This window comes from Tamandua tetradactyla, chromosome 1, assembly GCF_023851605.1.
Source record: "Tamandua tetradactyla isolate mTamTet1 chromosome 1, mTamTet1.pri, whole genome shotgun sequence".
Lineage (NCBI taxonomy): Eukaryota > Metazoa > Chordata > Mammalia > Pilosa > Myrmecophagidae > Tamandua > Tamandua tetradactyla.
The window spans coordinates 27,671,937-27,815,455 of record NC_135327.1 but is presented as its reverse complement, the minus strand read 5'-3'; the positions used below and the strand labels follow the sequence as shown (position 1 = coordinate 27,815,455).

General features: G+C 49.9%; 1 protein-coding gene across 3 annotated transcripts; it reads right to left on the bottom strand.

The window, feature by feature from the left end:
* Positions 1 to 30,615: 30,615 nt before the first annotated feature.
* Positions 30,616 to 87,564, bottom strand: PMEPA1 (prostate transmembrane protein, androgen induced 1). 3 transcript variants are annotated; one of them, XM_077113202.1, is made up of 4 exons: positions 87,411 to 87,564; positions 39,719 to 39,873; positions 32,935 to 32,988; positions 30,616 to 32,551 (listed from the first exon to the last, which is right to left on the bottom strand). In XM_077113202.1, exons 2-4 carry the CDS (start codon positions 39,830 to 39,832, stop codon positions 32,003 to 32,005), a joined length of 717 nt encoding a protein of 238 aa, XP_076969317.1. In that variant the 5' UTR covers positions 39,833 to 39,873; positions 87,411 to 87,564; the 3' UTR covers positions 30,616 to 32,002. The 3 variants fall into 3 exon arrangements, with proteins under 3 accessions (XP_076969317.1, XP_076969309.1, XP_076969323.1); XM_077113194.1 differs by lacking the exon at positions 87,411 to 87,564 and adding an exon at positions 86,450 to 86,558; XM_077113208.1 differs by lacking the exon at positions 87,411 to 87,564 and adding an exon at positions 67,157 to 84,045.
* Between the last annotated feature and the right edge of the window lie 55,955 nt (positions 87,565 to 143,519).

Sequence of the window (143,519 nt, the reverse complement as noted above, 5' to 3'; positions counted from 1 at the left end):
ATTGTTTCACTTTTCATCTCCTTTCTTCCTTCTTCCTGTCCTTGTATTTATTTATCCATCACGTCTTCCTTGCTTTCTCAGATCAAGTCGGAATCGTGTTCTTTGGCTAAGTCAGTCCTCATCTGACCAGGCCTCCGGGTGGGCTTTGGTGCAGCTGCTGTCTGCCCCCACAGGCAACCCGCCCTCCAGCCGGCCTCCGTGCCCGCTTCCAGGTGTCCTTCCTCCCCTGCCTCTCCTGCTCAGGCTCCTTGGCTGGGTCCTTTGGAAGCTGCTGTGAGGGGTGCCCAGTCTTTGGGGCTCCAGGGCCCCGAAACACTTGCAGGTCAGGTTGAAAGATATAAGTGATCCTGCGAGCAGGGAGGTCCACTCGGCCTTGCTTCTAGGAAGGCCGCTTGTCCTGCAGTGGTGGAGGCTGGCACCCCTCAGGGCTGCGCCCATCTGGGCAGTGTTTAGACGGCCCCGTCCTGGCCCCCGCACCCCTCGTCCTGAAGCACGGCTCCCAGGAGCCCTCAGCAGAAAAAACTTCCCAGGCAGGCGCTGCACCACTGGGAGAGGCTGGACGAGGACTTCTCTTTGGCTTCTTCTCCAGGGCAGGGCTCGAGCTGTGGCTCTGCTCCCCACAGGGCCATGTAGCAACCCTTAATAGATAAGGAAAATTATTTCTATCTGGAACATGGTACATGTTCACAAACTTTGTATAAATTAGAAAATGTGATATGCCATATCTCCACAATGTAAGTTCAGTCACTGTACCAAAGAGAGAGAGAGAATGGTTTAATGTGGGTATGTTCCAACTTTCATTGCATTCCATGGCACTTCTGCACAAAAAGCTATAACTCTGCTATGAGCATCTCACAGTAATGAGTGTGGGTCTCACTTTCAAGCGTTTAGATTATCTTGTATCTCTCCTCTCTATTAAAGAGATTTTCAGGATAGTTTTTACTATAAATAAATATTTGTCTTGAAGTCCAAATATCAGTGTCTTAAATAATACAGACACATCTTTCTTTCTCTCTTAAGAGTCTGGTAATAGTCCAGGTTTGGTGTGGCACATCTTGGTGTCAGGACCCAGGCTCTGTGGTTTATAGCCTCCACTGCCAGGTTTGCCTTATGTTCTAAAGTGGCTGCTCAAGCTCCAGCCACCACATCTGCATTCCCCATCAGTGGGAAGAAGGAAAGAGAAGAAAGATAGGGATCCTTTCTTTAAGAGCACTTCTTGGAAGTTGCACGCATAGCTTCACTGACATCTTACCTAGAGCTTAGTCTTGTGGCCCCACCTATCTGCAAGGAAGTTTCGGAAACATGGTCTTTGTTTTGGCCCACTAGCAGCCAGGTAAATTTAGGGGTTCCATTACTCTAAATTAGAGGAGAACAGTTGTTCCTGCCATTGCAAAGGACTGGTGTCCCTCCCAGGAAGGAATAAAGAGGCCTCCTCTGTGCTATTGACATATGTCCACTAATGGGAAACTACTTCTTGAGCGGCCCTTGTTGTGTCTCACTGAGGCTGCTCAAAGGCAGTTCCTAGACTGTTGGAGCCGCCAGTCCAGTCTAGAAGGCAATGGGGGAGAGGAGGGAAGCAGAGATGCTGGAATTGCTGCCTCTGCTCAGGAAAGACCTTCAAAGGCCATGGGAGTTCCAAGACAGCAGGGCTGCTTGCTGGAGCCAGGCTCTCTTTTTGCCTTGGAAAGCATGTTCCTTTTTCATGGCTTGTGTTTTTCTGGAAACTGCTAGAACTCTCTGCCCAAACCAGATGATAATTACATGTTACTGATCTTGAGCCTTTGCATTTCTCTTTCTCTCTCTTTTAAAAGAGAGATATTTTTACTGCACATTGTGTTGGCAAAACCCAAGTCTCCTTTCTACCAGGCAGCCAGAATTTTATTTTCAGATTCTCTGTGAATTCACCTCAGGGGGAGAGGGTGGAAAGGTCTGGAGGCACCGGATGTGGATAATAATGCATCTTGGGTCAGGGGCGGAGGTCAGGGAACCAGAGGTGGCCAGAAAGGGAGGGGCTGCCTGAGTTCCACGGGCCAGCCGAGGTACCTAGTCCAGGCACAGCTGGGGTGTTCGAGGCAGCCGGCTCTCTGATGTAGCTTCCAGAAGAGTCTGTCCCTGATGCCGTCACTGTCCTTCCAGCGCTGCTGCTGTTGATGCCTCTATTGGCCATCTGGGTCCCCTGGGGTTGGACGATCTGGGGTTCAAATCCCGGCACCCCTACTTTTTAGCTCTGGGCCTTGAGCACATCAGTCATCTTTTTGAGCCTCAGTTTCCTTCTCTGCAAAAGGGGATCAGAATAGCACCTACAGAACAGGGTCTTTGCAAAGTGTTTAGTGGAACACGTAGTATGTGCTCAATAAACAGAAGTCCTACCTTTTGTCATGTCCTTCTGGCATGATTCGGTCTCCAGCTGTCCCTCCCTGGTACCAAAGCAGTCCTGCTTGTTTGTCCTGTCACTCCCCAAATCAGTCCTCAGGCCTTCTTCCTGCACTCTGTGTAGCAGCTTCCCACTCAGGCCATGGAGGAGGTCACACTGCCCGGCTCAGGGATGGGTCAACGGTCTCAAGCAGAGTCCCTGGCCCCCTGTCACTCCCAGCAGCTCTGGCAAGTAAAGGACAGCTGGGTGGATGCCAACAGCACCTGCTCACAGGTGCCACATGCGGTCAGATCATGCAGACCTTGAAGGTGGTGGGAGAGGGTATGCCTGGTGGACAAAGAGAGGGTTTCTGGAAGATTCCATCCTGGGTGCGTGAAGATCTGGAAAGGTGGCCCTGGCTGCTGGAGGAGGGCAGCTGGCAGGAGGTGGGCAAGGGAGAGCAAAGGCGTATTCCAGTGGAGGCGTAAACTGCTAAACACTTTGCAAAGACCCTGTTCTGTAGGTGCTATTCTGATCCCCTTTTGCAGAGAGGAAAACTGAGGCTCAAAAAGATGACTGATGTGCTTAAGGTAGGCCCAGAGCTAAAAAGTAGGGGTGCCAGGATGTGAATCCCAGATCGTCCAGCCCCAGGGGACCCAGATGTGCCCTGCACTGGGCTGTTTTGGGACCCTTTCAGGCCCCCCAACTTTTTTAGGAACACTCTCCTCTCGTCCCCATAAATATATAGAAATTAATTCGTATCTAACTTCTATTTTTAAAACAGATTTTTTTAAAAATGACTTTGCCTCAAAAATTATTTGCCTGCAAGAAATTAATTTAATTACAACTGGCCACAATTTCTCCACCGAGAGTCTAGGATTCTTGGGAATTCTTACAAAATGAGAAGATTTCACGTATAAATTCTTTTCAGATATAATGAAGAGTAATGAAATTTTTACGACGACTAAATGGGACAATTAGTGAACGTGACATAATGTTACATTTTCCAGACATTTAATTAAACATTTATTGATCTTGGTTTTTGAAGTAATTTTTTTTTTTCTTCATATTTTGGAGCTCAAACATTTTCAAAGGCTCTGAGCCCGAGGTTTGGAGACGTCCATGCCTAGAGGAAATGGAGAGAAACAGCTCAAAGAGAGAGGATCCCTGCTCTTGCTGGGACTGTAATTTCTAAGCTCCTTTCATTCACTGGGAGTACCCCGCTTTGCAGGTGGACCCCCAGATCTTCGTGACAGTGTACGCCTGAGCACACATACACCTAGAGCCGCTCTTGGGGCTCTCTGTGCCTTCTGCTCCAGACGCGCTGCCCTTCTCACTTTGCTGACCACCACTTTACAGTTAGTGGTGATCAGAGGCCGGGTGTCCTCCGAGGCAAGGATTGGAGTGCAAGGAGTTTATTGGGGGAGGTGATGCCTACGAACCCCGTAGCAGAGCAGGGAGGTGACACAGGGGCAGGACGGAGACCTGCCGTCCAAGGCTCTCTCTGATCAAGCAAGTTACTCTGAGGGCAGCAGGAGCTCAAGTCCTGCCAGGAAATGCCGGGGCGAGGCTGGAACCGTGACTCAGTTACTCACCCCGGGGGGGGCGAGGAAGCCAGGGGGATTATCCACTCAGGGGCATCTACCAGGGGCTGAGGCTGCACCCCGGGGGTAGGGAGGGGGCGCGGAGATAATTCCCCTGGAATTCTGGCCTGCCGCATGCGTGGGCAGAGAAGGTTCCAGAGGCCAGCACAGGCCTCAGGCGGCAGGACACAGCTGGATGCTGGGTACAGTGTGGCCAGAAATGGAAAGAGTGAGGGGCACGCGAGTGAGGTGTTGGGGCATCTGCTGTAGTTCTCCATGGAGTCAGGCCTCTCGGGAACTGAGGCCTGGAGGGGTAACCAACACATGAAGGGTGGTGCAACTGAGTGGGGAGGATTCGAATCCAGACCAAATGACCGCAGAGTCAGAGCCCCTGACCCCCAGGCTTTGTGGCTTTCACTGAGTAAACAGCCAGCCAGCTTTGAACTCCACGAATTTTAAAAATCTATTTTTATACTTGTTCACTCAATCACATTAGATGTTTCAAAGACAAACTTAATTATTTTGAACTGAATAAAAGCCTTTTAATAAGCTGAACATCACGATTTCAGCTCTCCGCTTCAGGGTTATCAGTCATGGGGAGAGGGGACGTGAAAGGAAGGGGTGCAGGGGAGGGGGAGGGGCAAAGTGGGAGAGCTCACACCCTGTCTGTTTAGTTTTCAATGTATTTGCACCTCTAAATTGATCGTTTGCTACAAATCGTTTGATCGTGAAGCTTTTACAATGTTTTGTTTTATTTTTAGAAACAGTTCTTTTACTTCAGAACAACTGTACAAAGTGTTAAAGCAAATGCAATGCTAATTTGGCACAGATTTCCTGCGTGTTCCCTCTCACTGTTGGCTCACACTGAGCGTTCCGTCTATGCCCGCGGCCGAGACAGGAAGCCAGACACACATGCTGAAATAATTTCAGAATACACCAACTGAAACCAACTTGAAGCCTGCAGAAGCTGAAAGACTCGTTTAGCCACCGTGGCCTCCCTCAGTTCAGTGCAAAGAAAACCACACCGTCTACACCCTGAAGCAGTGTTGGCCTTATTTCTTAAAAAAAAAAAAAAAAAAAAAGCAAAACAAAACTGCCTTTTGCTGTGATTAATGAGTTTTCTTGTCCACTGTGGCGGAATCTGCTGTTTTTAATGACCCAACACTCAACCCCTATTGTTAGAATCACCCCAATTTTTCTTTAGAGGGTCGGTGTCTCCATGGTAGCCGATGGGATGGAGCTGACCCCACTTCCCAGCTGCAGGCAGGTCCCCGGTCCAAGCCTGGCCAATCGGAACACGCCATTCCTATGGCTGCAGTGATTGGTTCAGGATTGGGCACAAGACCTGAGCCAGGCCAATGAGATTCAATTCTGGGACTTTGGCAGGAAATATTGCGAACTGATTTCTTCTTAGTGTATTTGGAGCTGTAAGGAAATGAACTTGGGGAGATAATGGTCAGAAGTATTTGCCTGAGAGAGAAATTGATAGAGAGGCAATCTAGCCCAGCCCCAAGCTGCTGGTTTTCAGTGTCAGGAGCCAGTGTGAATTGGGTTTGGGCCACTTGTATGAAGTAATGCAAAATGAATGAATGAAGTAATGCAAAAATCTTAATTTTTATTTTATCCCACAAAACTAAAACATTGGGTTATCTAGTTCAAGTCACTGGCTGACATTTGGAGATGGAAATCATATTTGAGAGACTGCAGTTAGTCCAGGCACTGTTTCAGCCATATCCTTGACCAGTAGCTTCCTGCTCGCTCACCTCCAGTGGTAAGTCAAACAGCACAAATATCAGGAGTCTCTTCCTTTTATCCTGAAGAGATAATGTTACATGTGTCCTGAGATGTCTGCACAAGAGGTTCCTCACAGGATTGTTTATAAAAGGTAGGAAAGAACAAACAACCTTGATATCCAACCAAATGGAATTAAACAAATGAGAAAAATGACACAATGGAATGTTCTGAAACTATGAAAAACAAATAGGATCTAAAGCTCTATTAATTGGTATGGAAAGATGGGCCCCGTGTATTGAGGAAATGTGTTCATCAGACTGTAGTGTGCCTAAGACTCAGAGTTGGAATTCTGCAGCTGTGAAAGTCAGCATGGCTACAGAGAGTAACTGTTAAATACGCTTAAAAAAAAAAAGAGACCAGGCTTCAATTAGAGGTAAGAACAGAGCTGATCTGGTCAGACTAAGGTAAATCAGAATACAGGGTAAACGATATTGTCTGTATTTTAGAACTTCACCTACTATATGAGACCAAAGGAAAAGAGGTTTTTTTATCCAAAACCTAAATTTTCTGTAGCATCCAATCTAACTTAACCTGTCTGGCCAGTTAAGTTAAACAATCTAAACACATAGAGCCTAGATTTGGGAATGAAGTTTTGCAGTTCTGTATAGCTTAATATAACATCCAGATATATCCCAGAGTATGTTGGGCAGATAATTAAAAAGTATTGGCAAAGTCCCTCAAGGGACTAGAAAAAAAATATGGCACTATTAAATTTTCCCACCTGAGAAATCTCTGATACTCTCTCAAACATTAGGGACCTCCAAGTTAAAAGGCCAAATCTGTGATCCTGAAGCTTGCTTTTATAAAATTTATTTCTGTCATGGAGCAGCTAAATCTACCTATAATTATGCCTAAGAGTTACTTCCAGAGAACCTCCTTTGTTGCTCAGATGTGGCGTCTCTCTCTTTAAGCCCAACTCTGGAAGTAAAATCATTGCTTTCCCCCTATATGGGATATGACATCCAATGTTGTAAGTCTCTCTGGCAACGTGGGACAAGACACCCAGGGATTAGCCTGACCCTGGCACCATGGGATCAGCAATGCCTTCCCCCAAAGGGTGAAAAGTAATGTAACAAAATAAGATATCAGTGGCTGAGAGAGTTCAAATAGAGTCAAGAACACCCAGGGCTATCTGAGATTCTATAAAAGTTTTACTCACTAAGTTTATTTTTCAGAAACTTACAACCTCCAGATGATTCCTAGGCCAGATAAGCCTTGGAACCCAGAGGTACACGTCTCCTCTAGAGCATCAACCAGTTGCATCCCCCTAGCCCATAATGTTGACACCCCTTTTCAACATGAAAAAGTTAGAATAGCCATTGCCCAAATATCCCTAAAGATTGGGAGAAGAATTGAGGGAGAAGGAGTTATAACAGAGAACATAGGATTTAACAAATGAGTATGACTGCTGAATCATTATGTTGATATTTCTTCTTAGTCTCTAGTGTCTTGGCACAGCTAGAAGGAAACACCCGAAATGGTGGAACTGTAACCCATATGATACATTGAAATTTGTGTATAACTACTTGTTAAAATGTACTTTAATAAATAATAGGGGGAACAAATGTTAAAATAAATTTAGATTGAAATGAAAGAGAGGGGTAAGGGGTATGGTATGTATGAATTTTTTTCTGTTGTCTTTTTATTTCTTTTTCTGAATTGATGCAAACATTCTAAGAAATGATCATGATGATGAATATACAACTATGTGATGATATTGTGAATTACTGAATATATAAGTAGAACAGAATGATCATAACTTAAGAATGAGTTTGTTGTTAAATTTTTTAAAAATTTAAAAATTAATAAAAAATAAATAAAAATAAATTAAAAATAAAGTATACTATCAAAAAATGTACTTTGAAATTTACCATTGTTTGTATTAGGTTATATTTCACAATAAAAATGTTAAAATATATATATAGTATTTCATTAAAATATATATGTGATTATGTTTTATGCAGAAAAATGCCTAGAGAGACAGCATGGATTATCTTTCACCTTACCAGGATAGGTGATTTGTGTTGGTCTATAGTTACAAAGTTTTGCTACAATAAATGTGGATTTCCTGTGCAATAAAAATAAGGAAAATCAATTAAATAGGATTTGGCCATGCAAACGGACAGTACATCACGTGCGCAGTCACAGCAATGCAGAAACCATTTCCTGTTTGCAGTTTTGGAACCAGCTTGCAGATAAAGCCCAGAGAGTCTAATAGAGCTCCAGGGCAGAACATGAAACTTAGAGACCTGGATGAGTTGGAAGTAAAAACCCAGAGGACTTAGGTGGAAAGGAAGCAAAGCAGGGAGAAGGGGAGCTGAAGACAAGGCCTGGGGCACGCTACCCTCAATTTACAAGGTGGGGAAGTCCAGAGATACTGCTCCCTTCCCCCCTCCCCATCTAGGGAACAAGGCATAGCGCTATAAATCACAGCATTAGAAAAAAAATTATAAGAGGATATTTCTTTATAGGAAAGAAGGAAGGAGGAGTATGGAGGTAGTGCTAGAACCTGAAGGCAGGATGTCAGTAGTTAATGTCTAAAGTGTGATAAACCACAAAAATAGAGGTAATTCTTAGAAGGGGCAAAGTGACAGTCGGTGCGTTGAGAAGTGGACTGGGGGCTTGGAAAGGGTGGGTCATTGCCTCTGACCTGCTGTTATAATTTTATAAGACCTGAAAATATACTAGATTGAATAAAAGCCCACTGTCATTGTCCCCACCCATTCCAAATGATGAGAGATTATGTGCAGCTCTCAGCAACCACCGAGGGGCAGCTCTCAACAGCCCTCCTGCTCCTGAGGGAGGAAGCTGGCTCAGGGGGCCGTCCTGGGCACCCGTGGGGCATGGGAAGAGCCCAGGTAGGACCTGCCTGTGTGCCTCGGGCATGGGCTGTCGGGGGAGAGCCCAGACTGCAGGGTCAGGCGGCCCCGGGATTCCCTCCCGCCTCGGCCCCCTCCCCTGCCCCGTGGAGATGCTGGCCAGCCCTGCCGCAAGGGGGTTGAGAATGAACATTGCATGGAGTGCCGAGCAAGCACCCCACCAGACGGGCAGGAGTGGGGCCAGCCATGGGTGCTTAAGAACACAGAGCCTGGAGCCTGCCAGCCTGGTCCCCAGCACAGCTCTGCTTTTTACTGCCTCTGTGGAATGAGAGAACAGTAGGACCCGTCTCAGCATCACTGAGGGGCTTAAATGAGTGCGTTGGTGCGTCTCAAGTGCTAGGACAGCATCTGCTGTGCAGAAAGCATTAGCTATTGTGCTAGATGGATGCAAAACTGGCTCCTTGAATTTCAGCTAAGAACAGAGACCATCAGGAGATAGAAATAGGGTAGATATTGGGTAATTGGAGCTGAACAGATACAGATTGTGCAACAGGACTGATTGTAAAAATTCAGAAGTGGATAGAACAATACTACCTAACTGCAATACAATAACATTAGTACACTGAATGAAACTGAACGTCAGAATGATAGAGGGAAGATGACTGGGGGCACAAATGAAATCAGAAGGAAAGATAGATGATGAAGACTGGGATGGTATAATCTAGGAATGCCTAGAGTGTATAATGATAGTGACTAAATGTACAAATTAAAAAATGTTTTTGCATGAGAAAAAAAAAAAACTGGCTCTTATTCTCCACCCTTCCCTGCCTCCTTGCCCCAAGCGTTATAGCTTTGCAGCTCCTCCCATCAGGAGATGGAGTCTTCTTCCCTTCCCCTTGAATCTGGGCCAGCCTGGGGCTTGCTTTGGCCAATAGAAGGTTCCAGGTCTGAGCTCAGGCTTAGAGAGACCTCACACACTTCTGCTTCTTCTCAGAACCTTGTCCAGGTTGGGCATCTGAACAAGCCCAGGCCAACCTGCCAGTCCACGTGGAAAGAGGTCATCTGTTCCAGCAGAGGCCATCCTTCACCCACCAGTGACCCCTCACCCCTACCCCAACCCCAGCAGCAGATCCCAGATGCCTGGGTGAGCCCAGCTGAGATCATTGAACCTGGCTCAGATCAGCAGAATTGATCCCTAAGCTTGTGAGATTTGCTCTTTGAAACCACGAGTTTAGAGATTATTTGTTACACAGCGATGCTTACTGCTGCAGCTATTCTTGTTATTTTTTACTATTATTATTGATATTTTCACTCTGTTTTGTAGTTTGGTTTTCCTAATCCTTTGTCCTAAGGCCCAGAGCCACCAAACTAACAGCTGTACCAATCAGGCTGTCTTAGGCCCCATCCCCCCAAGGCAGCTCTGGGCAGCTGACCATCATTTCCACACATTGGAACATCTTATCAGGCTGACCTCATTCTCCAACAGTAAGACAGCAGGCAATTTGTGTTCTCCTGGTTCTTTGGACCATGACAAGGCGATTTGCCTTCCTATGTGCCGACTCACCCATGGCCCCCTCCGTTCAAAGCTTGCTGATACCAGTGTCTGGCAGAAACTCTCCTTGCAGCTGTCTCCTCTGTGGAAGACTTGGGGAGCCAGGCAAGGGGCCAGGAGACAGCACCATTGCCACCTGTCATGGGGTAAGATCCAGGCTGCTCAGTCACCATCACATCTATCCCAGAGACGGGAGGAGAAACCGTCTGTACCCACATCCCATCCAATGCTTATTTGGCCAGTTTGCCCAAATTCCTCCGTTCTTTTCTTTGTTTTATAAGCATGAATGGGTCCAGAGCCTGTGCCAGGCTCTGGGGGTACAGCAGTGAGCAGAACAGACATGATCTTGGTGCCCATGGGAGAGATGATAGACTAGGGTATAAACAGATTTGCATTAGGTGAGGTTAAGAGAGAAAATACAAAACAGCCTTAGGGAACAGAAGGTAGCTGGGCTGGTTCCTTGACTTGGAGATTCCAGGGGCCCAAGGACGTGACCTTTGAGAAGGAGCTGAGAAAGTGTAGGAGCAAGTGATGTGGTGAGCAGATTCTGGAAGAAGGAATAGCAGGACTAGGACTCAGGCAGACACATTCGGAGGTTTTACCGAGATGCCTTGCTACGCTCCCTTCCTCTGAGCCCTTATTAGAGCTATTTGATCCCTCTTGTTGAATGGCCTGTGGAAGCCAAGGGGACAAAAGGCACACCAGGGCATCAGAGCTAGGGCCTTGCCCATCCATGAAGGACTCGTTGCTGCCTTGGATGGAAGGGGAGGCTCTGCAGGGACTGCGCGCTCGCAGCCTTGTCACCACTCATTCAAGGTCTGCGCTGTCTGCCTCTCTGAATTCCTCCCCTGATCTGGAAACTTCCCCACCAGGTCGTTGATATCCAGGCCCTTAGAAGGAGATGGGAGAGGGACCATCTTCTGTACTGCCCACCTCCTATCCAATTTGGCAATTTCTATCAAATGTGTTAAAATGAATCCCCTGTGGCCCAGCAATTCCACTTCTAGGAGTTTACTATAAAGAAATACTTGCAAAAGGATTATATATAAAGCTATTCACTTCAATGTTATTTGCAATGGTGGAAAAAAAAGGAAATACTGTAAATGTCCATTAGGGAGAATTTGTTACATAAATTTTAATTGATTGAAATACTATGCTATGCAACTGGAATAGAGTGAAGTAGATGTATTATGTACTGACATGGAGCTATGTCTAAGGTGAAATGTTGAATGACAAAAGCAGATCCCAAAATATTTATAACATGACCCCAGTTTTGTAAACAAGTAAGTGTTTGTATGTGCAGTGGTGGACTGGTAAATATTTAGCAACTGGCTCTCTTGGAAAGAAAACGTCCTAATCTGTGTGTACCATTAGCCAACTCCCATGGTGTAAATACTCCCAAAGTGGCCAATTTCAAGCCTCCAGTGTGGTGTCACTGAATGCAGAGTTGGGAGGAGATGTGTGCAATTGGCTTTCAGGAGACTGTAAAAGCTGGCTCCGGCCACCATTGTTTGTTATTGTTATTTTTTTGGTAGCCACAGGAAAGGTCTGCATGGATGTATTTGGTTGTCAGTGGTTATGCCTGGAATATAGAGTTGAGATTTTATAATCTTCAAACTTCACTGTCAAGCAGCCACTCTTTGTGGCTTATTCAACTGTCCCCTCTCCCTCCCCCAACTTCTCTAAGTTAGCAGAGGTCAAGTTTTCTCCAGGAATCCATTCCTCCGGGAAAGAGACTTTCCCTCAGCTCTTGGTTAGTCTAGCTGAGGGTTTTCAAACTTTCAGTTCTCAGGACTCTTTGAAACTATTAAGGGCCCCAATGAGTTTTTGTTGTAAAGGTCTAGATATCTACTGACTTTTATCATATTAAAAATTAAGACTGAAAAATTAAAAAAATATTTATTAACTCACAAAAATAATAAATCCATTATATCTTAGCATAAATATCACATTTTTAATGCAAATAAATATATTTTTAAATAATTTAGTGAGAATAGTGGCATTATTGTACATTTTTGCAAATCTCCTTACTCTCTGGCTTAATAGAAGACAGTTACCTACTTATACCTGCTTCTGCATTTGGTCTGCTATGTTATCACACACCATTTGCCTTTGAAAACTCACCATGGAATGAGAGTGAAAATGGCAAATGGCTTCTTAGTATAATTATGAAGAGTTTTGAGCTTGTGGGCCCACAGGTAGGGTGTTGGGGACTCCCAGATCCCTTTTAGTTACTGCTGGTCTAAACCAATGCAGAAAATCTCAGTTCTCCAGAAGTTACGTGTTGAGCGATGAGCATTTAGCTAAGTTCTAGCCTGTGAGATGTGAGGGGAATTTGCCTAGAGCTTCCAGGAGAGGCTTTCCTTGGTAGCGATATAGTAGAAAAGGACCTCCCCAAATCCTCTCCTCTGTAAGAGTAATTAAGACACTGGCAAAAAAAATAGAATTTTTTCAGATCTCTGGAAATTAAGTAAAGGCTGGCATCAAGCCAAGGAATATTTATTTAAGAAGAATGGCTAAGTATTGGTAGGAAGAGAGAGCTTTGTAGTGTTTTAACCTGCCCTTTTCCCGTGAGCCCTCCAGCTCTGCAGTAGCCTTGAAACCCTGTAGCCTCGCAGCAGCCACAGGAGAGGCAAGGCCAGGGCTGGAGCGCCTTCAAGGCCCCATCCCAGAAGGCTGTCATCTGACCTGTCTTGTGGTTCCCTGTGCAACCAGCTTGCAAGGCTATCTTTATTTGACCTGACTGGAATTCACCCAGTGCAAAAAGCCTTTTCCCTGGAGCTTTTGTCAAAAACCATCAGCAGCAGTAGTTGAACATCACGGATGCCTGAGGCAGTGAACAGCAGTTGGCTAACAAAAACAATAGACTGGCCAAAAAGTTTAAAAGGGAAAGCTTAGGAAAGGAGATATCCATAAGGGTCTGTGAAAAGGCCCAACATATTCTTGGAAATCTTTCTAGATTTCCATTCGCATGTGTAGGGCTGTGCATATGTTTAGAAAAGACCTTTTCCAAACTCTCATGAGACCCCAAACTCTCATCCCTGGTTGACCTTGATACTTTGTAGGCTGTGCTGGAGCTGTCTCCTGCCTCAGTGTTGAAGGTATGACCCAACACACACACACAGACCCTTAGTGAAGACTGGGAGACTTACTGGTTTCAGGTATTTAAGGAAATCTCTGTCCACTCATTGGCTGACCACTAAGTTAGCGAAGGAGAGACTTCAGTGGCTACATACAACACAAGATACAAAATTTTACAATTAGTTCAGAAAAGTCACTGAAACAAACAACTACAACAGCAGCTCTAACAACAAACACTGCAGAGGGGAAGAATCTGGTTCCCAGAGTTAACATATGACATCATTAAGAATGCCCACTTTTCAAAAAACATCATTAAGATATGCAAAAGAAGCAAGAAAGTACGATCCATGTGCAGGGGCAAAGAAAAAACAGCAACAATGATCAATAGACAGTATCCCTGAGAAAATTCAGACACTGGACTTACTAGACAAAAACTTTAAATCAGCTATTTTAAATATGTCTAATAACATAAAGGAAACTATATCTAAATAGTTAAAGGAAATGATGTCTCCCAAGTAGAGACTATCAATAGAAATAAATGATAAGAAGGGACTGAAGAGAAATTCTGGAGATGAAAAGTTTAATAGCTTAAATGAAAAATTCATCACAGAGGCAAAACAGCCATATTTAGCAAAAACAAAAATGAATTTGCAAACAAAGATAGGTCAACTGAGAGTTCACAGTCTGAGGAAAGGATGGAAGGAAGGACCAGCAGAAGGAAGGAAGGAATGAAGGAAGATTAAACCGAATGAAAAAAATATAAACAGAGCCTTAGAGACTTTTGGAACACCATTGAGCATATCAACATATGCATAATGGAAGTCCAAGAAGGAGAGGAGAAAGAGAAAGGGGCAGAAAGAATATTTGAAGAAATAATAGCAGAAACATTTCCAAATTTGGTGAAAAATATTGATGTACACATCCAAGACCCTCAACAAATCCAAGTAGGATAAACACATATCCACATGTAGAAACACCATAATCAAAGTAACAAAAGACAAACACAAAGAGAGCATCTCAAAAATAGAAAGAGGGAAGGACTCGTGACGTAAAAGAGAGCCTCAATAAGATTAATGGCTTGATTCCTCATCACTAACCATGGGGTCCAGAAAACAGTGGGATGACATACTCAAAGCATGGAAAGGAAAAACTGTCAACCCAAGAATTCTATATCCAGCAAAACCTACTTTCAACAATGAAGGAGAGGGCCATGGTGGCTCAGCAGGCAGAGTTCTCACCTGCCATGTCAGAGACCCAGGTTCGATTCCCGGTGCCTGCCCATGCTTAAAAAAAAAAAGAAGAAGGAGAAAGTGAACTACAGGACAGGAAAACTGATTATGGAACACAAAAGAGTAAATGACAAAAAAGATGGAAAAATTTGAAGTGGATCTCAGGGGAATGATGGACAAAGCAACATGCACGAATATAAGAATCATCAGTGTCCCAGAAGGAGAGAAGAGTAAAGGGCTAGGAAGATTAGTTGAGGGTATAATGGGGGAAACTTTCCAACCCTTATAAAGGACATAAACATGCATATCAAAGAAAGTTTAACAAACTCCAATTAGAATAAACCCAAATAGGACAACCACAAGACACATACTAATTAGTCTGTCAAATGTTGAAGAGAAGCAGAAAATCCTGAAAGTGAGCAATCTATTACATTCAAGGGAAACCACATAAGACTGAGTTCAGACTACTCAACTGGAACTATGGAGGTGAGAAAGCAATGGTATGATATATTTAAGATCCTGAAAGAGAAAGACTTCCAGCCAAGAATTCTGTACTCAGTTAAACTGTCCTTCAAATCTGAGGGAGAGATTAAAATTTCCACAGACAGACAAATGCTGAAAGTATTTGTCAACAAGAGACTGGCCCAATAAGAAATACTAAAAGGAGTTCTGCTTGCTGAAAAGAAAAAAAAAAAGACAGGAGAAGGAGGTCTGGAAGAAGACACAGAATTGAAGAGTACCAGTAAGGGATAAAAAGAGAAAGAGGGAAAAGAATATATAGATCTGATAAATAAAATCCAAAGATAAGATAGTCGATCAAGAAACACTTTTACAGTGATAACTTTGAATGTCAGTGGACTAAACTTACCAATTAAAAGGTACAGATTGGCAGGATGGACAAAGAAATATAACCCAGCTCTATGCTGCTTAGAAGAGACTCATCTTAGACACAAGGATACAAATAGATTGAAAGTGAAAGAATGGAAGAAGATGTTCCACACATGCCGTAACCAAAAGAAAAGTGAGAGTAGTATACTAATACCAGACAAAATAGATTTAAATGTAAAGATATCATAAGAGACAAAGAAGGATACTATATATTAATAAAAAGGACAACTCACCAAGAAGAAATAACAATCATAAATGTTTATGCTCCCAATTAAGGTGCTCCATAATACATGAGATAAATATTGTCAAAACTGAAGGGAGGTGGCCAAGATGGCAGCTTAGCAATGTGCGCGTTTTCGTTCATCCTCCAGAACAACTACTAAATAACCAGAAACAGTACAGAACAGCTCCCAGAGCCACGTCAGTGATCAGACACACAGCATATCCCAATCTGGACCAGCTGGACCACCTATGAGCCTCCCCAGAACCATGAGTTCCCCAAGCTGCAGTGGCCGGCGCCCCTCCCCCACAGGCTGCTTCCCAGAGGGGAAAGGAAAGAGACTCTAACAGCAGCAGGGGCTGAGTCCAACGAAACACCAATTGTGGCATTAATTAACAAATTCTGGCTACTAAAAATAGGCCCCCAGCTCAGGTGAACCTGGTCAAGGCAGAGGTTGCTCATTGAGCTAACAGAAAAAGAGGAAAGGGGAGGAAACGGAAGTTTTTGTGGCTGTGTTTCTACAGAGGCTCGGCTGCCTCTGGATTCAGCAGCAGGACTTGTCGGGCTGCAACTGCCCCAGGCATAGGCAGAAACAGACTGCTTTCAGGGCTGTCTCCCACCTGTGCCTTCCCCAGGGGAGGGGTGAAGCCCAACTCAGGTGGAATCCCTCCCTCAAGGAATTCAGACCCCAGGGCCTGGCAGTTTGAAGCCATTAAAACCAGCCTACAAACTCTCCTCTGTCTCCACCACACCCCCAGCAGGGAGAGTCTTCCAAAGTCAAAGGTGCTGCAACATCTTTTGCTGGTGGCAGACAAGTGCCACATACTGGGTAGGATAAGAAAAACAGAGCCCAGAGACTTCACTGGAAAGTCTTTTAACCTGCTGGGTCTCACCCTCAGGGAAAACTGATGCAGATGACTCCTTCCCCTTGATAGGAGGCCAGTTTAGTCCTGGAAAACCCGGCTGGAGTCTATAATACCCATGTAGACCCTCTTAAGGGTGGGGAGGGAAAAGGCACCATACAAGCAGGGCAAGAAACAAGAAAACAAGAACTGAAAAATTACCCTCTGTTAAACAAAACCTAAGCTAGAGGTCCAGAAAAAGCTGAACTGAAGGTCAAAGAACAGATAGACAACAAATTCATCTAGCAAGAAAACCCTAAGTAAGAGAAGTGAAAGCAATCTCCAGAATAAACGAATTAAGGTAATTAAATGTCTAGACATCAGCAAAAAATAACAAATCACACCAGGAAAATTGAAGATATGGCCCAGTCAAAGGAACAAACCAACAATTCAAATGAGATACAGGAGCTGAAACAATTAATTCAGAATATATGAACAGACATGGAAAACCTCATCAAAAACCAAATCAATGAATTGAGGGAGGATATGAAGAAGCCAAGGAATGAACAAAAAGAAGAAATGGAAAGTCTAAAAAAACAAATCACAGAACTTATGGGAATGAAAGGTACAGTAGAAGAGATGAAAAAAACAATGGAAACCTACAATGGTAGATTTCAAGAGACAGAGGTTAGGATTAGTGAATTGGAGGATGGAACATCTGAAATCTGATAAGAAACAGAAACTATGAGGAAAAAAATGGAAAAATATGAGCAGGTACTCAGGGAATTGAATGACAATATGAAGTGCACAAATATACATTTTGTGGGTGTCCCAGAAGGAGAAGAGGAGGGAAAAGGAGGAGAAAAACCAATGGAAGAAATTATCACTGAAAATTTCCCAAATCTTATGAAAGACCTAAAATTACAGATCCAAGAAGTGCAACATACCCCAAAGAGAATATATCCAAATAGATGTTCTCCAAGACACTTACTAGTCAGAATGTCAGAGGTCAAAGAGAAAGAGAGGATCTTGAAAGCAACAAGAGAAAAACAATCCATCACATACAAGGGAAACCCAATAAGACTATGTGTAGATTTCTCAGCAGAAACCATGGAGGCAAGAAGAGAGTGGGATGATATATTTAAATTACTAAAAGAGAAAAACTGCCAACCAAGAATTCTATACCCAGCAAAACTGTCCTTCAAAAATGAGGGAGAAATTAAAACATTTTCAGACAAAAAATCACTGAGAGAATTTGTGACCAAGAGACCAGCTCTGCAAGAAATACTAAAGGGAGCACTAGAGACAGATATGAAAACACAGAAGAGAGAGGTGTGGAGAAGAGTGTAGAAAGAAGGAAAATTAGATATGACATACAAAATACAAAAGGCAAAATGGTAGAGGAAAGTACTACCCAAACAGTAATAACACTAAATGTTAATTGATTGAACTCCCCAATCAAAAGACATAGACTGGCAGAATGGATTAAAAAACAGGATCCTTCTATATGCTGTCTACAGGAAACACATCTTAGACCCAAAGATAAACATAGGTTGAAAGTGAAAGGTTGGGGAAAGATATTTTATGCAAATAACAACCAGAAAAGAGCAGGAGTAGCTATACTAATATCCAACAAATTAGACTTCAAATGTAAAACAGTTAAAAGAGACAAAGAAGGATACTATGTACTAATAAAAGGAACAATTCAACATGAAGACATAACAATCATAAATATTTATGCACTGAATCAGAATGCCCCAAAAATACATGAGGCAAACACTGCAAACACTAAAAAGGGAAATAGACACATTTACCATAATAGTTGGAGACTTCAATTCCCCACTGTCATCAATGGACAGAACATCTAGACAGAGAATCAATAAAGAAACAGAGAATTTGAATATTACAATAAATGAGCTAGACTTAACAGACATTTATAGGACATTACCCCCCACAGCAGCAGGATACACCTTTTTCTCAAGTGCTCATGGATCATTCTCAAAGATAGACCATATGCTGGGTCACAAAGCAAGTCTCAACAAATTTTAAAAGATTAAAATCATACAAAACACTTTCTCAGATCATAAAGCAATGAAGTTGGAAATCAATAATAGGCAGAGCATCAGAAAATTCACAAATATGTGGAGGCTCAACAACACACTCTTAAACAACCAGTGGGTCAAGGAAGAAATTACAAGAGAAATCAGTAAATATCTCGAGGCAAATGAAAATGAAAACACAACATATCAGAACTTATGGGACACAGAAAAGGCAGTGCTAAGAGGGAAATTTATTGCCCTAAATGCCTATATCAAAAAAAGAAGAAAGGGCAAAAATTCAGGAATTAACTGTCCACTTGGAAGAACTGGAGAAAGAACAGCAAACTAACCCCAAAGCAAGCAAAAGGAAAGAAATAACAAAGATTAGAGCAGAAATAAATGAAATTGAGAACATGAAAACAATTGAGAAAATCAATAAAACCAGAAGTTGGTTCTATGAGAAAATCAATAAGATTGATGGACCCTTAGCAAGATTGACAAAAAGAAGAAGAGAGAGGATGCAAATAAATAAGATCAGAAATGGAAGAGGAGACATAACCACTGACCCCATAGAAATAAAGGAGGTAATAACAGGATACTATGAACAACTTTATGCTAATAAATACAACAATGTAGATGAAATGGACAACTTCCTAGAAAGGCATGAACAACCAACTTTGACTCAAGAAGAAGTAGATGACCTCAACAAACCAATCACAAGTAAAAGAAATTGAATCAGTCATTAAAAAGCTTCCCAAAAAGAAAAGTCCAGGACCAGACGGCTTCACATGTGAATTCTAACAAACATTCCAGAAAGAATTAGTACCAACCCTGCTCAAACTCTTCAAAAAAATTGAAGTGGAGGGAAAGCTACCTAATTCATTCTATGAAGCCAACATCACCCTCATACCAAAACCAGACAAAGATATTACAAAAAAAGAAAACTACAGACCAATCTCTCTAATGAATATAGATGCAAAAATCCTCAACAAAATTCTAGCAAATCGAATCCAGCAACACATTAAAAGAATTATACATCATGACCAAGTAGGATTCATCCCATGTATGCAAGGATGGTTCAACATAAGAAAATCAATTAATGTAATATACCTATATCAACAAATCAAAGGAGAAAAATCACATGATCATCTCAATTGATGCAGAGGAGGCATTTGACAAAATTCGACATCCTTTCCTGTTGAAAACACTTCAAAGGATAGGAATACAAGGGAACTTCCTTAAAATGATACAGGGAATATATGAACATTCCCTGTATCAACATGAATATATCAACATTCAAAAATCTGTAGTGTTTCTATACACTAGAAATGAACAATCTGAGGGGGAAATCAAGAAACGAATTCCATTTACAATTGCAACTAAAAGAATAAAATACTTAGGAATAAATTTAACTAAAGAGACAAAAGACCTACACAAAGAAAACTATAAGAAACTGTTAAAAGAAATCACAGAAGACCTAAATAGATGGAAGGGCATATCGTGTTCATGGATTGGAAGACTAAATATAGTTAAGATGTCAATTCTACCTAAATTGATTTGCAGATTCAACACAATACCAATCAAAATCCCAACAACTTATTTTTCAGAAATAGAAAAACCAATAAGCAAATTTATCTGGAAGGGCAGGGTGCCCCAAATTGCTAAAAGTATCTTGAGGAAAAAAAACAAAGCTGGAGGTCTCACGCTGCCTGACTTTAAGGCATATTATGAAGCCACAGTGGTCAAAACAGCATGGTACTGGCATAAAGATAGATATATTGACCAATGGAATTGAATAGAGTGTTCAGATATAGACCCTCTCATCTATGGACAACTGATCTTTGATAAGGCAGTCAAGCCAACTCACCTGGGACAGAACAGTCTCTTCAATAAATGGTGCCTAGAGAACTGGATATCCATATGCAAAAGAATGAAAGAGGACCCGTATCTCACACCCTATACAAAAGTTAACTCAAAGTGGATCAAAGATCTAAACATTAGGTCTAAGACCATAAAACAGTTAGAGGAAAATGTAGGGAAATATCTTATAAATCTTATAATTGGAGGCGGTTTTATAGACATTACACCCAAAGCAAGAGCACTGAAGAAAGAAATAAAGAAATGGGAACTCCTCAAAATTAAACACTTTTGTGCATCAAAGAACTTCATCAAGAAAGTAAAAAGACAGCCTACACAATGGGAGACAATATTTGGAATTGACATATCAGATAAAGGTCTAGTATCCAGAATTTATAGAGATTGTTCAACTCAACAACAAAAAGACATCCAATCCAATTGCAAAATGTGAAAAAGACTTGAACAGACACTTCTCAGAAAAGGAAATACAAATGGCCAAAGGCACATGAAGAGATGTCCAACGTCCCTGGCCATTAGAGAAATGCAAATCAAAACCACAATGAGATATCATCTCACACCCACCAGAATGGCCATTATCAACAAAACAGAAAATGACAAGTGCTGAAGAGGATGTGGAGAAAGAGGCACACTTATTCACTGTTGGTGGGAATGTCAAATGGTGCAACCGCTGTGGAAGGCAGTTTGGCGGTTCCTCAAAAAGCTGCATATAGAATTGCCATATGACCCAGCAATACCATTGCTAGGTATTTACTCAGAGGACATAAGAGCAAAGACACAAACGGACATTTGCACACTGATGTTTATAGCAGCGTTATTTAAAATTGCCAAGAGATGGAAACAGCCAAAATGTCCATCAACAGACGAGTGGCTAAACAAACTGTGGTATGTACATACAATGGAATATTATGCAGCTTTAAGACAGAATAAACTTATGAAGTATGTAACAACATGGATGGACCTTGAGAACATTATGCTGAGTAAGAGTAGCCAAAAACTAAAGGACAAATACTGTATGGTCTCACTGATATGAACTGACATTAGTGAATAAACATGGAATATTTTGATCTTGTAACAGAGACCATCAGGAGATAGAAAGAGGGTAAGATATTGGGTAATTGGAGCTGAAGGGATACAGACTGTGCAATAGAACTGGATACAAAAACTCAGAAATGGGCAGCACAATACTACCTAACTATAATACAATTATGTTAAAACACTGAATGAAGCTGCATGTGAGAATGATAGAGGGAGGAGGGCTGGTGACATAAATGAAATCGGAAAGAAAGATAGATGTTAAAGATTGAGATGGTATAATCTAGGAATGCCTAGAGTGTATAATAATAGTGACTAAATGTACAATGTACAAATTTTAAAAATGTTTTTGCATGAGGAAGAACAAAGGAATGTCATTATTGCAAGGTGCTGAAAATAGATGGTAATTAATATTTTATAATGTCACCTTATGTGTGAGACTAAAGCAAAAAATGTTTTTGTTACAAAATTTATATTTTGACTAGTGCATTTCCTAATATAACTTATGTAGATAGTTTGATTGAACACCATAAGTACTTGGAATCTCAGGTAGGACATGAGACTTTGTTGGTTTGTCCAGGATGATGCCCCGATGAATCCCAGAGTGATTCTATCAGTGAGTGGAAAAGTATTTGCAAAGCCCCCTTCGGGGAATGGTGAGAACGGGGAGAAATTCAACTTCCCTAAGTTGAATTCTTGATATTCTCACAAGCAATGTGGACAATCAAAGCTATAGGCTGAGTGCCCAATCTTGGGGTTTGTTCATATGAAACTTAACCCCACAAAGGATAGGTCAAGTCTACTTAAAATTAGCCTAAGAGTCACCCCCAGAGAACCTCTTTTGTTGCTCAGATGTGACCTCTCTCAGGCAACACGACATGTAAACTCACTGCCCTCCCACTCTCTATGTGGAACATGACTCCGAGGGGTGTGGACCTTTCTGGCAACATGGGACAGAAATTCCAGACTAAGCTGGGACTCAGCATCAAGGGATTGAGAAAACCTTCTTGACCAAAAGGGGGAAGAAGAAATGAGACAAAATAAAGGGTCAATGGCTGAGAGATTATAGAGTCGAGAGGTTATCCTGGAGGTTATTCTTATGCATTATAAAGATATCACCTTTTAGCAAAGGTGTAATGGAGAGGCTGGAGGGAACAGCCTGAAAATGTAGAGCCATGTTCCAGTAGCCATGTTTCTTGAAGATGGTTGTATAATGATATAGCTTTCACACAATGTGACTGTGTGATTGTGAAAACCTTGTGTCTGATGCTCCTTTTATTTACCCTATTGACAGTAAAACATAAGGATTAAAAATAAATAAATAATGGGGGAACAAATGTTAAAATAAATTTAGTACATTGAAATGCTAGTGATCAATGAAAGGAAGGGGTAGGGGTATGGTATGTATGAATTTTTTTCTGTTGTCTTTTTCCAAATTAATGCAAATGTTCTAAGAAATGAACATGATGATGAATATACAACTATGTGATGAAATTGTGAGTTACTGATTATGTAACAAGAATGGAATGATTATATTCTAAGAATGTTTGCATTTGTATGTTGAATAAAAAATAAATTAAAAATAAGCTACCCAGAAAATCAACAAAAATTTAGAAGATTTGAAAAGCACTATAAACCGACTAAACTTAACAGATATCTATAGAACATTCTATCCAACAAAAAGCAATATAAATATCCTTCTCAAGTACACTTGAACATCCTCCAAGACAGATCATGTTAAGCCATAAAACACATCTCAAAAAGTTTAAAAGCACTGAAACCATACAATGTCTGTTCCTCAACTACAACAGAATAAAATTAGAGAGCAATAACAGAAGGAAATTTGTAAAATTCAAAAATATGTTTGTGAAAATTTAAAAACGCAGTCCTAAATAATCAATGAGTCAAAGAAGAAATCACATGGGAAATTATAAAATACTTTGAGATGAATGAAAACCAAACAGAACACACCAAACTCTGTGATGCAGCTAAAGTCAATAACCTAAACTTTTACCTGTGAAACTACAAAAAGAAGAGCAAAGAACACCCAAAGCAAACAGAAGGAAATAATACAGATTAGGGTGAAAATAAGTGCAACAGAATTTACAAAAAAACCAATGAAACTAAAAGTTGCTTCTTTGAAGAAACCAATAAAATCAAGGAAAAAAGAGAGAAGACTTGAATAAGTAAAATCAGGAATGAAAGTGGGACATTACAACTGATATTACAAAAATAAAATGGAATATAAGGGAATAATTGTAGGTCAACAAAACCCATAAGACAACCTAGATGAAATGGACAAATTCCTAGAAAGAGACAGACTACAAAAACTGAGTAAAGAAGACATAGAAAATCTGAATACAACTATGACATTTAAAGAGATTGAATCACACACCAAAACAATTACCCGCTAAAAAAAAGAAAGCCCAGGGCTAGAAGGCTTCAACTGATGAATTCTACCAAGTATTTAAGGGTAAACACCAATCCTTCACAAACTCTTCTAAAAAAACAGAAGAGAAAGGAATACTTTCCAACCTATTCTATGAGGAGAGTATTACTGGATAGAAGTAAAGAATACATTTAATGGGCTCATCAGTAGACTGGATACAGCTGAGGAAAGAATCAGTGAGCTTGAAGATATGGCAGTAGAAACTTCACAACCAGAAAATCAAAGTGAAAAAAAGCGTGGGAAAAACAGAATTGAACATCCAAAATCTGCAATGAAATTTCAAAAGGTATAAGGTAGGTATAAGTGAAATACCAGAAAGAGAAAAAACAGCTGAAGATATATTTGAGATAATTAATGGCCAAGAATTTTTCAAATTTAATAACAGACATTGTGCTGGTTTGAAAGGATTACGTGCCCTAGAAAAACCTTATTTTAATCTTGATTTCATCTCATGGAGGGAGCTGTTTCTTTTAATTCCTGTTCCATACTGTAGGTTGGAAACTTGATTAAGCTATCTCCATGCAGATGTGACTCACCCAATTGTGGGTATTAACCTTTCATTAGAGGGAGACGTGACTCCACCCATTTCAGGTGCATCTTGATTAGTTTACTGGAATCCTTTAAAAGAGGAAGCATTTTGAAGAGAGAGACAGAGCCGTGAAAGAGCCATGAGAACCATGAGAGCCCACGCAGCCAGAACCCTTTGTAGATGAAGAAGGAAATTCTTCATGAAGCAAGAAGCCTGGAGAGAAAGCTAGCAGACGTCGCCATGTTTCCCATGTGCCTTTCCAGTTGAGAGAGAAACACTGAACGTCATCAGCCCTCATATCTTCCAAGGTATCTTTTCCTGGATGCCTTAGATTGGAAATTTCTTTATCCTTGCTTTAACTGGGACATGTTCATGGTCTTAGAACTGTAAACTTGCGACTTAATACATTCCCCCTTTTAAAGGCCATTCCACTTCTGGCATGTTGCATTCTGGCAGCTGGCAAACTAGAACAGACACCAAATCTCAGCTCCCAGAAGCTCAGAGAAAACGAAGCAGGATAAATATCGAAAAATCTGCAACTAGACATGTCATATTCAAATCACAGAAAACCAAAAACAAAGGGAAAATCTTGAAAGGAAGCAGAGGAGAAAAAGAAACCCCTTAGCTATAGAGGAACAAGGATAATTACAGTGGACTCATCATCAGAAACCATGCCAACAAGAAGAGTGGAGTGAAATATTTAGCGTTGAAAGAAAGACACTCACCAACCTAGAATTCTATTTGCAGTGAATTTATCCTTCAAAAGCACAGGAGAAATAGAGATTTTCTCAGACAAACAAAAACTGAAGGAATTCATTGTCAGCAGACCTGCCCTGCAATGGAAAAATGATAGAGATCAGAGGTTTAGATCTACGTTTAAAAAAGGAAGAACATTGGAAAAGATAAAAAGGACAATAAAATCTTTTCTTATTATTAATTCATCTAAAAGATAACAGTTTAAAATAATAATAGTAATAGTGCATGTCATTAAGTGAAATAAATGATGGGGATTGGAGTGGGGTTTGGGAATATCCTCTTATACGCTCTCTGCACTACACATGGAACCATACAAGTGTTATTTGAAGGTGGACTTGCTTAAAAATGTATGCTGCACAATGAGATAGCATTTCATACCCGCTAGAAGATGACTGTTTTTTAAAAATACAGAAAATTACCGGTGTTGGAGAGGATGTGGAGAAACAGAAACATTCATTGTTGGTGGGAATGTAAAATGTTGCAGCCGCTGTGCAAGACAGACTGATGGTTTCTCAGAAAGTTAAGTGTGGAGTCACCATGTGACCCTAGCAACCCCACTCCTAGGTATATAACCAAAAGAACTGAAGGCAGGGACTTGAACAGATATTTGCATATCAGTGGTCATAGCGGCATTAATCACAATTGCCAAAAGATGGAAGCAACCCAAGTGTCCCTTAACTGACAAATGGATGAACAAAATGTGTTTATACACACAAGGGAACATTATCCAGCCACAAAAAAGAAATGAGCGCGGATACATGCAACAACATGGGTGAATCTTGAAGACATCATGTTGAGTGAAATTATGTTGAGCCAAACACAAAAGGACACCTTTTGATCTGTGATAGGAAATAGAACAAAAAACTCACAGAATCATAATCTAGAATATAGTTTAAAGAGGACAGGGTGGGTCAGGGAATGGGGAGCTAGGCTTAAAATGTGCAGGGTTTCTATTTGGGGTGAAAGTTTTCACAATGGATGGCAATGATGGCGGCACAACATGGTGAGTCGTGCTCTACACTGCAATGAACTCTATATTTGACTGTGGTTAAAAGGGGAAATTTTAGGTTGTATACATGGTATTAGAATAAAAATTTAAAAAATAACCATGGAGGGGGATGTATGTTGCAAATTCTAGGGCAATGATTAAATTTTTTAGAAGTATAATCAATAGGTTAACGGAGGTGACAAAATAGAAGCATGTAAAACACTCCAATAAATCCAGAGAAGGCAGAAAAATGGGGAAAAAACAAAAACAAATGCAAAGAAAAGAGATTTAAACGTGGTAGGCAGGTGTTAATCCAACGACATAAAAAATCACTTTAAACAGGAGTGATCCAAATCAGTGAGAGTTGGAAAAGGTTTTCCCCCGTACCTGACCTGCTGGATCTTCATTACTGATGTGTGGTGAGTTTTGTCAAATGGGAAACGGACCTGCACTGTGATTGCAGGCGGGTGGAAAGGCTGGGGGAGATGGCTGTGCTTGTGGCCTATGAATACCCGAAACCGGGAGCAACCGGGGGAGGGGGGCAGTGTCCATTCTGTCACCTATGGCCCCAGCACCAGCTGCACAGAGGTGCATCATGCATGCTCACCAGGTCAGGTTGCTCCACCTTGTTTCATGTATGGGGCTTTCCCGAACCCAAGGAAGGCAACACTGCACATCACTCTGGAGCCTCTCCCTGGCACCACATCTGTCCAAGGCCATTGCCTTTAAGGGGGCATCCTCCCTTCCAGGGACCCCTTTCCATATCATCCCGCCTCCCAGCCTTGGCCCGCAGCTGCCGGCTCCTGTCCTCTCCCTTTCCCCCAACTCTGAGCTCAAGGTTCGGCCGGCTGTGAATCACCGCCCTGGCTCCCGGGAGCCCACGGTCCCTGTCCACAGAACCTCGGATTGTGATGTCGGTTTGCGAGCCTACCTCTGAGACCTGAACACGAGTCCTCAGCGCTCGGAAGCCGGGGCTGATCCGGCATCTTCCACCAGCCTCCATCCTGGTGCTGGGCACGCAGCTGAGCTCAGAAAACACTGGAAGGGGGAGACCTGCAGAAGGATCAGCGCCAGCTGCCGTAAAGAACTTAGCTCCCTGCTTGGCACCCTGTATCTGCTTGATAAACATGAGCTGCTCTGGCTTCAGTCGTTATTCAGGGGCTCGATCTGCTTGAGCCATTCTCAGCGGGGGTCTCCTCAGTGAGGACCCAAGGCTGCCCACTGTGTGGGTTAAGGGCCCTCTGTTCTGCCCCGACTCCCTGGGGAGACGGTGCTGTCTGTACTCAGCCCAGGAAACCCACAAAAAGGAGGGTACTGAGAAAAGCACCTCCTATGAGGATGGCTAAAAGGCTCCCACGGCTCTCCTGGGCTCCACTTTCTGAAGCCATCACACCAGGGTGCAGCTGAGGCCCTGATGTCTTTCTTGGTATTCTCTCGGACTCAGAGGGCATGAGTGCAGCTGGCCACTTGAAAGCTGATCTAGAATGTTCAAGGGACATTTGATAATAGAACACCCCCCCCCCCCCGGCTGGGAGCCCAGCTTGCAATATTGGGGGTGCCAGACCCTGCTGAGGACTTAGGGGCTCTGTGGTCCAGAAGCCCAGGAGACCTTGGGGCTGGGACTAAACAGGGGTCATCTCTAGATTGGCCAATTCTTTAACTCTGCTTGGGTACTGACGATAGTTCTAGTTGCAGATGGTTCTAGTTGCAGATGGTTTCTGCAGCAGACACTGCAGTGGCCTCAAGTCCCTTTTAGGGTCTCAGCAGCCTTCCTTCAGCCCCCATGTGCATTGCTGGTTGTCATCAAAGGGTCATCCTGAGGCTCCTGGTACTTCATAGCTTCCCTCTTTTGCATGGAGAACCAGGAGTACCCAGGACCTTTCTCAGCCCAGAGCTTCCCTGGGTCCACTTGGGATCAGACTGAGGCTGGGACGTCTAAAACCATCTCCTTGTTTGGCTCCCCTTCTCTGCCCTCTTGCCCAACTCCCTTACCTGTCTTACCTGGGAGCAAATCAATATAACCTTGCACACAAGTCCACGTCACAAGGTTCGCTTTTAGTAGGACTCAACCTAAGACCTTGCAGATCTTACCAGAGCTTTCATCACACCATGGTGAATAATGACTTTCCAAGAGTGAGGAAAAGTATGCCACGTTCTACGAACCCTCTTTTCCAAAAGAGCCACCCCTTTGATTAGAGTCACCTGTCCAGGCATGCGCCTTGAGTGCTGCCTGAGCCAAAGCTCAGAGAGGGTGAGTGAATTGCCTGGGGCTGCACAGCGGCTCCCAGGGACTGCATCCTCCCCATCAAAGGGACCCTGCATGGTTGTTGGGGCAGTGGTGGGGGTGGGGGAGCGGCAACACAGCCAAAGAGTGAAAAAGCCTTGTTCCAAAGAATTGTAAAATTTATTGTATAAGTATTGCAGCTTCTCAGAATGCCATCATTGCCACTAACGGTTACTGATACACAACAAGCGGTTTCGTCAGGTCTGTGGATGGGCATCCAAATACAGTCTTACGAAGCGGCAGTGTGGGTGCTGCACCCAAAGGCCGCGGACAGTTTACACAAGTTTAACTTGAACAGAACTTAGGAAACAGGGCTGCAAAGGAGCGCGCAGTTCCAACGCCAAGAAAGAACATAAACGGCATTGCAATCAGCACAACAAAACGTGGAATCAGGCAGGCAAAGAACGCAGTGTGGCCTTCTGAGCTCTATAGTACAGCAAAATTTGAAGCGCAGTTTCCGGAAAAAAATTTTTCTTTCTTTATCATTAGGATGTTTTATGGTTCTGGAAGCTTCGTGTTGCACGTAAGGGGAAAAAAAATTCTCTGACACATACAATTCACAGAGACAACAGACAAGACAGGGAATGGGTTCGGTTCAGGACCTGCCCTGGTTTTTGCTACTAGTGGGGAGAAAAGTCACTTTCAACTCTTTGCAAAAACACAGGGCATTTTGGGAACATGAGTGCAATTGGTGAAGTCTGTGTAGACTTGGGCTTTGTGGGGGAAACTGAGGAAACACGATGATTGACAAGCGGGGAGATGATGGGAAAGCTAGAGAAAACCAAGCTGTGCCACTTCCTCTCAACCCAGGAAGGAACGGCAGCCTGCTCTGGCCTCTGAAACCAACCCGCTCCCCCGCCAACCAGCACACCTCTGAGGGTCCCACGGGCCAGGCTACTGGACAAAGAGAGGGGTGGGGGCCTCCTGAGGGGTGCGCTCACATGGTTTTCAAAAATGACACCACAGCCAGTATCTGGAGATCAGGACACAAGCCCAGAGCTTGGAGGTCGACCAGAGAAACCACGTGTTCAGCCCTAGCAGTGGTTTCTGGCTAAATTTCCCCTTGGTTTCCCGGGATGCGGCCTGCCTACCCCATGCCCCATCGTGTGTCATCCTACTGGGCACCAAACCCAGAGACCGCAGCCCTGAGCCCTGGATTCAGTGGGTTGCAATCACAGGTGCATGCTCTGCCCTCAAGCCAGGTGGGGAGCAGCCTGCCCCTGCCTTCCTTCCTTCTTGGAACTCACAGCAAACACAGCAAAAGGGAAATTGCACAACCAAGCAACAAGTCAAACAGTGTGGCTCAAGAGGACACTGGGTATGCCGCCGCCCAGCTCTCGGCTGATGCCACTCAAACAAGACCCACTTTCAAGTGTTTGCCCGGGATGGATGCGAGTTCTGCAGTGCATGACCCAAACCCTGAGCGGGGAGCAGAAGTGGGCCTGGGGATGCTTGGAAAGCAGCAGCAGCCCTTGGATCCTGGGGAAGGCCGGTCTGGGTGGGCGAGGGCCTGTCCAGGGACACCCCTGCCTGTGGCAGGAGAGTCACTGCTTCCCCAGTAAGGCACTAGAGAGACTGCACATAAAGGAAAGTTACGCTTTTAAAACCTTCATCTGTAACTAACTGTGTGCCTGCGCCTGGGAGGACAAACGCATACTGATTTCTCGCGGAAGAATCCTCTCGGAGAGAGGAGCAGTTTAGGTGAAAGACCCTCGGAGGGCAGATCTGGTGTTAAGGTGCCAGGCGGGCCAGTGGACCCCTCGGCCTGCAAGTTCGTCTCCCACCCACAATCTTAAGATATATTTTTGCCCACCTATCTCTATATGTATATGGAGTTCAAATGGTCAGAACTTCAAAACTGTTCTCAGGTTTTTGTTTTTCAAGTAATAAATATGTTGCTTAAAAACAAGAGTTATTTATTGCCTCATATCTTTCTTTTATGTCCGTCTACTACTTAGCATTCTGCTGAAAATGAAAAGAAACCTTTACCGAATGGGGAGGTGGGGACGGTGGCGGCGCAGGGGCTTCTCCTCCTGCTGGAGGGGGGAGGGGAGGTCACGCCAGCGCATATTGGTTTGTCCTCGCTGCAAGCGGGTGGGTCCCAGGAGGCCCCAGCGCCACTCTCCTCTCCTGTTCACCCACACCGGTGTGCACGCCCACTCATGCTTCCACACCCAGGGGTCCCGCCAACCCCAAGTCTGCTCCATCAAGACCTCGTAAACAAGAAACAAGCCTGACGAGGATGTTTAGGGAAACCCAGACAAACAAACACACCCAAAAGGATCATTTCCATGGGGGGGGGGGGGGGGGGGGGGGGGGGACGAAGACGCAGAAGAGAAGGGCAAGTTCTGCTTCTCAAGACATCGGTTGGTTGCTTGGACTCCCTTCCTCATTTTAATCCTTCTGCATGCCCTGGGAGAAGTGTGGGCGTGCCAATTTGGGTCTTATTGGCCTTTTAAGGAAGAAGAATCGAAAAGCAAAGGGACACAGACAGGGGCGAGGCCAAATTTCTAGAACTCTGGCCCTTTCCTATGTGCCAGTGGCCCGCCTTTGCGGATCAATTCTGGAGCGGGCAGAGGGGCCTCAGTCCCTGGCAGAGGCCGCAGCCTGCCGTGGCCCACCTTAGCCCCTTCCCCCGGGGATCTTCACATTTAAAACAAACAGGAGGAAAAACAAGACTCCTTCGGGAACAGTTTATTTTCATTTTGGAAAAGGTCTAACCAGCACCCGGAACTCGGTGTTTCTGGAGTAATGTTCCTATCTCGTTTGCGATCCAAAGGCTGTTTGGAGTTTTGTTCATTTGGATCTAAGCGGCCCAAAGGAAAACTAAAGTGTGTCCCCTTCGGTAGGGAATGTATAACGTGGTAATAATCTATCTCTAAGCTGAAGCATTCATTTGCAGGGAAGGCGGCCGCCTAGAGAGCTGTTCTCCGGCCACCGCGGCGGACTCACCCCTCTGCCTAATGTCTACTCTGAAATTCTGACATTTCTCCCTTAAAATCTCAACAGACATGATAGAAATTTCCATCAAACAAGCACTGACATATTTATATTAAAAAATAGTGCAAAATCTCAACATTTATATAAATAACTCTAAACCCCTGCTTTGTAATTTTTTTACAAGGTAATACACACTTTCTGAGTTGGCACTCAAAAATTGCCATTTTTTTTCTCTTCTAGTTCAGAAAACAACTTTTTTTTAATAGGCCTCTTCTAATACAAAAATACTCCTGCCCTCACACATACAGTTTCTCTTATTTTATATATATTTATATATATAATATTGCAGATCTTTAAACAAAGGTTTTGTGCAAATATGTCTTTAAAGTTAAGTGAAATAATCATAAACAAACAAACAAAATAAGCATTCACGCACGCAGCTCAACTAGAAACAAAAGAAGACTAGTCTAGAATTTTTTTTTTTTGCCTCTTCTGCCTTCAAGACACAGCTCAACAAAGAAACGTGGGTTTTTGCAAGCCTTCTTAGCTTGTGCATTCAGACCAGACATAACATGTAAATATTTATACACAGAGAGGTGGGAAAGGATGGTTACGTGCTGCATTTTGTGTGTCATTCCCGTCCTCCTCTCTCTTCTCTTTGAAGAAGTGCGGAGTGTTTTGCCTTTTTATCTGCTGCTGCCCCAGCCCGGGCCCCGGCCCCGGCCCCCCTCCCCGGGGGGGGCTTCCTAGAGAGGGTGTCCTTTCTGTTTTTCCTTCTCTTTGCTCCAGACAGCTGTGCTCTCCAGGTGGGAGATGTGCGCATGGTGGAGCCGTGTCCCCTCCAGCAAGGAGGGCGGCCCGTGGCTCTGCTGGTGCTGGAAGGTGGAAGAGCCTGGGTAGTGCCCGATGACCTCGCTGTAGGTGGGGGGCGGCCCCTCCATGCGCCCGCCGCTGCTGTAGCAGGTGGCGCTGATGCCCGAGTTACTGCTGGGGGGGCAGGGGCCTCCCAGCATGGCGCTGTCCATCAGGTCGCTGTCGAAGATGGTTCTGTTTGGGGGTGCCCGCACGGACTCCCGGTTCAGCTCCAGCTGCTGCTCAGGGTCCCGCAGCTGGAGCGTGCAGGGGCCCTGGTAGGGTGGGGGCTCTTCGCCGTCCGACAGCGAGATGGTGGGGGGCAAGTCGATCTCGTGCTGCAGATACGGGTACGTGGGCTGGAAGCGGTGGAAGCGGTCTCGCTGGGTGAAGGGGGGCACGGCCAGGCGGTCGGCAGGCCGCGGTGGGGCGTAGACCTGCGGCTGGAGGGGCAGACAGTGGGGAGTCAGCTCCCCTAGGGAGCCCTGGAATGGGGAGCGACACCACAGGGTCACCCCACCCTTCCCTGAAAGAGGGGAAGCCTCTTCCCTTGCATGTTGCATCTATACAATGTGGGGTGGGGTAAAGGGGAGGTGGAGACTATATTCTCCCTGCAAGGAGCCACCAGGCAGCCAAGGCTGGTACTAGAGGGAGGGGAGGAGGTGCGAGCCTTTAGCAGCCCACACTCCATTACAGAAGCAGCAGGACGGTGGAGGGGACCCACCAGGAGGGTGACTCTCCCGTCCACAACAGCAGCCTTGGGGGGCACGCTGGGAGGACGGATGGGGTGGGCAGGTGGCGGAGGGGAGGCAGGGCCGGGTCTCACCTCTGGGATCCCGCTGCCCGACACCGTGCTGTCTGAGGGCCAGAGGCATCCTTCCTGTGTGGGAAGGAGAAAACAAGAGCCAGGGTCAGTGGTGAGAGAACCAGACCAAACCTGGCCTCGACTTCACAGCTGCTTCTCCTTCTCCCGCCCCGGCTTCTTCAGGGGGCCTCCTAGGCATTTCTCACCTGAATGACCAAACTGCCCCCCTCTGCTAACCTCTGGAAAATCCCCCTTCCGGTTTCGAGCATCCCAAAACGTGAATCTGACTTGGGGATCACCCATGGTCCAAACCCTTCCAGTGACCTCAGAATGAATCCAGAAACTGAACCAGCTTCCGAGGCAGCCCAGTGTGACCTGCCCTCCTGGCCTCAGGCTCCCTTCCCTGACTCTTGCACCTGCCAGCTGTGCCACCTTGGGCATGTTCCTGAGCGTCTGAGCCCCAGTTTCCATACCTGAAGATAGGGATAATTATAGGACTTGCCTCGAGTGTTAACTACCTCCTATCTATGTGTCCACATGCTCAACCCGCACCTCAGGGCATTTGCACAGGCTGCCCCTCTGCCTGGCTCCTTCCTGTTTTCCATCCCCAGTGCCTCCTCCTCACACGTCTGCTGACACCAGTATCTAAAGGGCCCTCTCCCAATAGCTATCTTATCAGCCGTTTATTTCTTTCACAACGGTCATATCTGATCATCTCCCCTTCTGTATGGTGGGGCCCTAAGGTCTGGCCTCTCCGGGAGATTTAAGCAAAGTGCCCAAGGCAGCTGCTTTGGCACAATCAACGTGGAACGAGGCACCACCCCCTATGCCAAGCTCTCCATGCTGGGATCAGTTTGTCCCGGGCCGTGGTGGGTGGGGGGCAAACCCAGATGCCACAGCTGCTGCTACTTTCAATTCTACAGCTTTACTGAGACAGCTGATATACAATAAACTGCACATATTCCAAATAAACAATTTGATAAGTTTTGACAGATAAACATTACCACAAGCAATATCATACAGCTAGCCATCACCCCCAGAAGTTTCCCTGGGAAGTCTTCCTGAGGGGTCCCAGGTAAGAGCAGGGCTCCCAGGTAAGAGGTCTCTACCTTACGGTTCGCCACCTGCTGCAGCCTTAGTGAGAACTGCTTGGAAGACTGCAACTCCCTGTGCGGCCACTAGGGGTTGCTGTGGCCCTCAAGCCTGTCCACCAGGGAGGCGCTTGTGGCCTACCAGCTCATGGGGGATGAAGATGCAGCCAGCAGACGGGCACCGTAAAGATAAGTACGGGCATCAAAGGCCGTTTTGGTGCTGATGTTAGTTAACGCCGTACCAGCTGCAACCCCAGTGCCAGGCATGAGCTCAGTCTTCCCCAAGCCTGAGGCAGGCCCTCTGGGGCGGGTGATGAGATCAGGCACCCAGCACTGAGCTGGCCCTGCTGGAGAGAGGCCAGCTCCGAACCCTCGCCAGCTGCCTCCAGGTCCGCTCGGGGTCAGGCTGGTACTGGCCAGGCAGGGCTCCAGGTGAGTCAGATTTGGCCTTGCCCTCCAGGAGGCTGGCCCAGTTCCGGCAGGCCCTGCTGCTGCCAGCCAGCTCCCAAATACAGTCCACACCTGTACCCAGAGGAGAAGGGGAGCGAGGGAAGTCCACGGGCTCCCTAGGGCTGGGCATCCGGGGGAGAGTGCCCACATGGACTTCCTCAGGTCCCGCACGGTCCCTGTCCCAACACTGGATGGTCCCCCTGAGCCCTAATCCAAAGGTACCCACCACGGGCTGCACAGCGCTAGCCAGCAAGGAGTTTCAGAAAACACTGATGAATTGATTCCCCAGGCACCAAACCCTAAACCAGCAGCAGCAGAACCACCAAAGCAGCCTTCTTCTTCCTGGCTGCCTCCAACTTGTTCATAGGGAAACCACCTTCTCCAGGGAGCCTTCCAGCAACCACCCACCAAGCAGGTACCCCCCTCAGGGTCCTGCAGCATCTCAGCTCCCCCTACCGGCCTCACCGCACGGTACAATAAATGTGCATCCACCTGGCTGCCCAGCGCCAGCTTTGAAGCCTCCTGCTTTTCTTTCCTGATTCAGTGAATAGCTCAGACAGCCTTCCAGCTGCAAAAGCCAGATCCAGGAGGCTGTTCCCAACAGCTCCTCCCCTCATCACCTTTATCCCATCCCTCTCTGAGACTCCCCGATTTTCCCTCCAATGTAAACCCTGAATCCAACCTCTTCCCTCTGCCTCCTTAGCCCACCTACGCCAGACTGAACCAAAACCGCCAGGGTTTCTCAGCCTGAAACAGGCAAACAGACCAACTGTGGACCCTGAGAAATGCAGATCCTGATTCGGGCAGGCTGGGGCTGACCTGGAGACTCTGTACATCCAACAAGCCTGGGTGACACTGGTGCTGAGGGGCCGAGGTCCTGGAGGGTCTCCAGAGGCCTCCTACCCCCATGGAATTATCTCTTCCACCCAAACACTGACCACGGGCCCTGCTTAAACCCCCTGTGGCTTCAGGAGGAAATTCCAGACTCCTGGCACAGTTGTGCAGCCCTACTCCATCACGACTGTCTGTCGTCCTTCATGAGTGTTTTCTCACCTGCATGAAGGGCTCATGTCTGTACCTGTAGGTACCACACGGCTGTGGGGTTTCACGTGGTGATGGCCAGGGGCATAGGCGGCCCGGGACACTCAGCAGGGGTCCAGGAGACAAACTCACCTCTGGACCACACCCCCACCCTGAGCCTGCACCCCCAGGTTCCTGGTCTTCCTGCATCGTGCATCCCCCTTGCTAACCGCCTGTCTCCCCACTTGCCTGACTCCTGGTGGAGCAGGGTCCATGGTGCAGGCTGGCAGGCAGTGGGTGCTCAAAAGGTGCTGCATGAAGAGTGCTGTCCCACCCTCTTAAGAACCAGGTAAGCCAGGTCCACGTGGCACCTGAGGGCACTGCTTCGGAACCACCTGGAACCCTTCTAGACACGGGCTGCGGGCAGCCCTTCCCGTGGCCCATTGCTAAGCCCCCTGTGCCCAGAGGGAGGGCTGCATCTCCCCTCCCCCTAGAACTGCTCTCTTCTTTTTCCTCTTCTCTTCCTGCCCTTGCCTCCTCCTTTCCTGGACGCCAAAGGCAGGAGTCTCCAGGGCTCAGTTCTGGCTCCTACACTTTCCGAGCTCTTCAACAAGGTGAGCTCACTTAGTCTTTGTGTGGCTGTCCCCATCAGGACCAGGGACCCGCAAACAGTCACCCCAAAGGACGGGAGAGGAAATATTTTAGGCTCTGCAGCCCAGGAGATCTGTCACAACCAGTGGGCTCTGCGCTGTAGTGTGAATCAGCCAAAGAGGACACGAAAGGAACAGGCCTGGCTGTGTGCCAGTAAAACTTTATTTACTAACACGGGCAGAGACTCACAGGAAATAGTTTGCTGAACCCGACCGGGACCTCGCTGAGCCCAGGCCCGCCCTCCACTCTTGACAACAACTGCCTGCTCGACGTCACGCAGGGCTCGAGAGGTTTCTCAAATGCCATGTGGCCAGAAGAGAACTCCAATTTCTCCCCCAAACCCCCAACAGCAACCCTTCCCACATCAGAGACTGGGCCCCCATCCGCCAAACCACAGCAGGCCTGTGGCAGGGCCTTGACACAGGTGACGCAAAGGGGGACCAGGGCACATCTGGGTCCCTGTGGGCCATGGAGCTGCACATGCGGTCCCCGCTCCCCTCTCCTTGGCAGACCGGCCCCTGGCAGGACAAGATCTGGGGCAAAGAGGATGAATGGGTGCCTTCATCCAAGGCCCTGCCTGAGCTTCTGGTTTCCCACCGGGGATGGCAGAGGTGCCACTCGGGCCTCACCCCCCACCAGCATGTGTGCCAAGAGCCTGGTTTCCACCCCTGCCCACAGCGGGCAGGTCTCGGGCACACGCTGACGTCTTCCAGACGCGTAAACATCCATGTGCATGATTAAAGGCTGGCTAACAAGGGGAAATTAAAAGCAGGGATCGTTGGTCCAAACTGGTGCCTGGAAGCAAAGCTCAGGGAGGTCTTCCCCAGACATGCCACCAGGGGCTGGTTGCCTGGGCAAACCGTGTCCCTGCCCACCTCCTCACCTTCTGCCAAGGCACTGCCTCAGGGTGCCTCATCAGCCCTGCCACGCCTGAGAAAGCCGGACCTGCCGTGAGAGGTCCCTGTCCGGCCACTGGGACAGGACCTTCCACCTCCTGTCTGTGCCATCTCGGCGGCCACAGCTTTCTCCTCATGCTGGACCGTCATCACAGTCACTCGGGGGGCACAGCGTGGGGAAGAGACGGCCCTGGACCCATGGTCACTGTGCTCGGAAACTTCACCCACTGATCACACTTTTCTCTCCCTTTTGACAAATGTGGAAACTGAGGCTAGGAGTGGGGCCACATCACACGCCTGACTTGGGTCACCCTGGATGGGGGTCCTGCCTGAGCTGTCTGAGTGAGGGGCGCGGCGGGGGGCGGGGAGAGGGAGCGCTGGAGCAAACACAGCGTCCAAAGGGGCCAGCAGGGCAGAATGGGCAGAACGGGGCAGGCAGCCACCAGGACGGGGGTCCCCATGGGAGGTCACAGGGGCCCAGAGACTCCGCAGACACTGTCTGGCAGAGGTTCCCCACGGGACCCCACCTTCTACTTTAGGCCTAATGAGGCTCCGTGTTTACCCAGCCAGGTGTCCCCAGGGCTCCAGCAGGTGGCTGAGGAGACGAGGCCTCCCAGCTGCCAGAGGGAGAGAGCAACTCACCACCCCGCTTCCTTCCCTTTCTGCCGACCCTGTGTCTGGGGAGCCAGGTCCTGAATCCTGACCTCTGTCTCGGCCACAAAGTCCCAGGGGCCCCCATGATGCCATCTTCCCCTGGGTGATGGCAAGGACCCCTTCCCACGCAGACACGGCCACTTTCCCAGCGCTCTCATCCTAATGTCATGTCCCCACAACCCACGGGGTGGGCCGGGAGGGTCCAAAGGGCCCTGGGCTCCTGTGAGCTGTGTGGCCTCAGGCAGGCGTCCCCACCTCTCTGAGTTCAGCTTCTTTGGAAAATGGGGCGAGCCCTTTAAGTCCCAGGGTCACTGCAGGGCCACGGGAGAGAGGAAAGGAGCTCACCGCAGCCCGTTCAATGGAAGAACTGCCACAAATAAACATGCAGGTAAGCTCAGACTTTGGAAAGGTTTCCCTCCAGACACCGGCAGGGCCTTGGGTTTGGGACACGCGGTGTTCCTGTCAGAAGCCCAGGTGCTCCTTGTCCTCAGGTGGCCACCCTGGTGATGCACCCAACGACGGAAGGTGAAGCAAGAGCAGGGATGCCCACACCTGCCGGGGACAAGCCTGTGGGATTGGGCCATGGCCAGCGGGCTCCTCGGCTCGACTTGGCTCAGCCCATGGAGGGGCCACCCTGCCAGCCCTAGGTGTCCCAGAATGTGGGGGTGGCCCTGCCTGGCGCATCTCCCTTGCTCTGTCCCAGTCCTGGTGGCAGGTGCTGCAGCATGGAGAGGGTGCCATGGCCGGGGGGGAGTCCATGGGCTCTGTCTCAGGTTCTTAAATGACACAACTGGGGCAGAGAGAGAAACCATTTAGGGATGGACTCTGTACCTCCCTTACTATTTGCTGGCTGAAGAGGAATGGCCAAGGGCAGGGGTGGAGCTCAGGAAGAGAGAAGATGCCTGCCCCCCGCCCCTGAATTTGTGGAGCCTTGGGGATGTTTCTGGGTTCTCAGTATGCCCCCAGTGATGCACCCAATTCTGCTTCATGTTACAAAACCATTGTTAGCAGCGGGGAGCCCTCCAGTGTCTCCTTCTTCCTACCCTTCCCAGCACATTCCCCTCCACCCGCTGTCACAGCCAGCCTCTGTGCATCCTCCAGGGCCTGGCCTCAGCCACAGCCTCCGAACTGTCCCCGAGGGCTCTTGGTCTGTTCTGTATTAGGTGCCTCTGTCTGTTGATCCATCCACGCTACCAGGGCAGGGCCCCCCAGGACTGGCTCCCAGCTGTCTCCCCAATGCCTGGAGAAGGCCTAAGCACACAGAGGAGACTTGAAGGGCACGTGAATGAATGAATGAATGAATGGATGCAAGGGCTTCCTAAGCTACAGTCAGCAGTGGGGGGCCCTTGCTTAACCCTCGGGGTAGGGGTGGCGCCATCATTAGCTCCCATCTTCTGGCCAAGGGAAGAGAAGCCTCTTTGGTGGAACAGGGACTTTTGTGCCCTGTCCTGAGGTCATGCTGCCTTGTGACTCTGCAGCCAGACACCTGCAGGGTGGGGCCACCACCTCCCATCTGGCCCTCTGGGTGATGCTGCAGGACCCAGGGTACTGGGCCCCACCCTGACATCACCCCTGCCCGGCCTGGTGCAGTCAGGTGCCACCCCTCCCCCCACTCCCAGCCACAGCCCGTCCCTCGCCCGCCCCACGGCCTGGAACGCCCTGCCGCCATGGCCTGCCCCTGGACCGTGTAATGCCTACTGACTCATCTCCCTGTTCTCAATCCCATCCCCCGTGGGGCCAAGTCGCCCCCCACTCCTCAGAGAGGCTTCCCTGGACCTCGGTGTAGAGCCACGCTCCCTACTGGTGGCCTCTGCAATCCTGGCCACAACCCGAGGCTATCTCGCCATCACCTCTCCTAGGACATTAGCCCTGGGACAGCCAGGTCTCGCCTGCCCAGCTCAGGGCCGAGTCCCCAGGGCCCAGGACGCTGCCCGGCGCACAGTGGGAGCTCAGCAACTAGCCGCCAAGCCCGAGCGTGGGAAGCCCCTTCCACGGCCTCTCCTGGGCAGGTTTCCCAGGCTTCCCGCCAGTGGGGTCACTCACGGAGGAGAGGGCCTCTTCTCGCCGCCTGCTCTGGCTGTGTCGGCTGATGAAGGCGCGCGCGGACAGCTTGTAGTGGCTCAGCAGGCAGGTCACCACCACCACCACCACCATCATCACCACCACGATGGCCAGGATCTGCACGAACTCCAGCTCCGCTGGGGGTGAGAGGTGCACGTGAGGCCCTGCCCGCCGCCACCCCGCAGGACCCTCCCAGACTTGAGGTTCTCCACGTTACAGACGGGCAGCCCCTTTGCCCTGCACATGGAGCACAGGCCAGCGGTATACATTTTGTGTGTTCACGGCACACACACACACACACACACACACACACACACACGCGCGCGCGCGCGCAATCATACCAGTGCTCCTAACACATGTACACATGCAAACGCATGCCACACCCCAAACACACACCGAACATAAAACACGTGCCACCCTGATGGGCCAGCGGTGTACAAGGACCCCCTCTTGGTGAAGAACCCTCAGAAAAAAACACACGCCAGGCATCTTCGAGGATGCAAAAAAAAACCCCGACCCAACCAAAAAAAAACTTATTTTGTTTTTCCCCCAGGAGGAAGGGGGAGCCCTCAGGTAACTGAAAGAGCAGAGTTATTTTGATCATGCCCAACTCCAGTGGTTTCTGCTAACTCAAACCAGTATACGATGAGGCAGCTGACAGCTGGCAGTGGTGGGGATCTCTAGAGCCCCCAGCATTGCCGAGAGGCTGCCAGGGACCCCAGAGGTCACTCAGCCAAGCAGGCACCTGCCAGGGTGTCGGGTTGTAACGTCGCAGCCTGCCCCCAGCTGCCCTGCCCAATGAGCTCAGGGATGCACCCCAGTGCACCCCAGTGGGCAGGATACTTCGACTGGGTGCTGGGCACCCACAAGCCATTTGCCACCAATTCAGCTCCTTCCCCTCCCACACCATGCCACCCAGTGCTAGGGAGGCCACACGGGACTGGGGACCCCACTGGCAGGTGGAGGGGGTCCGAGCACTCCAACGATTGGCCTTTGCTTTGTTTGTCCCCAACCCACAAACCCTCCAAGAGAGGGCCAAGCCTCTCCTGCCACCCGCCGTGGATCCCCCGTCTGAGAACCAAGGCAGCCAGCAGGTATGCAGTGTCCCAGATGGAAGATGGGGGGGCAGCTTTTCTCCCATGGAGTCCCCCACTCCTCCCCTGAGTGGCCTCCGCCCAGGAGCTCTCCGCTGCCCCCTTCAACCACCCAGGTGGTCCCCAGGGCCAACCACCCACAGGCAGTGCTTCTTTCAATCACCCCCTGCCTAAGGACCCCCACCCAACCCCACCTTTCTCCAGCCACTTTATGTACTTCTCAAGCACTCAGCACCAGAGCCACTATTTCCTTGCAGTGTTCTTCAGTGTAAGTGGGTGCTTCTCAACCAGGGGTGATGCTGCCCCCCAGGGGATACGGCAATACAGGAAGACATTGTTCGTTGTCACAAATGGGGTGGGGGTGGGGTTGCTACTGGCATCTCATGTGTGGAACCAGGGAAGCTGCTAAACTTCCTCCCATGCACAGGACAGCCCCCCTCCACAAAGAACGCTCTCCCCAAATATCACCAAGGCCACGATCGAGAATCCCCGTTCCAGGCTTTGTGCACCTGTCTGTACATGGGACAGAATTGAGGCACAGGGGGATTCTGGGCTAGGGGATTCTCCTAGCCCACGAGCTGCAGAGCTGGTGGCCCTGGCTGGGGCTCCCCTGGAGGGAACTTCGGCAAACCTGAGCCACCCGTGGGACCCCCCTCCCTTGGTGATCAGGAGGGAGGGCCTGGGGGTGGTAAGGCCGGGCTCAGCTCGGGGTGGCTGTGGCCATATCTCCTGACACCCAGACAAGGCTGGCAGAGCCAGGCAGTCTGGCCAGGTTCTGCAGGGACCAGGCCGCGGCTGGGAGTGCCGGGATAAAGCGTCCATTCAGGGAGGGCCACACAGGGCCTGCTTTGTCCAACGCCCACACCCCTGAGCCCCTCTGTGGAGGGGCCCTGTGACTCTGCTGTCCCCCACACCCCCAACCCCTTTGCACTCTTCACCCCGGCTGGGGACTGTGGCAAGGAGTACCCTCCCCCCATCCCTTGCCATCTAGGGGCCCTGCCCACACTGGCCTGGAGGGAGGGAGGGAGGGGCATGGGACAGCCTCTGTCCTCAGGCCCAAGGCTGCTTGCCCTCCTCCTGGCATTGTCTGGGGCCCCACGGCAGCGGCAGACAGGCGGCTGGGCCTGCAGGGTGGCGTGCACTCGGCCCTGACGCCTCCGGTGGGGGCGAGCTGGGGTGAGGTCTGGGCAGAGGGGGCAGCAGATGCGGCCACCACGAGCAGGCTGGGAGGATTTGGTTTCTGGGTGTCTGTGTCAGGAGAGTAGGTGACTCCCTCCCTGAAATAGGCTCTGAGCCAGAAATGAGCAAAGGGCTTAAGGTGCAGACGTGACCTGGAAAACCATGTCAGAGGAGGAGGAGGAGGTCAAAATGGTCAGAAAAAGAGAAGACACCACTGCTTGGGGGAAGGCATCCTGTAAGCCAAGGCCTGGGGTCTAGACCCAGCCGGAGAGGGGGATTCACAAAGGTTCCCAGACTCTGCCACAGCTCAGCCCCTGCCCCCTCCACCTCCCCTGGGAGGCTGGAGGGTTGGGACGCCCACCCCAGACAAGCGACTGCACCTGAGTTAAAAAGCAGATCAGCAGCCCTGCCCTGCAGAGCTGTGTGTAGACAATGTGTGTGGGGCAGGGGGAGCACCTGAAGGAGAACTTTATCATCGGGAGATGGCAAAGCCACCAGCTGCTCTCCAGCATCCCAAAGACAAAGAAAGGGCCCCAACCCATGGCCTCAAAGGGAGACCTGCTCCAACTGAGCTGGCTCTGCAGAGCGGATGCCTGCCGGGGCCTGAGCAGCTGTGCTCGGTGCAGGAGGTGGAGGGAGAGGCAAAGGCAGGTAGCAGGTAAAGGCTTCTCAGGCAGGACCTAGCAAAGGTAAGGCAAGGACAGATGTTCCAGAACACAGTAGGCTTGGAGGCCCTGGCAGCGGGGAGCTGAGGGGTGCAGGGGGCACTGGAGGAGGCACAGCTTGGGCTAGAAGCTCTGAGATCTCCAGGTCTGGGGGTGAACCCCACCTCCCCCCACCTGTCAAGAGGGAAGGTTGGCAAAGCTTCGGAGCTGGAAATCCCCTCTGGCAGCAGCTGGGGGTCAAACCACCCTTGACTGTGTCCTGCCCACAGCACCTCCAAACCCTTCAAGTGCCTGCTAGGAGAGGCTGCACACAGGGGGTGGGAGGTGGGCACGGACATCTGTTCCCCCAATTCTGACTCATCATTCTAGAAACGGGCATCTACAAATCCAGACTCCTAACTTGTCCTCATGTCATGCAGAAGCACTCTCTGGTACTGGGCCCGGGCAATTCCTGGGTTCACAGTGCTTTGGGCAGCCACCCCCTCTGCTTGGGGGCCGCCTAGCCCCCATGGGATGCCGAGTTTGCAGCCCCTGAGCGAGAAGGATGGCAAAGCTTCAGCGCCCGCCTCTGTACCTTCCAGCCCACCCATGGCAGACACACTGATGGAGTCTGGGCACCTCTGCCACCGAGTGCACAGACCAGGCCAGCCTGGCACTATCAAGTGATGAGACAGGGCCGACGGATAGTGGCGGCGGCCACCCCTGCAGGAAAACAGCTCCGGGAAGGGCAAATCCCTTCTAGTCCACAAAATCCCCTCGTGCCCCCCGGTTCTTTCCCCTGAATGCAGGGAGGCTGGTGGGACCCATTCTGCAGACGGGGCTGTCAGACAGCTTGGGTGCCTGGGCTCCCCGTGGGCATGAGTGGGCAGCTGGGGTCTCCCCAACTCCCTATGAAGCCATACGTGAAGCTGTCTGGCCTTTAATGTTGCAGCTAATTCAAATTTTGGAAAAACTTGAGCAGCCAAACCACCGTGTCTATAGGGTGGGTGGTTCTGGGGCTTCCGGTCAAGAAACATGCCCCAAGTCCCCCAGTTACTATAATGTGGATATGGAGTCACACTGATCCTGCCTCAGTTTCCTTAATCTGGCAAGCGTCTTTCACCTAGGTATGGGGTTAAGACATCCTTGGCCTTGGCTCACAGCCTGGTACCTCCAAGGTTGGGTCCTACCATCCCCCACCCCAACCACACCCAATGTCGCAGTCCCAGACCAAGGGGGACCCAGCAGGAGGATGCGGGTGGTGGCAGGTCACAGCCAGACCTCGGCCACTACTGGACCTAACAAGATTCCAGTAGGGTCACCACATGCCAAGCCCAGGGCCTCGAGTAGGCAGATGTCCCCATTCCCACGTGCAGGTCAAGGAACCGGGCTTAGGGAACCACAGGCTGCCCCACGTCAGGCCGGGCTGGGACCTGAACGCAGAGCTGCTTCACGGGCCCCGGAATGGGGAGAGGGTCTCCGTCTCCTGCAAAAATTCTCCTGCTCCACACTGAAATGCTTCCAGCTCCCCAAAGCATTTGTGCTCATTCCCTTCTGAGGATACAGCCTGATCAGCACTTAATCCTGTGCCTGCCACTGGCTTCCTGGCTCCAGCCAGTTCTCTGACTTCTGCGAGCCTCAGTTTCCTCATATGCAAAGAGAACCAGCCCCGTGGGGGACGGGAGGAGGGTGGGCACAGAGAAGGACACCCTCCCCTGACTCTGCATCACCCTCACTACCACCCAGACCCCTCGGGGACCAAAGCACCGCTTGTCCCCCTGGGGACCCCTGAAAACACGGAGGTCTCCTGAGCAGAACAGCCACCACGGAAAAGTCCCATGTGGTCCAGCCTCCCCGTCCCCCTCTTTGGCCCTGGGGCTGAGGGATCTGGGGGTTAGGTCAGTCTGTGGGGGTCAGCTCTCAGGGTGGTGGCTGGACCAGGGGCCCTGCAGACACTGGCCCGTGCTCCAAGGACCTGGCCATGGGAAAAGGAGCCTTTTGGGAAAGAAATGTCATATTTCCCTCCTTTTATACCTGGTTTCAAGTCTCTGCTCGGCCACGGGGAAGGTTGGGGAAGCAGCCCGTGCCATTTTTCTCAGTAATTTCCCCCCTGGGGGGGGGGTGACAATGCCACCAGTTCTGGAGAACCACCGAGCCCCACCTTCTACATACATGGTTAAGGTCACTCTCATTTAATTTAGTGTCCTGTTTCCTCGTGAATAATTTCAAATTAACAGGTTCCATCTGCCTCACTGGATCAGCCTGGCCCTTCCTTCTGTGTTCTCTGGAGACAGAGGCTGGGGCTCAGAGACCGGGCAGTCCCCTTCCCGATGCTTTTCCAGCCTGCCTCTCCCACTCACAAGGCACTTCCTGGGTGCCAGGCCAGGAGCCAAACCCTTGGCCCACACCATCTTATTTAACCCTCTCTCACCCCCACCTGTGAAGCAGGTAGGGGTACACCCCCCCTTCCCACTGGACAGGTGATGGAACTGAGGCTGAGGAGGTGAAGGCACGGGCCCAAAGCCCACAGCCACGGTTCTCTGACATGGAGGCCCGGGTTCTCCCTGCTGGGCCGTCATGGAGGACAGCAGCCCTGGGTGCCCACACCACGCAGCCACGCCAAGATGCACGCTGAGGGGGGTGATCGCCAGGCCGCAAGGAAGGCACTGGGTGCCCTGCTCTGAGCACCTCCCACGGGTCATCTAAGGGGAGAAACAGCTGCCATCTTCTGGGCGGCTTCCTGTGTGTCAAGCACCCTGTCAGGACAAGACCCCAATCTCCCAATCTCCCTGACCACCAGGGGGGTGCAGCGACGGCCCCGATCTCAGACAAGGTGGGGGCCATGTCAGGGACTCCCGCTTTCTGCCCTTCTCAGCATACGGCTTGAAAATAAAACACACTGGATTAAAAAAGGAAACCAATCACAGCGAAATACAGTCATCAAACCACCACCCAGTCTAGTGACACAGGGACGAGACAGGATGACAGTTGTGACGTAGGATCATCCTCATACTAAATATGACCTCGAAACCATCTAATTACTGTCATAATTTCAAAGTTCCAAGGGGTATAAAAAACACCGGGAATGCATATAAAGTCCGTGCTTTCCAATGTTGTCCACACTGCAGACTGGGGTGCACATCCCTGATAAATGGAAATGCTGGGGGTTCATGGAGATGACTGACTTCTCCTCCAGTAAAGTTGGGGGACCCTCCTCTGGGCAACGGAGGCAGGACTGAGCTAAGGGGCAGGGCAGGAGCCCTGGTTCGGATCTCCTCTCTGCCACGTTCTGCTTGGAGCCCTCATCTATAAAAGGGGGAGAGGGCTATGCTGAATTCTTTAATGTTTGCAGAGCACACCCACCATATGGGGGTGCAGCACGTGGGTGCAGTTATGACAGAGCTCTCGGTTCCTCTGGAGAAGCCATGGGGTGTAGGGCAGGTTTCTGTTCCTTCAGCTGCAGAGGGGAGCAGAGTCCACCGGGCTCCGGCCAGCCCAGGGGAGGTCTCCAGACCAGACACCACCCTGCCCCCCACGTCTGCTCCCCCTCTGTGGAGGGGCAGCCGGCCTCCTTCCTGGTGAACAGCTGCGTGGCCCTGTCTGGCCTCCAGGCCATACATGGCAGAATTAGGAATTGGCGCTGTCTGAAATTTATGAAAATCTAATCTCGTTAGCCCTGCCTGGATGAGTTGGGCCGGGGAGGGCCTCACTGTCATTCGGCAGAGTCCCAGCAGGCCAGGGTCCAGCCCGGCATTACTGGCCCCCCCCCATGCCCCGCTCAACACATTGGAATAAGAACCTAGCTCCTTTCCCCGCTAGAGTTTCAAATAAAATCAAAGCATAAATAAATAAATAAATACAATCAAACCAGATGTCAAAGGAATACCTTTCTGATCACTCCTGGTGCAAACACCCCTGAGGCCACATTTATCTCTTCAGGTAAGATCTTTCGTGGGTAAAAAATTGTTCTTTCTCTTGAGGCTTAGCTGGTAATTCCAGGCTGGTTTTCTCTTAAAAACGGACAGCCCTGTGTACAGTGTGCTACGTGCTAGGATGGCTCCTGGGGACCTGGAAACCTGTCACATTCTCTGGGGCCCTGTCCCAAGAGCTGGCAGAGGAGGGGCTTGAGCCTGGATCCCCCTGCCCTATAGCAGAAACTTAGGGTACAGGTTAAGGGCATGGGGCTTTCCTGTAGGGGTCCTGGGTTCGAATCCCAGCTTTGCAGTTATTAACTCAAGGGCCTCAGGCAAATCACTCAGTATCTGCACGTGGACGTTTTGAGAACCATATTAACTAATATGGAGCCAAGTGGATTTCTGAGAAGGAACCCCTTGACCGAAGAGAGCCAGGCCCTGGAATGGGCTTCTGCCACAGCCCAGCCCCTCTCCCAGTGCTGACCTGGTCTGGGCTCCCCAAACCCCCAGTGCACGAGGAGGCCCACCAAAAGCCCTCTGCCTTGGGGTATGGTATGGCTGGAAACTGGGAGCACACTCAGTGCTCTCCCATTTCAGCACTCTGCTCTAACCACTCTTCTGCAGCACACTCTCACCTCAGGGCCTTTGCACATGCTTCATGACCTTCTGGCTTCAACTCAAATTTCACTTCCTCGGGGAGGCAAGGCCTGAGCACCCTGCCTAAAAAAGCCCAGTGCCCCCAACCCTGGGGCATATCTGCTTTATTTTTCTCTGTAGCCCTGATCTGAAAAGCTATCCAAGTGAACCATTTAATAGTTCATTTTCTGCCCTCCATAAGAATGTCAGGGCTAGGGTGGAGACTGCTTTCCTCTGCCAGGGCCCCAGCACCCAGAGCAGTGTCTTCTCCAAAGCAGGCGCACAGCCAACATGGTGAGAAACGAATACACCTGCTCCCATGTGCAAAGATGAGTGTGAAAGCACTCCCAGTGCAGACTTGTGCAAAACCAACAAAGAACCACTGAAGCTTCCACCAACGGGGACTTATGAAACACACAGAGTAACGGCCACAAGTGATCGGTGTACATCGACACGCAGAGACTGGGGCCAGCCGGCTGCATGCCCGTGCAACTGCTGGCCATGGCTACCCCTGGGAGGACCCATGGATGGGGGGACATCCTGTTCCATGCAGCACACGTCTGCACTTGCAGCATTTTGAGCCACACATGACCACATTTTTAGTAAAAGGGGGAAAAGCTTTAAGAAGACTTAAAAGCTTAAATCTTTAAAAAAGATTTTAGAGCAGACAGCCACTCCCCATGAGGCTTACTAGAGACCTCCCTGCAGAGACAATGGGACCCTGTGGTGGGTGAGGAGGGGATCCTTTCTAGTGGGATGGACCTGGGAGCGGGGGCGCCCATACACCAGTGGCCTATGGCCATCTCACCGTGCACGATGCCGGGTACAAGGCAGCCATCTCCTCCCACAGGCCCACCTTGCCTTGTTGTGGGGTATGGGGGGTGTGGGGGGGACATACACACCAGAGAGCAGACTGCCCTTTGACCCCTAGGGGCTCGCTGGCTCTCCACACTGCGTTGGAGTGATGGCCACTCTAAGGGGAAAGGCGTCCTCTCTGGGCCTCCATTCATGTCCAGAAAGTGGGACAACGAAAGATGATTCTGAGGGTGCTGGCTCCCCAACCTGCTTTACACCACAGGGTCCATGCTCAGCTCCTCTACTACCTGGGATGCTTCTTCCAACCTTCCTTCATCTGGTGGACTCGTGCAACAATCCTTCCTCCATCCTTCCAACCAACCAACCAACCAACCAACCAACCAACCAACCAACCAACAATCCTTCCTCCATCCTTCCAACCAACCAACCAACCAACCAACCAACCAACAATCCTTCCTCCATCCTTCCAACCAACCAACCAACCAACCAACAATCCTTCCTCCATCCTTCCAACCAACCAACCAACCAACTAACAATCCTTCCTCCATCCTTCCAACCAACCAACCAACCAACCAACCAACAATCCTTCCTCCATCCTTCCAACCAACCAACCAACCAACCAACCAACAATCCTTCCTCCATCCTTCCAACCAACCAACCAACCAACCAACCAACCAACCAACTAACAATCCTTCCTCCATCCTTCTAACCAACCAACCAACCAACCAACCAACCAACAATCCTTCCTCCATCCTTCCAACCAACCAACCAACCAACCAACAATCCTTCCTCCATCCTTCCAACCAACCAACCAACCATCCATCCATCCATCCATCCATCCATCCATCCTTACTTCCTTCCTTCTATTCCTCCACCCACACAGCACCTACCCTATAAAGCGCTAGGAGCAAGACTGAATTCAAGAATAATGTCCTCGACCCTGAGTCCCGCCCTCTGGCTGCATGAGCTCGTGCACACATGCACTGCCCTACCCAGCCTGGACCTCACACCCGGGCCGCCACAGAGGGCCTCCGTGCTCTGCTCCCCACATGCCTGTCACGCTGCATACCCTTAAACTCTTCCTTGTCTATGTCCCCCCCCGCACATCTCAGGGACGGGGCGCTCCCTGCTCAGCTATGCACATCTCCCCATCTCTGTACATCCCCTATCCAGAGCCTATCACAGAGCTGGATAACTGTCTGTCCTAACGGGCCGAGCAGGCAAGGTACTATTACCCAGACAATAAATGTGAGGTCAGGTTAAAGAATCCCTAATGATCAATTATTGACTCCATGTACATTGCTTGCAAGTGCTGTCTCCTTTTACATGGCAAGATACTTATTGCTTGCAAAGGACCACCCAGGTAAGAGGGTGAACTGCTTTCATATACCCAAGTGACAGGGAAGTGTGCAGAGCCACACTCCTGGAGCATATGTCAGTACCCAAAGCAGACAGTCACTCCCCCTGAGGCTTCCCAGGAGACCCGGATAGCAGAGACGACCCCTCTGCCCTGGGCATGGGTCAGGCACTGAACCCAGGAGGGTCAGGCACCGAGGCTGGAAGTGCCCAGGGAAAGGATAGTGAAATAAGAAGTCCCAGGAAAGCAAAGGGCCTGGATAATCATCTTAGAACCTCATGATTAAATGCACCTTCAATAAGAAAAGACAAAGCCGTGTCTTTTATCTTCTTTGCTATTATCCAAATGGAAAGAACTAATGGGATTTTTTTTCCTTTTGTCACCGGCATTGAACATCTTTAAACACCCACTGTCAGCAAAATATCAATCACTGTTCGAGAGTTATCGGTAGAAGGGAGTGAATTCCCGGAGGTGAGAGAGCTGCTTCCGTCGATGGACACATCAGAGGAGAAGGAAAGTTATTTAAAATAAATCAAATGTGTTTTCTTAATTGAGGAGAGGAGGAAGAAATGCAGATGGGGTGGGAGTGCGTCTGTCCATACACGGCGGCAAGTTAACTGCCACCACACCTTCCTGGCGGGCATTGTGACAGCACCTATCTGTTGAAGATGCATGCTGCTTTCAACCCAGTGATTTCGAGCTCCAGGATCACATCAGACAGAAGTATTCACAGAACGGCCCAAAGGACCGTAGCACAAGGATGTGGCAGTAAAGGTATTTTTAAGAGTGACCAGCAAGAGACCATCTAACTGTCCCCCCAACAACTCCTCACACAACACAACATAGAATGCAATGTGGTCACGTAAAAGCATGGCAGAAATCCGCAGCAGCATTTCTCAACCTCAGCAATACTAAATTTGAAGCGAAATAATTCTGTCGAGGGGCTGTTTAATGCTCTGAAGGATGCTGAGCACACCTCTTGCCCCCGCCCCCCAGAGGCCAGGAGCCCCCAACACAAGTGACAACTACACACACCTCTGCACACTGAGCACCCCTGGGGCTGGGAGTGGGGGCAAAATCACCCCTGGTTAAGAATCACTGGTCTAGAGGTACAGCGAGGAGCAGCCATCAGCCAGTATTGCAGGGAAGCAACAATAAAACTGGAACAGTGTATATAAAATATGGACCCATTTTTATAAACCATGTGGGGATAAAAATCAAATTGTTAACGAGAGCTACTTCTGGAAGAGAGGACCTATGTTCTGTATTTTTATACATCTACACTGCTTGCATTTTACGAGCATATATTTTTTATTATACCAAAACATGTGCACATGTGCGTGTCTGCATGTGTGCATGCATTTGAGTGTGTGCATGCACACGTGTGAATGCATGTGTGCACATGCGCGTGTTTGAGTGGCAGCTGACTACGCGACTCACATGCAGCCTTGCCTCTTGGGAGGGCCCCCGTCTGGTCCCTGGAAACCTGCTTCTCTTTGATGCCAATTTTCAAGAGCCAGGGGCTTCCCCCATGAGCCATGTGTCCAGACACGGCTCCTTTTCCAAACCTCCCCAACGAAAGCACCACTTGGAGCCGGCCGGCACAGTGCAGCGGGATGTAGCTGCTTCCTGAAGGCTCTCCGCTCAACCCGAGGGGGCTGCTGATGCCCGCATGCAGAGAGCTTCCAAGGGCCAGCTAGTGGCGGGCATTGTCCAGAGGGGACGTGACTTTTGGGACTACGAGGCAGCAGCCACTTTTCCTCTTGCAGAGGGCAGGGGGGAGGCAGGCTGGTGAGCGGGAGATGGCAAGGTTAGAGGTCAAGAGAGGCTGGGGAGGGCCTGACCATTCCCCTTGGATTCCAGGTTGCTGAGTACAATTCATTGAACACTGAAGGGGCAGGAGCATCCATTTGTTGGCTGGAGCCCTGGAGCTGGCCTGCCTGGATCCAAATTCAGCTCAGTCACCGGCCAAATCTGTAATTTCAGCCAATTATGTCATTCTCTGCCTCAGTTTCTCCACTTGGAAAGGGGGGTACCACTAGCATTGACCTCATGTCGCTGTCAGATAAAAGACTGCAACAAATACACCTGGTGCATAGAGAGGTGAGCCATCAACACCCGCGACTGACAGTCTACTTAATGGCTCGTTGGGTCCAGCACATGGGCTCTTCAGGGGAATCCCCCACCCCCAGCCTCCAACTTTCCTTCCTCCCTGCCTGCTCATCCCCCTTCACCCACAGCCTCTGCGCTGTCCAGAGACTGGAACATCTGCTTTCTTTTTGCCACACCTTGGCCCCAGCTTGACTGACCACCTGCTGGCCCTCCTTGACCTCCCAGTCAATCCTCTGTGCTGCATCCTGGCCCCATGAACCCACCACCAACTGGCTCAGCCTTTGCTATCACTTTCTGCTCAGGCTCTCTCCAGCAATTTTAAGATCTTCCACCCAGCTGGTGGTTAATTTGGTAAATCCTACCCAGACAGCAGACTTGATATTTAAGAACATGAATCTCGGTCTGTGCCTTGTTGCCACTGCTCATCTGGTCCCTTTGCCAAGATTTCATCTCCTTGTCTTGTAGCTTCCTTGGAGTGGCAGTTTGGACAAGTGGGAGCACTTCTGCTTGGCCTCTACTGCTGGACTCCTATTCACCCTTCAAAGCCCAGCCCTGGCTGCCCCAGAGCTTCTCATCTACTATGGTGAGAACAGTGATCACCACATGGCTCTCCCAGTTCCTCAGGGCTGGGCACACAGCAGTGCTTGGGCAGTGACAGGGAAAAGACCAAAAGTCAGTCAGTATGGGGTCAGACAAACGCCAAGACACTGGCAACCTCTGGAGCTAGACTGGGGTTCAATGAGTGGCCTTGGACGAGGCCTGGCATCTGGGTCCTGCTCCCACCTCCACATGTGTGATCTTAAGTGATGACCTCACCTCTTGAATTGTTTCTGCAACTTCAGACTCCAACGCACCCCTAGCAAGAATTCAGTGGACCTGCTCATAGAAAGCCCTACAAGTGACAGCTGCTCTCCTGGTAGTCCTGAGTGCAATAATGTGCAGAGAGCTCCCACCTGCCAGCCTCCCCAAAGCCTCTGTTTGGAGCCAAAGAAAAGGGGACCTTGAATAGACGGAAGAGGCAGATCGGAGGGAAATCAGCAGCTAAGCACACGTTGTGGAGGTGGGAAACCTGCCAACGAGGATGGACCTCTGAAAGCACCACCATCCCCCTCTCCGAGCAGAAGGCCAGATAATGGGCTTTCCTCCCATTTCATGACCAGACACCTGGCAGGTATCTGGTCAGATTTTTCATGAAAGGTTTCCAAAACCTGAATCTCCTCCCAGGGTCTTTGCAGTCCCATTCACTCACCCCAGCAGCACGATTCCCTGTCCACCTACCACGTGCTGTGCGAGGGGATTCTGGCGAGCAAGGCCAGGCCTTGGTGGCACCAACCAGAGGCTGCCCCGAGGAGCTGCTGTTTTCAAGGCACCCAATGCACTTAATCTCACCATTTGTATTCCCTGAGATAGCACGATTTGAATCTGGGTCCCCAGACTGAACCGAATGTACAATCAATTACCTGGAATCTTGTAAAGACATCCTGAGTGAGTGTGCACTGGGTAGGTGACAGCCTTTCTGGGAGTCTGTCCTCTCCTTCAACCCTGCCCACTGCCCCCCAGGGAGGATCCTAGGGCTCCCAGCAGCCCACAGGCACACTGCCACCCTCCATCCTCTCCACTGGCCCAAGACCACCAGGGTCCCTGGGTCTCCCTCTCTGAGTGTGTCTGTACCCAGGTCCATCTCTCTCAGGCGTGTCTGTCTTTCTGGGTGTCTTCCGTGTGTGTGTGTGCCCAGGGTTTAATTCTGTCGAGTCTTGCCCTGTATCTCTCAGTCTCTCCCTCTCTTTTTTTAGGCAGCAGCCCAGTGAATTCCAAGAGGGAAGTTTTAAGCCTCCTGGAGACCAGCTGCCTCTCTCTATCCCCACCTTACAAGACCGGGTTTTTCCAGAAGCAGAAAATCTCAAATACATAAAGGTCGAGACATTGGCTGGCTGTTCTGAGGAAAGCCAGTTCAGGGAAATGCAGCAGAGCAGTGCAAGGTGGGTGGCCCCAGTTCTGGGTTTGAATCCAGACATTGTCCCCCGATCGGGTGATCCTGGCAGTTACTTGGCCTCTTGCCTTCCCATGTTCAGTCTGAAGCATGGATTCCAATAACACTATCTGCCTCCAGGGCTGTCTGAGAAGTAAATGGGCTGGGAGATGTGTACTGGGCCTCCAAACAGCAGCTGGGACACAGTAAATGCACAGTAAATGGTGGCCATTATTAGACTCCAAAGCAGGTGGCCCCCCCTGACCAGGTGAGACAAGAACACCAGACATATGTTTATTACTGATTTGGGAGTGTCTGGTAGTGAGTAGGTAAGTTCAACTGGTTTGGAGAGAGAAGAGGGAAATGGCCAGAAAAACGGAGAAACCAGAAAAATCCATCAGAAAACAGACCTACACGACAGCCATGGGCCTGGTTGCAGAACACATTGAGACAAGGTGGCTGGGGGTCCTGTCTCTCCTGCCCTCACTGGGCAATGCTGCAGGAAGCTGCTCAAGGGTGGAAGGAGCTAAGGACAACTGCCCTATTCTGTGTTCCCACATAGGGACCCTGTGGCATCTCCCACACCAGAGGGGCTTGGGGATAACATCTCAGGATCAAAGGGTGTTCTGTGTCCCCCCCAGTCTCTGTGCTTGCTCCATTCTACACCAACACCCTCAGTCTACTGTATATCCAGCAACAGTGTTCTTTTTAAAGCACTGATTGAATCACACATTCTCCCATCACACTTAAGTTAAAACCCTATGAGGCCTGCTGGCCTTGCACATGCAGTTCCAGTGGCATGGAGCCTTCTCCCAGGACCTTTGCACAGCCTTTCATGCCACCACCTCAGGGAGGCCTCCGGGTCACCCTATCCCTGTTTCCTCTCGTTACTCTTCATCTTCATCATGAGGAGCTGTGCAGTGTGTTGTTAGGGTCTCTGGATCTTTAGCTGCATCACGGGGCAAAGGAAAGCCCTGCCTCAGTGAGCTGTTTCAGCACTAAATCGATTATGATTCACCAGCTTATGACTCACCTGGCATGTAGCAAGCACTGCTTCTTAAGTGTTAGCAACTGAGAAGTCATCTTCTTTATGAATTTGCTGGCCTATTTGTTTATTTCACCTTTCCAGCAAAAAGGCTCCAGGAGAGAAGGCCCTCGTGCAGCACATTCTTTGCCATATCCCTGGCGTGTAGCACCATGCCTGGCACAATAAACCACCCTCTATAAACATTCAGGCAAGGAAACGGTCCATGTCCAATGTCCACTGGCCAGGACTCACACCCACACACAGGCTGGAGGTGGAAGATGATGATGAAAAATGAGGAATCTTTCCTAAAACTAAGCCTGCACTTCATAATACGGCCCAACCACTGCTTTCCTGGGCACTTAAATGAGAGAAATAAGGCATGTAAGTCAGAGAAATAAGAACTTTTGCCCATGCAAAAAATCCTATACACAAATGTTTATAGCAGCTTTAGTCAAAATAGTCCCCAAATGGAAGCAACCCAGATGCCCTGTGATGGATAAATGGTTAAAAAACTCCATTCCATGGAATACTACCTGGCCATAAAAAGGAATACACTGCCAATACACTCAGCAACCTGGGTAAGTCTCAAGGGAATTCTGCCAAGTGAAAACAGCCTATCTGAAAAGGCCACATACAGTGTGACTCCATTCTATAACCTTCTTGAAGTGAAAAAATTATGGCTGGAGCTCCTAGTAGAGGTGGCCAGCGGTCAGGGAGGGGTGGAAGGAGGGAAGTGGGTGTGGCTATAAAAAAGGTAGGAAGAGGAATCCTTGGGAGGAAATGTTTTATTTGACTGGTGTGCGGCCGGTCAGTTTGCACATGTGATAAAACTGCACACACACACACACACACACACACACACACACACAAGTGTATGCAAAGCTGGGAAAATCTGAATAAGGTGATGGGCTGTACAAGCGTCAGTTTCCTGGCTGAGTTTATTACCCCACAGTTGTGTAAGATGTTACCACTGGGGGAAGCTGGGTGACGGCTACACGGGCTCTCCCTCTATTATTTCTTACAGCTGTATGTGAATCTACAGCTATCTTAGTATAAAAAGTTAAAAAAAAAAAAGTGGGGTCTGGGATGGCCCTCCCCTTGGTGTGGCTGTCCCCCTCCCCTCCCGCACCCCCCGAGGGCAAAGCCAACAGCCTCAAGTAACCCCGGGGCACGACCTGAGCCTGCTCCGGGAGAGAGGAGTATGAGGAGAGAGTAGGAGCCAAATTAGAAGCCGCCTCCCCTTCCTTCCGGCCTCCCTCCCACCCCCCTCTCAAGGCATGTGCCATCTGCCGCTGCAGCCAGCCAAACGAAACCATCTCCAGGCTGCCATCTTTCAACGTGCAGGTCTGGCTCTCAGGTTTGAATGATTAAATTCTAAACGCTCCATTTAAAATCAAGAAAGGAAGAAAGAGCATTTAAAGTAGTCTCAAAGCACGGACTCCTATTGTCTTCCCCGAGAGCGACGAGCCAAGACAACCCAACCTCTTTCCCCAGCGGAGACAGGAACCTGGGGAGGCACAGCAGCTTGGGGTTTTCCAGTTGCGCTGATGAGGCGGTTCCAAAGGCCACTGTAATGTCCATCCCAGCACAAGATTCAGGGGTTCTGGGGATCTCAGAACAACAGGAAGACACTCAAATGTCCTCCTTTTGTCAAATACTGTCCAAGCATCTTCTCAGGAGACCTGAACTGAGCTGGAGGTGATCACTGACAAGGAGCACATCACAAAGAAACAAATATATGCCCCCAGGGAGCCCAAGGCGACCTCTGAAGATCAATAACAAACTTGAAAATACACAAATAAGGAACAACAGTATGAAGACAGTTAAGGCAGCAGTGAGCAGAGGTTTCCTGAGACGGGGTGTTCAGGGAAGACCTCCAGGAGGGGGTGGCCTTTAAAGTGGAGATGTCAAAGATGAGGAGAGCTGGGGGGGGTGGGTGGGGGAATGCCAAGCTGACTGAATGGCAAGTGCAAATGTCCTGAGGTAGCAACATTTGGCACATGCAAGGGAACAAAGAAGACCAAGAATGAGCATATGATGATGAGGCCATCGTTTGGGCCCTAGCAGACATTCAAGACTTCTGGGGGTGGATGTCTGCATGAATGCAAAGCACACTGGCACAGACAACTTGGGCCTGAGAATGATTCAGATGCCATCTTGGTCCATGATTTTCTAAAAAAGGATACACATCAGAACAGCTGGGAAGCTTCCTCACGCCTTAAGAGTGGATCCGAGTCTTTTCCTGGGGGAACCCAGGATCTGCCCAGAATTGGTATTTTTTAGCAGTGCCCCAATGCAGATTAACCGATCTTTATCAGGCATCTGCTCCTTCAGCCAAGGAACCATGTGTTCAAACACAATTCTTATGCTGAGGCCTCAGATGTAAAAGCCAACCTGAAGGCCAACGTATAAGCTGACAACGGGGCAAGGAGAGGAAAGGGGCAGGTGCCCGGCAGGCTAACTGGGTTCCCGAACGAGCCAGGAAAGTCCCCAAACCAAACCTGCTCCAAGCTGGATCTCTGGGAGGAGTAAGAGCAGCTTGTAAGCCCACAAATATGTCCAAAGAAAAAGGATGGGGTCAGAAAGGGGAAGGGAGATGCCCTGAGAACCAAAATTGCTTGGACAGAGCTGGGAGGAGCTGGTGCTTTGTACCATCCAGTCCAGAGGTTCAGAGGCCCACACTGGCATCCTTGGGTGGGGCCAGCATCAGACATCACTCTAATGGGAAGTGCTGCAAAAGCAGTGACCTCACCCGTCCCCAAAGGGGGTCCAGCGCTTGGAGCAGAGCCTGGCTATACAAAAACCCCAGGAAGTTGAGGTGGGATAAGAGAGTGAGCAGCAGAATGGCTTTTGCCATTCGGACAAACCAGCAGGCTGCATTTCAGCCACTAGGGCTTAGCCAGGCCTTGCGCTAAGAGCCCCTGTGTATTACATCCTTTAAGGCTTGTGAAAAGCATCTGGGTAGAGTCCCTCTGTCACCTACCTTGACAGATGAAGAAACCAAGGCAACCTGTTACTCACCCACACAGCAGCTACAGGGCAGGCTGTCGGGATTACAGGTGTGGTTCTCAACCTGGGGTGGTTTGGTACCCCAGGGGACATTTGGGATGGTCACAATTTGGGGAGGGGGTGTCCCTGGCACCCAATGCATAGAACCCAGGGATGCATTAAACACCTAACATTGCATAGGCCAGTCACCCCCCCCCACCCCCCAACAGAGAATTACTGAGCCCCAAATATCGACAGTGCCACTGCCGAGAAACATGGATCAGACAATAGTTAACATCTACAGCAGAACCTGGGACAGCACCCGCTCTGTTCTCCAGACAACACGAGATTCCTATTTAGGCTCCAACATGAAGACAGCGGCAAAGACTTACATCACATATTACTGGCTTGAAGAAAACAAAACCCAGTCTAGAAACCTGATTTGAAGGCAGACATGGTGAGGGAAGGCAGCTTCTTCATTTGACACTCGAACTCTAGGGGTGGGCCAGGAGCTGTCCTGATGATCTAGGAATGCCCCAGCACACAGCAGGCGCTTACTAAGTGCTGGTGATATGAACTGACAGGTGGAGGGGAGCAACACTGCTTATAGTCCTTCTCCACAGTAAAGACGACCAAGACCTGGGGCCTCGGTCAGTGTGATCCCAGCAGCATGAGGGGAAGATACCTTCCCAGACCTTTCCCTATTTCAAAAAAAATTTTTATTTTGATCACTGTGGACTCCTAAGTAAGAAATAACAAAGAGGGATCTGGAGACCTTTGCCCAGTTTCTCCCAAGGGTGACAACTGCAAAACTCTCATTTGTGGTGCAATCCTCTTTATACAGATGAGGGGACTGAAAGCTGGTCTGTCCCTCTGTCAAGGTGGCATGACACAGCCGGCAGGTGACGGAAGCCAGTTGCCACACAGACCCTAACAGGTACCCCCATCCCCTGCTCAGCCTTTTCCCTTTGCCTGAGATTTTCTCCACCATTGCAGATCCTCTCTCAACGCTCGAGTCTCAGCAAGTATCAGGCCCTGAGGCCCTCATCCACGAGATGCTCTCATGACCTAGTTTTATTTTCCGCCCAGCCTGAACTACAGTATTTCAATGATGTGCCCTGCCTGCTCCCTGCCCCACTAGAGTTTGTACGCCCCATGGACAGGAAGCTGTACGGTTTAATCACCCGAGAACAGAGCCCCACGTCCTCAATAGCACATAGTAGGAACTCAATCACTGGATAAATGAACAGGCAATGGCCACATCCCCAAACACGCCCCTCCCCCCACAGGTGTCCACACATGGCTACATTCAGTGGCACGCCACAGCGCAGCCAAGGTTCGGGCTGGGAATGAAGACTTGAGCAGAACAGAAAGGTCCGGATCGCATCCCCACAGGCCTAGGAGGCACCTCTACTTTGCAGGGCGAGCCTGGAGACTTGGTCCTCTCTCAGACTCAGCGCCTTCACCCAGGAGGTGGGGAAACGGCACCCCAGTTCCTTTGCAAACTTAATCACAAGTTCACTGCTGAATAGGGGGTATGGATCCTGGGACACTTGAAGCATCAGGGGTGTCCACTGCTTGCCCAGAGAGACTTACCCCAGGTCGTTTCCAATAGCCCATCCCAATGGTAAGATGTGATCATGACGGCAGGGAATCGGAGCTCCCCAACCTATACCCCAAACTGCTTGATGGATGAAAAGACCCCACTGACGGGCAAGAGACACAGCTGCTTGGTCTGGCCGGGACCCCCCACTTTTTCACTTTTTCAGTTCTTAAAAAAAACCCACAGCAGCACCCACTCCCCGTGAGCAGAGACTGCACCCCCCAGTTTCCAGCAGAAACCAACTCCTTCAGGAGGGAGGAAAGTTCAATTGACGAGCTATAAATATTTCTGCTAAATGCTTCTGGGGAGCTGAGCTTTCTGCATGAGCAGGCCCCACTGAAAAGGAAGGCGGCTCACCAGATTTGTTTCAAATTATGAAAATAGATGTTGTCGCCCCACCACATCTGTTTTGCCTGACAAATGATCAGCAATTCGCCTCCTGAATAAGGCAGTGTACCAAGAACCGTCTTTAAACTTCAGCTTCTCCAACTCTCCAGAAAAGAAAAACAGAAAAGTCCAGGCCTTCCAGGCCTCCCAGATCTGAGGTCTGAAAACCAGACTTCCTTTCAATCTCCTCTCAGGGAATGAGATGCACCATGCACCCCTGAGCTTGGTTCTCAAAGTTCGGATCCATGTGAGCTACTCATATGAGAGTGAACAGGCGGGGGCGGGAGTGGGGGCTCCTGCAGTTCTTTAAGGGAAAAAGACCAGGAGACATGATCAATTATAAAAGATACAAAAATAAAAGCCCCCAGGGAGCATGGGTGATTCAGCGGTAGAATGCTCGCCTTCCATACAGGAGACCTGGGTTCGATTCCCAGACCATGCAACTCCCCCCCCAGAAAAAAAGCCCCCAAAACTCAGACCAGAGTGAACTTTTTTAATGTGCTGAGAAAGGTCAACTTTAGGGGAAAAAAATCAATACCAGTGCCCCTCACTTCTCTGTGCCACACTGGTTTGGTGACTGGGTTAATATAATTATTTTCTTTTAATGATTCCAGTACAAGACCTAATTACGGCACAGACACATCTACCGGCCCAAAGACTTGATAGTTTAACAGTCCTTTGTGAGGTCCCTCTTAAGGAACTTAATAGCTTGGGACCTTGGTAGAGGAAGAGCTCAGAGGGGCGGCAAGTTTTTTCAGGCACTGCAAATTGGTGATGCTATTTTTGGCTTACAGTTTTAAAAAAAAAAAGACCCCTTCCCCTTAAAGCCATTTGGAATGTTTTCCCTTAAAGCTGGGTGTTGCAGTTACACGGAGGAGGGGGTGAAATTCCATGACCGTCTAATGCAGCATCACAGACTCAGCCCCGGACTTCCCCAGGCCAGGTTGGGACATTCACATCTTGACAGGTCAACGACAATTAAGAGGAAAAGACTGAGCCCCAACAGCTTTCCGCCTTCTCAGCCTCAAGCATGCATTGTTTGGCTGCTGGCACGAAGCTGGTAATAAACCCGTGCCGGGTACAATGGGGTAGCAGTTTAACAGGCCACTCCTGCCTGTGGGTTTTGTCTTTTGGGGGGAAGAACTAAAGGGATCAGGCCAAGAAGCTCAGAGCATTGCGTGCTGAGGGGCACTTGCTCTATGCCCTGCAGATGAGATGTTCACTCCCTACCCCACCCCCACCAGAAAGTAGATTTATATTTTGGATTTGCTTCATCTGGCAGGAATGAGATGTGTTTCAGGGATCCCAGGAGACATCTGGTCGGCTGCCTGCCCCCCTCACCCCTCCCCACCTTTTGTGCCCCCTACCATGTGAGAACCAGAGAGCAGATTGATGATGGCGTGGCAGAGGAGGGGGGAAATTTATGGCTCCTCTCGCTGGGTCAACAGCAGTGACAACAGTTTTCAAGGGAGTGGGGGTGCTGCGGCCTGCCTGGGGGCAGGGGGACCCTGTCTCCCCATCTTGACCCCCTCACTTCAGAGGGCAGCCCCGGCTCCCTTCCTTCCTGACTGAGGGTCAGAGGGGCCTTAAAATACGGCTGGACTGACTGTAACTGGATTTCCCAACTCCGCTGGGTTTGCTGGCTGCCTAACAAGGAGGGGGGAGGCCGTGGAGAACCCCCCACCCCCTCCCTCCAGTGCAGAATCTGGGATAAAGCCCGCTGTGGGCCCACTTTTCTGGTCGCTGACAGGACAATGCCTATTTGGCCCCCGCGTTCGGTTCCTGTGGGGACGGGCGATGGGGTGGTTGGGGGGCCCGGGAGACCCTCCACCCACACAGCTTGCCCCCTTTTCACTCTGGTAACAATTACCTAGTCGCTATGGCAACGAGGTTAATTAATGCATCTACTTCGCATAACTAAAACTGCGGACCCATTCAAATTGCCCTGATATTTTCATCCTGGAAAAGGCAACCTCTGGTGTCTTATTAGTCTATACGTGCCACCAAAAAATGCATCCAAAAAGAAGGAGCATTAAAAAGGAGAGGGGATGGGGGGCATCTGCCCACCCATCAGAGAGGAGAAACCCTGGAATGTCACCTCCCCCTCTTTTTTTTTTCCTTCGGTGATGTATAAAATTAGTGCAGTCAAGTGAACGTTATACACACAAAGACACTGCCAGGAGGCCAAGCAGTTTAAAGAAAGGAAAAGTCGCTGAAGAACATTTTTGGGTAGAGGGGGAGGGTGGTCAAATGGTTGGAGGGGGGCCGTGCCCTTCCCCTTTAGTGCCGGTAACCAGAGGGAAACGCCGCTGCCCCAACGCACATCTGTAGGCCGTCTAGACAGTCATACAGAGGACAGTTAAAAAAAAAAAAGGCTGCAAGCCGCAGTCACCCCGCGTCGCCTCCTTGCCAGCGAACCCGGCTGCAACCCCACGCTAACTGCCCGGATTGGCGAAAAATTATAAAAACAAGAAAAGCCCGTGTGGGCTGGGGGGACGTGGCTGGGGGCGGAGGGCGGTGTCTGGGCAGAAAACCATTTATGAGCACGTGTTTTGAAATTCCGCTTTAAAGAAGCTGGCAAATGAATTCAACCTTGTCAGATCTCTCTCCCCTAGTGCAGACCCAATATTCTGCTGGCGTGCTGTCTAGACACATAACAAAGGACTTTTTACAGCGCCCAGAGACGCGCTGACAAAGTAGCCATTTAAAGATGCAGTATTGCTTTCTCCGTCTAAAACGATTTGTCAGATGGACTTAAATGAAAATGCTAAGTTATCGGTCTGGTTTGGGGTCCCCCAGTCTGTGGGGCTGGGGGCGGGGGGGTGGCTGGCTGGCCGCTCCAGAAAGACAAAAAAAAAATGTCAGTTCCGATTGGACTGCACTCCAGGTGGCTCTTAAAATAGTACGTGGCTGACCGGGCAATGAATTCTCACTCTTCTTTTTCTAAGAAGCCAACTGCTAAAAATTTTCTAACACCTCGTAGCAGCAATTTCTGTGTGGCAGCACTGTTTACATGAAGGTGGGGGTGAAATGGCAAAAAGGGTTAAATTTAAATGCACAGGGCCTGGGGAGCTCAGTCCACTCCTGCCTCTGACAGGATGAAGAATAAGTTGGGGGGAATTTGGCATCTCTCACTTTGCATTTTGCAGGCAGGCCTCTTGCCCCAGTTGTGCAAAGGGTCATCGCAAAACTGGCCGCCCCTCCTTCCCAGGAAAGGAAATAGAGTGCAACGTGGGTTAGCCACAAGGGAGCGTCCCTGGGACACATGCAGGGTGACCAGCCCACAACACCCTTGAGACAGTGAACAGGCCTCTTCTCAACCGGACCAGGTCAAAGGAGGGGAAACGGGAGCCAGGATATGCCTGGGGGGGGGGGGGGCTCAAAACTCATCACAAAGTCACAATCTGGGGCTGTCAGACAGGGCTGGGTCTCCTAAGTGGGAGCTCTGGCTTCATCTCAGGTCTGCCAGCTTCCAGAACAAGGCCAGTGCCCTGCCTCCACTCCCACACCCCAAGGAGTGCAATCAGGAGCTGATCATTCCACAAACTCCTAGCACCTTCTCTGCCAGGGTGCTGGCCCAATGGACACGTCCCCTAGATTCATGCCGGCATTGAGGGTAGATTCTACATTTCTGAGACGTCCCTCTCTTCCTCCCTTCCTCTCTCTCACATGTTTTAGAGTCAGACACTGGAGCCAGACAGATCAAACTCACCACTTTCAAGCTGGTTGGCCTAAGGTGAGTCACTACCTCTCTCTGAGCCTCAGTTTCCCCAGCTGTGAAGCAGGGTCCTGACCACCTGCCTCAAAGGGCTGTTGTGAGGGTCACGTGCAGCCATGTGCGCCCCACAACCAACCACAGGCATAGTCTCCTGCTGGCTGTGTTCTAGAATGAGGTCCTGGGCATGTCCATTCTCTTCCCTGAGCCTGGCTGCCCTCCCCTGTGACATGGGGCGACAAGAATACCACCCCACATGGCACAGAGAGGAAGGTGCTAAAGCTCCTGTAGAGAACCAGGAGATGGTCAGGCTTCCACCCACCAAGGCCATCTACACCATCCTCCAGGGCAGGAAGGGGCCAATGGCAAGAGCCTCCCCAACTGGCCATTACAGTAATCCCAAACTACTAAAAAAAGGGAGGGAGTACAGACTACATGACAGGGGACTAAAGACTCACGTGCTTTCTCCCTTTGTTTTTTGTTTCCATACTCTCATTTTAAGTAACTGCCTTTGAAAGGCTACTCTTTCACTCTCTTGTAGCACAGAGCTGAGGGCACCGCTGCCTGCGGCAGATACTCTGGTTCTGTGGCAGACACACAAATGTGCAGATTCCAGAAGACTTTTGCATTGGGGTGAGAAGGATGAGAGGTGAGGGACTGGACAGCATTCTCTTTTCTCAAGGGGTTCCACCCCAAATGATCTTCTCCAGGTGGGACCCTGGAGTGCCTCACATTCTCCTGGGCCTGCAGCAGGTCCAAAGTTCTCAAACAAGGGGATAAGGTGGCTAGAGGCCCAAAAAGAGGTGGACCCCTGACCTGCCCAGCCAGGACACTAGGAAGAACCCAGCTACCTCTTGTCCTTGAGAATTTCCCATGACACACACCCACCACCACCTCTATGTTTGGTAACCACTGCAGACATTACTAATCAATTACTGCATGCTTTCCCTAATCGCCCCGCCCGCCTGGACCTCAGGAGCTTCCTCTTCCAGGTGCCCCAGAGAGGCTGTGCCAATGAAGCTCAAGATACCCTTTCTGGTCAATTCTTCTCTAAACACAATCGTCTCAAGTCTGACCTGAAAGGGAATGATAAAATACTTGGAAGAAATATGAGAAATCCAGGAGGACAAAGTCTGTTGGGGAACAGGAGAAACAGCTAGGCCCCAGGAATCATCAAAAGTACACAAGAAAACGCCCAGGCCCCATCTTGGCCCCTGCTGTGCTCACCCTTCTCAATGCTGTTCTGTTTCTCACTCTTGGATCACACCCCCACGGGCCTCCCAGGCTGGGGGTAGGAGCTGTGCTCTCCCCACCTGGCCGGTTTCCTGTGCAGGGACATAAACCCGGCCTCGGCAGCACTGGAGGGTGAGCTGTTCCGTGGGGGCCTGGACAACCCCTGCGCCCGTCTCCATCTTCCTCTGAGCTTTGAGGACCACGAGGCTGGGAAGGATGGCGACAGGCCTCCAGGCACCCTCTGCCTTCACGATGTCCTTGAAGCTGGCCCTCCCTCCACGTCTGCCGCCGCCTGGTCCTACCATCAAGCTGCCCGGATCACATGTGACAGCCTTCACCAGTCTCCCTGACCCAGCCCATTCTCCACACAGTGGCCAGAAATGGGTGACAAGTGGAGGCTGTCACCCCTCCCTTGCTCTAAAGCCTCACAGGGCTCCCCAGTACCTAAGTTATCAACTTCTCCAAGATCCTACAGGAGGACCTGCCTCTGCCATCACAGCCTATCTCTCACTTCTCCTGTCTTTACCCCTCAGCTCCTCCCACCACAGGTGGCTCCGACATTCCCCAAGGCACCACACACTCTCATTTCTGCCTCAGCATGAAATCGTCATCCCCGAAGGACAAACTCCTGCTTCTCCTTCCTCTCTATGGTTCAGAGAGGGCAAGCCAGTGCTTGTACCACACAGCAAGTCAGGGACAGGGCTCTGTCCAACTGGCTTGAAATGCAGGGAGGGGGCAGGTTCTTGATGCTTCCCGCCCATCTCAAGGCTCCTCTGTGTTCCCACCCACGTGTGAACTGAGTGACTATTTAACCTCAACTGAGCAATTCACAGAGACTGAGTCAGGCAGGGGTCTCTGAGGTTTCTCAACCTCAGCACTACTGGTATTTGATGCTGCATAAATCTTTGTCAGCTGTACTCTGGAGGATGCTTAGCACTGTCCCTGGCTAACCCACGAGGTGCCAGTGGCTGCCCCCCTCCCCCAAGTCGTGTCAACCAAAAAATGTTTTCAGACTTTGCCAAATGTACTGGGAAGGTGTGGGGGTGGGAAGGTGTGTGTGTAGGAGGTTGCCCTCTGTGGAGAACCACTGGGCTAAGGTATTAGGAAGCTACTTCACCAAGTGGAAGGCATCAGGGGCTGAATAACAGTAGTAATAATATGATAATCAATAACAAAAGAGTGATAACGGCTCACTCCCAGTGCCAAGTAACGAACATGAATCATCTCATATATCCTCAGACAGCTTCTCCCCATGCAGAATTACAGTGACCGTTCGTGTCCCCATTTTACAGATGAGGCAACTGAGGCTCCCCGAGGGTACAGTCCTCACTAGTCAAGAACCAGGTCTAGAAGCAGAGAACCAGGGCAGGTCCAGTATCTCAGCAAAGAGGTGGCTCTGGGGTTTGCCTCTCCTTGGGGGCTTGTATCTGTCCTGCCCTTTCCCAAGCGCCCCACTATTGGGAGCCTCTCCGGAGAGGGCTGGAGGCCAGGGAGGAGTGTGGCCGGGTGCTGCCTCCGGGTGTTTGGAGCAGGCTGGCAGCCTGCCCCAGACGGACTGGCACGGGCCGCGGGCCCAAGTGGGCGTTGGCTCGACTGGTTTCAAAGTGCGTTTCTGCCGGGGTGCTGTCTCTACAATTACAAATCCACCCGCGTCTGCATGGGGGGATGTCCTTTGAAGCGGACCTCCCGCTCACGCACCCTACCCCGGTTTCCCCTTTCGGGGAATATTTCTTTCTGGCTTGGCCCAAATCCCACTTTCCGGGGCTGCTGCCCCCAACCCCTGACTCTCGATAACAAAAGGGAGTGTGTGAGTGTCTGGATCGCCAGCCTGAGCATGAAAAGGGGGTACAGGGGGCCTGGCGTTCCAGGGCAGAAGAATGGGGCTGCAGATGGGGTGGGAGGCTGCTCTGGCCCAGCGGGAAGGGCGGAAGGCCGGGCCCACCTCTCAGATACAGCGAAGCGCCCCCCATCGCTGGTGAGACAGACGCATGGCCCAGAACCCAGCCCAAGGGCAGACCCTACGTCCAGCCACGAGGGGGAAGCCTCAGGACACCCCCTCGGCCAGCCCGTCACCAAAGGAACTACTCCAAGCGGCACAGACTGGAGCCTCTCTGCCTGGAGGTGCCCAGAGTTGGCTGCAATGATCAAGTTGGAAGCTCGGCGTTTCTTCCAGCCCGGAGTGGGAAGGCGTGAGTCCCCAGCAGGGACCCCGGGGTCTCCCTGCGTCTGGTCACAAGCCCAGGACCCAGAAGGCCAGGCTCCAAGTGGGGAGGGGCCAGGTTACTCGAGACATGCAGGGTGTAACCCAGGCCCTGGCCTGCCCTCTCTGGGCCTCAGGGACCCCATTTGTGAAAGGAGGCTCAAATCAGATCTGCAGTTTTTTCAGACCTGTTTTTACCAGCAGAAGACTTCGGTTTGGGAAGAAAGTTTGACTCGGGAGTTCAATACGCTGAATGCATACTGAAGCACAGGGCTGACTCCTATGGTGGGGGCTGCGCTGAACGCCCTCCTCCAGACACCCGATTTGCCCCACCTCCGCTCCCCACCGTGGGGACTGCTGGCTGGCTTCACCCCATTTTACAGACCAGAAGAGGGAGATGCTAAAAGGTGGCCAGGCCCAACCCAGGGCCAGCAGATCCAACATAGAAGCTCTAGAAGTTCCCTTCTGGGCCCTGACGGCCCGCCCTGGCGAGGAGACTTAGGGTAGCAGAAACACAGTTGCATCAGGACTTGCTTGATCCCTCACCTTTCCCGGCAGCTCTTTCTCCTCCCAAAGTCTGCTGCGGGCGATGGGGAGGTGGGGTGCTCCCCTTCTTGCCTCCTGGGGTTCAGCAGCACCCTGCCACCAGCCCTTTATCAGCCTTAAAAGCAAAGTCTCTTGAGTCAGGCCGGCGGATTTGAATTTCGATCAGCAAAGCAGTGACTAGTTCTCTACACGGCGCGTGCCAGGAGCACAGGCAGCTCTCCACTTTTGTCTTTGTCAGTCGCCAAATTCTTTGAATATTTTTGTTAAATAAGGAGCATTCATCAATTTTTTACAATCAGAAGAGTCATACTATACTGTTTCATTGTGAAACAAAAAGAAAGAATGCTAATTAGCTCGTGCACCTTCCTAGAGGAAATATACATTGCTACAGGGGTTCCTGAAGGGTAATTTGGAACTATGTCTCAGAAGCTTGAAAAGCAGGCACACATTGTGGCCTGGTGATTCCACCTCTGGGAATCTGCCTTCAGGGAATCATCAAAGAAGGGGCAGGTTCGGCTTCAAGAATGTTCAGCATTCTTTGAAAGTGAAATGTCCAGATTCCTGACTCCAGCCAGGTGGAACCTCTAGGGGTAAACAGGACATCTGAGTGATGCTAGCTCCAAGCTGATGAGAATGGAAGACTCTTTGAGGAGAAAAAATGCAGGTCCCTTGCATCCCAGAATTTCCAGATGAGGACCCCAGAAGGATAGAAAGCTTCCTCGCTGTAAATTCCACGTCTGAGCTAGGAACCACTGAACTGAATAAAGTACCTTGGGATCTGGGGCTCCTGTTTACAATGTTGATGGAAAAATGGGGTTGATGGAGAAAAACAGTCCTGGGGCCCAGCCCTGCTCCCCACTCCCCCTGCCCACCCATCTTTTCCTATAGAACTTCGGAAAAGTTCCATTATATACTCATTGGGCTCCACGTGTTTTCTGACCATTAAATTAGAGTTCAACTGGTTTTGTCATAGCTGTATAGTTCAAAAAAAGTAGGCTGAGGACACAGTAGGAGCTCAATAACTGCACTGACTGAATGCATGAATGGGAGAACTCCTTCCCTGGTCTCTTGGAATTTCTTTCCCCTAAAGAAAGCATTACTCCAGACACCCTGGCTTTCACCCTCTGCCTGTTCCTAGAAGAGAGAAGGGAACCTGTCCAGGTCACACAGCAGGGTAAGGCAAATATACATCTCCTGGTCCAGCTCACCCCATCATTCCACTCACTCAGAGGGGCTCGGGCCCACCCTGCCAGGTCTCACAACCCGGCTCTAGTGCCAACTCCCCTCTCTATTTCCTCACTTGGAGAATGGGGAGAACAGAATGCCAGGGGTGCCTGGTGTCCATAATCTCCCTGCGCAAACTCCTATTCGTGCTTCAAAGCCCAGTTACAGTATCTCCCCCAAAGAGCCTCCCAACTTCTCCCAGCGGAGCCAGAGGGCTCAACAGGGAGGTCCTGAGGCCTGTGTAGCCATCTCTTCCCCCACAGTTATGTCTCAGCAACAGATCAGGTTACATTTCTGGATCACTTACAAGATGCTGAGCGCCTTCCATGTGCTCTCATTGAACCCCCACAATAACTCCATGATACAAGTAATTATTACAATTCCATTTTACGGGCAAAGACACAGAGGCTTAGAAAGTAAAACAACTTGTCTAAGGACCTCGTTCTACGGGTGGGGTTGCACCCAGGATGTTGGGTTACAGAATGGCTGGAGAGAGGGAGCACACCCCCCTGCTCCCTACCCTCCTCTGATCACCTCTAGATTCTTTGTGTCCATCCTCTTCCTCTAGACTAAGTGTGGCCTCCCCCCAAGGACTTCAACAGACTGAAGGTACTGGTAGCAACCAATGGGGCTATCAGGCCAGCAGGGTTGGAGAAGGAAACCACGGGGCAGCCAGGAAGGGGGGAGGGGTGGTGACTCCCTCAATCACGAGTCACCGACCCATATTTCCAGGTGCCTGGTAGCCTGGAGCCTGGACCCGGGTCTCCTCCTGGGCTGAGGAGAGCAAGGAAATAGGCCACTGTTAACACCAGAAAGAATTCCTGGAGGGCTGAGGCTGCCAGGCCAAGGAGGCAGAGTGGCCTCTCCCATGCTGGCTGGCACTGCCAGCTCAGCACCCACTGGGAGGGTGGCCTGTGGAAGGCCAGACTTGGCTTGGAGCTTGGGGACCCTCTGCCCTCCCCACAGTATGACACTCTTCAGCGGGGAGAGAAAAGGCAGAACTGGGCCCCAGGCCTGGCGGGCCTGGGCCGAGCTCGATGCCACCTCCTCCCAGCCCAGAGGCCCTGAGCCCCATCTCTCCTGGTGACTGATACAGGGCTGGCAAGGAGGTTCCCATCCCTTTAGGACCTTGGCCTTGGCCGAGCCTACAGCCCACGCTTGGCTAAAGCTAGTGGGCACTGAACACAAACGTCTGGGCTCATGCAGGTGACGGTGCTGCCATCACCTAAGGCAAGGCCCCTCCGCTCTGACCCTCAGTTTCCACACCTGTAAAATGGGAACAGTGATAGCAAGTACTTATGAGGGTTACCCACATGGTGACACCTGGGGACCCAGGCAGCTGGCTACCCGTGGCCAATACAAGCACCATGTTGCTGCGTTCCACATCTCAGCATAACCCATGGTTTCCTCAGTCCCTGCTGTGGGGCAAAGTCTACAGGAAATTGTCAAACTGAAATCTACATAATCACGTGGGCGCAATCAAGGCATAAAGCAATAACCCCAAACCCAGGCTACCTCACTGCCCCCTCAAAAACAGCTGAACCGCGCCCTCCGTCGGCACTCCATCCTGGGAGGGGGCCACGGGGGCCCGTCCGCATTCTCGCCCGGTCAGTACCTGACGCCCGCCCCACGACCCTTCAAATTCCAGCCAACCTGCCATGTCTCTGTGGGATGCAATAAAAATTCCTAGACAGGTAGTCAGGGGAAGCAGACACGCAGGACGAGCCGAGGGCGGGGGAAGCACTGCGTGAGCTCGCCTGGCCCGCAGGGTGAGGCCCAGCCGGGATGTGGGGGAGGCAGCCGCCTCCTGGGCCTGGGGCCAGGCACAGGCTGGGATGGGTGCTGGGCTCTAGAAGCTCCCCAGGGAGGTGGCCTCACCTTGGCAGGACCTTCTTGCCTGAAGGGAGCACTGATGCCTCTTAAGGTCTACAGGGGTTCAGTTCTAGTACTCATGCGGGGTCTGCTAAAAGCTCCCACTTTCTGTCACTGGCAAACTGGGTAAAAATTAGTAGAAATAACCACAGCTTTGCCAAACCCCACGCCCGACAAGCACAAGGTTCTCCCGATGCCCCTGCCAGCAGGAATCCTCTCGGCAGTATCCAGGCGACAGCGGCGGAGGGTGGGGGGTGACTGTGCAGGAGACACCCATGCCCCCAGGGCCGGTGAAAACTGGGAGCCCTCAGGCACCTGCAAGGACCCACCCAGGCCCTCTGCTTCACTGGCTGCTTACTCAGTTTCCCTCTCAGAGCTAAAAAGGTACATGTTGTTAGAAATTGATGTATTCTGTGAAATACCAAACCATTTCAGGCACTATAGTGCAGTTTAAAATTAAACACTTTTCCTATTACACAAAGAGAACTTTTGATCTTGGTCAAAGCACGCACAGATCCTGATGGCCCACACTGCAGGGCCTTTGGCCAGCCAGGGCCACCCGAAACCCCAGGTACTCTCCGTAAACTGAGGTACCAACAAGCCCTTCGGCTCCTGGGCACGGTGAGTATTCCACGGGACGGTAAGCACCCGGTGAGTCCTGGCTTCTCTGTCACCAGATCAGCAGGGGCCGGAAGAGAATGAGGTCGGAGACTCATCAGCTGCCGGAAACTTCTTGAAGCTGTCTCTCTGGATCTGGGGACATCTTTCAGCAGCTGAGCAGCACAACTTTCCACCGGCTCCTGCTGGCCACGCAACCCCATGACCTCGAGCTCATTAGAATCGAGTTGACCCTGACCTCCAAACGGCTGGGTGACCTTCAAAGGCCAAAGAGCAGAGCACTTTCGTCCTGAAGGAGCAGCCATGGGTCTGTAGCTATTTATTAAAGACCCATGAGAGCATCTGGGCATGGATTCACACCTCACTCACAGTCATCCCTGAATACCCCCGCCGAAAGAACTAAATCCCTTAATGTTTTTCTTTAAACATTCAATTGACTCCTCTCATTAGTTAGCCTCGTCTTAATATTGTCCACAGAATCAATGACGTGCTTGTTATATTTTTTCTAGTACACTCATGTAGTTCATAACCATTAAGTTTTTAAATACCCATCCACGTGCCATCTAAAGTTCTCCTGGGCTACCAGTTTACTTTGGGTCTAGAGGTTACATGGAACCCACATGGCAGGGGGCTATGACAGAACCAGCTCGGCCAATGACTAGCCACATGCTCTTGAGCAAGGGGCTATCCTCTGAGCCTCAGTTTCCCCATCTATAAAACGGTACTTGTAATAGTAGCTCCCTTGGGGGTTGCAGGGAGCACTGTGCCTGACACATCGTGAACACTCAGTAAATAAAAGTAAGTGCTGGACAGCCCAACGAAGGCAGGGTTACATACCAGCACTCCCATCTTAGAGGTGAAGTGTTGAGAGACAGAGGTTACAACTGCGGCTGGAAAGAGACGAAGGATGATTTTTAACTGGCATCTTGACTCCAGGGCTACTCTGGACCTTTTCTTTCTCAGAGCGCTGTTTTGAGGGGGTGGGGACCCAGCCAGCCGGCCACACCCCAGTCCCAGGGGGTGTGGCAGTGTGCGAGAGGGCCCAAGCGCCCCAAGGAACGCAGCCTCAGGGTTCACCACCTTTGCATAACCACCTCTCCGAGACATGAGTCATACCTGTCTAGGGTCACCCACGTCCTCATTCTGTCAAGGAACGAGGGCCAGGTGAGCGGGCGGCCCCGGTGCTGGAGCCCGCTAGAGTCCCTATGGGTCCTGCTTCCCCGAAGCTCACTGAGCCCCCAAGCTGGGGCTGGGACAGAGGTCTGGGGGCTCTGGCTCTTCCCCAGCCCCTGAAGCACCTGGAATGTCACCGTGGCAGAGCTGTTCCCCTGGGCCCAGCTCTGCCCTCTTCTAGTCCTCACCGTCCTGTTAAAAACAGCAAGGCCTGTGGTTCCCACATTTGGGGGAATACAACTCAGAAATGAAAAGGACCCAACTACTGATGCGCCTCCAAGGCACAAGGTCGACGACACACGAGGAGCCTGGCAGGGTTCCGTGTGTACAACGTCCTCTCACCGGAAAACGCAAGCGCTCAGGATGGGCTCTGAAGCGGGGCCACCTCTGGAGCGGGGGTGGGGGGTGGGAGGGCAGGTGCAGCAGGGGTGCAGCTTTCCAGGGAGAAGGGGTCTCTGCATCTAGGTCTGGAGTTTGTTGCAAGCCTGTATACGTTTGTCAAACTCATCACATTGTACCCGGAAGATCTGCACACTGTTCTGTCTGTAAATTATGCCTCAGTAACTGCACCTCAGTGGGTGTGCACACTCCAGGAGGGGCAGGGAGGAGGGGGGTCTCGCTAGGCATCTGCACTGTCATCTCCCTCCTACTCAGAACAGCCCCAGGACTGGCTTATACCCACTTTACCGAGAAGAAAGGGGTCGGGGGACAGTAGGGGCGGGAGCCTATGAATGTGGGCTCATAGGGGAAAGGAAACCTTTTTTCCAGAACATTCTGCCTTTAACCACAGTACCCTGTTCCTGTCTGAGCTCACCTTCTACCCTGTGCCTGAGTGCCCTTCACAGAAGCCCTCCCACCACCCCTGGGGGAGGCAGAGCCGGACATCTGCCATCAGGAACCAAGCACTAAGGGCCAGGGCAGCTCCAACCTGAAGCCTTGGTTCAGGGCCACAGGAGGCCAGGCAGAGGGCACCCAAGGACATTTTAGGACGCCAGGGAGCTGAGCGTCCAGTGCTTTCCTGGTGAAACCACGTGCCCACCCAGTCTGCCCCTGCTCCCAGCACCTGAACGAAAGACAGAAATACACCAGCCCTGGCCACAAACTCCCCAACCCCATCACCAGCAGTGAGGCTCAGGGGTCCCCCCACTGCTAAAAGCACCTGCTCCAGAATGCCGGGGACCATGGCCCCAGCTCAGTAAAGGGCAGCCTCCCTGTGCTCAGCACAGCACCTGGCCCCCACAGCGCTGGGCACTGCCACAAATGCTTGCAGGGAAGATCAGAGGGGACGATTCCGGGGCTACAAACAGGCCTGGGTTTCCTCCTTCCTCTCCCTACACCTCAACTGCTCCAACTGCAAATGAGGGGCTGAAGCCAGTCCAGGGCAGCTCCACCCTGGTCACAGAATCTTTGCGATGCCCCACGCCACTCCCAGAGGCTCCGATGTAATGGGTCAGGGGTGCAGACCCCAGGGGTGGGAGTGGGGTTAATGTGCAGCCAGGAGAGCTCTGAGGTTAGAAGGGCTGGTGAAGGCCTCCTCATCCTACTCGGCTCTGGGGTCCCCTTACACACTCTTAGGGAACCCAGGCCTGGTCCAGGACCCCACAGGTCACAGAGAACCTCTCTCTCCCTTCAGCTGCAAGATTGGGCAATTTCTCTCCCCTTCTGAGCCCCAGGGATTACCGTTTCCATCCGGTGACCCTCTGAAAAAGTGATATGTGCAGAGGGGGACAGTAGACCCTGCTGGGAAGTCCAGGAGGGCAAAAGGCAAGGAAACAGACTTGGCCGTACTCTCCAAACCAGGGAGGTGGTTCTACAGCTCGGCCCCCGCCCAACTTGGACAGAGCACAGGCTGCAGAGTCCACAGCTCAAGTCCAAATCCTGCTCTGCCCCAGACGTAGCTCCACCTCCTCACATGGGCAACACGGGTTGCCACGAGAATTAACAAGAAAGCGGAGTACCAAGTGCTCAGTGAACATCTGCTCCTGTCAGAAGGAAGAGCTGGGTTCAAAATGCCATCATGGTACCACAGCTAGCTGGGAAAAGAAGGCCAAGAAAACAAAGTTGCCAGGCATTTGTTTGTTTTATCCCCCAATACCTGACTTCCAGAGTCCTGTCTTGCTCTTGTTTCTGAACCTCACCTCCACCCACCTTTGGGTTTACTCTGGAACAAGGGTCCATAGCTCATTCTCACTAGAGTGTAAAGGAATGCTATGAAGTGCTTAGGGTAGGGTTCAAGACTTTCCTGGAAAGGGGCCACCAAGATAAAATGGAGGTTTCTGCGCACATTTACTTGCATTTGTATCCTCTGATTTTAAAAAAATTCAGATTTTTAAAGAGCATGCCACCAAGAGACCAAGAGTGAGTAGATCCCTTTCTCCAGATCTTGCAATCATGGGGAGCTCCTAGCTCTCGGAATCGTGTTTTGATACTGCCTCACTGATGAGTGTGCAGATATTGGATGCTGCTTGGGAGGGACCGGGGCCTGACTGCCGAAGGTGGGGCCAGAGCCACTGTACCTGGTGGCAGGGTATCCTTGGAACTCCAAGGAGGGTCTGCCAGCCCTGCTAAGCAGCCGGTGAGACATGGAGGAGCAGAAGGGACTCTGGTGGCTGCATGCGGGGGCGATTCCTTCCGCTTCCAGGATTTCTGCAGCTCGCACTCCCCTCCCAGCCAGCCATTTCTCCGTGTGGACCAGTTTTCCTGTGAGCGCCATCTATCCTTCAGAGCACCCACAGGAGTTCACACTCAGATCCAGGCCGAAACCAAGCACAGTAGGGCAAGGATCTGAGCCTAGCTGGAAAGAATGCTGTGTTCAGCTAGCAATGTCTGCCCTGGGCAAGAAGGGGAGGCACTGGAAGGAACTGCCCGGCCCTCAGCATCACTGACCTGTACCCAGAGGAAGCCACAAGGCAGCTCAACAAATCCTGGCTGGCCAGCGTCATCTCTGATGACACTTCTTTTCCAGGCTCCTTCTTGGAGTCATCTGCTTAGTGACTGCACAGGCAAGGACTGGCACACACCATGCCTGGCCCTGGATGAGAAGGTGGAGATTCAGAAGCACCTGAGCCAGGCTTGTATTCAGTAAGCAGAGTGGGGGATGTCATGGAGTGGGGTAGACCGGGACTCTGCCACGGAGAAGGAGACCACAGAAGGAGGTACCCCCCAAGAAGAGAGATTCCTCTACCAAATGTGACCTCTGGATCATGCACTGGCAAGCAGGGTCAGGCTTTACATAGACACCTGGGAGGTGGATGCACTTACAATTTCGCCTCTGGGCAAGGTGGTTAGCAACTTGAATTACCCTCTAGAGGGGAGTGTGGTGACAATTTCATTTAGGACCCAAAGCAACTGATACAACTAGGCGAAATCAGCAGCACCACGTGTAACTTCATGCGCTATGCAAGATTAAAGCAAAGACCTAGCAATTGCAAAGATCCCAGAACTGTCATTGTTGGAGAGATGGGAAGGACGTGGGCTGTGGCCCCCTTATACTTTAGTCTAGATATTTATACTGTTCTGCGGTGGAGCCAGCTTTTTTAAGAGGCAACATTTTCTGCACTTGTGGTTTAGTATGTACCTTGTAGCTCCCATCTAAGTTTGGTGGGGGCGGGAGGGGGGCGGCGGGGTGGAGCAAGGGCATCCCTTTGCGGCAGCCTGTTTAGAGATCAAGATCCATAAACCCAGGGTGAGATACACTTGAGATAAGAGTGCATTTAGCTGTGATCCATCATAACAAGCAACAACAGCAAACGGAGTGGTGTTTAAGGGGCTGGTCGGTGTTATTTAATCGGCTATATTCACCAATGTAATTGACACATTCTCCATCATCTCCGTACACCCAACCCTTCTCCCACACCATAAATAGATTAGGAAAAACAGTTTCCTCCGATGGCCATGACCCCATGGGCTGCTCAACTCAGCCCGGTATGAATCACTCCTGGCTCACCGCCGTGGCGTTCTGAAATGACTGAATGATAACGAGGCGGCAGACACCAATAAATGAATCATGCCTTCCGCAAGCCCAAACCTTTGGCTTTTACAGACACCAATTACAAAGTAGAAAGAAAAGAACAAAGAAATTACTCAGGGTGTTTGCGCAAAGTTGATTCATAGGTTTACAGAATTATTACCGACTAAATTGTTTTTAGGAAGGCTATTAGAGAGTGAACCTGCTGCAACACATCAGCCTCGCAGCTGGGAATGTGCAAAATGAGGCGGGGGCTGGCACCGAATTCTTACAGGGAGTCCAGAAACTTGAACAGGGACCCCCTTCACTTGCTACCTTCCTCCGGGATGCTCTTCAAGACTTTGATTATTATGCCCTTAAAAGGTGCAACTGCATGAGCAATTTAAAGGAAGGAAGTGGGCACATACAGTTTTAGCAGAAGTTTTGGTATTAACTTTTATTCTGTATCTCTTAAGCATAGTCACCATATTAGAACATGAAGAGTCTCCCTTCTGCGATGAGGGTTTTGAAGCCCACATCCGCAACACCCCATCACATATCACCTTTCCACGCCATCAATTCGGGGTATTTCAGACCCAAACCATTTAACCTGCTGTCAAGCTTAGGCTGATAAAGAAAGCACGCGACTATTGTGGCCACAACAAATTCTGAGTCTCCCTGAAGGAACCGGGGCCTCCGGTATGAGTCACCCGCAGGGTTCTGTGTGAATCCTGCCAGTCTGGCACCTGATCCTCCATCCACACCTTCAGCAAAGTCTGCACCCTCCTGCCCAGTTCCCCCACCCTCCCACCAACCAGGTCAGGAAAGTCCAACAAAGTCGGGGGAGGAGATCAAAATCAGACAGAACCAAACCCAGCACACACCTGGGCCCTCATCCTCAGGCAAACGGCTGCCTCCTTCCATTGGTATCACCACCACCACCATGTAACAAGCACCTCCTATCTGCCAAGCGCTGCGCTGGGTGCTTTACAGAGAACGCATTTAACCCCTGCAGTGCAGGACTCACAAGCCCCAGTTTATAGATGAGGCAGTAAGTAGTTTATGGAAGGACCATACATCTAGAAGGAATCCGAGTGGCGATAAAACCCAACTGTCTCCCCACACAATCATCCCGTCGGCACAGCAAGGCAAGCTGACACGCAGGAATTCTCACGGGACCCAGTGTAGACAAGCACCATGGCTGAGAACCCTCTTTTGGAAAAGATCTGTTTGCTTTGCACAAAATTTGCTGGACAACTCGCCAGACTGCCACTTCTCTCTCACTTCTGAGGCCAGAGCCTGGGAAACCTGGTGTCCGGGTCCTGAGGAAGCCCAGTGGGAAGGCTCAGTCTCAATCCCTGGACACACCCTGGGGGGGGGGAGTAGGGGGGAGTTAGTTGTCCTCCAGATTGGACTCCAGGCAAGGGACTCCCCAGCCTTGGTGGGTGGAGGCCACACATTTAACTATATTTTTAAACACCGACAGCCAACAAGAATTAGCAGGATTTATCATTTTTTACCCCCTACCTCCCAAAACTGGGGTTGGAAACTATCCCCTCCTGCAGTCCTTAAGGGACCAATAGAGATCTTCCGGGCCTCTATGCCCAAGTGACCCACATGCCAGGGCTCAATGACAACCCCGCAGGCACCAGAGGGGGAATGGCTGCCCCAGACCCACACATACCAACCTGCACATGTGTCCGTGCTCCCCGCAGCTCCAGGGGAAAACAAAGGACATCATCAACCCACCCATTTACCAACTGCTTACTGAACACCAACTCTGTGCCAAAATCGTGCTGAAATTTTCTATCATTCCAAACGGGAATTCAGCCGAGCTTCCTCCACCCCCACCCCCACCTTCAAAAAATCAGAGAGACCAAGAGTATGGGACAGTTTCTCAAAACCTAAAAGGAGATGCAGTGTTCTCGAGCCCACAGGACTGTTTAGAGGTTCAGCTTGCATGGGTCTGGAATTTTACAACTGAGCCAGTGGCGTGGGTGGAGCCCAGCACTGCGACCTGGAGACCTGGGAGGCTACACAAGAGGACCGCGGAATTCTAAGCATTGGGCCCCAGAAGCCAAAAGCAAACGGTTACCCAGGATTTGGATCCCAGAGCCACTGGGGAGTTTAAACTTGTTACCAAATAATTAAAACTCTCTTTTCTGCCTGTAGACCAATTTCCCAAAACCCACTGATAAAATAACAAATGATTTTAGTAAAAATAAGTCTGAAGGGAAAGAAAATCAGACCCTCCACTTCCCACTGCTTCTGAAATCCTAAGAAGTTTCCGCAAGCACCGATTCTAAGCCAAACAACCCACCCTTTCTTCTTCTCATCCCCAATGAAAAACAAATAAATATGAAGATTCTGTGGAACATCTGGAAGGTGTGATCACCCCCTAACAGCTCTCAAGGTGAATCACAGCAGCCGTCCAATGTCACACATAAGCAAATACAGCTTTCACTTGTGGGTGCCCAACTAGGTGTGTGTGCGTGTGTGTATGAAAGTAACCAAAAAACGTTACTTATCCCAAGTGTGCATGTACAAAGGAGAATAGCCCCAGAAATTCTTCTCTGGGGGTGTGGTCTGCACATGCATTTTAGGAGCATGAAAGCAATGCACCACACTGAGAAACCTTGCCCTCCCCAAGATGATTTAGGTCGAGCAGGGGAAGGCATGTCTGGATTGGTTTCTGCACTGGTCCTGAGTTTAGTAAGAGAAGGCAGGGAGGTTAAGGCACAGCTTACTGTGCCAAGTAGTGGAAACGTCTTTGGATCTTTAAAAATATTTGTGCCAGACATGCTTTACAAATCTCAGGCAGTTGTCCTGGCAGCCCTATCAAGTAAACTCTATTCTTCTCTTCATTTTACAGAGGGACAGATAAAGGCTCAAGATGGATTCAGCCACTTGCCCAAGGCCACAGGGAAAGGAATGATGGTTTTCAAAGTTTCTACCCTTGACTGCCTCTTTCCAGGCCATCTGAGAGCTGCTTGTCCACCTCCCCAGTTCACCTCCTTCCAAATGCATGATGCACCTGCCAAGTGCCAGGCTCAGGGAATGCAATGAAAAAAACACACCTAGTCCCTGATCCCTCAGTGCCTGGGGACCAAAGGGAATGCAGAGACAGCAATACAATTAAAAGCACCAATACCCAATTAACACCAAGGAAGATACGGGGGGAGAGCCATGTGGTGCCCTCAGAGTCTATATGGGTTCACCAATGGGGTGGGGGAGCCAGGTATGGAGACACCAATGGGGTGCGGGGCGAGGGTCTGGAGACTCTGAAGGTGCCCCCCCTTTGTTTCCTCCCAGCCTCTCTCCTGGAAATGAACTCATGTTTTCCTGTCTGTGTCCTCACTAGAGCAGCAGCTCTGAGGGCCTGGCACAGCAGGGCATAAGTAGTGTCCATTAAACCTAAAGGATGCTATGAGTCCACTTATGTCCCCTAGAAAGCCCAGATTCTCATAACCTCACTGTGGCAAGGAGGCTGGCAATGCACGGGCTCTGGAGGGCCTGCAAATAGCAGGAAGGTTAACAGATGTGGTCTTTTCAGAACATTCCACGGCCACTTACCAAACTCCTGCCACACTCAGCATCTGTTGGCACTGGAGTCAGGGATGCATGAAGGAGCAAGAGAGAGAGAGATGCCGGCTCCTCCCAGGTTGACGAGAGACATTCGTTTCCAACAGAGGACAGTGATTTTATACCAGTGAAGGAACCCACTTGCTTGCTCTGAAGTGACTGTTCTTTCCAAATCAATGGTCCCATATGGGCCTGAAGTCTCAGGACATAGCCTAAGACACCCAGGCAGGTGAGCAAAGAAAGCCTCTGTGCTCAGATCTGTTTGGTGCCCAGGGGAGGAAGGCATGGTTGTGGGGTCAGAGCTTGGGTTTGAGTCCCAGCCGAACATCTTTTCCTGGCTGTGTGACCCAGACCCAGTGACTAGCCCTCTCTGATCTCCTTTTTGCATCTGCAAAACTGTGACAGCAATAGCTCTGAGCTGTGCTGAAGACTGAGAAAAATGCGTCACTAGTACCTGACACATGATAAGCGCTGTGTACCTACCCAGAAAAGGGAACAGAAGCAAAATCCCATCAGTCACCCTGAAAACAGAGAAAAGAAGCCTTTCTATGGCTTTCGGAAAGCAAGGGGATACTCTGAACCTTTTCAAGCCCACTTGGGGGCACTGAAGCCCCTGCCCCTGTTGGTGAAGCATTCTGGGATGTTTTCCCAGTTTGGTGACAGACACCTCCACCAGTGCCTGGTAAGACCAGACAAGTCACCCAAGGGGTCAGGGAATGGCTCTGCAATGTCACCCAAATGGAAAATAAGGATGAGGCAGGAACTGTCAGGGTGGGTGCCATGACTTTACGAAGGGGTGCACACTACCCTGGGGAGAAGACTCAGGTGCTGGCAGGAGAAACGATACCCAAGACTAGGCCCCCACCCACCCTTGGGGAAAAATGATGGGGGCCTTTATTTTGACCACTTACTTTCCCCTCCCTCATACGCTCACTTGCTAAAAACTGAAATCAGTTTTCAAAAATGGCCTCCTGGCTCTCTGTTCTCCAGCATCTCTATGAATTGGACCCAGGGGGGTTACCTGGGCATAAGGGGGTCTGATGACATCACAGTCCATGTTTTGTGCCTCACACTGCCCCCGACACCACATTTGCCTCTGTCCACCAAAGCTGGCAGTGGACTTGGGGACCCAGATGGGAGATGCCAAGAGAGCATCTGGTGCTGTCCAGGGGTCCTTGGCCGGGGTACTGGGGTTTGCCAGCCAGGTCTGTGGTGGGCCTGTTCCCTCCCAACAATCCCCACCAACCTCTGCCCAGCAGCCCTAGGCTGGGGAAACCTTTCTCTGGCAACGGCCTTCCTCGTTGGGCAGGGTGACACGCACGGTGACAGCCGGGGAGCTGGACAGTGATAGCTGAGTCTAATTCGCTATCATCACTCCCCCTGAACATGTAAATGGGCCAGAGGCCATGCCACACCCGACGTACATTATCTCTGAACAGTGGCTCCGGACAGCGCCGCCACTTCACAGATGGACCAAGTGGCCAGCGCTAAGGGACATGACAGCAAGTCTGAATGGAGCTGAGGCTACATCTCTCAGGCCATGATGGCCGCCCGCAGGCCCCGTGAGGTCTGCAGGTGAGTCTTGGGTGGCCTTGGCAGTGAGAAAACAAAGAGCTTGCCGACACCTACAAATCAGGAGTTTCACAACAAAATCTAGACCTCTGGCTTCTCTGGAACTGCAGGAATCTGGCGATGTGGGACCCACGTGGCACAGGCAGACTGAGAGGTGGTGGCCCAGGTTTTCCAGGTCCACCTGGACCCTGCTCTCCCGGCCCTAGAAAAAACCCGAAGGTGCCTTCCTCACTGCGCCAGAGAGCACACAAAGACAAGCTGAGCTCACCAGCACGTACCACTCAGCATCACATACGCCCTTAGCCATGCACACGCGTGTGTACACACACACAATTTAAAAAGCTAAAAATAGACCCTCAGCTTCCATCTCCTTCTCAGCCTGTGCGCCATACAGGAGCCCAGGGCTGGTAGGGGCACAGCCTCCAAAATCCAATTTGTAAGAGTAACTTCTCTCCAGGTGGGATCCCAACTGCTACTGCCTGCAAGCCCTCTTTGGACAACAACATCTAAGGAGAGAAAGCCAGGTGGTTCCTCTGGTTTGTGCCTGCAACCAGCACCTCAAGACCACAAGCATTTCCTTACTTTTCAACAACTTACCAAACCACCAACTCCCAAAAGCCCGGGCCCTGGGCTCAGGTGACAGCGGAGCTGTGGGCAGCTGTCCAGGTGCACCTGAGCTGGAAGCTCCAAGATTTGGGAGGTGAGTGCAGCTCCTGGGAGGGTCCGCAAAGGAAGCCTCTGCTGTAGGCGTTTCGTCTCCAGCCTCCATTGTGAGGCTCCCAAAGTCTCCCTCTTCAGAACGAGATCCCAAACCGCTCAATTTCCCTTCTTCTTTTTGGAAGGGCGAGCATAAATTTGAACAACTCATAGGGGAGAACCGAATAAGCACATGTGTGCAAGCGCTCTTCCCCCTTCTCTTTTTCTAAGTGCCCAGATGTTTTAACCACTCCCGACCCAAAGAGAAGCTAGAAGAAAAGAAAGGTTTAGCAGGTGTGTGTGTGTGCGTGTGTGTGTGTGTGTGAGAACCATCAGTTATTCTGCTTTCTCACAAACCCTAAGCTTGGAACTGAGTAGCTAGCTTAACCCAAACCTCCCAGGACATTGCAGTTAGCTGGACAACCATGTTTACCTTTGAAATCCTGATCAGAGATTGCACTCCCAGAACTCAACCACCTTATTTTGCTACAACTTAAAAACCCAGATGGTCAGAAAACACACAGGTTATAGGCCCCAGCTTAGGGTGCCCACGGGGGAAAAGAGCAAGCACTCAGCATTCACATTTTAACCCAAATCCTGAAATAGCAGTTTTCACCGATGCCTGAGTCTCTCCTTCCTACCAATGTAAATCCAAGATGAAAGCTGGAGACTTCATCTCAAAAGAGAGCATCAATCCTTCCTGCACAGCACACAGTGGGCGCACAATAAAGGCCTGGTGGCTGGGGGGCCATGCCAATGGAGCATGACCACTGATATCCACAGGGACTGCTTTCTGAAGGGGAACGGAGGGCTCAGCTTCTCTGACAACTCAGGTGCTGCCCCTCAATCCCTAAAACCAGTAATTGATTAAAACAAGGGGTCTCACCCAGGGGCGACGTGCCACCAGGGAATATGTGGTAACGTCTGGGGACATTTTTCATTGTCACAACTGGGGAGGGGTGCTGCTGCTACTGGAACCTAATACGTAGAGACCAGGGATGCTCCTAAACACCCTACGAGGCACAGGCCAGCCCCACAAGAGAGAATTATCCAGTCCCAAGTGTCAACAGGGCCGAGGGTGAGATTCCCTGGATTCGAGTAAGTGTTAAACCTGAGCAGCCAGCGCCAGACAGCCCATGAGAAACCGGGCATCTATGAGCTTCTGAAAGCTGAGTCTCCAGGGTTTCGCAACATCTATTTGGAATAGGTTGGAGAACGGGAATCAGAGGCCCAATGGCTCCAGCCAGTGGTGGTGGTAAAACACCAAACTGCCACTGCAGAGTCTGTCCACACAGGTGTGGGGTGCCCCCCTGGTCCTGCCAGAAACGCCGGCCACGTGAGTTAATGGTTGTGTGGTGCCCCAACCCACAGGCTGCCCACACTGCATGCTGAGTGGCTCTCTGCTCCCCCACCCCAAGTCTACGGCGGGAGTGGGAGGAGAGATGGGGGTGGGGGGTGGGCATCTCTCGAGAGGCCCAGCAGAACTGAGAAGAGGGCAACCAGAGTGCCAGGCAGAACGCATGCCAGGAGGCGGCCTTTCCTCAAGAGCTGCAGCCAGCACCCTGCTGTCATCTATCTGCACAGCTGTCTTTAATCCCAGGACCCCAGGCTTGCATCTTCCGCAGGGCGTCTTCTGGAGGTAGCTCCCCATTAGTTCCCTCATCCCTTGACTCACAGAAAAGACTGGGGTCCCTGGAATGGCTTGGGCCTGTGAAATTAGTGAAATTAAGCCCCTTTCATCCGACTTGCTGTTCCCACCTTGCCAGGTACAAAGGGGACCCTGGCCCACTTCCTCCAGCCCCCAAGTTCAAGGCGGGCCTGCTCTGGGGCCCACAGTGTAGATTCAAGAGGCGGTCATGTAGTCCTGACAACTGCCACCAAGGGCTGGGTCTAGTCCTGACTGTGACTTCCCAGAACTCCAAGAGGACTACACAGTAAACTCCCGGAGCTGGCACAGAGCCACCTCTGGCACTGAGGTGTCCCAGCCAGACTTCCTGAGGGCAGAGGTCATATTTGGAAAAACTGGAAAATTTTAGAGGAAACTGAGGCCGATGGCAACTGAAAGGACCTACAAAGTCAATCTCCTTTTGCAGAAAGAAAAGTATCTTTTAAAGGAGTCCACCTCTACAGTGCCTTGCAGCCCAATCCCAAACCCAGTTAAAATTGTAGACACCCACCAAGGCAAGTTCTTAGGGGAAACAAACAGAAGATGTTAATTTTCTCCCTCCCACCCTCCCTTCCTTCCTTCCTATCTTTTGGTATAAAGAAACTCCTGGAAACACTAGGCCTTAAGGCTTCCTCACCCCACCCTTTTGGGAAATCTGACTAGCACTTGCAACAAACTGTTACATTATACCTGCAGTTTTAAGATCCATTCCATCCCTGCCTCTGGCTTTCTTCCAGTAAGCAGGGGCCCTATTAAAGAAATACACAGTCCATTGACAAACCCGGGTTCCCTGCAGCCCTTCCCAGCAGACTCGGGTTCCAGGTGGTAACCTCACAGTGCCTCCCTCCAATGCAGTTGGTGGGAAAGAGCACATAGCTGAGGCCGCAGTTAGCCCAAACATCATCAGGGTGGGTTAGCCCAAGAAGGACAGAAGTAAGAAGGAATTAAAAAATAACAGTCCTGAACAGAAAGGGGCAGGAGGGGGTGGTGGTGGTGGTGAAAGGAGAAGAGAAGAATGCTTAACCCATACCCTTGGGTTGAGAGTTGGTACAGCACTGATGCCTTGGGCAGGAGGTCTCTTCTAAGGCAGCTTTACAGAGTGGGGGAGGTGGAGAGAGAAGCAGGGAAAGTACTTAAGGCAGGGATCCACTCAGCACCGGTAAGATTCTCTCCAAACATGTGCAAACATATTTTAATAATAACCTCGTGCATTTCATTAGCCTCCTGAGTTCACAAAGGGCCTTTGGGAACCAATCTGGTATAATGCAAGTCAATTCTGCAAACACTGGCTCTGGGCAGGCTCTCCTGGCACCTCGCTGGCCTAGCGCAGGGCAGCTGGGGGGGGGGAGAGACTTTTAATGCCAGGATAGGAGGGAGGGGGATGAGGTGGATGGAATGACCCCCCCCCCCCCCCCAGAGCCCAGCCAGCCGACCAGGGCTGGTCATGGGTTATTTTTACCTCTTGCAAGGCACTGTACAGGCTCAGGGGCCGCAAACTGTAGCAACCGCCTGCGGAAACTGGCTTATGAGTCACACAGAGACTGGCTTGGCTCAGTGGCGGCTGCCTCCCTGCTCCTGGCCTCGGCTGAAGGGAGGCTGGCCTGTGCGGGGAAGAACTGGGCACTGTCCCCCCGACTCCCTGCCTGGGGTGCTTCGGAGTAAGGACGGGAACCTGAGGCTCAGGGGCAAAAGGTCCTCAAATGGGTGTGCTGGTGGTGGTGGGAATGGGTATAGCCGAGAAATCAGATCTCAGGTGTTCTGGTTCAAGTCTCCCCCCACCACCGAACGTCCACCTGGGTGGGCTATGTGTGGGGGAAGTACCGGGCTTGTCTCAACTTCTCCATGTACAGCATACATATAGATAACTCTGTGTGTGTGTGTGTGTGTGTGTGTGTGTGTGTGTGTGTGTGTGTGTGTTCTACAACTGCCTAGATGGCTTTTAGGACCCCCCGAATGGCTTGTGATCTTCACGGACAGGGTGAGTCAACTCCAAACACCCCACTTCCCACCCTTGACCCACCACCCACTTACAGGGCAAAACAGACCTGAACGCAAACAACCGAAACTTTGACTCATTTGTAACCACTGTCCCAGCAAGACTCGGCCAAGTTGTCCAGACAGAAGCTATTTATAGACACATCAGGGACACACAGACACTCACACAATGACACACTCGGGATCCACATTAGGCCAGATGCACCAGGTTGGAGCCTTGGGATTCGGACATCAGGAGGCAAATGGTACTCAGACCCCGGGTCAGATCCCCAGAAAGAACAGAGGCGCACCCAGACCCAGACACACACTCACAGACGCACTAAGACCCAGACACACACTCACAGACGCACTAAGACCCAGACACGGAGGCTCGCAGACACACAATCCAAAGACACAGAGACCCACTCAGACCTAGACAGGAGCACACACTCCGGAGACGCACCTAGACCCAGACTACACACAGACACGCACACTCCCTAGACGCACCCAGACCGAGACACACAGCGCCACACACCCTCCAGACGCACACTCGGAGCCCCAGACACCTCGCAGGCCAGACGGTGTCTCACACGCCACCTCCCCCCACCGCCGACCCTGAAGTTGATAAAGAGCCGGCCTAATTGCTCCAACGCGACTGCCCCCGAGGGAAATAAAATGGAAACTTCACGGATCCACCCGCCCCGGTCCTCCGCGCCGCTCGACCCCGGGTTCGAGTCCCGGCGGGCGGGGCGCGGGGGCCGTGCCAGGCTCGCAGCGCCGCGGGACAAAGCCAGGCCGGCCGCCAGCTGCCGCGAGCCGGGAGGGCGCGCCCGGGGCGCGGCGGGCGCAGCCGGGCGCAAGGCGCACCGCCCGAGGGAGCGCGCAGGCCCGGGGCCCCCGCCCGTAGATGCGACCAGACTGGGGTCCGAGCCCGATGGGGCCTCCGGGGAGGGGGCGCAGGGTCACTCACTGATCTCCATGCTCTGGAACAAAGAGCGTTTGCAGTTGCACGTGCAGGAGACATTGGGCTGCCCGGCGGCGGCGGTGACGGTGCTGTTGACCCCCATCAAGCGGTGCATGGACGGCGCGGCGGCGCGGCGCGGGGCGCGGGGGCAGCGGGAGCGGCCGGGGGGGCCTCCGGCCGGCGCCCGGCGCTCGGGGCCCGCATGCAGGGGGCGCGCGGCGGGGGAGACGCGCCCCGGCTCGCCGGGCTCGGGGCGCCGCCAAGTTCCCGGGACGCCGCGGTCAGTGTGCGGGGCCGCGCTCTCCCGCGCCCCCCGGCCCCCCCTCGGCAGCCCCGGGGGCGTCAGCAGTGCCCGCGGGTGGCGTCCGGAAAATGGGCTGGCAGCCGGGGCGCGCGCTGCCGCCGGGGCTGAGCCTTTGCTGCTGGCTTTCCCCAGCCGAGCACCTCCGCCGCCGCCGCCGCCGCCGCCGCCGCCTCCTCCTCATTCAAGTCCAAGGAGATCGGGTTTCGCTCCGAGACCGCGGTCGGAGGCAGGCAGACGGTCTGACGTCAGCGCTAGACGGGGCTGCCGGTTCCCACCGCGCGGGGGCCGGGGAGGGGGCGCGCGCTGCGCCAATCCCCGCCGAGGTTCCCCCGCACCCCCTTCGCGGGCCGCGGGGCGGGGTGACGGGGAAAGGGGCGGGTTCTTAAAGGGGCAGAGCGAGGCTGCCGGCGGAGACCTGCGCTGGCCCGGCTCCCCGGGGTTATCTCGGTGCTCCTGCCCCACACACGCGGCTCCTGGGAGCGGGACTCTACCCCACCCGGCCACTCGCGCGTTGCGGGTGCGCCACTTTCCCCCTATCCACCAGGGGCTCTTGACCAGGCTTCTGGGGGGAGCTGGGCTCCTAAGGAGCAGGAGGCCCTTGGGGACTCAGGGCCGGGGAAATTGAAAAAAAAAGGTGGGAAAGTGACCCAGATCTCCCGTTACCTGATTTCGCAGGAGACTTCCGCCTCCAGGTCTTCAGTCCCACGCGGCTCCTCGCCCACTGCGCCAGCCCCCACCTCTGCCGCCCCGCACTTTAACCCGAGCCAGAGGAGACCGACTGGGAAAAACTGCAACTCGCGGCGACACGCCCGGGAGCCCTTATCATGTAAATAATAAAGCCGGCGGCGTCCGGGGCCAATCCACATACCCAGCGTCTGCGGCCCAGGGAACACCCGCCTGAGGCCCGCGGCTCCCGAGCGCCAATAGCGGAGCGGGGCGCAAGAGGGTGTACTTTTATTTCATTTAAAAATGAAGTTTTAGTTTCACGTGTGCTACAAAAACACATTCTTCCTGTTTAAAAAGTTGTTAAAATATTTTATATAATGTCCCCCTCCCTGACACATCTCCAATCTCCCTTAATTCTGTGTATCTCCTTCTAGACCCTTTCCCATATTTCCTTTTATTTAATTAACACTTAGGAGCCTCGTGTTAAGGCTATGTGACACCAATTCAGCGAGGCGGTAATGTTGTTATGCCCATTTTACAGACCGGGAAATTGCAGCCAGGGAGGCCGTGTGGCTTTCCCAGGGACACCACGGGGGGGGGGGGGCCTCTGGTCCTGTGCAGTATTTTCCCACACATGCATTACTAGTTCTGTAAATATCTCCGTATCCCTGTGATGCCTCCAGTTTAGTAATGAGCATGGATACCTTTTGTATTCAAACTGGAAAAAAATTTGTTTCAGTTATTTGCTACTAACAAACTAGATGGAAGAGGGAAAGTGTGGATTTGGGGAGTGAAGTTGGAGCTGGAGTGAAGAACTTGTCTAGACCAGAGCTCATATGGGAACTGGGTCAACTCTCCCAGCTTTGGGGGCAGCCCTGCCTCTGGCTCTCCCTCAGGTAGGACCCTGCCCTCCTAGAAACCACTATAGGAGACCTGGCCTCACCCAAGAGCCGGAGGCACAAAATTAAAGGTGGATTATCTTGGTAGTGAGGCAGCATTTACACTGGGAAGGGTGAACTGCCGGAGGGCAAAAAGAACCAGTTAATTCAGTGGATTAGGAAAAAAACCTACCCACAGCACTTGACCTCTTGTTTATCTGTCTGGGACATGGGAAGGACACCTTGTGACAACAGCAGTGGCCACTGCTTACTGATTGTCCACATGTGCCTGCACTAGGTGCTGGCAGCACCTGGGAAGAGCTCCCCGGTCTTGGGACCTGCTCCAAGGCTGGTTCTGCTTGGGGTGTCTCAAGATGGTGCCAGGCCTGAAGCCTGGAACTGGGAGGCCTGGGAGACAGCCCTGCATGGCTCAACCCAGCCCTTCACCTCTCCCACCTCCTCCAGCCTCGGCTTCCTCAACAGACAGGGCTATTAATGACGACTAATGGCCCTGGGTAGCTGTGGCAACTGGAGGAGAGAGTTCCTGGAAAGCAGAAGTGGAGGGTCAGGCACGTGCTGTTTTGTTAGGTAACCCTCATGGCAACCCTGGGAGGGCAGAGGCGCATATCTTTTCCATTTCACACGAGGCGATTGAAGAGTGGAAGGTTTTGGACACTTGGCAGGGCAGGAGGGAAGGACAAAATCCTCTGACAGGAGCATGGACTTGAATCCCTGCCCTTGCAGGGGAGGGGGGGGTTTATAAAAATCTAGGGCTATCAGGTGAAAAACTGGACACCCAGTTAAATTGGAATTTCAGATCAACTGCAAATCATTTTTAGGATAAGTACATCTCACGCAATATTTGGGACATAATACTAAGTACTTAATACTAAAAATGATTCAAATTTAGTGGGATAGCCCTGTATTTCTATTTGCTAAATCTGGCCAGCGTATGTGTGCTGGGCATTGGGGTGCTGGGAATGTGGCAAAGAAGGGCAGGGCCTGATCTCAGCTCTGTGGGCACGGGAGTGCCGGGAAGTGGGTACCACTGAGCTGTGATGGGCCAGGAGGCCACAAGTCGGGGAAGGATGCTTCTTTCATTTGTTCCGCAGCTAATGGCAGGGCTCTCGTTCAGTGCCAAGCTCCGTGCCGGGTGCTGGGCATAAAGCAGGCAACAATACAAATTCCCTGCGCTGTGTGACATCTTGATTGGTGAGGGAGACCATAGCTGAGCAAGGTCATTTCATAAAGTGGTAACAATGAGTCAGAACCTACATACAGCTTTAGTTCCCAAGGGCTACTGTAACAAAGTACACCAACTTAAACAACAGAAATGTATTATCTCCTGGTTCTGGAGGCTAGAAGTCCACAACAATGTGTCAGCAAAGCCATGCTTCCTCTGAAATCTGTGGGGCTCCAGCCATGGCCAGCAATCCATGATATTCCTTGGCTTTTGGTGGCATAACTCAATCTCTGCCTCCATCACATGGCTGGCTCTCTCTCTGTCTTCCCCCAACTGTGTCCAAACTTCCTCTCCTTATCAGGAAAGCAGTCATATTGGATCAGGGCCCACCCTAATCCACTTTGGTCACATCTTAACTAATAACATCTTCAAAGGTCCTATTTCTAAATGGACCTTTGTTAGGATTTGAATGTGTCTTTTGGGGGGCCACAATTCAATCCCTAACATCGGGGGTGGGGGTGGGGGTGGGGATGCTGGTAATCAAGGAGGTCCTCCCTGAGGAGGTGGCATATTATTCAGTTCATAGTTACTGGATACCCACAGTAAACTCCTGCCTCTCTGGAACTCATATTCTTGCAGGTGAGGCAGACAATAGATGTGTAAACCTAGTAGTCCAAGTGATAACTTCAGAGAGAAGAGCTGGTTAGGAAACAAAGCTGAGAGGGCCTGGAGCCCTCTTGAGCCAAAGCGGCCAGGGTCGCCTGTCTGGGGTGATGGGACTGGATCTGATGAGGGGCCAGGCCTGCGAAGGACAGCAGGGAGAGAGGCCCAGACTGGGAGAAGAGCAGGTGCAAGGCCAAAGTCATTTGTAGAAGAGCTAAGGGCTCCCCGAGGTCCCAGGATGTCTGGGGCTCGGGCGGCATTTCCCAACTCAGTCACGGGCCATGGATTGTGAAATAGGTGTGTGTACCCAGGCCACCACCTGACAGGCCTTTCAGGACTGTCAGACACCACCGCTGTGCACCCTGCCCGGGGGCTGTGTCTGCTGCAGAGGAATGTTTAGAGAGAAGGGGCTGGCCCGAGCCAGTTAGGAGGCGCTGCTCCCAGCATAGCCTGGGGCTCGTGGCAAGACCAGCTTCATGGGTGTGCCACCCCTGCTTGGCTTAATGTCCTCTAGTCCTCACCTTGAAATTCTTAACTTTTGAACAAGGGGCCGCGCCCTGCATTTTCATTTCATATTGGGTCCCACAAATTCCATAGCTGGTCCTGCTCCGTGCCAGGCTGCTGTTGGCAGCCAGTCAGGGAAGCCAGCGCAGGTTTTGGCCACAGCCGAGGGTGGCTGGAAACGTCCGGGATGTGCCTGCTGGGCACTGTGGCAAGTGCCCGGCTGGGTCAAGACAGAGCCTGCTTTGAGAGTGGGCAGTGGGGACAAGGCAGGTGGCCCCCTCCCGATCTTCTGCCACCCCCCCAGGTCTATGGAGACAGAGCTGCCTTTTCAAAAGGAGTCTTGGGCGGGCCACAATGGCTCAGCAGGCAGAGTTCTCGCCTGCCATGCCGGTGACCTCGGTTCGTTTTCCAGAAGTCCTGGGGGGCTTAAAAGATAGAATGACCTCTCCCCATTCCCCGTGTTTGGACTTGACCTTCCAGTCGAGTCACTTTCTCCCAAATCCTGCCTGAGGTTCAGTGGGCCTGTCAGCTTCTCCAGGTCAGCATTTTTGGTTTTTGTGGTTTTATGTTGTTTTGTTTTTAAACACTAATAAGGGCTCTTGTTTACTGGGCACTGCCTGTGTGCCAAGCCTTATTCTAACCACTTCATGTCCATCCACTGAATCATTCAGCAAATAGGCATCAGGCTCCTACAGTGTGTCAGGCATTAGGTCATCAAATGCCCACGACAGCCCTGTAAGGTCTAGGCTGATGTTATTCCCACTTGGCAGATGGGAACACCAAGGGTGGGGGATTTACAGCAAATGAGAGGGAGCTGGAAAGCGAACACAGGGATTGGGCCCCAAAGCCCATGGCCCAACCTCAGCTGATTCTCCATCCATACTGCCCCCGCCCGGGTCTGGCCTGGTCGTCTCTGCTGGACCTGAGCACTGTCCATCCATCTCAGCAAACTAGAGACTTTTCTGGCTTAACCGCTTTCCCCACAGCTTGGTGGTTTGGGTTCATCAAATCTATACAGATGAATCCAGCTGACTTCTGCAGTGGGGGTGGGGCGGTGGGGGGAGTGGGCTGGGGAGTTCAGAAGATGAAAACCAAAGCAGACAGACCCCAAGGAGTCACTGCAGTCCTGCCGGGGGGACCTTGGCAGATGGGCTCACCTCTCTGGACCTGTATCTCCCCACTGCTAAGTGGGGGTGGGACAGCATTTCCCAGCAAGGACAAGGGTCCTGTCCCAGTTTCTGGACAGGGCCCGGTGGCATTGGGTGTATTAACCCACATACCTTAGACCTCTTCCACTTGATTGTCAACTCCGGGAGGGCAGGGCAGAGCCAGGCTCGTTCCCTGCCATGTCCTTAAGTGCGTTGAGGGGGATCTGGCATGCAGCAGGTGCTCGGCAAACATCTGTGGCAGTCAGTGAGTGGCACCTATCCATACAAACATACTAGTAAACTCTTTTGAGTTCATTCGTTACTTTCTAACAATTCTTTCTTTCCTTCTGTCCCTACATCTCCCTTTTTTCAGTCCCCTGGATGCCCTTCTGGTAACAACCTTCTAATCAAGTATCCAGGCAACAGAAACCTGGGACAGCCCCTACCCAGGAGAAGAACCAGCACTTACCTCGTACCAAAATGCATACAAGAACTCATCACCAGAAAGATACATGCGTAGTGTGTGCTGCAGGTACCTGGGTGTGTGTTGTGTAGGTGTCATGTATATCCATGGCATGTGGATTGCGTGTGACATGTGTCAATGTGGGTATTAGTTTCCCATGGCTGTTATAATAAATTACTGCAAACTGGGTGGCTTGAAACAATAGACTTATTCTCTCCCAGCTCTGGAGGCCAGAAGGCCAAAATCCAGGTGTCTGCAGGGTCATGCTTCCTGTGCAGGCTGGAGGGGAGAACCCTCCCGGCCACTTTCTAGCTTGTGGGGGCTGCCTGCCATCCTTGGCGCTCCTCGGCGTGTGGACGCATCTCTCCGGCACCGGCCTCTGCCTGCACACGCCATCTTCTCCCGCGTGTCTGTGTCCAAGTTTCCCTCTTCCTTTAAGGACATGGGTCATAGTAGATTAGAGCCCTCCCTAATTCACTGTGACCTCATCTTAACCTGGTTTCATCTGCAAAGACCTATTTCCAAAGAAAGTCACTTTTACCAGTGGTGGGGCATTTCACATATCTTTTGGAGGATCACACTTCAGTTCACAATGTGTGTATGTGTGGTGTGAGAGCTGCATGTGATGTGTGCATATGTGGGTATGTATGTTGTGTTGGTTGTAGAGTGTGTGTTGTGATGACACAGGAATTTAGATCCTGGACAGATGTCACATGGGTGAGCTCCTCAGCAGTAAGGGAGAAAAGCTCAGTTAAACCGGCCACAGATGACCCTTTCTCACCCCACCCCGTACCCCATCTGGGCAGTCATCTGAGTCCCCTTCTCTCCTGTCCAGTCACATTTTTGTTTCCAGCAGGGAACTGGTTTCTGCCAAGAAGACCAGGCTCAGGGGCCCAGGATGGACGTGGTGGTGGGGAGATGTATAAGGGGATCTATGCCCCATGAGGACATCCATAACCAAATTCCATCTTCTGTTAGATGGGGAAACTGAGGCCAGAGTGGAACCTGACTTTGGCCAAGGTAGAGCTGCCAGAGGAAGCTGCACTGAGCTAGAACCCATCTCCTGACCCCCAGCCCAGACCTGTAAGGTCTCTAGCTACCTTAAATGACTTTATTCACTGAGCTTTCTGCCAGAGGCTGAGCCTCAGAGGGATTTAGAAGATTCCAGATGTTCAATTTATGTCTTAAACCCTTCCAGGAAGAGCTGTTTGTCATTCAAGCCGATTTCATGGACCAGAAATGCCTGAGAAAAATGTTCTGCATCTCTGTTCTCACAGAGGATGCATTTTACTGCTGTTAGGAGGAATGAAGTAAAAACCGTGGTTTTCAAAGGCATAAAAGGCTTTCAGGGAAAGGGTGGGTCTTGCACCAAGCTGAGAGGTGTCAAGGGGCCCAGTGGAGAGAAGGGTTGGGTCGGGGAGCAAGGCCAAGTGGATTGCAGAGGCCGAGGGGTGCCAGTGAACGCCCCATACCTGGCTTCAGGCTATTCCAAGGCTATTCCCCACCCCTGGGGGCACAGCAGCGAGGGGCCTTCCCAGGCTCATTCATTTTTTGGTCCATTCTCCAAACATTGAATTCTTCCTGCCTCAAGTCCAGGGTTACACAAAGACTGACCACCACTTCTGAAGGGATGACTTGTTTGGGAAAGCTAGGTAGCCACTCTGGGTCCTCTTCCTCACCTTGAATGTGGAGATGATAGAGGTACAACTCCGTGAGCATCTGGGAAGATTAAACTAGAAAGCAAAGAGCCTGGCCCAGAGCAAGCCCTTGAAGAAAGGTGATGATTATTGCAGTGTGCTCTGCCATCAGGGAGCCCCCAGTGGCATACAAACTACAAAGGAGTTGTCCTTACAATCTCTTTCCCTTCTAGAACTTACCCCAAATTGTGATTTTTTAATTTTATTTTATTTATGAGCATGAGCTGCTTTGTTCACGGTGCCCAGTGTCTGGTCTTAGAGGCATCCAGTGCCTCCGGGACACTGGAGCACAGAGCAATAGGGTATGACAGTGTCCCAGGGGTCCCCAGAAGGGTGAGGCACTGGAAACACAATGTGTCCTTCTCCTGCGGTCCCTGGAAGGACTGAAGATACAGTCCCATCCACATTCTCTGCACCCTTTCTCCCCAGCACAGGGAGCCCTCCCTGTTGGGTGAAGCCACCCTCAGATCCTGGTTTGGGAGACGGGTGTCCACGAACTGGCTCCAAAGGCCATGAAATTGGCATTGCATTTTTGAACCAGCCACATCTGTCTTGTTCTTTGCTCCTGGCAGTGCCTGGCATGTGTCCCCTCAGGAGATATTTGCTGGAGGAATAAACAAAAAACAATTGGGCAAGATGGATTAGGCTCTTAAAAGTATGAGGCACCCAGTAGTTCCATTTCTAGCAGATATTTTAAGGCAACAATCAGAGAACTGAACAATGACTTACGGGCAAGAACGTTCATCATTTTTTTATTTGTAAATATAATAGAATAAAAAAATAGTGAAAGAAGGTCAAAGATAACACAGCTGTTAAAACCCATGGTTCTTTTTTTTCCCCCCAAGGAATAACTGATGATATACAGAAAAAGTCCTTATAAAATCTATTTTAAAATAGGCCTCAAAACGGATCCTAATTTTGTAAAACTAAAATTATATTTATTATCAGAAAAAAAGACACAACTAATATTCCTCGAAACGTTAACAGTGTTTAGCTTTATGTAATAAGATTAAATCCAACTTCCATTTTTCTTGTACCGCTTTGCTGTATTTTCTACAATGAACATTAATTTTAAAGTCTCTTAAAAGCTTGCCTAAATTGCCTCTGAAGCGACACGCGCGTCTTCTCCCCTGCGGCTCCTTTAAAACGTGTCAAGACACCCAAGAGGCGGGGGTGCCAGACATAGATGACGTCACGGGCGGCCCGAAATGACACTGCTGACCGACCAATCCCAAGTTCGGATTCCGGAAGAATCCAGTTCGATTGGGCACAAGTGCGAGCGGTCTCGCCCAATGGTATTAGAGGGGCAGGAGCCTGGCAGCCGCGTGGGTTTTAAATCCACGTGGTAGTGGGAGGGCGGGTGCGGGGCAGCAGCGCTTAAAGGCCCAGAGGCTGCGGGTGGTGGGTAGGATGCGTGGGGGTGCGGCGGCTGCCCCTGAGGGGTTCTCAGTTTCGTTTAGGAAAGCCGTGCGTGGGCGTGATTCATCTATTCAGCCTTATAGAGTTTTATGAGAATCAAGTGGCATTCAACCGTTGGCGAATATTTATTGGGCATCATTCATGTGCCAGATGCACTGGCAGGGGCTGGAGGTTTAAGGTAGAACACACAAGAGACTCGTTTTGAATCTTCCGCTTACCATCTGTGTAACCTCAGGCAAGTGGCTCAACCTATAAAATCCGGTAACCCTTCTGCTCTGCTAAGCTCCCTCATAGCTCTTATTCTCTTTCCCCTAGAAAGGACCTCCGGATGGGGGGAGGGGGGTCTCCCATGAGACTTGTGGAGTGTCCGCCCCAATTTAACGTTCATTATGTACTTGCTGAATGAATTATTTCAAAGATCAGTTCTTACCATAGTGCTTGACAACTGATCGGTGTTTGATAAATATTAATTGCCCATGCAATGAAGAACAACATCTAGTACCATCAATTAAAAGTCTGTTCTATGTAAGGCTGTCTCTCATTTTACATGCTTGATCTAATTCAAAATCTACAAAATTCCAAGTTAGGCTCTATTATTCCCATTAAGCAGGTGTGGAGACTGAGGCTGAGGGGGGCTTGCTGACTTTTCTGAGGTTTGTCTGGCTAGGAGGTGGTGGGACTGGCATTCGACAGGTATGTCAGCTCCTGCTAGATCCTGATATTCATCCAGTGCTCAGCCTTTCTTTGCTAAAGAAAAGCCTTATAAATTGAACTTGTGCTACAGGAAAAGGAGAGAGAAGAGAGAGAGTAGGAATTGGGTGTGTCAAGCACATTGCCCAGCCCTAGTGGGTGACAGTGGTCAGGCAGACTGCAGACTGGCTGCCGGTGGGAGCACCGCTCTTGCAGACAGGTAGGGAGTGCCACCTGTCTGCCAGGCCTTCTGCTGAGCTGGGATGGGAGGGCACTGAAGGTCACCAGGGACTCAGCTCTTCTGGTCTTCAGGCTGACAGCCTGACCTGTCACCACTAACTGGTGGCCTGGGAGCAGCCTGCAGGGGTGTTTCTTGGTTTGCTGGCATCATGTTTAAACAATTTCTAAATGTAACATGAGTTGTCACAGCCCTCACCTTTCCCTATCGCAGCACACGTGTCTAGCTTCATTCATGTGTCCCTGCTGGGTCCAGTGGCCTGTTCTAATCATGAAGGAGATCTCTAGGTGGGACCCAGGCACCTGAAGTCCAATTTTTCCTGGGGCTGGCAAGGGCGATGGCCCAGGCATTTCTTGCCTTGTCCAAACCTCCACCTTGAGCTCTGAAGTCCTGCCCCTTCCAAAGCCAAAAGCCCCTTCCCTGGTTCCTCAGGTTGTGCCATCGTGGGGGAAGCCAACCCTGGTCAGTCACATGTACTCAAATCCTGGCTTCATCACTAACAGCTGTGTGACCCTAGCTAGGCACATTATAAAAATCTGCTGAACTCCAATTTCCTCCTTTGAAGAATGGGGATAATAAGAGTTCCTTCTTCATCACACTATTGTGAGGAGTAAACAAGTTGATAGAGGTAGGGGGCTTGGCTCAAAGTAGGTGGTTATTGAATGGGACCATCACCTTGCTCTGGGAGGCAGCTCACTCAGAGCCGCAGTAGCTGGCAGGATGATTCTCTTTACATCAAGCAGAGGTCTGCCTGCTTCGTGACTTCCACGACTTCGTGCTCCTGGCCGCATAAATGCACTTCTCTTTCAGTAGAGTGGTCCTTCAGAAACTGAGGGCAGCCACCAGGCTTTCCACTCAGGACTGGCTATGCAATTTGCGGGGTCCAATACCAAGTTACTTTCTTGCTTTGAAATTTGGGGGCTCTTGTGTTACCTTCAGGGCCCTGGGACAGGGCTTCCTTTGCTTTCTAAAGGGATCTGGGGAAGGTCTAAGTTGGCCAGTGTAGGAGCCACCACAGTGCCAGCTCCTACACGGCCCAGGGCCAAGGACAGCCTGTGGGTCCTGAAGTCGCTGGCCAAATGGACTTGGGAAGGCAGGTGGCATCACATGGAGAGCATAATGCGCGGTGGAGAGAGCGTGGGGTCTGCAGTGGCGCAGACCCGTTTCCTACCAACATCAGCAACGCAGCAGCAGCAGCAGCGGGAGAGTGAATTCAGGCCGCGCTTCTACTCTGCACTGAGCACTTCCTCGGGATTTTACCCGAATGATTCCACACCATCCTCCTGAGGCTCCTCCGAGGTGGGTCCTTCACTGTGGTCCCTATTGAACAGACAAGGAATCTGATGCCAAGAGAGGGTGAGTCACTCGCCCAGCTGGTGACTTAGGATTTGAATCCAGGTTGTCGGATTTTTAATGCTCAGACCCGTTATGGAAGGACTTCGATTTGGGATCAGAAGCCCTTGCGGGGCTAGGGGGATGATGAGGATGGCAATAATAACGACGTAATAGTAGTACGGTCACAGCCGCAGCCACGGCGACCCCGTGCATGAGCCTGCCTTTGAGCCGGGCTCTGAACAAAGCCCTCCATGAATCTTGCTTTACCTCAGCCCTCCTGGCCCAGCAGGGGGGCTGCAAGGAGGTGTTAATGACGTATTTGTTGACAGTGATCAACCTGGGCTTCAGTTGCTTTTGTCTTCCTTTTGCAGATGCAAGAACTGCTGGGAGGGTCCTGGGGTCTGGTCACAGCATCATGTGTTTCAAAACCAGCTCATCTGGGCCCCCTCCATGGGTGCTAGTGCCCTGAAAACTGGGACCCACTGGCTGAGGTCCATGGGCACATCCCCTCTGGGCTCTGTTAGCCTGTCTATAAAATGGGTGGAAATCAACCTCCTGGGACAGTGGCTCAGAACTTTGTCCCAGATACCGTGTGTGTCCCTGCCAGCATCCCACACAGGGTTCAGAGGAGATGGAGCCTCCCCAAGGGGCGGGCAGCTTGGATGTCAATTCACAGCATCCAAATTCTGGTCTGTATTCAGTGTCAGACTGTCCCCGTGAGGCCATCCCTTGTCACTCTGGGAAAGGTGGCTGAGAGCAGGGTCATCCCCTCCCAGGGCCTTTAGGTGGTGCAACCCTGTCCAGCTGTATATGTGATTTGTAAAGCAAAAGGCTCTTCCCTGCTGCAGCCTCATGGTCTAGCGTGGTGCCTGGTGCTTGGCACACAGTAGATGCTCAGTGACTACAACTTCAGTCAAAAATGAACCATGGGCTTCTTTCGGCAAACGGCAGTTCGTGGACCAGATCTAGCCCCCTGCTTGTATTTGAACAACCCATGAGCTGAGAATTATTTTTACCATTTTAGATGGTTGGAGAGACACAAAGGAAGAACATTCCATGACACATGAAAGGACAGGAAATTCAAAGTTCGGTGTCCATAAATAAAGTTTTAATGGAACAGAGCCACACCCACTTGGTGGCGTATTGTCTATTGTTGCTTTCGCATTACAACATTGGAGGTGAGCAATTGCAAGGAAGGCTGCCCAGCCTACAGAGCCTGTGGTATAAGATATTTCCCCTTAACGAGAAAGTTTCTGCCCCCTGACCTAGACCCGTGAATCTCATCCTTGACTCTGCATGACAGTCACCTGGAGCTTTACAAATACAGATGCTGGGGCCAGCCTCGGAGATTCTCATTTAATAGTGTTTTTGTTTCCTGGGGCTGCTGTGACAAAGTATTGCAAACCAGGTGGTTTAAAACAACCGAAATTTCTTCTCTCCTTGTTCTCCTTGTCCTGCCCTCTCTGAAACCTGTAGGGGAGAATCCTTCCTTGTCTCTTCCAGCTTCTGTTTTTGCCGGCCTTCCCTGGCATTCCCTGGCTTGTAGATGCCTTGCTCCAATTTCTGCTTCCTTCGTACATCACCTTTGTCTTCCTATGTCTCTCCTTCTCTTCTTATAAGGACCGCAGTCACATTGGTTGGGACCCTCCGTAATTTAGCATGACTTCGCCTCTGCAAAGATGGCATTTCCAAATAAGATCTCTGTTTACAGGTGTTGGGAGTTAGTTGACATCTCTTTTTGGAGGGCGTGATTAAACCCATAACTATTAATCAAGGGCACATCCTGGGCATGGGATGATTAAGGGTTCCCAGGAGATTCTGATGGGCAGTCTGGGGTGAGAATGCAACTTTGTGTGCTGTCCATTCCTTCAGGCCCCCCTGTTTTGTGTTCAGTACAGGTGACCGTGGTGCGGGCAGCATATTGGAGCCCCGTGGCGAGTGCAGTGGCAGGCTCTGAGCCCAGGGTCATGCCAAGTCACGGGCCTGCAGAACAGGAGGGAAAGGCATGGGCAAAGCAGCAGGTGAAAGGGTACAGGCCTGTCAAATGCATCACGTCTTCCAGCTGCAGGTAGGGGTGAGCATGGAGGGGAGGTAGCCCCTGGATGCTTCTGCTTTTTGCCCTGCAGCATCTTGGTATATCTGACCATGCCTTGGTTCCAGGGGCTGAGTGCTGGCCCTCTGTGCTGTCCATTTTGGTGATGCCATCCGGCAGTCTTCTTTTCCTTTGAACAGAGAAGGCAACTTCTCTGAAGCCCAGGCTGGTTGAATAACGTGTTTGAAGCCGCCCCATCAGCGTCAGGGCCAGGATTTGAATCTAGACCCATCTGGCTCAAAAGTTTACTCTTGGCCACCACACTCTCCGGCCAACGGAAGGAACCTGAGAGGCTGGACCTGTCTCCCAGGAGCTCCATGAAGTCTGGCTTCTAAAATGACCATGGCCGCGGCAGAGTCCCGCGGCTTCTTTCTCGCAAATCTTTTATTTTTGGCCTGAGACAGCTAATGCGTGGCCAACGTATCCAAGGAAACCAGGATGCTTGGAGCAAGCTGTACCAAATCTCCATGCTAAAACCAGAAGGCGTCTAATTTGGGTTTCTCTCTTTATTTATTTATTTTTAGGCGCTCTGCGTACCGCTCTTCTCCTGACAAATGAGGCCGTAGGACGGGGCCATGTGGCGATGCGCCTGCTCTCGGAGGGAGGGGTGAGGAATGTCCCTTTTCCACATTCGTGAGCTTCCCGTGGCTTACTGGTGAGGGAAGACCGGCCCAGCCCCGCTCCTGCCTCTGCTCAGCCTGCGGTGGCTGTTCAGAATGTCAGCCCCAGAGTCCATCTCTAGACCACGGTTTCTTGTCTTCAGTACTGTTTGACATTTGGGACCTGGTGTTTCTTTGTTTGGGGGAGGGGGAGGCGCTGTCTGCTGTATTGACTAGATGCTAGTGACACCACCCCCCCTCCAAGTTGTAACAATCAAAAGTGTCCCCAGACGTTGCCCCCTGTCACTGGGGGCTGAGATGCCTGTTAAAATACAGGACACACAGTTCACTTGGGATTTCAGATCAACAGTGAATAATATTTTAGTATAAGTGTGCCCTCAGTACGGGCATGAATATAGCATAAGTATGTCCCATGCAGTATCTGGGACTAAAAAGTTATTTGTTGCTTATCTGAAATTCAACATTAACTGGGGCTCCTGCATTTTTATTTGCTAAATCTCACAACCCAATCTAGGGGACAAAATCGCTCCTGATTGGGAGCCACTGCTGCTCCACCTGACGTCTTAACCACTGTGCCTTAGTTTCTCACCCATAAAATGGGAATAATTTCCCATTTTCCTGTTGGGGTGGTCCAGGCACCTACAGAGGTGCAGGAGATGCTCAGCAAACCCAGCAGCTTTTCTTCTTACTGCACATCTTGGAGGGAACTCAGCAAGGCAAGGGGCCTCTTTTGGACCTCCTGCTTCTTCCTGCTTTCTTCTGGATCTACTCTGCTTGGTGAAGGAAGCACGTGCAGAGACACACACCCTAGGAGTGGACAGTGGTGTTTCAGGCCTAGTAATCGAAATATATGCTTAGGGAGGAAATGCTTGCCATGGGGAGCTAGCACTTGTCACACAAGTGCTGTTGAGCCTTTCCTGGTGCAGGGCCTGTGCTAAGCCCCAAGGGAACAGCGGTGCCCAAAATACAGACCCAGGCTTCGAGGAGCTGGGCGGGGCATAGGGGAGTCTGGCATTCTTCAAATAACTGCACAATAATTGACAACAATGATGGAAGACTCCACTGCATCCCCCATTCCTGGAATTCTCTGCCCTCCTTCTCTTTCCCTCAACTCCCCCCCCCCATCTCCCAGCCATTGGCAACTCTTGGGGTTCTACCTCTATTTCGAAAAATAGCTTTATTGAGTCATATTTGACGTACCATCAACCACACATACTTAAAGTGCTCAATTGGATGATTTTTGATGTATGTACACACTGTGAAACCTTGACTACAATCCGGTTTTGAACCTTTCTGTCACCCCCAAAAGTTTCCCGTACCCCTTGTTTCCCACCCTTTCTGTTTACAGGCAACCACTGATTTGCTTTCTGTCACTATGGACTGATTTGCTTTCTGTCACTATGGACTACTTTACATTTTTCTAGCATTTCAGATAAATGAAATCATATAGTATGTTTTTTCTTTTTTGATCTGGCTTCTTTCACTCAGCATAATTAATTTGAGATTTGCATTTCTTCTTGTGATTTTCAGGCTCATTCCTTTTTATTGCTGGGTAGTATTCCAGGGTGTGGATGTCCCCTGACTTCATTGACCATTCACCTCTATTTTACAGCACAGCTAATTATTAGAGCCTAAGATGCATACAGGGGAGAGCACAGATCACCTGTGCCCGGGTCGGAGACTTCACAAAGTGAACAAGCCCCTGTAACCGGCATTCAGATCAAAGAACAGCACACGACCAGCACCCCAGAACTCCACCCACGTACCCCTTGCAGTCACTGCCTCCTACTCAAAGGTAGCCCCCAAGATTCCTGCTGCCGGTTCCTGAACTTGGCATGAACTGAACCACCCACCCGTCCTTTTGTGAGTCTGGCTTCTTTAGCTTAGCGGGCCGGCTGTGAAATCTTCCTTGTGGCAACAGGTATTGAGGGCTTGTTCCTTTTTTGCTGCTGAGTGATGCTCTGTGTGTGAATATACCACAGTTTGTTTATTTGTTCTCCTGTTGATGAGCATCTGGGCTGTTTCTCATAGTTGGCCATTATGGAAAATGCTTTTCTGAACGATTCTGCTGTGTCCTTTTTGCACCTGGATGTCCATTTCTGCTGGTTTTACACTCAGGAATGGAGTTCTGGGTCATAGGGTGTGCATAGCTTCAGCTTTTGTAGATATTATCTTTAAATTCCTCCTAAGCTCCCTCGCCACCAAGACTCCATTGGGTGGGAACTGGAGTCAGTCCCGGCCCACCCCTAATTTATTCTCCATGTGGAAGCCAAGAATGAGCTTCCAAAAAAGGCAAATGGAACCTGGGGTGTCAGTCAGACCCTGCTCCTCTTGGCGAACACCGGCAGACCCTCAGCTTGACCTCCCGAGTTTCCCCTGCATGCGAGCTGCTCGCCATTGGGTCGGGGTGAGGGGTGGGGTGGAGATCCCATTTTTCTGGGTGCAGACGAGAGGGCGGGAACATTTCTGTCGGGGAGTGCGCACAGCAGACATGACTGTGGTCACTTGAGCAAAACCATTCGGGTTCCATTCACCAGCTCAGCTTCACCATCAGGTCCTTGCCGGCCAGCCCAGGAGGACCAGAAAAGGGCTGCTTTCAAGGGTGGCTATCTATGGTTTTGTGAGCCTTGCACCCCACCCCTCCCCTAAACCCTGAACTGGTGGTGCCCACCCTTGGGCACCTCCTCGGAATGGGTGTGTGTCCTGGGTGTTGGCTGTGCTCCCCCCAACACCATGGCCCTCGAACCTACCCGTCCCCATGGGTTCCTGATCATTCTAGGGCATTCTGCTGACTCCCACCTGCCAGGAGCTGCACATCTGTGTCTGGGGGCAGTTTTAGAACACTGGGCGGGCCCAGAGTGCCGGGGAACTAGCACCCCAAAGCAGCCTCTGCCCAGCTCTCCCACCCCCAGTGGGTCTGGGCAGCAGCTGCCCACGATGGTGGCTGGCCTTGTGGTGTGCCCTTCCCTGCCTCCTGCCTGCTCCCCACTTTCCTTCGCCTCCCAAATAAACTACTTGCCTTTGAATTCTTCTCTCAGATCTGCTTCTGGGGGAACCCAGAGGAAGCCAGAGGGGAAATTTCTAAATTTCTCTCAGGTCATCATTTCTCAGTGGAAAATGTGGATTAGATGCAAGATTTCCCCGGGGTTTTTGTTTTATTGACCTTTCTTCTATTCTCTTTTGTTTTTCTAAAGACACTGAAATACTTTTTATGATAGTAAAAATTAAACTTCCTTTATTTGGGAATGCATTGTGAACAACCTTTTGCCTTGGTCCTAATCATGATGTGACTAAATCCCAGCAGGGGCGGCAGCCCCATGGGCCAAGGGCTTCCATTAGCCCTCCTTCCCTTGCTCCCTTCAGACAAAATCCAGTTGTGCTTTTTAGGGCCTGTGACGGAGGGCATGTGAGTTGTGGTCAATGAGACCTGAGGGCATGTCTGCAGTTTGATAGGGGTTTCTAGGGAAGGATTTCCTCATTTTTTTAAGAGACATATGGGAAGACACAGCCCCTCTTTTTCCCTGGCAATGTCTGCTGTGATGCCTGGGACCATGGCAACCATTTTGCAACTAAGAGAACAGGCATCCTTACAGAGGATGGCAGAGTAGGAAAGTGGAAGGAAGCCGAGTCCTTGATAATTCCATTGAACAGCAGAATTAGCCTATCTTGCTTCTCCCCTTCTTGAATTTTTTTTCTATTTCCTTGCTATCGTTGAAGCCATATGGAGTTGGATTTTTTGTTATGTGCAGCCAAAAGTTTCCTATCAGATGAAAAGATGCTAGTGTGAGAACCAGACACATCTGTATTGAGTAGAAACCTTCTGATCGCAAATGATAGCAAAATGTCTCAAACTGGATTAGGCAACAAGGGGAATTTATTTACTCCTGGGACTGAAAAACCCAGGGGCAAATTCTAGTTTTAGGTGTGGACATATCCAGGAGACCAGGTGGCATCACGGTGGAATACTCTCTCCATCTGTGGCTCTACTATCTTCTGGGTAGTTGGTTTCCTTCTCAGACAGGGTCCCCCCACAAGGTAGAAGAGCTAGTCCCCAGAGATTGAGGGTTTACACAGGGCCAGTTCAGCAAATCTAGGGAATAGAGGATGTTTCTTCCTAATTAGTTACAGCAAGGTCCCAGGGCTGGTGCTCATTGGCCAGGCTTGGGTCACATGCCCATCCCCGAACCAATCATTTGCTGTGGGGATGGAGCTCTGTGATTGGACCAGAAAGAGTGAGGGCTATCTGAACAGCAGGAGCTGAGCATAAGGGGTGGGGGTTCCCCCAAGACTCACTGGATTGTGGAAACACTGGCCAATGATGAGCTAAGAGATCTTTCTTAACTGCAGAAATAAACAAATTTTAAGTTTGATTTTATGTTGGGTATCGATAAAGATGGGTGTGCCAGCGTGAACCTGTTGTGTACCCCAGAAAAGCCAAGTTCTTTAATCCTCGTTAGATGTTGTTAGTTTCCATGGAGATGTGACCCACCTAAACTGTGGGTGGAAACTTTTGATTATGGTTTCCATGGAGATGTGTTTCCACCCATTCAAGGTGGGGTTTATTTATTGGAGCTCTTTAAGGGGGAACCATTTTGGAAAAAGCTTTAGAGCCCACGCAGCCAGAGACCTTTGGAGATGAAGAAGGAAAAAGCCCTGGGAGAGCTTCATGAAACAAGAAGCCTGGAGAGAAAGCTAGCAGATGTCATCATGTTTTCATGTGCCTTTCCAGTTGAGAGAGAAACCCTGAGCATCATTGGCCTTCTTGAATCAAGGCATCTTTCCCTGGATACCTTAGACTGGACATTTCTATAGCCTTGCTTTAATGTGGACATTTTCATGCCCTTATAACATGTAAGCTTGCAACTTAATAAATTCCCCCTTTTAAAAGCCATCCCAGGGGATGCAAGCGTAGTTCAGTGGTAGAATTCTCACCTGCTATGTGGGAGACTGGGTTCGATTCTGTCTGTGCACTTCCCAAAACAAATAAACAAGCAAGCCAACTAACAAGCAAAAATTCAACAAATGGTGTTGCAATAATGAGATACTCACGTGGAAAAAAGAATAAAATGTGACCCTACCATATAGCATACAAAAAGAAAAACCCTGTTCCATTTCTGATGTATTGCATTCTGCCGGCTTGCAAACTAAAACAATGGGTGTATTGGGGTATATAGTGTTCCCCAAAGTTTATGTCCACCTGAAACCTCAGGATGTGACCTTATTTGGAAACCGGGTCATTGCAGATGCAATTAGTCAAGATGAGGGTCATTCTGGATTAGGGGAGGCCCTAAATCCAATATGATGGGTGTCCTTATAAGAAGAGGGAGGACACACAGATGCTGAGACATCCAAAGAGAGGGAAGGCGGCCGTGTGAACATGGAGGCAGAGATTGGATGGATGTGGCTACACACCAAAGAACACCAAGGCTGACTGGCAACCACCAGAAGCCAGGAGAGAGTGTGGAGCAGATCGTCTCTCAGAGTCCAGAAGGAACCACCCTACCGACATCTTGATTCAACGTTTATCTTCCAAAACAGGGAAAGAGGCCATTTCTGTTGTTTAAAGCCATCCAGTTTGTAATACTTTATTGCAGCAGCCCCAGGAAATGAATGCAGTCAATAATCAAAATAACTATCTACCAAGCTCATTCAGTGTGCCAGCTACTCTTTAGGCATAGGGACACAAAACATGCCTTGGGACTCATGGTGATTGAGCCTTAGACTTAACTGTGGAATTCTTAAAATACCAATATCTGGGTCCCCTCTCAGAGATTTGCTTCAAATGATCTAGAATTGCCTCTTTTCAAACTTCAATGTGCACACAAATTGCCTGGAGATTGTGGTAAAATGCAAATGCTGTTCAGTAGGTCTAATGGGGTGGGAGGCTGAGATTCTCCGTCTCTAATAAGGAGTGCTGGGGCTGCTGGTCCCTGGGGATCTGGAGTGAAATTGGGGGCACAGGTTCTCTGATACTCTTCTCTTTAAGAGGTGGTGCTCAATTGCCTTCCCCTTGAGCATGGGCTTGACTTAGTAGCTTGCTTCTAACGAACAGAATATAGGGAATGCTGATGTGTCTCTTCTAAGACTAAATTGTAAAAGCACTGGGGCTTCTGCCTTGCTCTTTGTGGGAGTTCTTGCTCTGGGGAAGTCAGATGATGTGAGAATACTCAAGTAGCCTTGAGGAGACGCCCACAGAGCAGGACAAGGATGAGTGCGCCATCTTGGAAGCAGATCATCCAGTCCTGGCTGCCATCTTGGCTGCAACTTCCTGAGAGGCTCTAAGCCAGAAACTCCCAATTAAGCCACTCCTGAATTCCTGTCCCACAGAAACTGTGAAATAATGACTGTTGGTTGTTATGAGCTGAGATGTTTCAGGGTATAATTAATACAATATAGAACTTATGTACCAAATGGTTCTAACATGCAGTTAGGGAAGAGAATCGTTGTGATGGAAGAGAAAGACAATAATCAAACGGTTTTTTTAAGTCAGTTATTCTCAAACTTGACTGTGCATTAGCATCATTTGGAGGGTTTGTTAAACCACAGATCCCTGGGGGTGAGGGCAGCAGGCTCTGACCAGCCCATGCATTCCTGGGATGGGGTCTTGCTTTCCATCTTCCAACCCCGTAGCCAGCCTCTTTCTACTACCCGCCTTCCCTCTCCCTGTCTGCTCTGCCCTCCACCTTCCAAGGTACACTGTTGCCTAACTGGATAGAGGCACCATCACAGGTGCTTTTCTGAGTTCTAGACTTGCCTGACTTGACGGTCCATAACTGAGGGAATGGTTGAATGAACGCTAATACCTCCATCCTCTAGGATATTGTCCAGCAGTAATAAGGAACTCAGCCTCTCTCTGTGGACCTGGAGGGGTGTCCATGATTTATCATTAAGTGGGGAAAGCAGGTTGCACGTTTTCAAAATTAACGATAGCTTAATTGTTTTTTATATCTCCACCCGCCCCCGATTTTAAAAGCCGAGACACACTCATGGCAAAAAAAAAAAAACAGAGAAAACAGAAAATTATAAAGAGAAAAGTGGAAAGCATCCAGAATCTTACTGCCCAGAAACACTACTTTTAACATTTTGATGCTTTTTCTTCCAGTCTCATTTCTATGCGTATTTGCACACATGGGTATATGTATATGGATATATATATATATATATATATATATATATATATATATATGTTGAAGCAAAAATAGAATCACACTATGAATGCGGTTTAGTGGCTTGCTATTTTTTTTCCACTTAACTGTCGCAGTTTTCCATGATAATGAATATAGAGAGCGCATCATTTTTTTCCTGCCTGCAGAGCATTCGGTGTTTGGATCTCACACACATTATTCGAGCAGTTAGTTCCCTGTGGATGGACGTTTGGGTTGTTTCCGGTTTTTCCTCACCGTGTAAACAATACCGTGGCGAACACCCCTGCACGTTGCCCTTTGTGTAATTGTCTGATTCTCAACTCGGATAAATTCCTGGGTGTGGAATTGCTGCCTTAGTGATGCTAATGGTGGGTTCTAGAACAGAAGGGCTTGGGCGTGAGCTGGGGCTCCTCCCTGCACCACGGGTTTTATCTGCGGAGCTTTCCTTAGCCTTAGGGGTGGGAGAGCCGGAGGAGACGGGGCCGGAAACAAGTCAACAAGCAAATCCCCCAAATAACTGTGGGGGAGGATGGAAGAGGGTCTCAGAAGGGACGAGGAGGGTGAAGCCCTGTTGGGGATTGGCGGGGCTGGCGGGGCCTCCCTGAGGAGGACCTCTGAGCTGAGACCTGAGCGCCCAATGGGAAGGAGATGCCTCAGGAAACACGGGAAAGTCTTTGGTGAGTGTGAGAAACTGAAGTTCTGGAGCGCCAGTTCCAGAGTGGAGTGCGCGAGGAGGCAACACCAGGGTGGAAGCAGAGGCACAGGAGACAAGTAGAGGCACGGCCCGGGTTCATGGTTCTGGTGAGCGTAGAGGGGCTTCCACCGCAGATGGCCTGAAGGCCAAGTCTGTGGCCTCACCGAGGAGCGTGGCCCCACCTTGCGGGGCCTGCCGATATTCAAGAGAAGCCCAAATCCTGCTTTTTACGTGCCATGGCTTGATTTCCGCCTTTTGGCAATCAGTTAAAATATAAGTCAAATAAATTCTATGAAGATACACTGTCTGTGGGCCTGATCGTGGGGTGGGTCATGGCTTAGCAAGTGAAGTACAGCGTCTCCAGTTTCAGGGCCGAGTTTCCACTCACAAAATGGGGCTCCCCTCTGCTTGCTCCCACCACCTTGCTCAGGGACCGTGGAGGGTCACACCTCTAGAAAGGCCCCGCTTTTGTGTCCAAAACCACAGGGCAGGAGCAGTGATCCCTGGATGTCCCTTTAAGCCTTGGCTTCCCACAAGAGCGTGAAAACACACACACCTTGAGGACACTCAGAGGGGACCTCCGCCACCACCCATGGCTCTCAGTAAGGGGCTGTGTCCCACCAGCCCAGGTGCCCAGAGTCCTGGGCAGGCGATCTGGAAGCATCGTTCAAAAAGTCCAATTTGGAAACAACTCAAATGCCTAGCAATAGGGGACTGAGTTAATAACGGAGCAACTGTCCAGTGGCTACCAGGCAGCCGTCCACAGGAGTGTGGCCAGAGAGGGCCAAGCCTGCTTTGTAAATAAAGTTTTATTGGAACACAACCACACCCACTCACATGCATATCATCTGTGGCTGTTTGTCCATTACGATGGCAGAGTTCAGAAGTTGCTGCAGATTCTATTGCCAAGTCTAAGACATTTAGTAACTGGCCCTTTATGGAAAAAATTTGCTAGCCCCTAGCTACATTAATCAACATGAGGTGGAAGGAACTCTGTGACCTCTTGCTACCCGTGACCAAATGGAGTGGAGGAAGCAAACGGCATAATTATTATAAATAGCAGTGTAAAAGACATGAAAGACAAAATCTGTGTCAAGTGAGGGAAGTAGAGCATTAGGCATGCAGAGAATTTTTAGGAGCACCAAAGTCTGAAAGAATATACCATCTGCTGATAAGGTTGCCTCTGGGATTTAGAGGGTAATAAACTTTGCCAAATGTTGACTCAGTGCCAGGTGTCATGCCAAATGCAGGGATTCCCTCTCTTACTTAGCCTTACAGCATGATGATGAGATGGGTGCTATGCTGATGCCCTTTTTACAGATGAGACAGTGGAGGCACAGAGAAGTAAAGTCACTTGCCCAAGGTCACACAGCTTTAAAGTGGCAAAGCAAGAATTTGAACCTAGTATACTTTTTATTTTACTAACATTTATATTGTTTGACAAGCCTGAAAACGAAAAAGGTGTGACTTGATTTGCCAAATTCTGATCAAGTCCTTTCTCTCATGCTCCCCCTACCACCTTCGGAAAAGGGCAGTGGAGGGGATGGGGAATTAACCTGCCTGACATTCTGGGCCCTTGGGGAGGCTCCCCCTCCCTCTTTCAATTTGGGGCCTGCCAGGCTAAGGACACGTGTTTGCAGGGAAGCTGAGAGCCCACTTGTTCTGCTCAGATTTCCCAAGGCATTGCATTTCATGAGTGTCATCAAACGGTGACATTTCGGAGCTCCAGTCCGGGGTTGTTGTTAATACCGATTTAATGGTGCTAAAATGATTAAGCATGGCAGGCTTTTAAACAATGAGGTTCATAAAAGGTGTTAATAACCTCTTAAGTGCCTTAATAATATTCCCGCCTATCATAAACCGCTCCCAATTAGGCCTCTTCACTTCTCTTTGCTGGAAAGAAGGAGTCGGCTGGGAGGATGGAGCCTTCTGGAACAAAGCTGGGCTGAGGAGGCCGGGCCCAGTTTGGGAAAATTAAAGTCAGGGAATTGTGTGCAGGTGCCTCGTGCAGGCACCAAGGCCCCAGGAGTGTGGGGGAGGCCCTAGGAGCATGGGCTCTGGGTCTGAAGGCCGCGTTTCGCTGTGCCACACGGGCTGCCTTCGGCTGCAAAATGGTGCACTGGCCATGAGGTATGAAGGCTGAGATCCTGGCCCCTGTATCAGCCACAGCCTCACTGGGTTGATCTGGACAGCTGACCTGCCATCGAGTGTAGGCTGCATGCAAATTGCAACTGCAGAGTCCTAGAAGGTGACAGTAGGGCATTAGACCAAGCAGAGACCCTTCTGAATGTCCCTCTCTGCTCCTTAGTTCCCCCATCTGTAAAATGGACTTAGCCAAATGTGTAATTTAAAATTTTCTAGTGGCCAGAAAAGTAAACAGGTGGAATTAATTTTAACATATAGTTTAATGTTATAGTTTAATGTTATGTTTAAGCCAATATATCCAAAATATTATCACTCCAATGTGTAATAAAAAAAAATCAATATTTTATATTAAGATATTTTGAAGACTATATTTGTACGTATATATTATCACTTAATCTTCAAAACCCACCCTTAGGCCCCATCTCAGATCAGACTAGCCACATCTTAAGTGCTCACAGCCACGATCTGGACGGTGCAGAGGCAAATAGAGGGCCTGCCACTGTGTTGGGAACTTGGCAAGCACTTGTTAGCTTCAGAGCAATATTGATTTCTTTTCATGCCTTGGCTTCCTCACCTGCCAAGAGCTCATCATAACGTGCGCCTGGCAGGACTCTAGTTTGGGGCCCCAGCGATGATGGTGGGTGATGCCTGATGCTTGGCCCGGCTCTGGAATTCCATCCCAGCCCATCGGACGGATACCACTGTCCTGCCCCCATGCCAGCTGGACCCACTCCTCAGCTCCATGTACAGAGGCGCCTACTAGCTGCACCAGCTCCCAGGGGTGTCGTGGGGTTGAGAGGCCACAGGGCTCCTGCAGCACGTGCTGCTTGGAGGGAGCACCATGGTCGTTTGCCACCTTTGCTTTCTTCCTTGCAATCCCTGACCCTGCTCTGCATGCCTCGGACCCCGAGTCTGAAGCTAGAGGGAGTGAAAGTGCTCTCCTGACCCCTGTGTTACTATTAGGACCCCTGGCAAGTGTCATTGCCTTTCTTGTATTTACGTCTTCTAGAACAATCCCCGGTATGCAGTAGGAGCCTAACAAATATTAGTTGAGTAACTGAACGAATGAATTCCTGAATAAATGGCCAACCATGAGAAGGGGGGCATTTTGCTGCTGTGGGGGCTTTGAAGCTGCAGTGTGAGCTGGTTTGGGAGGCTCCCCAGGGGGAAGGGTGCCAAGCTGGAACTCTGGGTGGTGCTTTGGAGGCCTCTCATGCCTTCCCCTGCTGGGCTCGGGGACTTGGCTCTGCAAGGTCCCTTCAGCCCGGCTGCCAAAGCCCAGGACCCCTCAGGGTCTTTCCCAGCACCCCCCGGGCCCACAGGCACTGCCAGGTAGACCAGGACGCCCGTGCATTCCTGGTTCTCAGGAAGCTGCAGAGGAGCCTGCAGTTGTGTTGACCTCTGAATGACCCCAGCACAGAGCCCTGCGACGGGTTCCCACCTCCCGCCTGCCCCCAGCCAGGCCTGTTTACGCCTAATGCACTTGGATTTCCAGATGGGAATCATTTTAGCAATATTGCACTTTTATATCAGTGAGGGGAGAAGATAACAAGGCAGAGCGCTCCTTCCTGCCCTCCTCCTGGAAAGTCTACAAGACAACATGAGACCCCAACCTCATCAGGGAGCCGGTCATGAGCGTCAGCCCTGGGGAAGGGGCCAGGAGGGGGTCCGCACCTCTTCCAGCTTCCTAGAAGGGGAATATAAACTCGTAAATATTGTAAAATACCCCCTGGGTCGTTTGTACCTCACTTTCATGGTCTTTGCCATACCTGGGCACCACTTATATCATTACTTACTTATTTTTTTCATTTAAAAATAAGTTTTAAGTTTTTATATAGCGTTTAGAAACTTCTTATTATTGAGAACTTTGAACACATTCAAAAGCAGCCCGAATAATATAATGAGCCCCCGTGTACCCGTCGCCTAGCTTCAAACATTCTCAGCCCCTGGCAGATGTGTTTCCTCTCCAGCCCCACTCACGCCTCTGACCCCAGTGCAAGTCCCAGACAGCATGTCGGGTCGTCCCTTAAGATTTCAGTATCTATCTATCTCAAAACAGTTCAACTTTACATCTTAATTTACTTTAAAAGTGAACTCTATGACTTCCTTAAAAGGAAGACCTGGAAAGGAAAAAAAAAAAAAAAAGCCAGAAAGAGGAATCTGGGTCAGTTGCCATAATAGACAAAAGACGAAGAACGCGAGGTAGTGCTCTTAACGTCTAGCTGGGTTCTAGACGTGCTTTCTTTGTTCAAAAGGGAGACCAGCAAGGGCTAGGGAGGCGCCAGCGACAGGCGCCCAGGTGATTTTCTCCTTGGCTGACCCACTCAGAAGGGTTGAAAGAGGATTGGGAAGGGGAGACCCTGGACCCCAGGCAGTGTGCTGTTCCTAGACGCTGGGTCCGAGGAACCCTGAATAATCCCCCCACCGCCTGCCCCCGAGGGGGGTGGGCGGCCCCCGGAAGCGCAGCTGCTCTTGCAGAGGCGACCCTGCGGGAGGAAGGGCTGGCCCGGGGCCACGTCCCCCGCGTGAGACCTTGGGCTGGCCACAAATTCCCGGGGGCCTCAGCTCCCCCGTCAGTAGAACGGGACAAGAATAGCTTGTTCCATCCTTGGCTGTCGTGAGGCCCAGATGCTATGCCGAGTAAATTTTCAGGTCAGTGTTTCAGGTAAAGTATTTAGGACAGTGGCGGAGAGAAGACCGAGCGACAGTGACTGTCATCACCAACATCTTTACCGGCCGCTGGGTCTGCAGCCCGGCCTCTTCCTGACATGTGTTCCCCCCGCTCCTGTGCAGCCCAGCCTGCTTCTCCTCTTCCTTCTCACTGGCCCGGTGGGGGCCCCACCCACCCCCCAATAGGCATTTTGGCTCCTGAATTCCTGAAACTTTGTGCCGTGCCTGGGTTCTCGTGAAGCTGAGAAGCCCATGAATCACCTCTGTCGACTGGGAAAACCAACCAGCCTGGAAAAAAATCCAGACTCCCCTGGGCGTCCCCAGCTGCCGGCTCCTGGGGTGAGCAGTTCCCCTCCCACCCCTGCCAGACAGTCGGGCAGCCTGCCAGGTGCTGTGTTTCACACCAGGGATGGCAGCAGACAGCACCCACTGGGCTTGGCTCGAGGGGTGTGTGTGTGTGTGTGTGTGTGTGTGTGTGTGTGTGTCGCTTTCTCTTCCCTCTCCTGGGCTGGGTTGTTTTGCTCTGGGCTGCAAATTCATTTTTAGAACCCGGCCTCCTCCCTCCCCACCATCTCCTGCGTCTATTCTTGGAAAGCAAACTGCGATGTGCTCTGGCTCTGGTGGTGAAGTCATACGGAAGTTGGCCCACGTGCTCTGGCCGCCTGAGATATGGAGTTAATTAAAAAGGAGTCTTTGAGCGGCAGGTTCATTGGCCGGAAGCGCAGCTGGCTGGGGCTGGGGTGCCTGGCCCCGTGGTGGGGTGCCGGCTTTGTGGGGCGGGGCTGGACAGAGGCTCTGGTCGGCCCTGCCCCCTAAAGCTCTGGTACGGGGTCTGCCCTGCCAGGGCGGGGTTAGGTCGGCCCGTATGTGTTGGTTGAAATAGGAACTCATTGTGGCATGTTGGGTTGTCAGGAGATCTTAATTAGATAAACAACTTTAAAAAGGTTTGGGAGAAGAGCTGCCTTTAGGAAACTGAGTCAGTTGGAAAGTGTTCTGTCTGCAGGAGGATGCTGACCTCTCTCAATGCCAGCCCTGCAGGGGGAGGGAGGGAAGGTGGGGAGAAAGGAGAGAAGAGAGGGAGAGATGCAGGGAGAGAGATGAAGAGGAGGGAATCTGAGGAGCCTGAGGGAGAGAGCGAGTGTGCAAGTGAGGGAGTTCCTGGAGTAAAGGTAGCCCGTGAGTGGGGCAAGGCCTGGATCCAGGTTCAAAAGCCTGGCTCTGCCGCTTCCTAGCTGTGTGACCTTGGGCAAGTCACTTCCCCTCTCTGTGCCTCAGATTTCTCATCTGTAAAGTTGGGATGTTGATCATAATGACGGTACTCACTTTTAGCGTTCTTGAGAAGAACAAATAAGCCAAGCAGAGTGCTTCTGCAGCATCTGGCACAAAGTGGCAATTACTAATTAATATTTGATTAGTATTGTTATGAAGGAGAGGGATAGCAAGAGCAGAGAACAGGCAAAAAGGAGAAGTAAGGTGTCTTTGGTGTTTGTGGGCATTTGGTCTTGGCCCAGCAAATCCCAGCTGCATTGAGCGGAGGGAAGAGAGGCAGGTCCTACCAGGTAAGGCCGAGAAGCGGGTCCTTCTCGGGCCAATTCCCCACCGCCTCAAGGAGAACCACACCTGTGAGAGCTGGCTTACCTGCTCCTCCCGGCAGCCACCCCGGACTACCAGCCCCTTAGCTGTTCCCCCCTCATCCTCCAGCCACCCCTGTGCTCCCTTAGGACACATCACCTTGGGGCTGGTGCCTGGGTTTAGAACAACATTTTCATAAGTATTTTGCAGCCAGATTCTTGTTATAAAAACTCGAAATTTCAGAAACATGGAAAGTAAAATAAAGGGATTCCCTCCCCCTCACCAGTTTGGCATGCGACCTTCCTGACTTCTTTAATGCTGAGGATGAGTATATGTACATATTCGCTCTTCCGTACCATTTTGTTGTGTATAGAAATGTGACTGGACTACACATATTAAGCAAGAAAACAAAAAACAAAAACTTCAAAACAATATCTTGGCATCAAGACAGTGCATGTCTAATTTATTCTTTTATTTTTGTTGTTTATAAATATTTTCCTTCAACTACGCTATAGACACATGGTAAAAAAAAATTGTACAAATGGGTAGATAGTGAAAATTTAGTGGTTCTCCCTTTATGGCGATGTCCCAGTCACCCATTTTCCTTCCCAGAAGAAAACTTGCTTCCATTTCTTGTGTCCCCTCCCAGAGATATTCCACGCTCACACAAGTACGTTGTCTCTATGCCCTTTAATTTTCCACACACACACGGCTCTGTTGTTTGCTTTTTTTCACTTAACTTTGCATCTTGGATCCTTTTCAGTACGGATGGAGCTGCCTCCTTCTTTTTAAAGGCTGCATATTATTCCACCGTAGAGCTGGGCTTTAGTAATTCAGCACACTGGTGGTGGGTGTGGAGACGTTACAACACACCAGCAGCTTCTCTGACACTCCCCCATTGAGAGGGAAGGACTCAGTCCTCTCCCTTTGAATGTGGGTGAGCCTGTGACTGCTTCTGCCACTAGTGCATGACAAGGTGATGCTGTGTGGCTAAAAGCTAGGTTTTAGAGGGCTCCAGAGCACCTGCCTTGTTTGCTAGGACACTTCAGTCCTGTAAGCCCTAAGCTTGCCCCGTGGAGAGGTCCTTGGGGGATGCTCTGGTCCCCTGTCCTGGCTGCACCCAGCCCACGAGTTACCCAGCCCGAGTGTCGGGTGTGTGAGAAAAGCCCGTACTAGCCCCTGGCTAAGTCCTCTCGGCTGAGTCCTTAGACACTGTGGGGCAGAGACAAGCCACCCCCGCTATGCCCTGTCCAAATTCCTGACCAAAATAAAATGGTTATTTCAAGTTGTGTGGTTTTGGGTCATTTGTTGCCCAGCAATAGATAATCAGAACAGAGGGCTTTTAGGAGTCCTTGTTTATTTAATAGCCCGTCTCCTCTGGTTTCTCAGAACAGGAATTAGCTCATTGATTTTTAAAACCTGAGATGAAATTCACAGAGTAAAATTAACCATTTTAAAGTGTACAATTCAGTGGAATTTAGTACATTCACAATATTGTGCAGCCACCATCTCTATCTAGTTCCAGAACATCTTCTTTGCCCCAAATTAAAACTCAGTACCATTAAGCAGTAACTCCCCATTCCTCCCTCCCCACCCCCATCCCCACCCCCAGGCCACCACCAACCTGCTGTCTGTCTATGAATTTGCCTATTCTGGGTATTTCATATAATGGAGTCAAACCACACGTGACCCTTTGCATCTGGCTTCTTTCACTTAGCATAATGTTTTCAAGGTTCATCCATGTTGTAGCTTATATCTGCATTTCATTCCTTTTTATGGCTGAATAATATTTCGTTGTATGGATATGCCACATTTGTTTAGCCACTCAATTGGGGGTGGGCATTTGGGCTCCTTTCACCTTCGGCTATTGAAAATAGTGCTGCTATGAACATTTTGTACAAGCTGTGCTTGTCTGAGTCTCTGTTTTCATTTCTTTTGAGTAACTAGGTAGGACTGGAAATGCTGGGTCATATGGTAAATCTCCATTTAACTTTTTGAGGAACTGCCAAACTGTCTTCCACAGCAGCTGCATCGTTTTACATTCTCGCCAGCAATGCACAAGGGTTCCAGCTTCCCCACATCCTCGCCAACACTTACCATCCGTTGTTTTTATTCTAGTCATCCTATGGGGGTGAAATGGCACCTTGCGGTTTTGGTTTGCATTGCCCTAACGACAAACGATCTGTTCATGTGCTCATGGGCTATTTGTGTATCTTCTTTGGACATTGTGATTTCTGCCTCCCTCGTGCTTCCTGCAGGGTCTGGTGCCCACCCAGAACTCCAGACCTCCTGGCCTGTTGGGAATTCCCCGGCCACGGCCCACGCTGCAAGCTGGGCGTGTATGCACCTGCCTTCTGATCCGCTCGTCCAACCCAGTGGTAGGACCCGCTGCAGTTTTAGGGCCCTACCACCTCTACCTGCTCTCCTCTGACCGTGGTAGGGCACCCGACTGATTGGGAGAACCCATTTTGCTTGTCAACCTCCGCCCTCACACCCCACCCCTGAGCTGCAGCTTAGGGCTCTGCCAATCCTGTCGAATTCCCTTGTGGGAACTGGATCATGAGTGGGCCTGGGATGGTTTATTGAAAACAAAAGAGACAATTCCACCCTTCCTCCCAGGAGCCCAGAGATGGAGCTTGGCAGAACTTACTGGGGAGATGCTGGGGACAAATCGCCACCTGCTCTGTGTCCTCCCTGGGCTGCACCTGTGGGGGGCGGCTGTTGGCTGCTGCGGGGGCTGCTCCTGAGAAATGGGGGTGGGCGAGGAGCAGGAGAGAGGTGTCCTCAGGTGGTGAGAGGGTTCTGTACCAGTGGGTGGAGCTTGGCAATGAAGACTGTACCCCAGGAGGCAGATGACTTGAGTTCTACGTCTATTTTTTAGGTACTTTTTAATTGTAGTCTAAAAAGAAATTAACTCATCTTATTTGTACAGTCTGATGAATATTTACATACGTGTACACCTGTGTAACCATCCCCCAGAGCCCCTAAAGACACTCACGCCCACTCCCAGCCAATGGTACCCTCCCAAAGTAACACCAGTCTGACTGCACTCACCCTCAGTTAGGTGCCCGAATGAAAGTGAGGTTCTTTTGGGAAAGAGGAGAGGGACACTCGTTACTAGTGGGCAGCCAACAGTATGCCCCATGTTACTCTTTGCACTAAGTGTCTTGTTAACTTGGTGTGGTAGTTAGGTTCAGGTGTCAAATTGGCCAGGTGAAGGTACCTAGTTCTATTACTGTGGACATGAGCCAATGGCATGTGAATCTCATCTGTTGCTAATTACATCTGCAGTCAGCTGGGAGGCGTGCCTGCTGCAATGAATGATGTCTGATTTAATTGGCTGATGCTTAAATGAGAGAGCTCAACATAGCACAGCCCAAGCAGCTCAGCATACCTCATCTCAGTACTCGCAGCTCAGCCCAGACCTTTGGAGATGCAGAAAGGAATCACCCCGGGAAAAGTTGTTGGAACCCAGAGGCCTGGGGAGAAGGCCAGCAGAGATCACCCTGTGCCTTCCCACGTAAGAAAGAACCTCAGTTGAAAGTTAGCTGCCTTTCCTCTGAAGAACTATACATTAACTAAATAAATCCCCTTTCATTGAAAGCCAATCCATCTCTGGTGTGTTGCATTCTAGCAGCTAGCAAACCAGAACACTTGGTAAGACCACAAACGATGTTCATTCATTTGATTTAGCAATTGGAGGCCTGAGTTAGTCATCTACCACCATATAACAAAGTATTTGTAAACACTGTGGCTTAAGACAACAAACATTTATCATGTCACGTTTCTGTGGGTCAGAAATTGAGGAGTTGCTTGACTGGGGTGGGAGGGTTGTCTGGCTGGGGTTTCTTGTGGGGATGTGGCCATTTGCGGTCATCTGTGGCCAAGCTGTTAGCCAGGCTGCTGCCCTCCAGAGGCTCAGTGGGGCTGGAGGACCCACTTCCAAGATGCAGCCCTCTCATGGCTGTTGGCAGGAGGCCACGGTTCCCGCCACCTGGATATGTCCGTGGGGCAGTTTAGGTGTCACCACAATGTGGTAGCAAGGGATCCAAGAGAAAGAGCGAGGAGAAAGCCACCATTCCTTTTACGACCTGGTGGCTTCTGCTGTATTCTATTTGGGAGAAGCAAGTCACAAGGTCCAGTCCAACCTCGAAGGAAGGAAATGAAATTCTGCCACGTGAAGAGAGGATGTGTGCCTGCATTTTACAACTACGAAAGGACACACCCTTGCTCATCTGTTTCCACGCTGAGAGATTTCCACTTACTAATTATCTGGCCCTGGCACTGGCGCCTCTTGGGACTTTCTTGCCCGGTACTGGCTGGAAGGGTTTCTGTCCAAGGCCATCTCTGCTGGATTCGGGTGCCAACACTGTAGCACCCTCTGCGGCCCTCTCCTCTGACTCGTTTATGTGGATTTGACAAGAGGCCAGCCCCCCCCACCCCCACATAGGTATCTCTTGCCACAGGCTCTAGGGACATTCTCAATTTGAGCACCTACCTTGTGCCAGGTGATCTGCATGTATTTCTCTCACTGATCCCTGCACCTTCTTTGAAGTGGACCTTGCCATTGTCACTGGAACAGCTGCAAAGACAGGCGAGACGGCTCACCTGAGGTCACCTGATGTCTGCCGTTCCAAACCTGTGTCCTCTCCCTGACATCAGTTCCCAATGGGTCAGGTTTCTGTTCATAGAAAATCTTCTAGAAGATTCGAACTGGTTGATATGACATGACTTTGTCCTTCTCTGCCCCTCTGAAGGCCCCCCCAGAAGGGCCAGGAGGGGGACGAGCTACCCATGAACCGTCCTTCCATATTTAAACCACGTCAGCTATGACCAACGCCTGTCAGGGACTGGTGCTGTCCCAGGCACGTGCTGTCTTTCCCGTATCATCTCAGCTAGCTGCAGTGACAGTCCGCCAAGTGCCACGGCCTCGTGGCCCCCAAGCAGCCCAGCCGGGATTCCCATCAGGGCTGGCTCGAATCCAGCCGCGGTGCTCCCAGCCACCGACCGGCAAATCCGGGCCTCCAGCCTGCCTTCTTCCTCGTCCTGCAGCTGCAACTTCACGCTGACTGACAGCGTTGGAGGGATGGAGGGTGAGGAAAAGCCACGGGGAAGAGCTTGTCAGCTTGTGGGTACGTAGTCAGCTCGCAGGCGCAGAGAAAAAGGTTGCCTTCCGTACTAATGATGTGACTGTCAAGTTACGGGGGGAATGATCCATCTTTCCTCCTATTGATCATCCAGTGATGTATCTCATCTTGGCAAAAAGCGAGGGTTCCGGGCCGGAAAGGCTTGCGTGCAGGACTCTCTGCTCTCTGGGTGGCCCCGGGGCGCGTGGCAGGCATCGGCCGGTGCGGTGACCCGAGCCCTTGAGGAGGTTGATGGGTCTTCAGGTGAGCAGGCCTGAGGTGCTTCCAGGTCATCTTGGGCTTCACTCACCACCGCCAGGTACTAGTGACCGCCTCTTTCCCCTCCCGCCGCAGCGCTGACTGCCCCCTTGAGCTTCAGACCCGCAGGTTCCAGAGGCGCTCCGGTGCTCAGGGCAGCGTTCTTTCTGCCCCGGTTCTGGAGCCACCGCTCGCGAGTGCCTGGTGAGCACTTGGCATGTGGCTGGTGCACCCGAGAGACTGGATTTTTGGTTTTATATAATTTTAATTAATTTAAATGCAAATTTAAAGAGTCACAGATGGCTACTGGCTGCTGTGGGGGACAGTGAAGTTCTAGAACTATGTTTTCAACTGCCTTGCCCTGGGGTGGCTTTGCCAGAGGCACGCCAGAGGGAGTGCTCCCCGCAGACAGTGGGGGCAGTTCGGCCCAGAGGGGGCCGCGCGAGGTGCAGTCTCTAATGGCATCGGGCCCAGCCTGATCCTGGGGGGAGGAGGGGGTTGGAGGATAAATTATGACAATTATTTGTCTCATCCGGGGGCAAGGGAGCTGGACTCTCATAGCCCTGCAGTGCTGTCCGAGGGTGGGGGAAGCATTAACTTCTAGACCCTTCTGGCTGTCTTCACACACAGGCCAAACAGCTCCAGTCACCCCTGGGAAGGCCTCTGTAGAGTGCCAGCAGGGCACAGCATTTGAAGCATATGCATGCTTAGGTGAGGTATGAGGGGTTCCAGGGGCCTGGGTAGGGCCCCGACAGTGCCAGCCACGTAGCCACTCCACAGCTAGCCCTGCAGGTCCCACAGCCCTTTATACGCAACGTGTCTAAATGTAAGCTCTGTATCTGCCTGGATTTCCTGCAGGTGCTGCAACCAGTTACCACATGCATAGTGACTTACAGCCACATGCCTTTCTGCTCAGGAGCTCCACAGTCTGCAATGGTCTCACTGGACAGAAAATCAAGCTGTCGGCAGGGCTGGGTTTCTTCCCAAAGCTCTAGAGGAGACTCTGTTTCTTTGCCTTTTCCAGCTTCCAGAGGCCACATGCACTCCTTGGCTTGCAGCCCCCTTTTTCCATCTTCAAAGCCAGCCTTGGCCCATCTCATGTTGATCCTCTCAGATCCCTTTTCTTCTACTGCCGCTCACAGAACCAGCTGGGAAAGGGTCTCGCTATTATGGACTTGTGTGATTAGCCTGGGTCACCTGGAGAACCCAAGGTACTCTTTCATCTCAAGGCCCACCCCCAAATCCCATCTGCAAAGTGACTTTTGCCATGTAAAGTGGCATATCCATAGGCCCTGAGGATTAGAGCGTAGGCATGTTTGCTGAGAACATTCACCTGTCTGCCACTTTATCTGAGCCCCCAAATGGTGTCTCCTCAGCTGTTCTCTTTCTCCATCAATGGCCCCCATCCCCACCAGTATTTGAGCTAAAAACCTGGGTGTCATCACACTCCTCCATTCACCCCTACATCCAATTTGCCCACAAACCCTGCAGATTCTACCTCCTAAGTAGCCTTCAAATTAGTGTACTTTTCTCAATCTCACTCCATTTACCCTGGCCTAGGCCATCGTTTTGTCCTGCCTAAATGTCTGTAATATCTTCCTAGGTGTTCTGCATCTTTCCAATCTTTTCTTCGAAGAGTATCCACAGCGATCTATTTAAAACAAGTATCTGTGTGTATCTATCAGGAGAGGCTGGGTTATGCTCTGGAAATGAACAATCCCAAATTGCAGTGATTTTATTGCAGAGCATAAAAATTTATTTCTTACTCATGCTACATGTCACCACTGGCCAGTTGGGGCTTCTCATGGTAGTCCCTCAGGGACCCATGTTGATAGAAGCTCTATCTAGACTTGTGTTTCCAATATCCTCACAGCAGGGCTAAGGGATGTGGCAAAACCATGTACCGGCTTGTGGTAGTTAGATTCAGGTGTCAACTTGGACAGGTGATGGTGCCTAGTTCTGCTGCTGTGGACTGGAATCGTTAGCATGTGAAACTCATCTATGGCTGATTACATCTGCAGTCAGCTAACGGGAGTGAGTGTCTTCTGCAGCGAGTGGTGTTTAATTTAATTAGCTGGAGGCTTAAAACAGAGAGATCAGAAGAGAGCTCAATGCAGCACAGCCCAAGCAGCTCAGCACACCTCATCTTAGCACTCACAGCTCAGCCCAGATGTTTGGAGATGCAGAAAGGAATCATCCAGGGGAAGACCGTTGGAATCCGGAAGCCAGGAGAGAAAGCCAGCTGACGTCATCGCGCACCTTCCCATGTAACAGCGAACCTCAGATGGATGTTAGCTGCCTTTCCTCTGAAGAGCTATAAATTTTTTACTAAATAAATCCCCTTTTATTAAAAGCCAATCCATCTCTGGTGTGTTGCCATTCTGGCACTTTTGTGATGAAAACATGGTTCTTGGCGCTTTCATCCAGAAGTGACTTGGTCCTTCTGCTCTGGTCCAGTTGACCAAAGCATGTCACATGCCAAGTCTACCTTCAGAGGGGTGAGGAAGTACAATCCTGCCACAAGCTAGGAGGGCTGAGTGCCTTGTACACACAGTGAGAGCACAAGATGGCTATTGGCCCCTTGCTTGTAAGTGCTGTACTCAACCGCTGCATGTGAGAATAGAAGGAGTTCATTTCTATCTAAATGTTTGTCCATCTATGTTTTTGGATAACTGGTCATATGTAGGCACAAAATTGTTCATAGTGGCCCACCTTATAGCCCGTAGCCTATGTAGTAATATCCCCTCTTTCTTTCACTCCTGATATTTGTCATATACAGTGTCTATTTTTCCTAGATTAGGCTTACTGGTTTTATCAATCTTTTTAAAGCACTATTGTTTGTTTTCACTGATTTTCTCTATAGTTTTTCCTTTTCTATTTCATTGATTTCTGCTCTTTATTATGTCCTTCCTTATATTTACTTTGAGTTTATTTTGCTCTTCTTTCTCTAATTTCTTAAGATGGAAACTCATATCAGTGATTTAGATATTTTTCTTTCTCTTATATACTTATTTAAAAACTATAGTTTTCCCTCCAGCACGGTTTTGCCTGCATGGCCCAAATTTTGATATATTGTATTCTTGTGGTGATTCAGTTCAAAATATTTTCTGTTTTCCACTGTAATTTCTTCTTTGCCTATAGATTAGTTAGAGGAGTATTGTTTATTTTCCAGATATTTCAGATTTTTCTAATCATTGTTATTGATTTCTAATTTAGTTACACTGTATTGTCAGAGAACATACTCTGGAAAAAGATTTCAATCTTTTCAAATTTATTAAGACTTGTTTTATGGTCCAGTAGATGGTTTGTTGTTGTAAACACTGAAAATATACTATGCACATATTAAAAGAATGTGTCTTCTGGGCGGGCCATGGTGGCTCAGCAGGCAAGAATGCTTGCCTGCCATGCCAGAGAACCTGGGTTCGATTCCCGGTGCCTGCCCATGTAAAAAAAAAAAAAAGGTGTCTTCTGCAGCTGTTAGGTATAGTGTTCTATAAATATTAATTAGGTCAGGGTGGTTGATAGTGATGTTTAGAATGTCTATGGGTTTGATGATTTTTTTTGTCATTGTGCTATCAATTTCTGGGAGAGGATTTTAAAATCTCCTTCGATTTTGCTACTTTTTGATTCACATAATTAGAAGCACTATTGCTAGATGCATACACATTTATGATTTTTTATGTCTTTCTGGTGAATTGACCCTTTTATCATTATGAATGATCATCTTTATCTCTGGTAATACTTTTTGTCTTGAACTCAACCATATTCATAGTAATATAGCCATACCCACATTCCTTTACGTTTTGCAGGTTATTTTCCCATACATTTACTTTCCGCCTACTTGTGGCTTACTGTATCTCTTGAGGACAACATATAGTTAAGTCTTTTTTTTAAAAAAAGTCATTCTGACAATCTATATTATTTAATTGGAATGTTTGTTTTATTAATATTTCATGTAATAATTGACGTGTTTGGGTTTGGGCCCACCAATTTATTATTTCTCTGTTCTATTTGTGCTCTCTGTTTGATTGTTCCTCTGTTTCTCCATTTCTGTTCCCCCCATTTTTTCTGGATTATCTGAATACTTTTTAGAATTTCATTTTATTAGTAGTAGTGTTTTATTTTTCGCTCTTTCTTGGCATTATATTTTTAATGGTTGCTGAGAAGATTCTAGTATAGTTCCTTAGCTTTTCACAGTCTACTTACAGTTAGTATTGTATTACTTCATGGAAAATGTACAAGTCTTGCAAATGTGTAAATTTACATCCCTACATTTCTATATTGTGGTGATTTATTACCTATATACACATTAGGAACCCCACAAGAAAATGCTATATATTTTTCTTTAAATGGTTCCACGGTGTTAGAGAAATCAGGAGGGAAAAAGAAAAAAGAAGATAATAGTCTTTTGCAGATACCCATATATTTACCATTTCTCTTTTCTGAGGATCTGAGTTTCCACCTTGCATCATTTCCCTTCAGGCCGAAGAACTTCCTTTAGCATTTCTTGTAGTGCGGATCTTCCAGCAACCAATGTCCTTAGCTTTCTTTTTCTGAGAATGCCTTTCTTTTGCTTTCATTCTTGAAGAATATTTTCACTGGATATATAATTCTTGGTTGACACTTCTTCTTTCATCACTTGACAGATGGTGCCGCACACCTCTTGGTCTTCATGATTTCTGATATGCTGTTAGCCATTAATTGGATCATTTCCCTTTTATGAAATGCATCATTTTTCTCTAGTAGCTTCCAAGCTGTGCAGTTCAATTTGGCTTTCAACAGTTTGTCTGTGTTGTGACTTGGTCTGAGCTTCTTTGTGATTGTTTTGTTTGTTTATTAAGCATCATGTATCAGTACATTTCTGACTTTCACTAAATTTAGAAACATTTTGGTCAATATTTCTTCTGCTTCATTCTCTTCTCTTTTAAGATTTCATTTGCATGTGGGATTGTTAAATATCAATTTAAGTGAGTGCCTGAGGCTCTATTCATGTTTTAAAAATCACTATTCTCTTTTTTTTATATTGGATAATTTCTATTAGTCTATCTCTGAGTTTACTTATTCTTGCCTCATTATTTTCCATTTGGCTGTTCAGAGTCCAACCAGGGCAATTTTCATTTCATTACATTTTTCAGTTCTGGAACTTCCATTTGGTCCTTTTGTTTGTAGGTCTAGTTTTCTACAGAGATTTTCTATCTTTTTATTGATTATGAACACATTTTCTTTTTTTACTTCATTTAGAATAGTGAAAACATATGCTGTAAAGTGATTGTATGAACCAGCATCTGGTTCATCTTGAGATTCATGTTGATTGACTCTTTTCTCTGGAGAATCTCTTCCATTTCTTGGTTCTTCATCTGTTGGGCAATTGTTGGATTGGATCCTGGTGTGACAGTAGACCAAGGGCCCCTAGAAAATGTCCATGTTCTAATCCTTGGAATCAGTGAATATGCTACCTTATGAAGGAGACCTTGCCAGAGTGATTAAAGATCTTGAGATGGGAAGATTATCCTGTTTGTCTGGGTGCTCCCTTACAAAAAGGAAGCAGGAGGGTCAGAAGCAGGGAAGGAGATGTGACGATAGGGGCAGAGGTTGGAGCAATGCAAAGAAGGAAGCAAGACAGGGGAACATGGGTGGTCTCTAGAAGGTAGATAAGGAAAGGAAATGGATTCTCCCCTAAGGCGTCCAGAAGGAATGCAGCCTTGCAGACCTATTTCAGACATCCAACCTCTGGGACTGCAGGATGATAAATCTCTATTGTTTTAGGCCACTAGGTTTGTGTTAACTTGTTACAGCAGCAGTAGGAAATACACCTGGATATAATGAATATTGAATTGTGAAGATTCTGAAATTTTGATATTTTTCTCTGATGAGTGCTGTATCTTTTGTTTTGGCAGGCAGTCTGGATTTGGATTTCAGACTCTGTTGGGGTGGCAGCTCCAGTCTCAGCTCATTTCCTATGTGCTTCGCTGGGCCGGTTTGAGTCTGTTCCACGTGTGGTCAGGGGGCAGTCAGGGACGTGCGTGGACAGAAGCTGGGGATTCCCTCACTATAGCTCTCCCTTTCAGGCTTCCTGTACTTTCTTCAGTAGGCCGGGCTCACCAGCATCTGTTTCCTGGTTAGGTAAGCCAGAAAGCCTGATTCCCCCTGATGTCGCAGGCCTGCCCTGGGACAACTGCAATTAGCCTCAGGCCACAAGGACAGGGGCGTGCTTTGTCCCATGCCGTGTCCTCCTCTTTCAGAGTCTGTCCGTTTCTGTTCCCTCACCGGCCCCCTTGGGTGATGGCTTTCTGCATTATGCCAGTCTCATCAGAGTGTCCTGGGGAATCCTGCGGTAAAGTCTTAGTAATTGCCAGAGGCAGAATTCCTCAGGTTGCATTTTGGGGTCCTCCAAGTGTGCTTTAGTTGCCTAACTGGCTCCCGGAGGGAGGAGGGGGAGAAGAAACGCCCATCACTGGGTTCCAGCACCAAGTTCCAACCCGCTTCTGATGCGTGCCTGCTGCACAGTTTAGGGCAGGTGACCCCAGCCCACTCTGCCTCCTCATCTGTAGCATCCTGCGCCCTGGGACCACCGTCTGGGTAATGCGAAAATGCACGTGTTTATACAGTGCTGGGTCCAGGCTTGGTCTCATCATTATTTTTGAGAAGTGTCCTCCTGGTGCCAGATGAAGAAGAAACCCAAAACTTGTGCTGGCTAATCTCCCAAGCCCCATCAGATTCCCCAAATTGTCAACTCTGGGAGAAGCATCTTTTTTTTTTTTTTTTTCCTGCCAGGAAAATGAAGCTTTTAAAAATGATTGCACTGCCTTGAGTTGTGAGTCAGGATTTTCACACTTTATTTCCCCAAACCAGCTTTGCTAAGCGGACTCTGCTCATAAGCCATTACCCGCTGTAACAAGCAGGGGCTTAGAGGGTGGATCGTGGGCCCCGCGCGAGGCGGGGTGGTGTCCACCCTGGCCTGGGCACGCCCTTCCCTCAGCTCTGCTCCCCGGGCTTGGGGCTGTTCGTTTGTCTACTGGACACTTTTCACTGACCGTCGGCCACATGGCGGTGGCTGAGCTTTGAGTCCCTTCCTCTAGCATCAGAAAGACTCTTGGGAAAAATGACAGAGACCAGACTTGGACCCAGCACTGCACAAACACGGGCATTTTCTCATTTGCCCAGACAGTGGCCCTGTGGCCTGGGGTTAGGCTCTGCAGTTGTGTAAGATGGAAACTTGCTCTGCTCAGGAGGCTGGTGGTCTTTCTTGAGGAAGTGGCACTGAGCTGAGGTCTGAAGGATGAATGGGCTTGAACACGGCCCAAGGGAGGGAAAGGCTCAGGGAGGCTAGAACAGCCTGGGTACAGGTTCCATGGGGGATGGGGTGCTGAAAAGGTCATGAGGGCACAGGCACAGTTTGGGGGACCTAGGGGTGGGGAGAGGCAGAGCTCTGTGTGTGTTGGGGGCATTGAAGCTGAAGAGGTGTGCAGGAGGGTTGTCAGATTTAGCAAATAAAAATGTAGGCTGCCCAGTTAAATTTGGATTTCTGATAAACAACAAGTAATTTATTAGTATTAAGCGTGGCTCAAATATTGCATAAGACATACTTACACAGCAAGAAAATTATTTAGTGTTTATCTGAAATTCAAATTTGCTTATGTTTGATCTGGTAGCTCCCTGGGTGGGTCCTTGCAGACCAAAGCAGGGAAGGGAACTTGGCCTCAAACCAGGAACAAGAGATGGCTGTGGGCCGGAGCTGCATGGCCAGAGGAGCAGTGTTTGGAGGTCTGTTGGCCGCCCTGGGAGAAAGGATGTGAGAGGCCAAGGGACTGGTGGGGAGGGTTCTGCAGTGTCTAGGAAAAGCCCCCAGGCAGCTGAGGCTTGGGAGAGACGAGGTACCATCGTGCCTGGGGGCTTCTCACAGGAAACTTCACTCCAGTGATAAGAAAACAGCCTCAGAAGAAACCGGCCTGGGTCTGCTCTTATCCTCCAGCTGCGTGGAAGGGAAAGCTGCCTCTTTGCCGTGGAGTGATTACTCATTGGGTGCCAGGGAACACCCACCATGACACAGAGGCCAGGCCAGGCAGGGACCCTCCCCGCCCCCAGAGGAGCTGCCATACGGTTGGAGGTCTCCTGTTCAGTTTGTTTTTGTGATTCAAAATGAGTCACCCACCCCAGGGAAGACTAAGCAGGGGGTCCTTGTCCCTGGCTGGGAGTGGTGGGGGCCCCAGGCTACTACTGGCCCCCGACTTAGCCTCCTGCCCCCCATTTCAGTTCATTCCTGTGCAAAAAAGTTGAAGCCTTTGGGACTGGATCCTGGCTTTTGGCAGCTGGTTGTTTCATCTTCTTTGAGACTCAGTTTTCTCATCTGTAAAATGGGAGTGATAATCGTGCCTCCCTCATGGGGCTGGTAAAGGATTTAATGAGACAGAGTTCATGAAAAATCTTGGGATATGGTGAGCGCCCAATGAATGCCATTTGCCTCCACCTTGCCCTCATGTGCCATCAGAGAAGCTGGCAAAGTGTGGAGCTAGAGCAGGAGTCAGCAGACTCTTTTCTGTAAAGGGCCAGATAGTAAATATTTTGGCTTTGTGGGTCATAGGGTCTCTGTGGTAACTGCAACTGTCACCTTAGGTGATATGCAAGTGATGGGTGTGGCCATGTTCCAAGAACACTTAGGAACACTGATAATTGAATTTCAAATCATTTTCATAAAAATTTTAAACATTACATGCCTTTTTTTTCTTTTGATTTTCTTTCCCCAACCATTTAGAGATGTAATCTCAATCTAGATATTCACCCAGAAGAATTGCAAGTAGGGAATCAGATATTGGCACACCAACATTCACTGTGGCATTATTCACAATAGCCGAAAGGTGGAAACAACCCAAGTGCCCATCAGTAGATAGACAGATCAACAAAATGTGGTCTTCCCATACAGTGGAATATTATTCAGCTGTAAAAAAGGAATGTTGCTCTGAAACACGTGGGAACAGAAATGAACCTAGAACACATTATGTTGAGTGAAATAAACCCGACAGGAAGGGACAAATATTGTCAGATTTCACTTATATGGAATGCCTAGAATAAGGAAATTCATAGAGACAGAAAGTGGGTTCTCAGGGGCCAGGGGAGGGGATGCCAGAGAGGAATGCGGGGCTATTATCTACTTGGTGCAGAGTTACTGTGTGGGTTGATGACAAAATTCTGGTAATGATGGAGGCAATGATGCCACGGTATTGTATTCGTGAAAGTGGTTAAAATGGGAGATTTCAGGTTGTATTATGTTGCCACAATAAAAAGTTAAAAAAAAAAATGACCTAGCTTGCGGGCCATTTAAGAACAGGTGGTGGAGCCGGATTTGGCCTGTGGGCTGTAGTTTGGTGACCCCTGGTCTAGAGTGAAGTCACCGCTGTGGCCTGCCTGGGGCCTGGGCTTGCTCACATGGTGACCTGAGGCCCTAGAGATGGTCAGAGCCTGGAATTAGAGTGAAACAAACCCAAAGTTTCATATTTTCCTCAGCATCGTGGAACCAAACCAGAGATTTTTCCCTTCAAAAATATTCCTAGTGGACCAACTCAAACTGGAAAGAACCTGGCACATTTTCTAGAACTCTAGTGGGAATTCCTGCTGTTCCCCAAATCGGAATGTCCCCTTCTGAGTCCCTGCACGTCTCCCTGTGCCCGCCCAGCTCTGCAGATGTCCTGGAGGCTGTGCTTTCTTCCGCCTAAACCACCAGCCCACGTCCCCTTTCCTCCACTTCCCCCTCAGGCCGTGTAGTTTTACCAGTTCACCCAGGTCGAAGGCCGCCTGGGGGGAGAAGCCGCCCCATCTCTTTCCCTCCCATTCTCAAAGGGGACGTTAGTGCAGCGTGGATGACCCTAGCAGTTTCCCCAGCACAGCTGCAGCCCCGGCTGGGGCCCAGCCAGGTGGGGAGGTTCTGATCCCGCGACCCCCAGGCTCAGAGCCGTGGGACCCCAGGCCCCCGTCACCAAGCCCGGAGTGGTGGGGCAGCGATTGCAATCGCGTCTGTCCTGCTCCAGGCCCGGCTGCCCTTCCTCTGCCGGGAGCTGGCCTTGGGGGAATAAAACCCAGTCCCCCTCCTTAAGGCCTGGAAGGGCAAGTGGGGTGATTGTGAAACTCCAAACCCAGAACCAGCGCGGGCTTGCTGGGTTCCGCTGGGGCTGTGGGAGGCCCGAGTTGGAGCTGGAGGAAGATTTGGGAAAGAACGTAGTTGCTGCATCAGGATGCTGCAGGATTTGCTCTAAATTAATACACCGGGTGAGAGTCTGTGGCTGAGTGCAGGCAGCATTTCCTGAAAGGGCATGTCGGCTCCAAGGCAGGGATTGTGTCTCATGGATCCCCCATTTTAGACTGAAGACCCCACAGTCAGGACTTGGCTTTGTTATTTCCCACTGTCTTCTTTATACCCAGCAGGCACCTCTAGCATGTAGATGGAGCTCAATGAATCCTTGCTGAATAGATGAATGAATAAATAAGTGAAAGAAATGAAGGGATGAATGGCAGGCCACAGTGCCTGGTGCACAGTAAGTCTCCCACAGCTCATTGCTCGTGCCTATCAGCCTTGGTTCCTCATCTGTAATTTGGGGGAAGTCATCGGTCTCTCTTCAATCTCCCAGAGTCATTACAAGGACCAGGTGAAGTTCTGGGTGCAGGGCTTTTCTTTTTTTTTTTTACATGGGCAGGTACCGGGAATAGAACCCCGGTCTCTGGCACGGCAGGCGAGAACTCTACCTGCTGAGCCACCGCGGCCCGCCTGGGTGCAGGGTTTTAAGAAGTGGAAGGGGCTGTGCACAATCACAGCAGTGTCCTCAGCCTCTGGGCCTTTCTTGGAAAGCAGAGCTGTTGGTGCCACGTGTTGCCTGTCACCTCGTGACACCTGCAGTGCTCACCTGCAGCCCAATACTCCTAAATGTAAACCACAAAACCACAGAGCAGGCAAACACTGGTCCCAACTTCCCAATACCTTTGCAATTGAGGTAAACACGATGAAAGTGTCAAAGCCCGTGAGGTTAGCCATGGAAAATGCAAACAGAAATCAAAGTTTTGTTTGATCAGGATTGGGGAAGAAAAGACCCTCAGTATTTTCCTGAATAAAACCTAGGAAAACAATGAGCACTTTGGCATAACTCAGCTGACTAGGACTCAACAATGATACTTTGCCTGGCCATGTTGCTGATTCCCTCCCCTCCACCCCCTTCCCCCCTTCCCCAGGACCAGGCCCTTCAGACAACTGGTTTCCTGTAAGATGGAAAAACGAGCTCCAGGTTTCAGTCTAAGTCTAAATTTGTCCAGATGTCTGGTCTCGCTCCACTTCTCGACTCAGCAGCAGGGCTGGTCCAGCTGGGGATATTCACAGCTAGCAGTCTAGCACTTAGGACCAGGCAGGAGAAAGGCTCATGAGGAAGCAGCCATTCACTGAGCAGAAAAGGTGCCCAGAGGAAATACTGGCATCAAATCACACCAGGAAAATAATGAGGGCATAAGCGTATCTTGGCAAGAGAGGGGTCATTGAAGGAAGAGTGCTCTGAAGCTGAGGGATTTGAAGCACGCCAACTGAGAGACAGCTCAGGAGAGGATGGCTTAGGTGCTAGGTGACTATCCATGGGGATGGGAATGCCTATTTCCAACAGGAGAACCAAATCAGGAAACTTACAGCTACTCTCCACCCATCTTTCCTTCCTTACATCCACCCAACCATCCATCCATCCATCCATCCATGTAACCATTCATCCATTCTGCCGTTCATACATCTATCCATGTATCCATCTACCCATCCACTCCTTCATTCACCCATCCTGGTATCCATCCTCCCACTCATCCATCCATCTACCCATCTGTCTGGCTTTAGTTTCCCCAGAAACAGACCCTGTGAAATGAGGATTTGAGTACAAGTAATTCAACTGGGATGGTTTCCTAGGAAATATGAGGAGAGGAGAGGAGAGGAGAGGAGAAGTGAGACAGGAAAGGGAAGGAAGCTAATAGAATTTATCTTATAGTGTCAGTTACAGTTATGGGAAACTTAGGCCTTATCCCCCTGGAGACTCTGGGAGACAGTGTAGGAGAGCCTCAGAGTCATCTAAGCAGCAAGTGATGAATCCAGCATATTCATCCACAAACTTCTCACTCTCCTGGCCTGAGGGCTTCTTTCAGGGGCATTAACTCTCTCACATCTCTGTCTTAGTCTTCTCTGGGACTGAACAAGCCAGAAGAACATCCTCAGGCGGGAAGTCAGGTGTTTTTTGCAGAAAGTAGATTTTGGAGTGGTAAAGATTGATGCTGAGGAGAAAGGGATGGAATACTAACAGGGTCTGCTACACAAGCCACTTATCCATTCATCCATTGTATCCACTTCCCTCTCCATTCCCCAATCCAGCTGTCCAGCCATCCACTAATTAACTCATTCACCTACGAACCCCCCCTCTCTTTATTTCTTCTTTTCTTACATTCATCCTCATAGTCATCCTCTCTTTGTCTGAATGTCTTACAGCAACTAGTCTGAACCCAATACTCAAAGAATAAAAACTGCAATAAACCTCCAGAAAGACTCAGAAGCAAGTCTTTAGGAATTGGACCATTTGCTCCAAGCTTCCTATGCCTGTATCCAAAGAAGAGCTTCGTGAGGTTAAGGGTTCTCCTAGGATCTGACGGCAAACAAATTAGAGGTCCACAGTATGGGATATGCCCTAGAATTTTTAATACATTGCACATTACTATGAGCACCAGAAAAGAGACAAGAACTGTCATTTTGATGAAGATGAAGAAAACAATGATAATTGTTCTAGTTTGCTAGCTGCCGGAATACAATATAACAGGAACAGAAATGGCTTTTAAAAAGGGGAATTTAATAAATTGCTCGTTTACACTTCTGAGGCCAAGAAAATGTCCCAATTAAAGCAAGTCTATAGAAATCTCTGATCTAAGGCATCCAGGGAAAGATACCTTGGTTTGAAGAGGCCAATGAAGTTCACGGTTTCTTTCTCGAGTGAAAGGGCACAGGGCGAACATAGTCAGAGTTTCTCTCTCATCTGGAAGGACACATGGTGAACATGGCATCATCTGCTATCTTCTTCTCCTGGCTTCCTGTTTCATGAAGCTCCCCGGGAGGTATTTTCCTTTTTCATCTCCAAAGGCCGCTGGCTGTTAACTCTCTACTTCGTGGTGCTGCAGCATTTTCTGCTCTCTCTGAATCTCCCATTCTCCAAAATGTTTCCTCTTTTATAGGACTCCAGTAAACCAATCAAGACCCACCCAAATGGGTGAGACATGTCGTCAACTAATCCAGCTTGACAACCACTCTTGACTAAATCACATCATCCAAGGAGATGACCTGATTACAGTTTCAAACACACAGTATTGAATAGGAATTATTATACCTTTATGAAATGGGATTTTGATTAAAACATGGAATCTCTAGGGGGCATACATCCTTTCAAACCAGCACAACAGCGATGATGTCTATGGTGGTGATGGTGAGGATGATAAAAATGATGGTGATGATAATAATGATGGTGATGGTGGTGATGATGGTGGTGATGATGGTGGTGATGATGATGGTGGTGATGATGGTGGTGATGATGGTGGTGATGATAATAATGATGGTGATGATGGTGGTGATGATGATGGTGGTGATGATGGTGGTGATGATGGTGGTGATGGTGATGGTGGTGATGATGGTGGTGATGATGATGGTGGTGATGATGGTGGTGATGATGGTGGTGATGATGCTGGTGGTGATGATGGTGGTGATGATGGTGGTGATGATAATAATGATGGTGATGGTGGTGATGATGGTGGTGATGATGGTGGTGATGATGATGGTGGTGATGATGGTGGTGATGATGGTGGTGATAATAATGATGGTGATGGTGGTGATGATGGTGGTGATGATGGTGGTGATGATGATGGTGGTGATGATGGTGGTGATGATGGTGGTGATGATGGTGGTGATAATAATGATGGTGATGATGGTGGTGATGATGATGATGATGGTGGTGATGATGGTGGTGATGATGATGGTGGTGATGATGGTGGTGATGATGGTGGTGATGATGGTGGTGATAATAATGATGGTGATGATGGTGGTGATGATGATGGTGGTGATGATGGTGGTGATGATGATGGTGGTGATGATGGTGATGGTGGTGGTGGGAATGATGGTGGTGATGATCATGGTGTTGATGATGGTGATGATTTTCTGGTGGCTGGTATAATGCTTATGCTTTCCTTGTTTCTGGGATGTGCCCTTAGGGCTCACCACTGGGGTAACCCAACTCCCTTTGATGGTGTTCTGGGTGGACCTTTCCAACCCTTGCCTTGGGGGTGGAGCTCTGGGGTGAGGAGAGAGTGAGGATGTCTGAAGGGGTTGTGGGGTAGGCTGGGGACTTGATCCAGTCACTGTCTCAAAGCATGGGAGCACAGTGGGAAATAGTTCTGGGGAATTGGCAACATTCTTTCCTTTTTCCTTCATCCTATTCTCAAATACTGAGCCCGTTCATTCATTCATTCAACATTCATTCATTTGCTGAGTATCTATCTTCTCCTATAGGTACTGTGCTGGACATTAGGGGCATGGCATGAGGTTGACTTTGTCCTCATCTACCTACATTCTAGTTGGTGAGACAAATAGTCTAAAAAATGTAAACTAATTACTGCATGAATTAAGTGCACTGCAGAAAATAAGGAGCAAATATATGTTTGTGGATCCATCTTTACAGAGTGCAGTTGGGGAAGGCTGCCCTGAGGAGATGAGGATGAGTAGCTCTGAAGACATCTGGGGAGAGTGTGTTCTTCCAATGGGAACAGCGGGTGCAAAGGCCCTGAGGTGGGAATGTGCTTGGCACTCAAGGGAGCCAAGAAAGAGGCTGGCACACAGAGAATTCAGAGTCAGGCTTAGGGAGTGTGCAAGGTGCCATCCTGGCTCCCACAGTGCTGCCTGCAGCCATCATTTCCTGAATAGCTCCTCTCTCCCATCACTCCACCTTCTTGGAGCCATCTTCTTGGCAGCCTGGTTCAAAGGTTTCCTAAAACATCATTCATGTTCAACAAAGGGGAACAATCAGTCTATGCAGGAAGATGGTGGAAGGTTTCTTGCTTGCTGTGAAATGGAGATAATTAGATTATGAGTTTATAATAATCCCATCAGGACCAGGCATGTTTTCTCTCTTCCCTCCTGGTTTGCTGCCTGTAATGTTGGGAGGGAAGTGAGTTTGCTCCATAGACAGAGAAGGGAAAGTAAAATATTCTTCATCAGGGAAAAAAAAGCACAGGAATCATAAGGAGCAGTTGATTTCTTTATCAGCAGGATAAAGCCCCAAAGTGGCACAGGGCTTGACCCCATACTTAGTTGACTTATCCCCCACTTCTCTGAGAACAGCTTGGCCCCCACCATCCGGGGGGTCTTAGTAGTGTTTTATTGAGTAGTCAATGTATGGTAGACGTGAGCTAAGGGAGTAGGCAGTCTTGAGTTACTCTCCAAAGGCTCCTTGAGGAGGGGTTGCCTCATTTTACAGATGAGGAAGCTGAGGCTCAGAGAGGTGAAAGGATTTCTCCAAGTCACAGAGAAAGTGCTAAGACCAGGATGTAAATTGATTTTGTAGGCATCACATCCAGGCTCTGGTTTCTCTGGGATTCTCCTTTGTGTTCCCAAAATAAAGGCATGAGCCCTGAGGGTGCTGGACTGGGTGCTGAGCCCCGCATGTGACAGTCCCATCACAGGTTATTTGCCTTCCCTGGGAGCAGTTCTGCTGAAGAATACGAGCAGGGAGTAAGTTCCCCAGAGCACAGGCTTGTGTGACTGGGGTTCAGGAACAGCTTGATCAAGCCACCAGGGACAGCCTTCACAACCTCCTTGGGCTCCTTTTCTAGTTCTGTCATTGATGTCCTGAGGAGATGGTCCCCCCCAAGGCTGCTCTCCAAATTTCAGGGTCATATCAGGAGTGCCATCATTACTGCAGAATACAAGCTGGACTCAGAGTGAGGCAGATCTCAGTTTAAATTCTATCTGCCACTCCCTGGCTTTGTGACTTTGGGCAAGTCAGTTACCTCTCCTCTCCTCTCCTAACCTTGGTTTCCTAATCTATAAAATGGGGTAACATCAGTCCCAGGGATATGTGAGATGACAATGAGGCAACCTTGTAGAGTTGTGTGCAGAGGGCCTGGCACTTGTAAAGTCCTAGTGAATGGATGCCATCCAGACTTCATGCAGTTCTTACACAGCTGGGAGCAAAGGCTGTTATGGCTGTGGCCAGTCCCGCTACACAGACAGGAACAGAGGCCTTCCCAGCTGCAGACAACACCTACGGCAGCACAGACAGGAAGGGCCAGTGTGCAGTGGAAATGCAGGCCCCTTGTTCAAAAATTATTAGCTATTTCAAGCTGTGACAGCAGAGCATAAAGCCTGAGCAGGAGTCCCGGAATTGAGGTTATCACGACAGCCGTTCACATACCTTCTTCGGTGAAGGGTCTGCTCACATCTTTTGCCTGGTTTTTGCAAATTGAATTGTCTGTCTTCTAATTACCTTGATGGATGGTTTGACATCATTCTGGATGGGAGGAGGCCCGTCTTCTGACCGTGAGTCCTGGGGTTGTGTCACACTTGGACCTTTCATGGTGGGTCCCAAAGATTTGCAGAGGGGAACTTGGCCCAGCAGGTCCCCCCAGGCTGCCTTGGAATCGCTCCCTGGCACAAGGTCTCTGAGTCCACACAGGTGCCAGCCCAGCTTCTACACCCACTAGCAGGGACCTGTGGGATCTCAGTTTCCTCAACTGTAAATTGGAACAAGCTCCAAAGCCCATTGGATCTTTGCCTGGACCCCCAACACCTAGACTGTCACTCCAGAAGCTAAGACAGAGAAACCAGCTCCACAGGGTCTGAATGCAGAAGGACCCATGCTGGGTTTGATGCAGTTCCATCTTAAAAGTGCGAACAGTTTTGTCTTTGAACCTGTATTTTGTGGGTGAAGTGTGAGGGGACAGGGAGCACGCGTGTGAGCAGAGATGTGCACAGTATGTGTGTGGCCACCCCGTTCATGCAGAACATTTGAGATGCTCACCAACGCAGAATGCTGGTGAACCCATAATGCTTGGGTGCCCTGTGAGATGCAAAGCAAGTACGACGGAGTGTCATGTCTGAGTAAGGGCGGGGGGCACTCACAGCCTGGGGATGTGTTTCCACCGGAGCCAGAACTTGCTGCAAACACAGAAGGAGGAGCATGGTGTCATAAGAAACCTGAATGAGCGGGGACCCACCGTCTCCCTTCTTATTCCTGCCACTTCCTACATCAGCCAGCCGCTCCTGCTGAAGATGAAGGAAGGGCAGCGAAGAATTCCTTTTTCCATTCAGTCCTTCGCACTCATCAGTAACTGAAGTATGATGGAACATGAAATGAAAACAGTTGAGTTCATTTTGCTTGGCCAATCTATTGTTTTGGTAAGAACCAAATACATGTACATGAATGAGCTCCAAAACACAGACTGTGCGATTCGGTGATTCTGCATGTGAGTGAAATGCTCTTATATTTGAATTTAAACCAGGCATAGCCCAATATAAAGATGAAGCAGTAAAATCATGCTAATAATTTAAGATTGTAATATAGCCTTACTTAGAATGGCGTGGAATAGCAAATAATAAGCACCTTAACAAGTCAAAAGAGAGACTGTAGTCAAAAAGAGAAAGCTTTATAGTTCAGCACCTTTAACAGTTCTTTTTCCCCCTGCTTTTTGAACCAGGAACCCCATTTTTTTATTTTGCAGTGACTCCCACAAAATATGCAGCTGCTCCTGCTCCCAGGTGGTATGGGGGACCCTGGAGTTAGTCTATTTGTAGCCAGGGCCCTGACCCTCGACATGGGCGCGTGGAGAGCAACAGGACTTGATGATCCAACGAGCCGCTGCTTACCGGAGGCCAGAGGCTGTGCTGCAAGCTTCGCACGAATGTCTTCACTGGATCTTTCCAACAGCCCTCTGGAGCTGGAGCTGCTATTTCCTCCAAGTTACAAAGGAAGAAATCGAGGCTTGAGGGGGTGGAATGACTTTGCAAGCTGGTAATTGCCCAAGCGGATATCAGGATGTGGAATTTTCTGTCTCTAAAACCTCATGCACTGTCTACCACCCATTTTACAGATGGGCAAACAAAACAGACTTACATGCGCTCCTTGTCTCGCAGGATCTAAAAGTCTCTGGAATCCTGTCACCAACCATTTCCCTCTGCCCTCAGGGAAGTCTCTGCCTCAAAGTTTAGAGAGAGAGAGACGGGATGGGAAGGAAAAACTGGAAAAGGGCAGCAGATTCTTTATATTTATTGTTAGATGCTTCATTGTTTCTGGTTTGAATCACGTTTGCCTAGCATGCAGATCAGAGCATAAAAAGCCAACTCCCCAGGATCTGGAGTGTCAGTTTAAGTGTTAATTATATTTTCATATCTGCCTATAAACTCCTGTTTGGGAGAGCCTGGGTGTTCTTAAAATAAATGGCAATATAAAATTGAAAACAGCCAGCGTTCCTGAATCAATTTTCACATCTTATAACTCTGAAGCATAATTCATTCCTTCCTCTCGTGCTTGCCTGTCGAAAGGGACGGCTTTGCACTCACTGTGTAATTTCACGAGGAGCAAATCAGTTAGCAATCTGCAAAGTCTTCAGAATTCTCCACCCCTTGAAGCCCTTAAATAAAAGCAAGAAATGCCAAGTCTCCCCACTTTATTAAACCATGTGGGCAAAGAGAGTGCAGAGAAGATGTATAATTTATTTTGTGAACTGGAGAGACAACTGCAAAGAATTCAACCTATAATTGTGAGGATAATATCCCCCATTACTGGGAGCAGTGCTTGTCTGCCGCAGGGAGGGATGTGGGGCTCAGAGCTTGCACGTATCAGGAGTGTGACACCAAGGAACTCGGTGCCAGAGATGCCTGCCTTGGCTGCCATGAGTCTTAGAACAGGGTTTCTTTTTAATATACATGTATTTACATGGAGGTGCAATGCACACACAGCAGGGTGCACACTTCTTAAAAAATTGTGACACTCAATGCATTTTTGTATGTACCCATCGCAATCGAGTTACAGAGCATTTCAGAGCTCCCTCACGCCCCCTCCTGGTCAGTGCTCCCTGCCAAGGCAACCGCTGTTTTGACCTCTGCTACTGTGAATTGGTGATGCTTGTTCTTGAACTTTGTATAAATGGAATCATCTTCCGGTGTGTGATCTTTTGGGCTGGCTTCTTTCACTCATCACTATGAATCTGCGATTTACGTGCCAGTGCATGGTAGGAGGTTGTTCCTTTTCCTTGCTGCATACTATTCCACTGCATGACCACCCCACGATTGATTCAACCACTCTACTGGGAAAGGGCATTCAAGTCTTTCCCCATTTCAAGGGGGGCTCTTATGAATTGTGCTGCTATGCGTGTTAGAAACGATTTTTCTTGCTTGAATTAAAAGCGTGCCCACACACCATGCTCTCACACGTGCCCACATACCCACATGTCATCCACACGTGAACACACATCATAAATATGTACACACACACCCCACCACACCACACGCATGCCCACATGTGGTGTGCACACATGTGTGCACCCAGGTCCTTTCCAACAAGTTCTCACTTGTTTTCTCCTTCTTAGTTGGAACTGAATTGGGAGCCACAGAGCAAACATCCTCCCTGCCTGGCTGGGAGGCTCTAGTCTCTTTCTTTCAGGAAGTGAATTCATCATTTCTAAACTGCTGGCTTCTTATTTTGCAGTGTCTCTGAAGTCTGTGAGTTCCCGGGAGGTTTCGTTTCCCCTCTTGGTTCCTGGCAGTGCGTTGCCTTTATCCCGAGTTAACTACTAGACCTAATTAAACAGCACTGTCTCCTCGGAGTGGGGGATTTTCTTCCCCTCTGAATACAAATTAAACTCCCGTGCGGTTAACATTCAGGTCAGTTTATCAGAATCAGCCTCTTTTAAAACTCAAAGGCCAAAGTGATTTGAAAGTCAGGCACACATCCCAGTCTGTGGGGAAGGGCCCAGCGTGAATATTTCCTAGCTGACTCAACTCGGAGCAGCCCAAGGAGACACAAGGACAGTGTCCAGGACCCAGCCGGAGGGGCCCTCGCATTGCAGGGAGGGAGGGACTGGGATTGCTTTAAGTAATCAAAACTGGAAGCCTAATTTGTTTTCTATTTTCCTCGCTTCCTGCATGCCAGGGACTTGAAATCCTCTTTATTTCGTTGATTCAGTCGATTCATTGAGCACATATCCATCCAGTGCCTTCTAAGCCCCGAGTGAGCTACTGAACTCTGGGGCTGCAGAGGCGGATGAGCCCCAGAGAGCACCTGCCCTCCTGGAGTCCACAGATGTGTGAGAAGGTGAATATTAAACAATAAGCTCACCAAGACGTGCAATTATGTAATTGCCCGTGCTGCTGAGTGCTGCGGACACGGCAGGGGGCTGCGGAAAGGATAACAGCGGGCCTGCCTGAGACTGGGGCTGGGGAGTGGATGGAAAAGACGCCACGCCAAGGCCATCTTCAGTCCGTAGCATTGGCAGAGTCTATCATAGACTTCTCCAAGGGACCAACAGATCAGCTTCTCCACTTGCGGGTCAGTGTTTGGGGGCCTGAGCATGACAGCTGTCCAACTCCAAGCAGCCTGTGCCTCCTTGTCAGGTAGATGGCACCTCAGGGTGCCACGGAGCCTGAGTGAAGGGAGTTCTCCAGTAGGTCTGTGCTGTGAGGAGGTAGCATGGTTGGAGGAGGAGGGGTGTGGGCACCCAGCAGCTCCTCAGCAGAGCCGGGGGCTCCAAGATCCTGCATAGTCCCCAGGGTGTCTCCCAGGATGTGGGAAGTCCTCTCCCCTTTCAGGAGTTGGGGGCATGAAGCACACCTGTTGTAGTTTGCTAGCTGCTAGAATGCAATATACCAGAAATGGAATGGCTTTTAAAAAGGGGAATTTAATAAATTGCAAGTTAACAGTTTTTAGGCTGTGGAAATGTCCCAATTAAAGCAAGTCTATAGAAATATCCAATCTAAGGCATCTATGGAAAGATGCCTTGAGTCAAGGAGGCCAATGAAGTTCAGGGTTTCTCTCTCAAGTGAGAAGGCACATGGAGAACACAGTCAGGGTTTCTTTCTCATCTGGAAAGCCACATGGCAAACACGGGGTCATCTGCTATCTTTCTCTCCGGCTTCCTATTTCCCAAAGCTCCCTGGGAGGTGTTTTCCTTCTTCATCTCCAAAGTCTGGAGGACTCTCTACTTCTCATGGCTATGTTGTTCTTCTCTGCTCACTCTGAAATCTCCAACTTTCTCCAAGGTGTTTCTTCTATTATAGGATTCCAGTAAACTAATCAAGACCCACATAGAATGGGTGGAGACCATCTCTATCTAATCAAGCTTAATAACCACATAGATTGTGTCACATCTCCAAGAAGATAACCCAATCAAGTTTCCAACCTATAGTACTGAATAGGGATTAAGAGAAACGGTTTCTTCCACAAGACTTTTTAGGATTAAATCATGGCTTTTTTATGGTGCATAAATCCTTTCAAACCAGCACGACAGCCATCTACCAGGGCTGCACCTGGCAACCCCAGGATGCATTATGCATGTGTGTGCATCTGCAAATGTGCAAACCCACCCAATCACTCCAGCCGGGAGAAGGGAACAAACAGGGAGAAGGGTCTGCTGTGGTCATTTGAGGCCCAGAAATAAGACCTGCGGCTCTGAAACATCCACCACCCAAACTCAGTGGCCAGACCATGCCTGGTGTATGAATGTGACCAGGGATCAAGTATCCTGCACCCACTTTGACTACTTCATCTCAATTTCCCCGTCTGTAAATTGAAGGGTACAGCAGCCATGCTTGTCTACTATCCAGCACCAGTTTTGCCCTCCTCCTTTCCTACAGAGCTCCAACTCTGTTCAGGGTCCACCCTTCTCCCAGTGTCCTGAGCTCTGGCTCCAACCCTAACAGGCAGGTCCTGAGCAGAATAACTAGCCAGAGTTGTCCCGTTTCCTTAGAGGTTAGGTGGGGCCCAGTTGTGGCCCTTGTGACATGAAAAGAAGACATTCTGAGGAAGGTTTTTGTGCTCTTAAAAAGAGACATACCAGGAGTAGCCTTGCATCTCTGGTTAGATGTGGTCATGTCTAATCTGACTCTTGGGGCTGTGGCAACCATCTTGGGGCCATGAGGGAGCCAGCCAGGACCAAGTCATGGGCTGAGTTGGGGCAGAGCAGAGAGTTGGAAAGAACCTGGGTCTGTCAAAAAGATGCCGTGATTGACTAACCCTAGCACTTCCTTGCCTCAGGGTATTTTGACAGGCAAGAGAATTCTGGGTCCTCTTTATTTATGCCATTTTGAGTCAAAGATCCTAGTTATTTGCAACCAAAATTATCCTGATAGGTGGGGATGGAGGAAATAGATAGGCTAGTCTGCTGTCCCCTGTCCGCTCAGGCTCTCTGACCCCCGAGAGTTCAAGGACATTGCCTCGACATCTGCCTTCCCCTACATCACTTCCCACTGCCTGAAAGTCCCGTAGCACTCCCAGGGTTCCTGCTAAATCTCATGCATTTGTCTCCCAATTCTCCTCTACTTCTGACTCTCCAGCTGCTTATTTTGTTTCCACTAGTAAATCACCTCCCTCTCAAGGTGTTCCTGACTTTCGGAGATTTTCCTGTATGTTTCTGGGAAAGGCTCGGAGCCCACAATCTTCCCAGCCATCTTGAGCTTTCTCTGCTCTTCTATGGTTCCTTTTCAGATTACAGGGCTCTGCTGCTTCCCTGTCCCAGCTCCCAAATCACTAGCTTTTATGCAGAGCCCTTCTGTCCCTGCTAGAGGTTTTGGCCCTTAATTAGACCTGGCCTTCCACGCCAAACACAGAGGTGTGGAACTAAAGTCTCACGTGTTGGTTATTACCTCTAACCACATATGCATTTATTGAGCACCTGCTGTACGCCCTGTAGCATGGCCTTTATGAACCGTCTCTTTAACCTTTGCTGCAGCCCTGGAGAAGGTGTTTTGATTATTTTCATTTTACTGAAGTCTGGGTGCAGCGGCCCTCATTCCTACAAGTTCTCGCGCAGGCAGGCTCTGCCGCGTTCCATAAGCTGTGCATCACCGGGTTCTGTGGCCCCCTGCACAGAGCTGGGTCCCCTTCCACCTGCAGAGGCCCGGGAGGCCCAGACAGGGCATCTCTAATGTTGTCAACCTGGGCCCACCCCCTGTTTCTTATCCAGTAGGTGAGGGTGAAGCCCAAGAATTTGTGTTACTAACAAGTTCCCCAGAGATGCTGAGGTTGCTGGTCCAAAAACCAAGAAGCAGAGCCCTAAGCAAAGCGAGGCGTCTCCAGTGGTCAGCGGCCAGGCTGTGTGGACAGCATATGCCCTCTCATCCCGCACACGTGGCAGCTGGGAAACCGAGGCGTTGATCTCATTGCACAGGTAGGAAAGCACAGGTGAGGCTCGGCGAGGTGCCCTGAGGTGCTGACCTTGGGTCCCTCTGCTCCACAGCCCTGAACTTATCTGGGCTGCGCCTCTAGCTGCTCCTCTCCTTCTCCAGGGTCTGCCCCAACGTGACCCCTCGGAGCTCAGG

What these genes read in the sequence shown, in the direction of transcription:
- PMEPA1 (XM_077113194.1), bottom strand. Translation starts at nt 86,558, where the DNA reads ATGCACCGCTTGATGGGGGTCAACAGCACCGTCACCGCCGCCGCCGGG. An exon ending in GTTCCAGAGCATGGAGATCA is followed by an intron (nt 39,874 to 86,449) that starts GTGAGTGACCCT and finishes TCTCACCCCCAG; the next exon opens with CGGAGCTGGAGTTCGTGCAG. An exon ending in CGGGCAGCGGGATCCCAGAG is followed by an intron (nt 32,552 to 32,934) that starts GTGAGACCCGGC and finishes CTGCCCCTCCAG; the next exon opens with CCGCAGGTCTACGCCCCACC.